The sequence below is a fragment of the Pholcus phalangioides genome, unplaced genomic scaffold (genome assembly GCF_987345545.1).
Source record: "Pholcus phalangioides strain wild (caught in Gottingen) unplaced genomic scaffold, Ppha-v1.0 ptg000010l_1, whole genome shotgun sequence".
Taxonomy (NCBI): domain Eukaryota; kingdom Metazoa; phylum Arthropoda; class Arachnida; order Araneae; family Pholcidae; genus Pholcus; species Pholcus phalangioides.
In genome coordinates, this window is record NW_028301603.1 from 25,045,045 (window position 1) to 25,189,223 (window position 144,179).

Genomic DNA, 144,179 nt, shown 5'->3' on the forward strand with positions numbered 1-144,179 from the left:
CTTTTAGCTTGAAATTTTTTTTTCTCGAAAATCCACAGTACCCTCCCTTGGAAAAATGACTCAGAAAAATCATGGCATTCGAAACTGATTTTTTCGATTTTTTTCTCACGGGTACGAGTTACGCGGTTACGGTTGACTTTTTCTTATTCGAAATCTGATTCTCTATAAAATGCACCTAATGGTTTCCTTTTAGCTTGAAATTTTTTTTTCTCGAAAATCCACAGTACCCTCCCTTGGAAAAATGACTCAGAAAAATCATGGCATTCGAAACAGATTTTTTCGATTTTTTTCTCACGGGTACGAGTTACGCGGTTACGGTTGACTTTTTCTTATTCGAAATCTGATTCTCTATAAAATGCACCTAATGGTTTCCTTTTAGCTCTAAATTTTTTTTTCTCGAAAATCCACAGTACCCTCCCTTGGAAAAATGACTCAGAAAAATCATGGCATTCGAAACAGATTTTTTCGATATTTTTCTCACGGGTACGAGTTACGCGGTTACGGTTGACTTTTCCTTATTCGAAATCTGATTCTCTATAAAATGCATTTAATGGTTTCCTTTTAGCTTGAAATTTTTTTTTGTCGAAAATCCACAGTACCCTCCCTTGGAAAAATGACTCAGAAAAATCATGGCATTCGAAAGAGATTTTTTCGATTTTTTTCTCACGTGTACGAGTTACGCGGTTACGGTTGACTTTTTCTTATTCGAAATCTGATTCTCTATAAAATGCACCTAATGGTTTCCTTTTAGCTTGAAATTTTTTTTCTCGAAAATCCACAGTACCCTCCCTTGGAAAAATGACTCAGAAAAATCATGGCATTCGAAAGAGATTTTTTCGATTTTTTTCACACGGGTACGAGTTACGCGGTTACGGTTGACTTTTTCTTATTCGAAATCTGATTCTCTATAAAATGCACCTAATGGTTTCCTTTTAGCTTGAAATTTTTTTTTCTCGAAAATCCACAGTACCCTCCCTTGGAAAAATGACTCAGAAAAATCATGGCATTCGAAACAGATTTTTTCGATTTTTTTCTCACGGGTACGAGTTACGCGGTTACGGTTGACTTTTTCTTATTCGAAATCTGATTCTCTATAAAATGCACCTAATGGTTTCCTTTTAGCTCTAAATTTTTTTTTCTCGAAAATCCACAGTACCCTCCCTTGGAAAAATGACTCAGAAAAATCATGGCATTCGAAACAGATTTTTTCGATATTTTTCTCACGGGTACGAGTTACGCGGTTACGGTTGACTTTTCCTTATTCGAAATCTGATTCTCTATAAAATGCATTTAATGGTTTCCTTTTAGCTTGAAATTTTTTTTTGTCGAAAATCCACAGTACCCTCCCTTGGAAAAATGACTCAGAAAAATCATGGCATTCGAAAGAGATTTTTTCGATTTTTTTCTCACGTGTACGAGTTACGCGGTTACGGTTGACTTTTTCTTATTCGAAATCTGATTCTCTATAAAATGCACCTAATGGTTTCCTTTTAGCTTGAAATTTTTTTTCTCGAAAATCCACAGTACCCTCCCTTGGAAAAATGACTCAGAAAAATCATGGCATTCGAAAGAGATTTTTTCGATTTTTTTCACACGGGTACGAGTTACGCGGTTACGGTTGACTTTTTCTTATTCGAAATCTGATTCTCTATAAAATGCACCTAATGGTTTCCTTTTAGCTTGAAATTTTTTTTTCTCGAAAATCCACAGTACCCTCCCTTGGAAAAATGACTCAGAAAAATCATGGTATTCGAAACTGATTTTTTCGATTTTTTTCTCACGGGTACGAGTTACGCGGTTACGGTTGACTTTTTCTTATTCGAAATCTGATTCTCTATAAAATGCACCTAATGGTTTCCTTTTAGCTTGAAATTTTTTTTGTCGAAAATCCACAGCACCCTCCCTTGGAAAAATGACTCAGAAAAATCATGGCATTCGAAAGAGATTTTTTCGATTTTTTTCACACGGGTACGAGTTACGCGGTTACGGTTGACTTTTTCTTATTCGAAATCTGATTCTCTATAAAATGCACCTAATGGTTTCCTTTTAGCTTGAAATTTTTTTTTCTCGAAAATCCACAGTACCCTCCCTTGGAAAAATGACTCAGAAAAATCATGGTATTCGAAACAAATTTTTTCGATTTTTTTCTCACGGGTACGAGTTACGCGGTTACGGTTGACTTTTTCTTATTCGAAATCTGATTCTCTATAAAATGCACCTAATGGTTTCCTTTTAGCTTGAAATTTTTTTTGTCGAAAATCCACAGCACCCTCCCTTGGAAAAATGACTCAGAAAAATCATGGCATTCGAAAGAGATTTTTTCGATTTTTTTCACACGGGTACGAAATACGCGGTTACGGTTGACTTTTTCTTATTCGAAATCTGATTCTCTATAAAATGCACCTAATGGTTTCCTTTTAGCTTGAAATTTTTTTTTCTCGAAAATCCACAGTACCCTCCCTTGGAAAAATGACTCAGAAAAATCATGGCATTCGAAACAGATTTTTTCGATTTTTTTCTCACGGGTACGAGTTACGCGGTTACGGTTGACTTTTTCTTATTCGAAATCTGATTCTCTATAAAATGCACCTAATGGTTTCCTTTTAGCTTGAAATTTTTTTTCTCGAAAATCCACAGTACCCTCCCTTGGAAAAATGACTCAGAAAAATCATGGCATTCGAAAGAGATTTTTTCGATTTTTTTCTCACGGGTACGAGTTACGCGGTTACGGTTGACTTTTTCTTATTCGAAATCTGATTCTCTATAAAATGCACCTAATGGTTTCCTTTTAGCTTGAAATTTTTTTTTCTCGAAAATCCACAGTATCCTCCCTTGGAAAAATGACTCAGAAAAATCATGGCATTCGAAACAGATTTTTTCGATTTTTTTCTCACGGGTACGAGTTACGCGGTTACGGTTGACTTTTTCTTATTCGAAATCTGATTCTCTATAAAATGCACCTAATGGTTTCCTTTTAGCTTGAAATTTTTTTTTCTCGAAAATCCACAGTACCCTCCCTTGGAAAAATGACTCAGAAAAATCATGGCATTCGAAACTGATTTTTTCGATTTTTTTCTCACGGGTACGAGTTACGCGGTTACGGTTGACTTTTTCTTATTCGAAATCTGATTCTCTATAAAATGCACCTAATGGTTTCCTTTTAGCTTGAAATTTTTTTTTCTCGAAAATCCACAGTACCCTCCCTTGGAAAAATGACTCAGAAAAATCATGGCATTCGAAACAGATTTTTTCGATTTTTTTCTCACGGGTACGAGTTACGCGGTTACGGTTGACTTTTTCTTATTCGAAATCTGATTCTCTATAAAATGCACCTAATGGTTTCCTTTTAGCTCTAAATTTTTTTTTCTCGAAAATCCACAGTACCCTCCCTTGGAAAAATGACTCAGAAAAATCATGGCATTCGAAACAGATTTTTTCGATATTTTTCTCACGGGTACGAGTTACGCGGTTACGGTTGACTTTTCCTTATTCGAAATCTGATTCTCTATAAAATGCATTTAATGGTTTCCTTTTAGCTTGAAATTTTTTTTTGTCGAAAATCCACAGTACCCTCCCTTGGAAAAATGACTCAGAAAAATCATGGCATTCGAAAGAGATTTTTTCGATTTTTTTCTCACGTGTACGAGTTACGCGGTTACGGTTGACTTTTTCTTATTCGAAATCTGATTCTCTATAAAATGCACCTAATGGTTTCCTTTTAGCTTGAAATTTTTTTTCTCGAAAATCCACAGTACCCTCCCTTGGAAAAATGACTCAGAAAAATCATGGCATTCGAAAGAGATTTTTTCGATTTTTTTCACACGGGTACGAGTTACGCGGTTACGGTTGACTTTTTCTTATTCGAAATCTGATTCTCTATAAAATGCACCTAATGGTTTCCTTTTAGCTTGAAATTTTTTTTTCTCGAAAATCCACAGTACCCTCCCTTGGAAAAATGACTCAGAAAAATCATGGCATTCGAAACAGATTTTTTCGATTTTTTTCTCACGGGTACGAGTTACGCGGTTACGGTTGACTTTTTCTTATTCGAAATCTGATTCTCTATAAAATGCACCTAATGGTTTCCTTTTAGCTCTAAATTTTTTTTTCTCGAAAATCCACAGTACCCTCCCTTGGAAAAATGACTCAGAAAAATCATGGCATTCGAAACAGATTTTTTCGATATTTTTCTCACGGGTACGAGTTACGCGGTTACGGTTGACTTTTCCTTATTCGAAATCTGATTCTCTATAAAATGCATTTAATGGTTTCCTTTTAGCTTGAAATTTTTTTTTGTCGAAAATCCACAGTACCCTCCCTTGGAAAAATGACTCAGAAAAATCATGGCATTCGAAAGAGATTTTTTCGATTTTTTTCTCACGTGTACGAGTTACGCGGTTACGGTTGACTTTTTCTTATTCGAAATCTGATTCTCTATAAAATGCACCTAATGGTTTCCTTTTAGCTTGAAATTTTTTTTCTCGAAAATCCACAGTACCCTCCCTTGGAAAAATGACTCAGAAAAATCATGGCATTCGAAAGAGATTTTTTCGATTTTTTTCACACGGGTACGAGTTACGCGGTTACGGTTGACTTTTTCTTATTCGAAATCTGATTCTCTATAAAATGCACCTAATGGTTTCCTTTTAGCTTGAAATTTTTTTTTCTCGAAAATCCACAGTACCCTCCCTTGGAAAAATGACTCAGAAAAATCATGGCATTCGAAACAGATTTTTTCGATTTTTTTCTCACGGGTACGAGTTACGCGGTTACGGTTGACTTTTTCTTATTCGAAATCTGATTCTCTATAAAATGCACCTAATGGTTTCCTTTTAGCTCTAAATTTTTTTTTCTCGAAAATCCACAGTACCCTCCCTTGGAAAAATGACTCAGAAAAATCATGGCATTCGAAACAGATTTTTTCGATATTTTTCTCACGGGTACGAGTTACGCGGTTACGGTTGACTTTTCCTTATTCGAAATCTGATTCTCTATAAAATGCATTTAATGGTTTCCTTTTAGCTTGAAATTTTTTTTTGTCGAAAATCCACAGTACCCTCCCTTGGAAAAATGACTCAGAAAAATCATGGCATTCGAAAGAGATTTTTTCGATTTTTTTCTCACGTGTACGAGTTACGCGGTTACGGTTGACTTTTTCTTATTCGAAATCTGATTCTCTATAAAATGCACCTAATGGTTTCCTTTTAGCTTGAAATTTTTTTTCTCGAAAATCCACAGTACCCTCCCTTGGAAAAATGACTCAGAAAAATCATGGCATTCGAAAGAGATTTTTTCGATTTTTTTCACACGGGTACGAGTTACGCGGTTACGGTTGACTTTTTCTTATTCGAAATCTGATTCTCTATAAAATGCACCTAATGGTTTCCTTTTAGCTTGAAATTTTTTTTTCTCGAAAATCCACAGTACCCTCCCTTGGAAAAATGACTCAGAAAAATCATGGTATTCGAAACTGATTTTTTCGATTTTTTTCTCACGGGTACGAGTTACGCGGTTACGGTTGACTTTTTCTTATTCGAAATCTGATTCTCTATAAAATGCACCTAATGGTTTCCTTTTAGCTTGAAATTTTTTTTGTCGAAAATCCACAGCACCCTCCCTTGGAAAAATGACTCAGAAAAATCATGGCATTCGAAAGAGATTTTTTCGATTTTTTTCACACGGGTACGAGTTACGCGGTTACGGTTGACTTTTTCTTATTCGAAATCTGATTCTCTATAAAATGCACCTAATGGTTTCCTTTTAGCTTGAAATTTTTTTTTCTCGAAAATCCACAGTACCCTCCCTTGGAAAAATGACTCAGAAAAATCATGGTATTCGAAACAAATTTTTTCGATTTTTTTCTCACGGGTACGAGTTACGCGGTTACGGTTGACTTTTTCTTATTCGAAATCTGATTCTCTATAAAATGCACCTAATGGTTTCCTTTTAGCTTGAAATTTTTTTTGTCGAAAATCCACAGCACCCTCCCTTGGAAAAATGACTCAGAAAAATCATGGCATTCGAAAGAGATTTTTTCGATTTTTTTCACACGGGTACGAAATACGCGGTTACGGTTGACTTTTTCTTATTCGAAATCTGATTCTCTATAAAATGCACCTAATGGTTTCCTTTTAGCTTGAAATTTTTTTTTCTCGAAAATCCACAGTACCCTCCCTTGGAAAAATGACTCAGAAAAATCATGGCATTCGAAACAGATTTTTTCGATTTTTTTCTCACGGGTACGAGTTACGCGGTTACGGTTGACTTTTTCTTATTCGAAATCTGATTCTCTATAAAATGCACCTAATGGTTTCCTTTTAGCTTGAAATTTTTTTTCTCGAAAATCCACAGTACCCTCCCTTGGAAAAATGACTCAGAAAAATCATGGCATTCGAAAGAGATTTTTTCGATTTTTTTCACACGGGTACGAGTTACGCGGTTACGGTTGACTTTTTCTTATTCGAAATCTGATTCTCTATAAAATGCACCTAATGGTTTCCTTTTAGCTTGAAATTTTTTTTTCTCGAAAATCCACAGTACCCTCCCTTGGAAAAATGACTCAGAAAAATCATGGCATTCGAAAGAGATTTTTTCGATTTTTTTCACACGGGTACGAGTTACGCGGTTACGGTTGACTTTTTCTTATTCGAAATCTGATTCTCTATAAAATGCACCTAATGGTTTCCTTTTAGCTTGAAATTTTTTTTTCTCGAAAATCCACAGTACCCTCCCTTGGAAAAATGACTCAGAAAAATCATGGTATTCGAAACTGATTTTTTCGATTTTTTTCTCACGGGTACGAGTTACGCGGTTACGGTTGACTTTTTCTTATTCGAAATCTGATTCTCTATAAAATGCACCTAATGGTTTCCTTTTAGCTTGAAATTTTTTTTGTCGAAAATCCACAGCACCCTCCCTTGGAAAAATGACTCAGAAAAATCATGGCATTCGAAAGAGATTTTTTCGATTTTTTTCACACGGGTACGAGTTACGCGGTTACGGTTGACTTTTTCTTATTCGAAATCTGATTCTCTATAAAATGCACCTAATGGTTTCCTTTTAGCTTGAAATTTTTTTTTCTCGAAAATCCACAGTACCCTCCCTTGGAAAAATGACTCAGAAAAATCATGGTATTCGAAACAAATTTTTTCGATTTTTTTCTCACGGGTACGAGTTACGCGGTTACGGTTGACTTTTTCTTATTCGAAATCTGATTCTCTATAAAATGCACCTAATGGTTTCCTTTTAGCTTGAAATTTTTTTTGTCGAAAATCCACAGCACCCTCCCTTGGAAAAATGACTCAGAAAAATCATGGCATTCGAAACAGATTTTTTCGATTTTTTTCACACGGGTACGAAATACGCGGTTACGGTTGACTTTTTCTTATTCGAAATCTGATTCTCTATAAAATGCACCTAATGGTTTCCTTTTAGCTTGAAATTTTTTTTTCTCGAAAATCCACAGTACCCTCCCTTGGAAAAATGACTCAGAAAAATCATGGCATTCGAAACAGATTTTTTCGATTTTTTTCTCACGGGTACGAGTTACGCGGTTACGGTTGACTTTTTCTTATTCGAAATCTGATTCTCTATAAAATGCACCTAATGGTTTCCTTTTAGCTTGAAATTTTTTTTCTCGAAAATCCACAGTACCCTCCCTTGGAAAAATGACTCAGAAAAATCATGGCATTCGAAAGAGATTTTTTCGATTTTTTTCACACGGGTACGAGTTACGCGGTTACGGTTGACTTTTTCTTATTCGAAATCTGATTCTCTATAAAATGCACCTAATGGTTTCCTTTTAGCTTGAAATTTTTTTTTCTCGAAAATCCACAGTACCCTCCCTTGGAAAAATGACTCAGAAAAATCATGGCATTCGAAAGAGATTTTTTCGATTTTTTTCTCACGGGTACGAGTTACGCGGTTACGGTTGACTTTTTCTTATTCGAAATCTGATTCTCTATAAAATGCACCTAATGGTTTCCTTTTAGCTTGAAATTTTTTTTTCTCGAAAATCCACAGTATCCTCCCTTGGAAAAATGACTCAGAAAAATCATGGCATTCGAAACAGATTTTTTCGATTTTTTTCTCACGGGTACGAGTTACGCGGTTACGGTTGACTTTTTCTTATTCGAAATCTGATTCTCTATAAAATGCACCTAATGGTTTCCTTTTAGCTTGAAATTTTTTTTTCTCGAAAATCCACAGTACCCTCCCTTGGAAAAATGACTCAGAAAAATCATGGCATTCGAAACTGATTTTTTCGATTTTTTTCTCACGGGTACGAGTTACGCGGTTACGGTTGACTTTTTCTTATTCGAAATCTGATTCTCTATAAAATGCACCTAATGGTTTCCTTTTAGCTCTAAATTTTTTTTTCTCGAAAATCCACAGTACCCTCCCTTGGAAAAATGACTCAGAAAAATCATGGCATTCGAAACAGATTTTTTCGATATTTTTCTCACGGGTACGAGTTACGCGGTTACGGTTGACTTTTCCTTATTCGAAATCTGATTCTCTATAAAATGCATTTAATGGTTTCCTTTTAGCTTGAAATTTTTTTTTGTCGAAAATCCACAGTACCCTCCCTTGGAAAAATGACTCAGAAAAATCATGGCATTCGAAAGAGATTTTTTCGATTTTTTTCTCACGTGTACGAGTTACGCGGTTACGGTTGACTTTTTCTTATTCGAAATCTGATTCTCTATAAAATGCACCTAATGGTTTCCTTTTAGCTTGAAATTTTTTTTCTCGAAAATCCACAGTACCCTCCCTTGGAAAAATGACTCAGAAAAATCATGGCATTCGAAAGAGATTTTTTCGATTTTTTTCACACGGGTACGAGTTACGCGGTTACGGTTGACTTTTTCTTATTCGAAATCTGATTCTCTATAAAATGCACCTAATGGTTTCCTTTTAGCTTGAAATTTTTTTTTCTCGAAAATCCACAGTACCCTCCCTTGGAAAAATGACTCAGAAAAATCATGGCATTCGAAACAGATTTTTTCGATTTTTTTCTCACGGGTACGAGTTACGCGGTTACGGTTGACTTTTTCTTATTCGAAATCTGATTCTCTATAAAATGCACCTAATGGTTTCCTTTTAGCTCTAAATTTTTTTTTCTCGAAAATCCACAGTACCCTCCCTTGGAAAAATGACTCAGAAAAATCATGGCATTCGAAACAGATTTTTTCGATATTTTTCTCACGGGTACGAGTTACGCGGTTACGGTTGACTTTTCCTTATTCGAAATCTGATTCTCTATAAAATGCATTTAATGGTTTCCTTTTAGCTTGAAATTTTTTTTTGTCGAAAATCCACAGTACCCTCCCTTGGAAAAATGACTCAGAAAAATCATGGCATTCGAAAGAGATTTTTTCGATTTTTTTCTCACGTGTACGAGTTACGCGGTTACGGTTGACTTTTTCTTATTCGAAATCTGATTCTCTATAAAATGCACCTAATGGTTTCCTTTTAGCTTGAAATTTTTTTTCTCGAAAATCCACAGTACCCTCCCTTGGAAAAATGACTCAGAAAAATCATGGCATTCGAAAGAGATTTTTTCGATTTTTTTCACACGGGTACGAGTTACGCGGTTACGGTTGACTTTTTCTTATTCGAAATCTGATTCTCTATAAAATGCACCTAATGGTTTCCTTTTAGCTTGAAATTTTTTTTTCTCGAAAATCCACAGTACCCTCCCTTGGAAAAATGACTCAGAAAAATCATGGTATTCGAAACAGATTTTTTCGATTTTTTTCTCACGGGTACGAGTTACGCGGTTACGGTTGACTTTTTCTTATTCGAAATCTGATTCTCTATAAAATGCACCTAATGGTTTCCTTTTAGCTTGAAATTTTTTTTGTCGAAAATCCACAGCACCCTCCCTTGGAAAAATGACTCAGAAAAATCATGGCATTCGAAAGAGATTTTTTCGATTTTTTTCACACGGGTACGAGTTACGCGGTTACGGTTGACTTTTTCTTATTCGAAATCTGATTCTCTATAAAATGCACCTAATGGTTTCCTTTTAGCTTGAAATTTTTTTTTCTCGAAAATCCACAGTACCCTCCCTTGGAAAAATGACTCAGAAAAATCATGGTATTCGAAACAAATTTTTTCGATTTTTTTCTCACGGGTACGAGTTACGCGGTTACGGTTGACTTTTTCTTATTCGAAATCTGATTCTCTATAAAATGCACCTAATGGTTTCCTTTTAGCTTGAAATTTTTTTTGTCGAAAATCCACAGCACCCTCCCTTGGAAAAATGACTCAGAAAAATCATGGCATTCGAAAGAGATTTTTTCGATTTTTTTCACACGGGTACGAAATACGCGGTTACGGTTGACTTTTTCTTATTCGAAATCTGATTCTCTATAAAATGCACCTAATGGTTTCCTTTTAGCTTGAAATTTTTTTTTCTCGAAAATCCACAGTACCCTCCCTTGGAAAAATGACTCAGAAAAATCATGGCATTCGAAACAGATTTTTTCGATTTTTTTCTCACGGGTACGAGTTACGCGGTTACGGTTGACTTTTTCTTATTCGAAATCTGATTCTCTATAAAATGCACCTAATGGTTTCCTTTTAGCTCTAAATTTTTTTTTCTCGAAAATCCACAGTACCCTCCCTTGGAAAAATGACTCAGAAAAATCATGGCATTCGAAACAGATTTTTTCGATATTTTTCTCACGGGTACGAGTTACGCGGTTACGGTTGACTTTTCCTTATTCGAAATCTGATTCTCTATAAAATGCATTTAATGGTTTCCTTTTAGCTTGAAATTTTTTTTTGTCGAAAATCCACAGTACCCTCCCTTGGAAAAATGACTCAGAAAAATCATGGCATTCGAAAGAGATTTTTTCGATTTTTTTCTCACGTGTACGAGTTACGCGGTTACGGTTGACTTTTTCTTATTCGAAATCTGATTCTCTATAAAATGCACCTAATGGTTTCCTTTTAGCTTGAAATTTTTTTTCTCGAAAATCCACAGTACCCTCCCTTGGAAAAATGACTCAGAAAAATCATGGCATTCGAAAGAGATTTTTTCGATTTTTTTCACACGGGTACGAGTTACGCGGTTACGGTTGACTTTTTCTTATTCGAAATCTGATTCTCTATAAAATGCACCTAATGGTTTCCTTTTAGCTTGAAATTTTTTTTTCTCGAAAATCCACAGTACCCTCCCTTGGAAAAATGACTCAGAAAAATCATGGTATTCGAAACAGATTTTTTCGATTTTTTTCTCACGGGTACGAGTTACGCGGTTACGGTTGACTTTTTCTTATTCGAAATCTGATTCTCTATAAAATGCACCTAATGGTTTCCTTTTAGCTTGAAATTTTTTTTGTCGAAAATCCACAGCACCCTCCCTTGGAAAAATGACTCAGAAAAATCATGGCATTCGAAAGAGATTTTTTCGATTTTTTTCACACGGGTACGAGTTACGCGGTTACGGTTGACTTTTTCTTATTCGAAATCTGATTCTCTATAAAATGCACCTAATGGTTTCCTTTTAGCTTGAAATTTTTTTTTCTCGAAAATCCACAGTACCCTCCCTTGGAAAAATGACTCAGAAAAATCATGGTATTCGAAACAAATTTTTTCGATTTTTTTCTCACGGGTACGAGTTACGCGGTTACGGTTGACTTTTTCTTATTCGAAATCTGATTCTCTATAAAATGCACCTAATGGTTTCCTTTTAGCTTGAAATTTTTTTTGTCGAAAATCCACAGCACCCTCCCTTGGAAAAATGACTCAGAAAAATCATGGCATTCGAAAGAGATTTTTTCGATTTTTTTCACACGGGTACGAAATACGCGGTTACGGTTGACTTTTTCTTATTCGAAATCTGATTCTCTATAAAATGCACCTAATGGTTTCCTTTTAGCTTGAAATTTTTTTTTCTCGAAAATCCACAGTACCCTCCCTTGGAAAAATGACTCAGAAAAATCATGGCATTCGAAACAGATTTTTTCGATTTTTTTCTCACGGGTACGAGTTACGCGGTTACGGTTGACTTTTTCTTATTCGAAATCTGATTCTCTATAAAATGCACCTAATGGTTTCCTTTTAGCTTGAAATTTTTTTTCTCGAAAATCCACAGTACCCTCCCTTGGAAAAATGACTCAGAAAAATCATGGCATTCGAAACAGATTTTTTCGATTTTTTTCTCACGGGTACGAGTTACGCGGTTACGGTTGACTTTTTCTTATTCGAAATCTGATTCTCTATAAAATGCACCTAATGGTTTCCTTTTAGCTTGAAATTTTTTTTCTCGAAAATCCACAGTACCCTCCCTTGGAAAAATGACTCAGAAAAATCATGGCATTCGAATGAGATTTTTTCGATTTTTTTCACACGGGTACGAGTTACGCGGTTACGGTTGACTTTTTCTTATTCGAAATCTGATTCTCTATAAAATGCACCTAATGGTTTCCTTTTAGCTTGAAATTTTTTTTTCTCGAAAATCCACAGTACCCTCCCTTGGAAAAATGACTCAGAAAAATCATGGCATTCGAAACAGATTTTTTCGATTTTTTTCTCACGGGTACGAGTTACGCGGTTACGGTTGACTTTTTCTTATTAGAAATCTGATTCTCTATAAAATGCACCTAATGGTTTCCTTTTAGCTTGAAATTTTTTTTTCTCGAAAATCCACAGTACCCTCCCTTGGAAAAATGACTCAGAAAAATCATGGCATTCGAAACAGATTTTTTCGATTTTTTTCTCACGGGTACGAGTTACGCGGTTACGGTTGACTTTTTCTTATTCGAAATCTGATTCTCTATAAAATGCACCTAATGGTTTCCTTTTAGCTCTAAATTTTTTTTTCTCGAAAATCCACAGTACCCTCCCTTGGAAAAATGACTCAGAAAAATCATGGCATTCGAAACAGATTTTTTCGATATTTTTCTCACGGGTACGAGTTACGCGGTTACGGTTGACTTTTCCTTATTCGAAATCTGATTCTCTATAAAATGCATTTAATGGTTTCCTTTTAGCTTGAAATTTTTTTTTGTCGAAAATCCACAGTACCCTCCCTTGGAAAAATGACTCAGAAAAATCATGGCATTCGAAAGAGATTTTTTCGATTTTTTTCTCACGTGTACGAGTTACGCGGTTACGGTTGACTTTTTCTTATTCGAAATCTGATTCTCTATAAAATGCACCTAATGGTTTCCTTTTAGCTTGAAATTTTTTTTCTCGAAAATCCACAGTACCCTCCCTTGGAAAAATGACTCAGAAAAATCATGGCATTCGAAAGAGATTTTTTCGATTTTTTTCACACGGGTACGAGTTACGCGGTTACGGTTGACTTTTTCTTATTCGAAATCTGATTCTCTATAAAATGCACCTAATGGTTTCCTTTTAGCTTGAAATTTTTTTTGTCGAAAATCCACAGCACCCTCCCTTGGAAAAATGACTCAGAAAAATCATGGCATTCGAAACAGATTTTTTCGATTTTTTTCTCACGGGTACGAGTTACGCGGTTACGGTTGACTTTTTCTTATTCGAAATCTGATTCTCTATAAAATGCACCTAATGGTTTCCTTTTAGCTTGAAATTTTTTTTCTCGAAAATCCACAGTACCCTCCCTTGGAAAAATGACTCAGAAAAATCATGGCATTCGAATGAGATTTTTTCGATTTTTTTCACACGGGTACGAGTTACGCGGTTACGGTTGACTTTTTCTTATTCGAAATCTGATTCTCTATAAAATGCACCTAATGGTTTCCTTTTAGCTTGAAATTTTTTTTTCTCGAAAATCCACAGTACCCTCCCTTGGAAAAATGACTCAGAAAAATCATGGCATTCGAAACAGATTTTTTCGATTTTTTTCTCACGGGTACGAGTTACGCGGTTACGGTTGACTTTTTCTTATTAGAAATCTGATTCTCTATAAAATGCACCTAATGGTTTCCTTTTAGCTTGAAATTTTTTTTTCTCGAAAATCCACAGTACCCTCCCTTGGAAAAATGACTCAGAAAAATCATGGCATTCGAAACAGATTTTTTCGATTTTTTTCTCACGGGTACGAGTTACGCGGTTACGGTTGACTTTTTCTTATTCGAAATCTGATTCTCTATAAAATGCACCTAATGGTTTCCTTTTAGCTCTAAATTTTTTTTTCTCGAAAATCCACAGTACCCTCCCTTGGAAAAATGACTCAGAAAAATCATGGCATTCGAAACAGATTTTTTCGATATTTTTCTCACGGGTACGAGTTACGCGGTTACGGTTGACTTTTCCTTATTCGAAATCTGATTCTCTATAAAATGCATTTAATGGTTTCCTTTTAGCTTGAAATTTTTTTTTGTCGAAAATCCACAGTACCCTCCCTTGGAAAAATGACTCAGAAAAATCATGGCATTCGAAAGAGATTTTTTCGATTTTTTTCTCACGTGTACGAGTTACGCGGTTACGGTTGACTTTTTCTTATTCGAAATCTGATTCTCTATAAAATGCACCTAATGGTTTCCTTTTAGCTTGAAATTTTTTTTCTCGAAAATCCACAGTACCCTCCCTTGGAAAAATGACTCAGAAAAATCATGGCATTCGAAAGAGATTTTTTCGATTTTTTTCACACGGGTACGAGTTACGCGGTTACGGTTGACTTTTTCTTATTCGAAATCTGATTCTCTATAAAATGCACCTAATGGTTTCCTTTTAGCTTGAAATTTTTTTTTCTCGAAAATCCACAGTACCCTCCCTTGGAAAAATGACTCAGAAAAATCATGGTATTCGAAACAGATTTTTTCGATTTTTTTCTCACGGGTACGAGTTACGCGGTTACGGTTGACTTTTTCTTATTCGAAATCTGATTCTCTATAAAATGCACCTAATGGTTTCCTTTTAGCTTGAAATTTTTTTTGTCGAAAATCCACAGCACCCTCCCTTGGAAAAATGACTCAGAAAAATCATGGCATTCGAAAGAGATTTTTTCGATTTTTTTCACACGGGTACGAGTTACGCGGTTACGGTTGACTTTTTCTTATTCGAAATCTGATTCTCTATAAAATGCACCTAATGGTTTCCTTTTAGCTTGAAATTTTTTTTTCTCGAAAATCCACAGTACCCTCCCTTGGAAAAATGACTCAGAAAAATCATGGTATTCGAAACAAATTTTTTCGATTTTTTTCTCACGGGTACGAGTTACGCGGTTACGGTTGACTTTTTCTTATTCGAAATCTGATTCTCTATAAAATGCACCTAATGGTTTCCTTTTAGCTTGAAATTTTTTTTGTCGAAAATCCACAGCACCCTCCCTTGGAAAAATGACTCAGAAAAATCATGGCATTCGAAAGAGATTTTTTCGATTTTTTTCACACGGGTACGAAATACGCGGTTACGGTTGACTTTTTCTTATTCGAAATCTGATTCTCTATAAAATGCACCTAATGGTTTCCTTTTAGCTTGAAATTTTTTTTTCTCGAAAATCCACAGTACCCTCCCTTGGAAAAATGACTCAGAAAAATCATGGCATTCGAAACAGATTTTTTCGATTTTTTTCTCACGGGTACGAGTTACGCGGTTACGGTTGACTTTTTCTTATTCGAAATCTGATTCTCTATAAAATGCACCTAATGGTTTCCTTTTAGCTTGAAATTTTTTTTCTCGAAAATCCACAGTACCCTCCCTTGGAAAAATGACTCAGAAAAATCATGGCATTCGAAACAGATTTTTTCGATTTTTTTCTCACGGGTACGAGTTACGCGGTTACGGTTGACTTTTTCTTATTCGAAATCTGATTCTCTATAAAATGCACCTAATGGTTTCCTTTTAGCTTGAAATTTTTTTTCTCGAAAATCCACAGTACCCTCCCTTGGAAAAATGACTCAGAAAAATCATGGCATTCGAATGAGATTTTTTCGATTTTTTTCACACGGGTACGAGTTACGCGGTTACGGTTGACTTTTTCTTATTCGAAATCTGATTCTCTATAAAATGCACCTAATGGTTTCCTTTTAGCTTGAAATTTTTTTTTCTCGAAAATCCACAGTACCCTCCCTTGGAAAAATGACTCAGAAAAATCATGGCATTCGAAACAGATTTTTTCGATTTTTTTCTCACGGGTACGAGTTACGCGGTTACGGTTGACTTTTTCTTATTAGAAATCTGATTCTCTATAAAATGCACCTAATGGTTTCCTTTTAGCTTGAAATTTTTTTTTCTCGAAAATCCACAGTACCCTCCCTTGGAAAAATGACTCAGAAAAATCATGGCATTCGAAACTGATTTTTTCGATTTTTTTCTCACGGGTACGAGTTACGCGGTTACGGTTGACTTTTTCTTATTCGAAATCTGATTCTCTATAAAATGCACCTAATGGTTTCCTTTTAGCTTGAAATTTTTTTTTCTCGAAAATCCACAGTACCCTCCCTTGGAAAAATGACTCAGAAAAATCATGGCATTCGAAACAGATTTTTTCGATTTTTTTCTCACGGGTACGAGTTACGCGGTTACGGTTGACTTTTTCTTATTCGAAATCTGATTCTCTATAAAATGCACCTAATGGTTTCCTTTTAGCTCTAAATTTTTTTTTCTCGAAAATCCACAGTACCCTCCCTTGGAAAAATGACTCAGAAAAATCATGGCATTCGAAACAGATTTTTTCGATATTTTCCTCACGGGTACGAGTTACGCGGTTACGGTTGACTTTTCCTTATTCGAAATCTGATTCTCTATAAAATGCATTTAATGGTTTAATTTTAGCTTGAAATTTTTTTTTGTCGAAAATCCACAGTACCCTCCCTTGGAAAAATGACTCAGAAAAATCATGGCATTCGAAACAGATTTTTTCGATTTTTTTCTCACGGGTACGAGTTACGCGGTTACGGTTGACTTTTTCTTATTCGAAATCTGATTCTCTATAAAATGCACCTAATGGTTTCCTTTTAGCTTGAAATTTTTTTTCTCGAAAATCCACAGTACCCTCCCTTGGAAAAATGACTCAGAAAAATCATGGCATTCGAAAGAGATTTTTTCGATTTTTTTCACACGGGTACGAGTTACGCGGTTACGGTTGACTTTTTCTTATTCGAAATCTGATTCTCTATAAAATGCACCTAATGGTTTCCTTTTAGCTTGAAATTTTTTTTTCTCGAAAATCCACAGTACCCTCCCTTGGAAAAATGACTCAGAAAAATCATGGCATTCGAAACAGATTTTTTCGATTTTTTTCTCACGGGTACGAGTTACGCGGTTACGGTTGACTTTTTCTTATTCGAAATCTGATTCTCTATAAAATGCACCTAATGGTTTCCTTTTAGCTTGAAATTTTTTTTTCTCGAAAATCCACAGTACCCTCCCTTGGAAAAATGACTCAGAAAAATCATGGCATTCGAAACTGATTTTTTCGATTTTTTTCTCACGGGTACGAGTTACGCGGTTACGGTTGACTTTTTCTTATTCGAAATCTGATTCTCTATAAAATGCACCTAATGGTTTCCTTTTGGCTTGAAATTTTTTTTTCTCGAAAATCCACAGTACCCTCCCTTGGAAAAATGACTCAGAAAAATCATGGCATTCGAAACAGATTTTTTCGATTTTTTTCTCACGGGTACGAGTTACGCGGTTACGGTTGACTTTTTCTTATTCGAAATCTGATTCTCTATAAAATGCACCTAATGGTTTCCTTTTAGCTTGAAATTTTTTTTCTCGAAAATCCACAGTACCCTCCCTTGGAAAAATGACTCAGAAAAATCATGGCATTCGAAAGAGATTTTTTCGATTTTTTTCACACGGGTACGAGTTACGCGGTTACGGTTGACTTTTTCTTATTCGAAATCTGATTCTCTATAAAATGCACCTAATGGTTTCCTTTTAGCTTGAAATTTTTTTTTGTCGAAAATCCACAGTACCCTCCCTTGGAAAAATGACTCAGAAAAATCATGGCATTCGAAACAGATTTTTTCGATTTTTTTCTCACGGGTACGAGTTACGCGGTTACGGTTGACTTTTTCTTATTCGAAATCTGATTCTCTATAAAATGCACCTAATGGTTTCCTTTTAGCTTGAAATTTTTTTTCTCGAAAATCCACAGTACCCTCCCTTGGAAAAATGACTCAGAAAAATCATGGCATTCGAAACAGATTTTTTCGATTTTTTTCTCACGGGTACGAGTTACGCGGTTACGGTTGACTTTTTCTTATTCGAAATCTGATTCTCTATAAAATGCACCTAATGGTTTCCTTTTAGCTTGAAATTTTTTTTCTCGAAAATCCACAGTACCCTCCCTTGGAAAAATGACTCAGAAAAATCATGGCATTCGAAACAGATTTTTTCGATTTTTTTCTCACGGGTACGAGTTACGCGGTTACGGTTGACTTTTTCTTATTCGAAATCTGATTCTCTATAAAATGCACCTAATGGTTTCCTTTTAGCTTGAAATTTTTTTTTCTCGAAAATCCACAGTACCCTCCCTTGGAAAAATGACTCAGAAAAATCATGGCATTCGAAACTGATTTTTTCGATTTTTTTCTCACGGGTACGAGTTACGCGGTTACGGTTGACTTTTTCTTATTCGAAATCTGATTCTCTATAAAATGCACCTAATGGTTTCCTTTTAGCTTGAAATTTTTTTTTCTCGAAAATCCACAGTACCCTCCCTTGGAAAAATGACTCAGAAAAATCATGGCATTCGAAACAGATTTTTTCGATTTTTTTCTCACGGGTACGAGTTACGCGGTTACGGTTGACTTTTTCTTATTCGAAATCTGATTCTCTATAAAATGCACCTAATGGTTTCCTTTTAGCTCTAAATTTTTTTTTCTCGAAAATCCACAGTACCCTCCCTTGGAAAAATGACTCAGAAAAATCATGGCATTCGAAACTGATTTTTTCGATTTTTTTCTCACGGGTACGAGTTACGCGGTTACGGTTGACTTTTTCTTATTCGAAATCTGATTCTCTATAAAATGCACCTAATGGTTTCCTTTTGGCTTGAAATTTTTTTTTCTCGAAAATCCACAGTACCCTCCCTTGGAAAAATGACTCAGAAAAATCATGGCATTCGAAACAGATTTTTTCGATTTTTTTCTCACGGGTACGAGTTACGCGGTTACGGTTGACTTTTTCTTATTCGAAATCTGATTCTCTATAAAATGCACCTAATGGTTTCCTTTTAGCTCTAAATTTTTTTTTCTCGAAAATCCACAGTACCCTCCCTTGGAAAAATGACTCAGAAAAATCATGGCATTCGAAACAGATTTTTTCGATATTTTCCTCACGGGTACGAGTTACGCGGTTACGGTTGACTTTTCCTTATTCGAAATCTGATTCTCTATAAAATGCATTTAATGGTTTAATTTTAGCTTGAAATTTTTTTTTGTCGAAAATCCACAGTACCCTCCCTTGGAAAAATGACTCAGAAAAATCATGGCATTCGAAACAGATTTTTTCGATTTTTTTCTCACGGGTACGAGTTACGCGGTTACGGTTGACTTTTTCTTATTCGAAATCTGATTCTCTATAAAATGCACCTAATGGTTTCCTTTTAGCTTGAAATTTTTTTTCTCGAAAATCCACAGTACCCTCCCTTGGAAAAATGACTCAGAAAAATCATGGCATTCGAAACAGATTTTTTCGATTTTTTTCTCACGGGTACGAGTTACGCGGTTACGGTTGACTTTTTCTTATTCGAAATCTGATTCTCTATAAAATGCACCTAATGGTTTCCTTTTAGCTTGAAATTTTTTTTCTCGAAAATCCACAGTACCCTCCCTTGGAAAAATGACTCAGAAAAATCATGGCATTCGAAACAGATTTTTTCGATTTTTTTCTCACGGGTACGAGTTACGCGGTTACGGTTGACTTTTTCTTATTCGAAATCTGATTCTCTATAAAATGCACCTAATGGTTTCCTTTTAGCTTGAAATTTTTTTTTCTCGAAAATCCACAGTACCCTCCCTTGGAAAAATGACTCAGAAAAATCATGGCATTCGAAACTGATTTTTTCGATTTTTTTCTCACGGGTACGAGTTACGCGGTTACGGTTGACTTTTTCTTATTCGAAATCTGATTCTCTATAAAATGCACCTAATGGTTTCCTTTTAGCTTGAAATTTTTTTTTCTCGAAAATCCACAGTACCCTCCCTTGGAAAAATGACTCAGAAAAATCATGGCATTCGAAACAGATTTTTTCGATTTTTTTCTCACGGGTACGAGTTACGCGGTTACGGTTGACTTTTTCTTATTCGAAATCTGATTCTCTATAAAATGCACCTAATGGTTTCCTTTTAGCTCTAAATTTTTTTTTCTCGAAAATCCACAGTACCCTCCCTTGGAAAAATGACTCAGAAAAATCATGGCATTCGAAACAGATTTTTTCGATATTTTTCTCACGGGTACGAGTTACGCGGTTACGGTTGACTTTTCCTTATTCGAAATCTGATTCTCTATAAAATGCATTTAATGGTTTCCTTTTAGCTTGAAATTTTTTTTTGTCGAAAATCCACAGTACCCTCCCTTGGAAAAATGACTCAGAAAAATCATGGCATTCGAAAGAGATTTTTTCGATTTTTTTCTCACGGGTACGAGTTACGCGGTTACGGTTGACTTTTTCTTATTCGAAATCTGATTCTCTATAAAATGCACCTAATGGTTTCCTTTTAGCTTGAAATTTTTTTTCTCGAAAATCCACAGTACCCTCCCTTGGAAAAATGACTCAGAAAAATCATGGCATTCGAAAGAGATTTTTTCGATTTTTTTCACACGGGTACGAGTTACGCGGTTACGGTTGACTTTTTCTTATTCGAAATCTGATTCTCTATAAAATGCACCTAATGGTTTCCTTTCTGCTTGAAATTTTTTTTTCTCGAAAATCCACAGTACCCTCCCTTGGAAAAATGACTCAGAAAAATCATGGTATTCGAAACAGATTTTTTCGATTTTTTTCTCACGGGTACGAGTTACGCGGTTACGGTTGACTTTTTCTTATTCGAAATCTGATTCTCTATAAAATGCACCTAATGGTTTCCTTTTAGCTTGAAATTTTTTTTGTCGAAAATCCACAGCACCCTCCCTTGGAAAAATGACTCAGAAAAATCATGGCATTCGAAAGAGATTTTTTCGATTTTTTTCACACGGGTACGAAATACGCGGTTACGGTTGACTTTTTATTATTCGAAATCTGATTCTCTATAAAATGCACCTAATGGTTTCCTTTTAGCTTGAAATTTTTTTTTCTCGAAAATCCACAGTACCCTCCCTTGGAAAAATGACTCAGAAAAATCATGGCATTCGAAACAGATTTTTTCGATTTTTTTCTCACGGGTACGAGTTACGCGGTTACGGTTGACTTTTTCTTATTCGAAATCTGATTCTCTATAAAATGCACCTAATGGTTTCCTTTTAGCTTGAAATTTTTTTTCTCGAAAATCCACAGTACCCTCCCTTGGAAAAATGACTCAGAAAAATCATGGCATTCGAAAGAGATTTTTTCGATTTTTTTCACACGGGTACGAGTTACGCGGTTACGGTTGACTTTTTCTTATTCGAAATCTGATTCTCTATAAAATGCACCTAATGGTTTCCTTTTAGCTTGAAATTTTTTTTTCTCGAAAATCCACAGTACCCTCCCTTGGAAAAATGACTCAGAAAAATCAAGGCATTCGAAACAGATTTTTTCGATTTTTTTCTCACGGGTACGAGTTACGCGGTTACGGTTGACTTTTTCTTATTCGAAATCTGATTCTCTATAAAATGCACCTAATGGTTTCCTTTTAGCTTGAAATTTTTTTTTCTCGAAAATCCACAGTACCCTCCCTTGGAAAAATGACTCAGAAAAATCATGGCATTCGAAACTGATTTTTTCGATTTTTTTCTCACGGGTACGAGTTACGCGGTTACGGTTGACTTTTTCTTATTCGAAATCTGATTCTCTATAAAATGCACCTAATGGTTTCCTTTTAGCTTGAAATTTTTTTTTCTCGAAAATCCACAGTACCCTCCCTTGGAAAAATGACTCAGAAAAATCATGGTATTCGAAACAGATTTTTTCGATTTTTTTCTCACGGGTACGAGTTACGCGGTTACGGTTGACTTTTTCTTATTCGAAATCTGATTCTCTATAAAATGCACCTAATGGTTTCCTTTTAGCTTGAAATTTTTTTTGTCGAAAATCCACAGCACCCTCCCTTGGAAAAATGACTCAGAAAAATCATGGCATTCGAAAGAGATTTTTTCGATTTTTTTCACACGGGTACGAAATACGCGGTTACGGTTGACTTTTTATTATTCGAAATCTGATTCTCTATAAAATGCACCTAATGGTTTCCTTTTAGCTTGAAATTTTTTTTTCTCGAAAATCCACAGTACCCTCCCTTGGAAAAATGACTCAGAAAAATCATGGCATTCGAAACAGATTTTTTCGATTTTTTTCTCACGGGTACGAGTTACGCGGTTACGGTTGACTTTTTCTTATTCGAAATCTGATTCTCTATAAAATGCACCTAATGGTTTCCTTTTAGCTTGAAATTTTTTTTCTCGAAAATCCACAGTACCCTCCCTTGGAAAAATGACTCAGAAAAATCATGGCATTCGAAAGAGATTTTTTCGATTTTTTTCACACGGGTACGAGTTACGCGGTTACGGTTGACTTTTTCTTATTCGAAATCTGATTCTCTATAAAATGCACCTAATGGTTTCCTTTTAGCTTGAAATTTTTTTTTCTCGAAAATCCACAGTACCCTCCCTTGGAAAAATGACTCAGAAAAATCAAGGCATTCGAAACAGATTTTTTCGATTTTTTTCTCACGGGTACGAGTTACGCGGTTACGGTTGACTTTTTCTTATTCGAAATCTGATTCTCTATAAAATGCACCTAATGGTTTCCTTTTAGCTTGAAATTTTTTTTTCTCGAAAATCCACAGTACCCTCCCTTGGAAAAATGACTCAGAAAAATCATGGCATTCGAAACTGATTTTTTCGATTTTTTTCTCACGGGTACGAGTTACGCGGTTACGGTTGACTTTTTCTTATTCGAAATCTGATTCTCTATAAAATGCACCTAATGGTTTCCTTTTAGCTTGAAATTTTTTTTTCTCGAAAATCCACAGTACCCTCCCTTGGAAAAATGACTCAGAAAAATCATGGCATTCGAAACAGATTTTTTCGATTTTTTTCTCACGGGTACGAGTTACGCGGTTACAGTTGACTTTTTCTTATTCGAAATCTGATTCTCTATAAAATGCACCTAATGGTTTCCTTTTAGCTCTAAATTTTTTTTTCTCGAAAATCCACAGTACCCTCCCTTGGAAAAATGACTCAGAAAAATCATGGCATTCGAAACAGATTTTTTCGATATTTTTCTCACGGGTACGAGTTACGCGGTTACGGTTGACTTTTCCTTATTCGAAATCTGATTCTCTATAAAATGCATTTAATGGTTTCCTTTTAGCTTGAAATTTTTTTTTGTCGAAAATCCACAGTACCCTCCCTTGGAAAAATGACTCAGAAAAATCATGGCATTCGAAAGAGATTTTTTCGATTTTTTTCACACGGGTACGAGTTACGCGGTTACGGTTGACTTTTTCTTATTCGAAATCTGATTCTCTATAAAATGCACCTAATGGTTTCCTTTTAGCTTGAAATTTTTTTTTCTCGAAAATCCACAGTACCCTCCCTTGGAAAAATGACTCAGAAAAATCATGGCATTCGAAACAGATTTTTTCGATTTTTTTCTCACGGGTACGAGTTACGCGGTTACGGTTGACTTTTTCTTATTCGAAATCTGATTCTCTATAAAATGCACCTAATGGTTTCCTTTTAGCTTGAAATTTTTTTTTGTCGAAGATCCACAGTACCCTCCCTTGGAAAAATGACTCAGAAAAATCATGGCATTCGAAACAGATTTTTTCGATTTTTTTCTCACGGGTACGAGTTACGCGGTTACGGTTGACTTTTTCTTATTCGAAATCTGATTCTCTATAAAATGCACCTAATGGTTTCCTTTTAGCTTGAAATTTTTTTTTCTCGAAAATCCACAGTACCCTCCCTTGGAAAAATGACTCAGAAAAATTATGGCATTCGAAACAGATTTTTTCGATTTTTTTCTCACGGGTACGAGTTACGCGGTTACGGTTGACTTTTCCTTATTCGAAATCTGATTCTCTATAAAATGCATTTAATGGTTTCCTTTTAGCTTGAAATTTTTTTTTCTCGAAAATCCACAGTACCCTCCCTTGGAAAAATGACTCAGAAAAATCATGGCATTCGAAACAGATTTTTTCGATTTTTTTCTCACGGGTACGAGTTACGCGGTTACGGTTGACTTTTCCTTATTCGAAATCTGATTCTCTATAAAACACATTTAATGGTTTCCTTTTAGCTTGAAATTTTTTTTTGTCGAAAATCCACAGTACCCTCCCTTGGAAAAATGACTCAGAAAAATCATGGCATTCGAAACAGATTTTTTCGATTTTTTTCTCACGGGTACGAGTTACGCGGTTACGGTTGACTTTTTCTTATTCGAAATCTGATTCTCTATAAAATGCACCTAATGGTTTCCTTTTAGCTTGAAATTTTTTTTTGTCGAAGATCCACAGTACCCTCCCTTGGAAAAATGACTCAGAAAAATCATGGCATTCGAAACAGATTTTTTCGATTTTTTTCTCACGGGTACGAGTTACGCGGTTACGGTTGACTTTTTCTTATTCGAAATCTGATTCTCTATAAAATGCACCTAATGGTTTCCTTTTAGCTTGAAATTTTTTTTTCTCGAAAATCCACAGTACCCTCCCTTGGAAAAATGACTCAGAAAAATTATGGCATTCGAAACAGATTTTTTCGATTTTTTTCTCACGGGTACGAGTTACGCGGTTACGGTTGACTTTTCCTTATTCGAAATCTGATTCTCTATAAAATGCATTTAATGGTTTCCTTTTAGCTTGAAATTTTTTTTTCTCGAAAATCCACAGTACCCTCCCTTGGAAAAATGACTCAGAAAAATCATGGCATTCGAAACAGATTTTTTCGATTTTTTTCTCACGGGTACGAGTTACGCGGTTACGGTTGACTTTTCCTTATTCGAAATCTGATTCTCTATAAAACGCATTTAATGGTTTCCTTTTAGCTTGAAATTTTTTTTTGTCGAAAATCCACAGTACCCTCCCTTGGAAAAATGACTCAGAAAAATCATGGCATTCGAAACAGATTTTTTCGATTTTTTTCTCACGGGTACGAGTTACGCGGTTACGGTTGACTTTTTCTTATTCGAAATCTGATTCTCTATAAAATGCACCTAATGGTTTCCTTTTAGCTTGAAATTTTTTTTTGTCGAAGATCCACAGTACCCTCCCTTGGAAAAATGACTCAGAAAAATCATGGCATTCGAAACAGATTTTTTCGATTTTTTTCTCACGGGTACGAGTTACGCGGTTACGGTTGACTTTTTCTTATTCGAAATCTGATTCTCTATAAAATGCACCTAATGGTTTCCTTTTAGCTTGAAATTTTTTTTTCTCGAAAATCCACAGTACCCTCCCTTGGAAAAATGACTCAGAAAAATTATGGCATTCGAAACAGATTTTTTCGATTTTTTTCTCACGGGTACGAGTTACGCGGTTACGGTTGACTTTTCCTTATTCGAAATCTGATTCTCTATAAAATGCATTTAATGGTTTCCTTTTAGCTTGAAATTTTTTTTTGTCGAAAATCCACAGTACCCTCCCTTGGAAAAATGACTCAGAAAAATCATGGCATTCGAAACAGATTTTTTCGATTTTTTTCTCACGGGTACGAGTTACGCGGTTACGGTTGAGTTTTTCTTATTCGAAATCTGATTCTCTATAAAATGCACCTAATGGTTTCCTTTTAGCTTGAAATTTTTTTTTCTCGAAAATCCACAGTACCCTCCCTTGGAAAAATGACTCAGAAAAATCATGGCATTCGAAACAGATTTTTTCGATTTTTTTCTCACGGGTACGAGTTACGCTGTTACGGTTGACTTTTCCTTATTCGAAATCTGATTCTCTATAAAATGCATTTAATGGTTTCCTTTTAGCTTGAAATTTTTTTTTGTCGAAAATCCACAGTACCCTCCCTTGGAAAAATGACTCAGAAAAATCATGGCATTCGAAACAGATTTTTTCGATTTTTTTCTCACGGGTACGAGTTACGCGGTTACGGTTGAGTTTTTCTTATTCGAAATCTGATTCTCTATAAAATGCACCTAATGGTTTCCTTTTAGCTTGAAATTTTTTTTTCTCGAAAATCCACAGTACCCTCCCTTGGAAAAATGACTCAGAAAAATCATGGCATTCGAAACAGATTTTTTCGATATTTTTCTCACGGGTACGAGTTACGCGGTTACGGTTGACTTTTTCTTATTCGAAATCTGATTCTCTATAAAATGCACCTAATGGTTTCCTTTTAGCTTGAAATTTTTTTTTGTCGAAAATCCACAGTACCCTCCCTTGGAAAAATGACTCAGAAAAATCATGGCATTCGAAACAGATTTTTTCGATTTTTTTCTCACGGGTACGAGTTACGCGGTTACGGTTGACTTTTTCTTATTCGAAATCTGATTCTCTATAAAATGCACCTAATGGTTTCCTTTTAGCTTGAAATTTTTTTTTGTCGAAAATCCACAGTACCCTCCCTTGGAAAAATGACTCAGAAAAATCATGGCATTCGAAACAGATTTTTTCGATTTTTTTCTCACGGGTACGAGTTACGCGGTTACGGTTGAGTTTTTCTTATTCGAAATCTGATTCTCTATAAAATGCACCTAATGGTTTCCTTTTAGCTTGAAATTTTTTTTTCTCGAAAATCCACAGTACCCTCCCTTGGAAAAATGACTCAGAAAAATCATGGCATTCGAAACAGATTTTTTCGATATTTTTCTCACGGGTACGAGTTACGCGGTTACGGTTGACTTTTTCTTATTCGAAATCTGATTCTCTATAAAATGCACCTAATGGTTTCCTTTTAGCTTGAAATTTTTTTTTGTCGAAAATCCACAGTACCCTCCCTTGGAAAAATGACTCAGAAAAATCATGGCATTCGAAACAGATTTTTTCGATTTTTTTCTCACGGGTACGAGTTACGCGGTTACGGTTGACTTTTTCTTATTCGAAATCTGATTCTCTATAAAATGCACCTAATGGTTTCCTTTTAGCTTGAAATTTTTTTTTGTCGAAAATCCACAGTACCCTCCCTTGGAAAAATGACTCAGAAAAATCATGGCATTCGAAAGAGATTTTTTCGATTTTTTTCTCACGGGTACGAGTTACGCGGTTACGGTTGACTTTTTCTTATTCGAAATCTGATTCTCTATAAAATGCACCTAATGGTTTCCTTTTAGCTTGAAATTTTTTTTTCTCGAAAATCCACAGTACCCTCCCTTGGAAAAATGACTCAGAAAAATCATGGCATTCGAAACAGATTTTTTCGATATTTTTCTCACGGGTACGAGTTACGCGGTTACGGTTGACTTTTTCTTATTCGAAATCTGATTCTCTATAAAATGCACCTAATGGTTTCCTTTTAGCTTGAAATTTTTTTTTGTCGAAAATCCACAGTACCCTCCCTTGGAAAAATGACTCAGAAAAATCATGGCATTCGAAAGAGATTTTTTCGATTTTTTTCTCACGGGTACGAGTTACGCGGTTACGGTTGACTTTTTCTTATTCGAAATCTGATTCTCTATAAAATGCACCTAATGGTTTCCTTTTAGCTTGAAATTTTTTTTTGTCGAAAATCCACAGTACCCTCCCTTGGAAAAATGACTCAGAAAAATCATGGCATTCGAAAGAGATTTTTTCGATTTTTTTCTCACGGGTACGAGTTACGCGGTTACGGTTGACTTTTTCTTATTCGAAATCTGATTCTCTATAAAATGCACCTAATGGTTTCCTTTTAGCTTGAAATTTTTTTTTCTCGAAAATCCACAGTACCCTCCCTTGGAAAAATGACTCAGAAAAATCATGGCATTCGAAACAGATTTTTTCGATATTTTTCTCACGGGTACGAGTTACGCGGTTACGGTTGACTTTTTCTTATTCGAAATCTGATTCTCTATAAAATGCACCTAATGGTTTCCTTTTAGCTTGAAATTTTTTTTTGTCGAAGATCCACAGTACCCTCCCTTGGAAAAATGACTCAGAAAAATCATGGCATTCGAAACAGATTTTTTCGATTTTTTTCTCACGGGTACGAGTTACGCGGTTACGGTTGACTTTTTCTTATTCGAAATCTGATTCTCTATAAAATGCACCTAATGGTTTCCTTTTAGCTTGAAATTTTTTTTTCTCGAAAATCCACAGTATCCTCCCTTGGAAAAATGACTCAGAAAAATCATGGCATTCGAAACAGATTTTTTCGATTTTTTTCTCACGGGTACGAGTTACGCGGTTACGGTTGACTTTTTCTTATTCGAAATCTGATTCTCTATAAAATGCACCTAATGGTTTCCTTTTAGCTTGAAATTTTTTTTTCTCGAAAATCCACAGTATCCTCCCTTGGAAAAATGACTCAGAAAAATCATGGCATTCGAAACAGATTTTTTCGATATTTTTCTCACGGGTACGAGTTACGCGGTTACGGTTGACTTTTTTTTATTCGAAATCTGATTCTCTATAAAATGCACCTAATGGTTTCCTTTTAGCTTGAAATTTTTTTTTGTCGAAAATCCACAGTACCCTCCCTTGGAAAAATGACTCAGAAAAATCATGGCATTCGAAAGAGATTTTTTCGATTTTTTTCTCACGGGTACGAGTTACGCGGTTACGGTTGACTTTTTCTTATTCGAAATCTGATTCTCTATAAAATGCACCTAATGGTTTCCTTTTAGCTTGAAATTTTTTTTTCTCGAAAATCCACAGTACCCTCCCTTGGAAAAATGACTCAGAAAAATCATGGCATTCGAAACAGATTTTTTCGATATTTTTCTCACGGGTACGAGTTACGCGGTTACGGTTGACTTTTTCTTATTCGAAATCTGATTCTCTATAAAATGCACCTAATGGTTTCCTTTTAGCTTGAAATTTTTTTTTGTCGAAGATCCACAGTACCCTCCCTTGGAAAAATGACTCAGAAAAATCATGGCATTCGAAACAGATTTTTTCGATTTTTTTCTCACGGGTACGAGTTACGCGGTTACGGTTGACTTTTTCTTATTCGAAATCTGATTCTCTATAAAATGCACCTAATGGTTTCCTTTTAGCTTGAAATTTTTTTTTCTCGAAAATCCACAGTATCCTCCCTTGGAAAAATGACTCAGAAAAATCATGGCATTCGAAACAGATTTTTTCGATTTTTTTCTCACGGGTACGAGTTACGCGGTTACGGTTGACTTTTTCTTATTCGAAATCTGATTCTCTATAAAATGCACCTAATGGTTTCCTTTTAGCTTGAAATTTTTTTTCTCGAAAATCCACAGTACCCTCCCTTGGAAAAATGACTCAGAAAAATCATGGCATTCGAAACAGATTTTTTCGATATTTTTCTCACGGGTACGAGTTACGCGGTTACGGTTGACTTTTTTTTATTCGAAATCTGATTCTCTATAAAATGCACCTAATGGTTTCCTTTTAGCTTGAAATTTTTTTTTGTCGAAAATCCACAGTACCCTCCCTTGGAAAAATGACTCAGAAAAATCATGGCATTCGAAACAGATTTTTTCGATTTTTTTCTCACGGGTACGAGTTACGCGGTTACGGTTGACTTTTCCTTATTCGAAATCTGATTCTCTATAAAACGCATTTAATGGTTTCCTTTTAGCTTAAAATTTTTTTTTGCCGAAAATCCACAGTACCCTCCCTTGGAAAAATGACTCAGAAAAATCATGGCATTCGAAACAGATTTTTTCGATTTTTTTCTCACGGGTACGAGTTACGCGGTTACGGTTGAGTTTTTCTTATTCGAAATCTGATTCTCTATAAAATGCACCTAATGGTTTCCTTTTAGCTTGAAATTTTTTTTCTCGAAAATCCACAGTACCCTCCCTTGGAAAAATGACTCAGAAAAATCATGGCATTCGAAACAGATTTTTTCGATATTTTTCTCACGGGTACGAGTTACGCGGTTACGGTTGACTTTTTCTTATTCGAAATCTGATTCTCTATAAAATGCACCTAATGGTTTCCTTTTAGCTTGAAATTTTTTTTTCTCGAAAATCCACAGTACCCTCCCTTGGAAAAATGACTCAGAAAAATCATGGCATTCGAAACAGATTTTTTCGATTTTTTTCTCACGGGTACGAGTTACGCGGTTACGGTTGACTTTTCCTTATTCGAAATCTGATTCTCTATAAAACGCATTTAATGGTTTCCTTTTAGCTTAAAATTTTTTTTTGCCGAAAATCCACAGTACCCTCCCTTGGAAAAATGACTCAGAAAAATCATGGCTTTCGAAACAGATTTTTTCGATTTTTTTCTCACGGGTACGAGTTACGCGGTTACGGTTGAGTTTTTCTTATTCGAAATCTGATTCTCTATAAAATGCACCTAATGGTTTCCTTTTAGCTTGAAATTTTTTTTTGTCGAAAATCCACAGTACCCTCCCTTGGAAAAATGACTCAGAAAAATCATGGCATTCGAAAGAGATTTTTTCGATTTTTTTCTCACGGGTACGAGTTACGCGGTTACGGTTGACTTTTTCTTATTCGAAATCTGATTCTCTATAAAATGCACCTAATGGTTTCCTTTTAGCTTGAAATTTTTTTTTCTCGAAAATCCACAGTACCCTCCCTTGGAAAAATGACTCAGAAAAATCATGGCATTCGAAACAGATTTTTTCGATTTTTTTCTCACGGGTACGAGTTACGCGGTTACGGTTGACTTTTTCTTATTCGAAATCTGATTGTCTATAAAATGCACCTAATGGTTTCCTTTTAGCTTGAAATTTTTTTTTCTCGAAAATCCACAGTACCCTCCCTTGGAAAAATGACTCAGAAAAATCATGGCATTCGAAACAGATTTTTTCGATTTTTTTCTCACGGGTACGAGTTACGCGGTTACGGTTGACTTTTTCTTATTCGAAATCTGATTCTCTATAAAATGCACCTAATGGTTTCCTTTTAGCTTGAAATTTTTTTTTCTCGAAAATCCACAGTACCCTCCCTTGGAAAAATGACTCAGAAAAATCATGGCATTCGAAACAGATTTTTTCGATTTTTTTCTCACGGGTACGAGTTACGCGGTTACGGTTGACTTTTTCTTATTCGAAATCTGATTCTCTATAAAATGCGCCTAATGGTTTCCTTTTAGCTTGAAATTTTTTTTTGTCGAAAATCCACAGTACCCTCCCTTGGAAAAATGACTCAGAAAAATCATGGCATTCGAAACAGATTTTTTCGATTTTTTTCTCACGGGTACGAGTTACGCGGTTACGGTTGACTTTTTCTTATTCGAAATCTGATTCTCTATAAAATGCACCTAATGGTTTCCTTTTAGCTTGAAATTTTTTTTTCTCGAAAATCCACAGTATCCTCCCTTGGAAAAATGACTCAGAAAAATCATGGCATTCGAAACAGATTTTTTCGATTTTTTTCTCACGGGTACGAGTTACGCGGTTACGGTTGACTTTTTCTTATTCGAAATCTGATTCTCTATAAAATGCACCTAATGGTTTCCTTTTAGCTTGAAATTTTTTTTGTCGAAATCGATTTTTTTCTCACGGGTACGAGTTACGCGGTTACGGTTGACTTTTTCTTATTCGAAATCTGATTCTCTATAAAATGCACCTAATGGTTTCCTTTTAGCTTGAAATTTTTTTTCTCGAAAATCCACAGTACCCTCCCTTGGAAAAATGACTCAGAAAAATCATGGCATTCGAAACAGATTTTTTCGATATTTTTCTCACGGGTACGAGTTACGCGGTTACGGTTGACTTTTTCTTATTCGAAATCTGATTCTCTATAAAATGCACCTAATGGTTTCCTTTTAGCTTGAAATTTTTTTTTCTCGAAAATCCACAGTACCCTCCCTTGGAAAAATGACTCAGAAAAATCATGGCATTCGAAACAGATTTTTTCGATTTTTTTCTCACGGGTACGAGTTACGCGGTTACGGTTGACTTTTTCTTATTCGAAATCTGATTCTCTATAAAATGCACCTAATGGTTTCCTTTTAGCTTGAAATTTTTTTTCTCGAAAATCCACAGTACCCTCCCTTGGAAAAATGACTCAGAAAAATCATGGCATTCGAAACAGATTTTTTCGATTTTTTTCTCACGGGTACGAGTTACGCGGTTACGGTTGAGTTTTTCTTATTCGAAATCTGATTCTCTATAAAATGCACCTAATGGTTTCCTTTTAGCTTGAAATTTTTTTTCTCGAAAATCCACAGTACCCTCCCTTGGAAAAATGACTCAGAAAAATCATGGCATTCGAAACAGATTTTTTCGATATTTTTCTCACGGGTACGAGTTACGCGGTTACGGTTGACTTTTTCTTATTCGAAATCTGATTCTCTATAAAATGCACCTAATGGTTTCCTTTTAGCTTGAAATTTTTTTTTCTCGAAAATCCACAGTACCCTCCCTTGGAAAAATGACTCAGAAAAATCATGGCATTCGAAACAGATTTTTTCGATTTTTTTCTCACGGGTACGAGTTACGCGGTTACGGTTGACTTTTCCTTATTCGAAATCTGATTCTCTATAAAACGCATTTAATGGTTTCCTTTTAGCTTAAAATTTTTTTTTGCCGAAAATCCACAGTACCCTCCCTTGGAAAAATGACTCAGAAAAATCATGGCATTCGAAACAGATTTTTTCGATTTTTTTCTCACGGGTACGAGTTACGCGGTTACGGTTGAGTTTTTCTTATTCGAAATCTGATTCTCTATAAAATGCACCTAATGGTTTCCTTTTAGCTTGAAATTTTTTTTTGTCGAAAATCCACAGTACCCTCCCTTGGAAAAATGACTCAGAAAAATCATGGCATTCGAAAGAGATTTTTTCGATTTTTTTCTCACGGGTACGAGTTACGCGGTTACGGTTGACTTTTTCTTATTCGAAATCTGATTCTCTATAAAATGCACCTAATGGTTTCCTTTTAGCTTGAAATTTTTTTTTCTCGAAAATCCACAGTACCCTCCCTTGGAAAAATGACTCAGAAAAATCATGGCATTCGAAACAGATTTTTTCGATTTTTTTCTCACGGGTACGAGTTACGCGGTTACGGTTGACTTTTTCTTATTCGAAATCTGATTGTCTATAAAATGCACCTAATGGTTTCCTTTTAGCTTGAAATTTTTTTTTCTCGAAAATCCACAGTACCCTCCCTTGGAAAAATGACTCAGAAAAATCATGGCATTCGAAACAGATTTTTTCGATTTTTTTCTCACGGGTACGAGTTACGCGGTTACGGTTGACTTTTTCTTATTCGAAATCTGATTCTCTATAAAATGCACCTAATGGTTTCCTTTTAGCTTGAAATTTTTTTTTCTCGAAAATCCACAGTACCCTCCCTTGGAAAAATGACTCAGAAAAATCATGGCATTCGAAACAGATTTTTTCGATTTTTTTGTCACGGGTACGAGTTGCGCGGTTACGGTTGACTTTTTCTTATTCGAAATCTGATTCTCTATAAAATGCGCCTAATGGTTTCCTTTTAGCTTGAAATTTTTTTTTGTCGAAAATCCACAGTACCCTCCCTTGGAAAAATGACTCAGAAAAATCATGGCATTCGAAACAGATTTTTTCGATTTTTTTCTCACGGGTACGAGTTACGCGGTTACGGTTGACTTTTTCTTATTCGAAATCTGATTCTCTATAAAATGCACCTAATGGTTTCCTTTTAGCTTGAAATTTTTTTTTCTCGAAAATCCACAGTATCCTCCCTTGGAAAAATGACTCAGAAAAATCATGGCATTCGAAACAGATTTTTTCGATTTTTTTCTCACGGGTACGAGTTACGCGGTTACGGTTGACTTTTTCTTATTCGAAATCTGATTCTCTATAAAATGCACCTAATGGTTTCCTTTTAGCTTGAAATTTTTTTTTGTCGAAAATCCACAGTACCCTCCCTTGGAAAAATGACTCAGAAAAATCATGGCATTCGAAACAGATTTTTTCGATTTTTTTCTCACGGGTACGAGTTACGCGGTTACGGTTGACTTTTTCTTATTGGAAATCTGATTCTCTATAAAATGCACCTAATGGTTTCCTTTTAGCTTGAAATTTTTTTTTCTCGAAAATCCACAGTACCCTCCCTTGGAAAAATGACTCAGAAAAATCATGGCATTCGAAACAGATTTTTTCGATTTTTTTCTCACGGGTACGAGTTACGCGGTTACGGTTGACTTTTTCTTATTCGAAATCTGATTCTCTATAAAATGCACCTAATGGTTTCCTTTTAGCTTGAAATTTTTTTTTCTCGAAAATCCACAGTACCCTCCCTTGGAAAAATGACTCAGAAAAATCATGGCATTCGAAATAGATTTTTTCGATTTTTTTCTCACGATTACGAGTTACGCGGTTACGGTTGACTTTTCCTTATTCGAAATCTGATTCTCTATAAAATGCACCTAATGGTTTCCTTTTAGCTTGAAATTTTTTTTTGTCGAAAATCCACAGTACCCTCCCTTGGAAAAATGACTCAGAAAAATCATGGCATTCGAAACAGATTTTTTCGATTTTTTTCTCACGGGTACGAGTTACGCGGTTACGGTTGACTTTTTCTTATTCGAAATCTGATTCTCTATAAAATGCACCTAATGGTTTCCTTTTAGCTTGAAATTTTTTTTTCTCGAAAATCCACAGTACCCTCCCTTGGAAAAATGACTCAGAAAAATCATGGCATTCGAAACAGATTTTTTCGATTTTTTTCTCACGGGTACGAGTTACGCGGTTACGGTTGACTTTTTCTTATTCGAAATCTGATTCTCTATAAAATGCACCTAATGGTTTCCTTTTAGCTTGAAATTTTTTTTTCTCGAAAATCCACAGTACCCTCCCTTGGAAAAATGACTCAGAAAAATCATGGCATTCGAAATAGATTTTTTCGATTTTTTTCTCACGATTACGAGTTACGCGGTTACGGTTGACTTTTCCTTATTCGAAATCTGATTCTCTATAAAATGCACCTAATGGTTTCCTTTTAGCTTGAAATTTTTTTTTGTCGAAAATCCACAGTACCCTCCCTTGGAAAAATGACTCAGAAAAATCATGGCATTCGAAACAGATTTTTTCGATTTTTTTCTCACGGGTACGAGTTACGCGGTTACGGTTGACATTTTCTTATTCGAAATCTGATTCTCTATAAAATGCACCTAATGGTTTCCTTTTAGCTTGAAATTTTTTTTGTCGAAAATCCACAGTACCCTCCCTTGGAAAAATGACTCAGAAAAATCATGGCATTCGAAACAGATTTTTTCGATATTTTTCTCACGGGTACGAGTTACGCGGTTACGGTTGACTTTTTCTTATTCGAAATCTGATTCTCTATAAAATGCACCTAATGGTTTCCTTTTAGCTTGAAATTTTTTTTTGTCGAAAATCCACAGTACCCTCCCTTGGAAAAATGACTCAGAAAAATCATGGCATTCGAAACAGATTTTTTCGATTTTTTTCTCACGGGTACGAGTTACGCGGTTACGGTTGACTTTTTCTTATTCGAAATCTGATTCTCTATAAAATGCACCTAATGGTTTCCTTTTAGCTTGAAATTTTTTTTTGTCGAAAATCCACAGTACCCTCCCTTGGAAAAATGACTCAGAAAAATCATGGCATTCGAAACAGATTTTTTCGATTTTTTTCTCACGGGTACGAGTTACGCGGTTACGGTTGACTTTTTCTTATTCGAAATCTGATTCTCTATAAAATGCACCTAATGGTTTCCTTTTAGCTTGAAATTTTTTTTGTCGAAATCGATTTTTTTCTCACGGGTACGAGTTACGCGGTTACGGTTGACTTTTTCTTATTCGAAATCTGATTCTCTATAAAATGCACCTAATGGTTTCCTTTTAGCTTGAAATTTTTTTTGTCGAAATCGATTTTTTTCTCACGGGTACGAGTTACGCGGTTACGGTTGACTTTTTCTTATTCGAAATCTGATTCTCTATAAAATGCACCTAATGGTTTCCTTTTAGCTTGAAATTTTTTTTTCTCGAAAATCCACAGTACCCTCCCTTGGAAAAATGACTCAGAAAAATCATGGCATTCGAAACAGATTTTTTCGATTTTTTTCTCACGGGTACGAGTTACGCGGTTACGGTTGACTTTTTCTTATTCGAAATCTGATTCTCTATAAAATGCACCTAATGGTTTCCTTTTAGCTTGAAATTTTTTTTTCTCGAAAATCCACAGTACCCTCCCTTGGAAAAATGACTCAGAAAAATCATGGCATTCGAAACAGATTTTTTCGATTTTTTTCTCACGGGTACGAGTTACGCGGTTACGGTTGACTTTTTCTTATTCGAAATCTGATTCTCTATAAAATGCACCTAATGGTTTCCTTTTAGCTTGAAATTTTTTTTTCTCGAAAATCCACAGTACCCTCCCTTGGAAAAATGACTCAGAAAAATCATGGCATTCGAAATAGATTTTTTCGATTTTTTTCTCACGATTACGAGTTACGCGGTTACGGTTGACTTTTCCTTATTCGAAATCTGATTCTCTATAAAATGCACCTAATGGTTTCCTTTTAGCTTGAAATTTTTTTTTGTCGAAAATCCACAGTACCCTCCCTTGGAAAAATGACTCAGAAAAATCATGGCATTCGAAACAGATTTTTTCGATTTTTTTCTCACGGGTACGAGTTACGCGGTTACGGTTGACATTTTCTTATTCGAAATCTGATTCTCTATAAAATGCACCTAATGGTTTCCTTTTAGCTTGAAATTTTTTTTGTCGAAAATCCACAGTACCCTCCCTTGGAAAAATGACTCAGAAAAATCATGGCATTCGAAACAGATTTTTTCGATATTTTTCTCACGGGTACGAGTTACGCGGTTACGGTTGACTTTTTCTTATTCGAAATCTGATTCTCTATAAAATGCACCTAATGGTTTCCTTTTAGCTTGAAATTTTTTTTTGTCGAAAATCCACAGTACCCTCCCTTGGAAAAATGACTCAGAAAAATCATGGCATTCGAAACAGATTTTTTCGATTTTTTTCTCACGGGTACGAGTTACGCGGTTACGGTTGACTTTTTCTTATTCGAAATCTGATTCTCTATAAAATGCACCTAATGGTTTCCTTTTAGCTTGAAATTTTTTTTTGTCGAAAATCCACAGTACCCTCCCTTGGAAAAATGACTCAGAAAAATCATGGCATTCGAAACAGATTTTTTCGATTTTTTTCTCACGGGTACGAGTTACGCGGTTACGGTTGACTTTTTCTTATTCGAAATCTGATTCTCTATAAAATGCACCTAATGGTTTCCTTTTAGCTTGAAATTTTTTTTGTCGAAATCGATTTTTTTCTCACGGGTACGAGTTACGCGGTTACGGTTGACTTTTTCTTATTCGAAATCTGATTCTCTATAAAATGCACCTAATGGTTTCCTTTTAGCTTGAAATTTTTTTTGTCGAAATCGATTTTTTTCTCACGGGTACGAGTTACGCGGTTACGGTTGACTTTTTCTTATTCGAAATCTGATTCTCTATAAAATGCACCTAATGGTTTCCTTTTAGCTTGAAATTTTTTTTTGTCGAAAATCCACAGTACCCTCCCTTGGAAAAATGACTCAGAAAAATCATGGCATTCGAAACAGATTTTTTCGATTTTTTTCTCACGGGTACGAGTTACGCGGTTACGGTTGACTTTTTCTTATTCGAAATCTGATTCTCTATAAAATGCACCTAATGGTTTCCTTTTAGCTTGAAATTTTTTTTCTCGAAAATCCACAGTATCCTCCCTTGGAAAAATGACTCAGAAAAATCATGGCATTCGAAACAGATTTTTTCGATTTTTTTCTCACGGGTACGAGTTACGCGGTTACGGTTGACTTTTTCTTATTCGAAATCTGATTCTCTATAAAATGCACCTAATGGTTTCCTTTTAGCTTGAAATTTTTTTTGTCGAAATCGATTTTTTTCTCACGGGTACGAGTTACGCGGTTACGGTTGACTTTTTCTTATTCGAAATCTGATTCTCTATAAAATGCACCTAATGGTTTCCTTTTAGCTTGAAATTTTTTTTTGTCGAAAATCCACAGTACCCTCCCTTGGAAAAATGACTCAGAAAAATCATGGCATTCGAAACAGATTTTTTCGATTTTTTTCTCACGGGTACGAGTTACGCGGTTACGGTTGACTTTTTCTTATTCGAAATCTGATTCTCTATAAAATGCACCTAATGGTTTCCTTTTAGCTTGAAATTTTTTTTTCTCGAAAATCCACAGTACCCTCCCTTGGAAAAATGACTCAGAAAAATCATGGCATTCGAAACAGATTTTTTCGATTTTTTTCTCACGGGTACGAGTTACGCGGTTACGGTTGACTTTTTCTTATTCGAAATCTGATTCTCTATAAAATGCACCTAATGGTTTCCTTTTAGCTTGAAATTTTTTTTTCTCGAAAATCCACAGTACCCTCCCTTGGAAAAATGACTCAGAAAAATCATGGCATTCGAAACAGATTTTTTCGATTTTTTTCTCACGGGTACGAGTTACGCGGTTACGGTTGACTTTTTCTTATTCGAAATCTGATTCTCTATAAAATGCACCTAATGGTTTCCTTTTAGCTTGAAATTTTTTTTTGTCGAAAATCCACAGTACCCTCCCTTGGAAAAATGACTCAGAAAAATCATGGCATTCGAAACAGATTTTTTCGATTTTTTTCTCACGGGTACGAGTTACGCGGTTACGGTTGACTTTTTCTTATTCGAAATCTGATTCTCTATAAAATGCACCTAATGGTTTCCTTTTAGCTTGAAATTTTTTTTTCTCGAAAATCCACAGTACCCTCCCTTGGAAAAATGACTCAGAAAAATCATGGCATTCGAAATAGATTTTTTCGATTTTTTTCTCACGATTACGAGTTACGCGGTTACGGTTGACTTTTCCTTATTCGAAATCTGATTCTCTATAAAATGCACCTAATGGTTTCCTTTTAGCTTGAAATTTTTTTTTGTCGAAAATCCACAGTACCCTCCCTTGGAAAAATGACTCAGAAAAATCATGGCATTCGAAACAGATTTTTTCGATTTTTTTCTCACGGGTACGAGTTACGCGGTTACGGTTGACATTTTCTTATTCGAAATCTGATTCTCTATAAAATGCACCTAATGGTTTCCTTTTAGCTTGAAATTTTTTTTGTCGAAAATCCACAGTACCCTCCCTTGGAAAAATGACTCAGAAAAATCATGGCATTCGAAACAGATTTTTTCGATATTTTTCTCACGGGTACGAGTTACGCGGTTACGGTTGACTTTTTCTTATTCGAAATCTGATTCTCTATAAAATGCACCTAATGGTTTCCTTTTAGCTTGAAATTTTTTTTTGTCGAAAATCCACAGTACCCTCCCTTGGAAAAATGACTCAGAAAAATCATGGCATTCGAAACAGATTTTTTCGATTTTTTTCTCACGGGTACGAGTTACGCGGTTACGGTTGACTTTTTCTTATTCGAAATCTGATTCTCTATAAAATGCACCTAATGGTTTCCTTTTAGCTTGAAATTTTTTTTTGTCGAAAATCCACAGTACCCTCCCTTGGAAAAATGACTCAGAAAAATCATGGCATTCGAAACAGATTTTTTCGATTTTTTTCTCACGGGTACGAGTTACGCGGTTACGGTTGACTTTTTCTTATTCGAAATCTGATTCTCTATAAAATGCACCTAATGGTTTCCTTTTAGCTTGAAATTTTTTTTGTCGAAATCGATTTTTTTCTCACGGGTACGAGTTACGCGGTTACGGTTGACTTTTTCTTATTCGAAATCTGATTCTCTATAAAATGCACCTAATGGTTTCCTTTTAGCTTGAAATTTTTTTTGTCGAAATCGATTTTTTTCTCACGGGTACGAGTTACGCGGTTACGGTTGACTTTTTCTTATTCGAAATCTGATTCTCTATAAAATGCACCTAATGGTTTCCTTTTAGCTTGAAATTTTTTTTTGTCGAAAATCGACAGTACCCTCCCTTGGAAAAATGACTCAGAAAAATCATGGCATTCGAAACAGATTTTTTCGATTTTTTTCTCACGGGTACGAGTTACGCGGTTACGGTTGACTTTTTCTTATTCGAAATCTGATTCTCTATAAAATGCACCTAATGGTTTCCTTTTAGCTTGAAATTTTTTTTTCTCGAAAATCCACAGTACCCTCCCTTGGAAAAATGACTCAGAAAAATCATGGCATTCGAAATAGATTTTTTCGATTTTTTTCTCACGATTACGAGTTACGCGGTTACGGTTGACTTTTCCTTATTCGAAATCTGATTCTCTATAAAATGCACCTAATGGTTTCCTTTTAGCTTGAAATTTTTTTTTGTGGAAAATCCACAGTACCCTCCCTTGGAAAAATGACTCAGAAAAATCATGGCATTCGAAACAGATTTTTTCGATTTTTTTCTCACGGGTACGAGTTACGCGGTTACGGTTGACTTTTTCTTATTCGAAATCTGATTCTCTATAAAATGCACCTAATGGTTTCCTTTTAGCTTGAAATTTTTTTTTCTCGAAAATCCACAGTATCCTCCCTTGGAAAAATGACTCAGAAAAATCATGGCATTCGAAACAGATTTTTTCGATTTTTTTCTCACGGGTACGAGTTACGCGGTTACGGTTGACTTTTTCTTATTCGAAATCTGATTCTCTATAAAATGCACCTAATGGTTTCCTTTTAGCTTGAAATTTTTTTTGTCGAAATCGATTTTTTTCTCACGGGTACGAGTTACGCGGTTACGGTTGACTTTTTCTTATTCGAAATCTGATTCTCTATAAAATGCACCTAATGGTTTCCTTTTAGCTTGAAATTTTTTTTTGTCGAAAATCCACAGTACCCTCCCTTGGAAAAATGACTCAGAAAAATCATGGCATTCGAAACAGATTTTTTCGATTTTTTTCTCACGGGTACGAGTTACGCGGTTACGGTTGACTTTTTCTTATTCGAAATCTGATTCTCTATAAAATGCACCTAATGGTTTCCTTTTAGCTTGAAATTTTTTTTTCTCGAAAATCCACAGTACCCTCCCTTGGAAAAATGACTCAGAAAAATCATGGCATTCGAAACAGATTTTTTCGATTTTTTTCTCACGGGTACGAGTTACGCGGTTACGGTTGACTTTTTCTTATTCGAAATCTGATTCTCTATAAAATGCACCTAATGGTTTCCTTTTAGCTTGAAATTTTTTTTTCTCGAAAATCCACAGTACCCTCCCTTGGAAAAATGACTCAGAAAAATCATGGCATTCGAAATAGATTTTTTCGATTTTTTTCTCACGATTACGAGTTACGCGGTTACGGTTGACTTTTCCTTATTCGAAATCTGATTCTCTATAAAATGCACCTAATGGTTTCCTTTTAGCTTGAAATTTTTTTTTGTCGAAAATCCACAGTACCCTCCCTTGGAAAAATGACTCAGAAAAATCATGGCATTCGAAACAGATTTTTTCGATTTTTTTCTCACGGGTACGAGTTACGCGGTTACGGTTGACTTTTTCTTATTCGAAATCTGATTCTCTATAAAATGCACCTAATGGTTTCCTTTTAGCTTGAAATTTTTTTTTCTCGAAAATCCACAGTACCCTCCCTTGGAAAAATGACTCAGAAAAATCATGGCATTCGAAACAGATTTTTTCGATTTTTTTCTCACGGGTACGAGTTACGCGGTTACGGTTGACTTTTTCTTATTCGAAATCTGATTCTCTATAAAATGCACCTAATGGTTTCCTTTTAGCTTGAAATTTTTTTTTCTCGAAAATCCACAGTACCCTCCCTTGGAAAAATGACTCAGAAAAATCATGGCATTCGAAATAGATTTTTTCGATTTTTTTCTCACGATTACGAGTTACGCGGTTACGGTTGACTTTTCCTTATTCGAAATCTGATTCTCTATAAAATGCACCTAATGGTTTCCTTTTAGCTTGAAATTTTTTTTTGTCGAAAATCCACAGTACCCTCCCTTGGAAAAATGACTCAGAAAAATCATGGCATTCGAAACAGATTTTTTCGATTTTTTTCTCACGGGTACGAGTTACGCGGTTACGGTTGACATTTTCTTATTCGAAATCTGATTCTCTATAAAATGCACCTAATGGTTTCCTTTTAGCTTGAAATTTTTTTTGTCGAAAATCCACAGTACCCTCCCTTGGAAAAATGACTCAGAAAAATCATGGCATTCGAAACAGATTTTTTCGATATTTTTCTCACGGGTACGAGTTACGCGGTTATGGTTGACTTTTTCTTATTCGAAATCTGATTCTCTATAAAATGCACCTAATGGTTTCCTTTTAGCTTGAAATTTTTTTTTGTCGAAAATCCACAGTACCCTCCCTTGGAAAAATGACTCAGAAAAATCATGGCATTCGAAACAGATTTTTTCGATTTTTTTCTCACGGGTACGAGTTACGCGGTTACGGTTGACTTTTTCTTATTCGAAATCTGATTCTCTATAAAATGCACCTAATGGTTTCCTTTTAGCTTGAAATTTTTTTTTGTCGAAAATCCACAGTACCCTCCCTTGGAAAAATGACTCAGAAAAATCATGGCATTCGAAACAGATTTTTTCGATTTTTTTCTCACGGGTACGAGTTACGCGGTTACGGTTGACTTTTTCTTATTCGAAATCTGATTCTCTATAAAATGCACCTAATGGTTTCCTTTTAGCTTGAAATTTTTTTTGTCGAAATCGATTTTTTTCTCACGGGTACGAGTTACGCGGTTACGGTTGACTTTTTCTTATTCGAAATCTGATTCTCTATAAAATGCACCTAATGGTTTCCTTTTAGCTTGAAATTTTTTTTGTCGAAATCGATTTTTTTCTCACGGGTACGAGTTACGCGGTTACGGTTGACTTTTTCTTATTCGAAATCTGATTCTCTATAAAATGCACCTAATGGTTTCCTTTTAGCTTGAAATTTTTTTTTGTCGAAAATCCACAGTACCCTCCCTTGGAAAAATGACTCAGAAAAATCATGGCATTCGAAACAGATTTTTTCGATTTTTTTCTCACGGGTACGAGTTACGCGGTTACGGTTGACTTTTTCTTATTCGAAATCTGATTCTCTATAAAATGCACCTAATGGTTTCCTTTTAGCTTGAAATTTTTTTTTCTCGAAAATCCACAGTACCCTCCCTTGGAAAAATGACTCAGAAAAATCATGGCATTCGAAACAGATTTTTTCGATTTTTTTCTCACGGGTACGAGTTACGCGGTTACGGTTGACTTTTTCTTATTCGAAATCTGATTCTCTATAAAATGCACCTAATGGTTTCCTTTTAGCTTGAAATTTTTTTTTCTCGAAAATCCACAGTACCCTCCCTTGGAAAAATGACTCAGAAAAATCATGGCATTCGAAACAGATTTTTTCGATTTTTTTCTCACGGGTACGAGTTACGCGGTTACGGTTGACTTTTTCTTATTCGAAATCTGATTCTCTATAAAATGCACCTAATGGTTTCCTTTTAGCTTGAAATTTTTTTTTCTCGAAAATCCACAGTACCCTCCCTTGGAAAAATGACTCAGAAAAATCATGGCATTCGAAATAGATTTTTTCGATTTTTTTCTCACGATTACGAGTTACGCGGTTACGGTTGACTTTTCCTTATTCGAAATCTGATTCTCTATAAAATGCACCTAATGGTTTCCTTTTAGCTTGAAATTTTTTTTTGTCGAAAATCCACAGTACCCTCCCTTGGAAAAATGACTCAGAAAAATCATGGCATTCGAAACAGATTTTTTCGATTTTTTTCTCACGGGTACGAGTTACGCGGTTACGGTTGACTTTTTCTTATTCGAAATCTGATTCTCTATAAAATGCACCTAATGGTTTCCTTTTAGCTTGAAATTTTTTTTTCTCGAAAATCCACAGTACCCTCCCTTGGAAAAATGACTCAGAAAAATCATGGCATTCGAAACAGATTTTTTCGATTTTTTTCTCACGGGTACGAGTTACGCGGTTACGGTTGACTTTTTCTTATTCGAAATCTGATTCTCTATAAAATGCACCTAATGGTTTCCTTTTAGCTTGAAATTTTTTTTTCTCGAAAATCCACAGTACCCTCCCTTGGAAAAATGACTCAGAAAAATCATGGCATTCGAAATAGATTTTTTCGATTTTTTTCTCACGATTACGAGTTACGCGGTTACGGTTGACTTTTCCTTATTCGAAATCTGATTCTCTATAAAATGCACCTAATGGTTTCCTTTTAGCTTGAAATTTTTTTTTGTCGAAAATCCACAGTACCCTCCCTTGGAAAAATGACTCAGAAAAATCATGGCATTCGAAACAGATTTTTTCGATTTTTTTCTCACGGGTACGAGTTACGCGGTTACGGTTGACATTTTCTTATTCGAAATCTGATTCTCTATAAAATGCACCTAATGGTTTCCTTTTAGCTTGAAATTTTTTTTGTCGAAAATCCACAGTACCCTCCCTTGGAAAAATGACTCAGAAAAATCATGGCATTCGAAACAGATTTTTTCGATATTTTTCTCACGGGTACGAGTTACGCGGTTACGGTTGACTTTTTCTTATTCGAAATCTGATTCTCTATAAAATGCACCTAATGGTTTCCTTTTAGCTTGAAATTTTTTTTTGTCGAAAATCCACAGTACCCTCCCTTGGAAAAATGACTCAGAAAAATCATGGCATTCGAAACAGATTTTTTCGATTTTTTTCTCACGGGTACGAGTTACGCGGTTACGGTTGACTTTTTCTTATTCGAAATCTGATTCTCTATAAAATGCACCTAATGGTTTCCTTTTAGCTTGAAATTTTTTTTTGTCGAAAATCCACAGTACCCTCCCTTGGAAAAATGACTCAGAAAAATCATGGCATTCGAAACAGATTTTTTCGATTTTTTTCTCACGGGTACGAGTTACGCGGTTACGGTTGACTTTTTCTTATTCGAAATCTGATTCTCTATAAAATGCACCTAATGGTTTCCTTTTAGCTTGAAATTTTTTTTGTCGAAATCGATTTTTTTCTCACGGGTACGAGTTACGCGGTTACGGTTGACTTTTTCTTATTCGAAATCTGATTCTCTATAAAATGCACCTAATGGTTTCCTTTTAGCTTGAAATTTTTTTTGTCGAAATCGATTTTTTTCTCACGGGTACGAGTTACGCGGTTACGGTTGACTTTTTCTTATTCGAAATCTGATTCTCTATAAAATGCACCTAATGGTTTCCTTTTAGCTTGAAATTTTTTTTTGTCGAAAATCCACAGTACCCTCCCTTGGAAAAATGACTCAGAAAAATCATGGCATTCGAAACAGATTTTTTCGATTTTTTTCTCACGGGTACGAGTTACGCGGTTACGGTTGACTTTTTCTTATTCGAAATCTGATTCTCTATAAAATGCACCTAATGGTTTCCTTTTAGCTTGAAATTTTTTTTTCTCGAAAATCCACAGTACCCTCCCTTGGAAAAATGACTCAGAAAAATCATGGCATTCGAAACAGATTTTTTCGATTTTTTTCTCACGGGTACGAGTTACGCGGTTACGGTTGACTTTTTCTTATTCGAAATCTGATTCTCTATAAAATGCACCTAATGGTTTCCTTTTAGCTTGAAATTTTTTTTTGTCGAAAATCCACAGTACCCTCCCTTGGAAAAATGACTCAGAAAAATCATGGCATTCGAAACAGATTTTTTCGATTTTTTTCTCACGGGTACGAGTTACGCGGTTACGGTTGACTTTTTCTTATTCGAAATCTGATTCTCTATAAAATGCACCTAATGGTTTCCTTTTAGCTTGAAATTTTTTTTGTCGAAATCGATTTTTTTCTCACGGGTACGAGTTACGCGGTTACGGTTGACTTTTTCTTATTCGAAATCTGATTCTCTATAAAATGCACCTAATGGTTTCCTTTTAGCTTGAAATTTTTTTTGTCGAAATCGATTTTTTTCTCACGGGTACGAGTTACGCGGTTACGGTTGACTTTTTCTTATTCGAAATCTGATTCTCTATAAAATGCACCTAATGGTTTCCTTTTAGCTTGAAATTTTTTTTTGTCGAAAATCCACAGTACCCTCCCTTGGAAAAATGACTCAGAAAAATCATGGCATTCGAAACAGATTTTTTCGATTTTTTTCTCACGGGTACGAGTTACGCGGTTACGGTTGACTTTTTCTTATTCGAAATCTGATTCTCTATAAAATGCACCTAATGGTTTCCTTTTAGCTTGAAATTTTTTTTTCTCGAAAATCCACAGTACCCTCCCTTGGAAAAATGACTCAGAAAAATCATGGCATTCGAAACAGATTTTTTCGATTTTTTTCTCACGGGTACGAGTTACGCGGTTACGGTTGACTTTTTCTTATTCGAAATCTGATTCTCTATAAAATGCACCTAATGGTTTCCTTTTAGCTTGAAATTTTTTTTTCTCGAAAATCCACAGTACCCTCCCTTGGAAAAATGACTCAGAAAAATCATGGCATTCGAAACAGATTTTTTCGATTTTTTTCTCACGGGTACGAGTTACGCGGTTACGGTTGACTTTTTCTTATTCGAAATCTGATTCTCTATAAAATGCACCTAATGGTTTCCTTTTAGCTTGAAATTTTTTTTTCTCGAAAATCCACAGTACCCTCCCTTGGAAAAATGACTCAGAAAAATCATGGCATTCGAAATAGATTTTTTCGATTTTTTTCTCACGATTACGAGTTACGCGGTTACGGTTGACTTTTCCTTATTCGAAATCTGATTCTCTATAAAATGCACCTAATGGTTTCCTTTTAGCTTGAAATTTTTTTTTGTCGAAAATCCACAGTACCCTCCCTTGGAAAAATGACTCAGAAAAATCATGGCATTCGAAACAGATTTTTTCGATTTTTTTCTCACGGGTACGAGTTACGCGGTTACGGTTGACATTTTCTTATTCGAAATCTGATTCTCTATAAAATGCACCTAATGGTTTCCTTTTAGCTTGAAATTTTTTTTGTCGAAAATCCACAGTACCCTCCCTTGGAAAAATGACTCAGAAAAATCATGGCATTCGAAACAGATTTTTTCGATATTTTTCTCACGGGTACGAGTTACGCGGTTACGGTTGACTTTTTCTTATTCGAAATCTGATTCTCTATAAAATGCACCTAATGGTTTCCTTTTAGCTTGAAATTTTTTTTTGTCGAAAATCCACAGTACCCTCCCTTGGAAAAATGACTCAGAAAAATCATGGCATTCGAAACAGATTTTTTCGATTTTTTTCTCACGGGTACGAGTTACGCGGTTACGGTTGACTTTTTCTTATTCGAAATCTGATTCTCTATAAAATGCACCTAATGGTTTCCTTTTAGCTTGAAATTTTTTTTTGTCGAAAATCCACAGTACCCTCCCTTGGAAAAATGACTCAGAAAAATCATGGCATTCGAAACAGATTTTTTCGATTTTTTTCTCACGGGTACGAGTTACGCGGTTACGGTTGACTTTTTCTTATTCGAAATCTGATTCTCTATAAAATGCACCTAATGGTTTCCTTTTAGCTTGAAATTTTTTTTGTCGAAATCGATTTTTTTCTCACGGGTACGAGTTACGCGGTTACGGTTGACTTTTTCTTATTCGAAATCTGATTCTCTATAAAATGCACCTAATGGTTTCCTTTTAGCTTGAAATTTTTTTTGTCGAAATCGATTTTTTTCTCACGGGTACGAGTTACGCGGTTACGGTTGACTTTTTCTTATTCGAAATCTGATTCTCTATAAAATGCACCTAATGGTTTCCTTTTAGCTTGAAATTTTTTTTTGTCGAAAATCCACAGTACCCTCCCTTGGAAAAATGACTCAGAAAAATCATGGCATTCGAAACAGATTTTTTCGATTTTTTTCTCACGGGTACGAGTTACGCGGTTACGGTTGACTTTTTCTTATTCGAAATCTGATTCTCTATAAAATGCACCTAATGGTTTCCTTTTAGCTTGAAATTTTTTTTCTCGAAAATCCACAGTATCCTCCCTTGGAAAAATGACTCAGAAAAATCATGGCATTCGAAACAGATTTTTTCGATTTTTTTCTCACGGGTACGAGTTACGCGGTTACGGTTGACTTTTTCTTATTCGAAATCTGATTCTCTATAAAATGCACCTAATGGTTTCCTTTTAGCTTGAAATTTTTTTTGTCGAAATCGATTTTTTTCTCACGGGTACGAGTTACGCGGTTACGGTTGACTTTTTCTTATTCGAAATCTGATTCTCTATAAAATGCACCTAATGGTTTCCTTTTAGCTTGAAATTTTTTTTTGTCGAAAATCCACAGTACCCTCCCTTGGAAAAATGACTCAGAAAAATCATGGCATTCGAAACAGATTTTTTCGATTTTTTTCTCACGGGTACGAGTTACGCGGTTACGGTTGACATTTTCTTATTCGAAATCTGATTCTCTATAAAATGCACCTAATGGTTTCCTTTTAGCTTGAAATTTTTTTTTCTCGAAAATCCACAGTACCCTCCCTTGGAAAAATGACTCAGAAAAATCATGGCATTCGAAACAGATTTTTTCGATTTTTTTCTCACGGGTACGAGTTACGCGGTTACGGTTGACTTTTTCTTATTCGAAATCTGATTCTCTATAAAATGCACCTAATGGTTTCCTTTTAGCTTGAAATTTTTTTTTCTCGAAAATCCACAGTACCCTCCCTTGGAAAAATGACTCAGAAAAATCATGGCATTCGAAACAGATTTTTTCGATTTTTTTCTCACGGGTACGAGTTACGCGGTTACGGTTGACTTTTTCTTATTCGAAATCTGATTCTCTATAAAATGCACCTAATGGTTTCCTTTTAGCTTGAAATTTTTTTTTGTCGAAAATCCACAGTACCCTCCCTTGGAAAAATGACTCAGAAAAATCATGGCAATCGAAACAGATTTTTTCGATTTTTTTCTCACGGGTACGAGTTACGCGGTTACGGTTGACTTTTTCTTATTCGAAATCTGATTCTCTATAAAATGCACCTAATGGTTTCCTTTTAGCTTGAAAATTTTTTTTCTCGAAAATCCACAGTACCCTCCCTTGGAAAAATGACTCAGAAAAATCATGGCATTCGAAATAGATTTTTTCGATTTTTTTCTCACGATTACGAGTTACGCGGTTACGGTTGACTTTTCCTTATTCGAAATCTGATTCTCTATAAAATGCACCTAATGGTTTCCTTTTAGCTTGAAATTTTTTTTTGTCGAAAATCCACAGTACCCTCCCTTGGAAAAATGACTCAGAAAAATCATGGCATTCGAAACAGATTTTTTCGATTTTTTTCTCACGGGTACGAGTTACGCGGTTACGGTTGACATTTTCTTATTCGAAATCTGATTCTCTATAAAATGCACCTAATGGTTTCCTTTTAGCTTGAAATTTTTTTTGTCGAAAATCCACAGTACCCTCCCTTGGAAAAATGACTCAGAAAAATCATGGCATTCGAAACAGATTTTTTCGATATTTTTCTCACGGGTACGAGTTACGCGGTTACGGTTGACTTTTTCTTATTCGAAATCTGATTCTCTATAAAATGCACCTAATGGTTTCCTTTTAGCTTGAAATTTTTTTTTGTCGAAAATCCACAGTACCCTCCCTTGGAAAAATGACTCAGAAAAATCATGGCATTCGAAACAGATTTTTTCGATTTTTTTCTCACGGGTACGAGTTACGCGGTTACGGTTGACTTTTTCTTATTCGAAATCTGATTCTCTATAAAATGCACCTAATGGTTTCCTTTTAGCTTGAAATTTTTTTTTGTCGAAAATCCACAGTACCCTCCCTTGGAAAAATGACTCAGAAAAATCATGGCATTCGAAACAGATTTTTTCGATTTTTTTCTCACGGGTACGAGTTACGCGGTTACGGTTGACTTTTTCTTATTCGAAATCTGATTCTCTATAAAATGCACCTAATGGTTTCCTTTTAGCTTGAAATTTTTTTTGTCGAAATCGATTTTTTTCTCACGGGTACGAGTTACGCGGTTACGGTTGACTTTTTCTTATTCGAAATCTGATTCTCTATAAAATGCACCTAATGGTTTCCTTTTAGCTTGAAATTTTTTTTGTCGAAATCGATTTTTTTCTCACGGGTACGAGTTACGCGGTTACGGTTGACTTTTTCTTATTCGAAATCTGATTCTCTATAAAATGCACCTAATGGTTTCCTTTTAGCTTGAAATTTTTTTTTGTCGAAAATCGACAGTACCCTCCCTTGGAAAAATGACTCAGAAAAATCATGGCATTCGAAACAGATTTTTTCGATTTTTTTCTCACGGGTACGAGTTACGCGGTTACGGTTGACTTTTTCTTATTCGAAATCTGATTCTCTATAAAATGCACCTAATGGTTTCCTTTTAGCTTGAAATTTTTTTTTCTCGAAAATCCACAGTACCCTCCCTTGGAAAAATGACTCAGAAAAATCATGGCATTCGAAATAGATTTTTTCGATTTTTTTCTCACGATTACGAGTTACGCGGTTACGGTTGACTTTTCCTTATTCGAAATCTGATTCTCTATAAAATGCACCTAATGGTTTCCTTTTAGCTTGAAATTTTTTTTTGTGGAAAATCCACAGTACCCTCCCTTGGAAAAATGACTCAGAAAAATCATGGCATTCGAAACAGATTTTTTCGATTTTTTTCTCACGGGTACGAGTTACGCGGTTACGGTTGACTTTTTCTTATTCGAAATCTGATTCTCTATAAAATGCACCTGATGGTTTCCTTTTAGCTTGAAATTTTTTTTTCTCGAAAATCCACAGTACCCTCCCTTGGAAAAATGACTCAGAAAAATCATGGCATTCGAAACAGATTTTTTCGATTTTTTTCTCACGGGTACGAGTTACGCGGTTACGGTTGACTTTTTCTTATTCGAAATCTGATTCTCTATAAAATGCACCTAATGGTTTCCTTTTAGCTTGAAATTTTTTTTGTCGAAATCGATTTTTTTCTCACGGGTACGAGTTACGCGGTTACGGTTGACTTTTTCTTATTCGAAATCTGATTCTCTATAAAATGCACCTAATGGTTTCCTTTTAGCTTGAAATTTTTTTTTGTCGAAAATCCACAGTACCCTCCCTTGGAAAAATGACTCAGAAAAATCATGGCATTCGAAACAGATTTTTTCGATTTTTTTCTCACGGGTACGAGTTACGCGGTTACGGTTGACTTTTTCTTATTCGAAATCTGATTCTCTATAAAATGCACCTAATGGTTTCCTTTTAGCTTGAAATTTTTTTTTCTCGAAAATCCACAGTACCCTCCCTTGGAAAAATGACTCAGAAAAATCATGGCATTCGAAACAGATTTTTTCGATTTTTTTCTCACGGGTACGAGTTACGCGGTTACGGTTGACTTTTTCTTATTCGAAATCTGATTCTCTATAAAATGCACCTAATGGTTTCCTTTTAGCTTGAAATTTTTTTTCTCGAAAATCCACAGTACCCTCCCTTGGAAAAATGACTCAGAAAAATCATGGCATTCGAAATAGATTTTTTCGATTTTTTTCTCACGATTACGAGTTACGCGGTTACGGTTGACTTTTCCTTATTCGAAATCTGATTCTCTATAAAATGCACCTAATGGTTTCCTTTTAGCTTGAAATTTTTTTTTGTCGAAAATCCACAGTACCCTCCCTTGGAAAAATGACTCAGAAAAATCATGGCATTCGAAACAGATTTTTTCGATTTTTTTCTCACGGGTACGAGTTACGCGGTTACGGTTGACTTTTTCTTATTCGAAATCTGATTCTCTATAAAATGCACCTGATGGTTTCCTTTTAGCTTGAAATTTTTTTTTCTCGAAAATCCACAGTACCCTCCCTTGGAAAAATGACTCAGAAAAATCATGGCATTCGAAACAGATTTTTTCGATTTTTTTCTCACGGGTACGAGTTACGCGGTTACGGTTGACTTTTTCTTATTAGAAATCTGATTCTCTATAAAATGCACCTAATGGTTTCCTTTTAGCTTGAAATTTTTTTTTGTCGAAAATCCACAGTACCCTCCCTTGGAAAAATGACTCAGAAAAATCATGGCATTCGAAACAGATTTTTTCGATGTTTTTCTCACGGGTACGAGTTACGCGGTTACGGTTGACTTTTTCTTATTCGAAATCTGATTCTCTATAAAATGCACCTAATGGTTTCCTTTTAGCTTGAAATTTTTTTTTGTCGAAAATCCACAGTACCCTCCCTTGGAAAAATGACTCAGAAAAATCATGGCATTCGAAACAGATTTTTTCGATTTTTTTCTCACGGGTACGAGTTACGCGGTTACGGTTGACTTTTTCTTATTCGAAATCTGATTCTCTATAAAATGCACCTAATGGTTTCCTTTTAGCTTGAAATTTTTTTTTCTCGAAAATCCACAGTATCCTCCCTTGGAAAAATGACTCAGAAAAATCATGGCATTCGAAACAGATTTTTTCGATTTTTTTCTCACGGGTACGAGTTACACGGTTACGGTTGACTTTTCCTTATTCGAAATCTGATTCTCTATAAAATGCACCTAATGGTTTCCTTTTAGCTTGAAATTTTTTTTTGTCGAAAATCCACAGTACCCTCCCTTGGAAAAATGACTCAGAAAAATCATGGCATTCGAAACAGATTTTTTCGATTTTTTTCTCACGGGTACGAGTTACGCGGTTACGGTTGACTTTTTCTTATTCGAAATCTGATTCTCTATAAAATGCACCTGATGGTTTCCTTTTAGCTTGAAATTTTTTTTTCTCGAAAATCCACAGTACCCTCCCTTGGAAAAATGACTCAGAAAAATCATGGCATTCGAAACAGATTTTTTCGATTTTTTTCTCACGGGTACGAGTTACGCGGTTACGGTTGACTTTTTCTTATTCGAAATCTGATTCTCTATAAAATGCACCTAATGGTTTCCTTTTAGCTTGAAATTTTTTTTTGTCGAAAATCCACAGTACCCTCCCTTGGAAAAATGACTCAGAAAAATCATGGCATTCGAAACAGATTTTTTCGATGTTTTTCTCACGGGTACGAGTTACGCGGTTACGGTTGACTTTTTCTTATTCGAAATCTGATTCTCTATAAAATGCACCTAATGGTTTCCTTTTAGCTTGAAATTTTTTTTTGTCGAAAATCCACAGTACCCTCCCTTGGAAAAATGACTCAGAAAAATCATGGCATTCGAAACAGATTTTTTCGATTTTTTTCTCACGGGTACGAGTTACACGGTTACGGTTGACTTTTCCTTATTCGAAATCTGATTCTCTATAAAATGCACCTAATGGTTTCCTTTTAGCTTGAAATTTTTTTTTCTCGAAAATCCACAGTACCCTCCCTTGGAAAAATGACTCAGAAAAATCATGGCATTCGAAATAGATTTTTTCGATTTTTTTCTCACGATTACGAGTTACGCGGTTACGGTTGACTTTTCCTTATTCGAAATCTGATTCTCTATAAAATGCACCTAATGGTTTCCTTTTAGCTTGAAATTTTTTTTTGTCGAAAATCCACAGTACCCTCCCTTGGAAAAATGACTCAGAAAAATCATGGCATTCGAAACAGATTTTTTCGATTTTTTTCTCACGGGTACGAGTTACGCGGTTACGGTTGACTTTTTCTTATTCGAAATCTGATTCTCTATAAAATGCACCTAATGGTTTCCTTTTAGCTTGAAATTTTTTTTTCTCGAAAATCCACAGTACCCTCCCTTGGAAAAATGACTCAGAAAAATCATGGCATTCGAAATAGATTTTTTCGATTTTTTTCTCACGATTACGAGTTACGCGGTTACGGTTGACTTTTCCTTATTCGAAATCTGATTCTCTATAAAATGCACCTAATGGTTTCCTTTTAGCTTGAAATTTTTTTTTGTCGAAAATCCACAGTACCCTCCCTTGGAAAAATGACTCAGAAAAATCATGGCATTCGAAACAGATTTTTTCGATTTTTTTCTCACGGGTACGAGTTACGCGGTTACGGTTGACATTTTCTTATTCGAAATCTGATTCTCTATAAAATGCACCTAATGGTTTCCTTTTAGCTTGAAATTTTTTTTGTCGAAAATCCACAGTACCCTCCCTTGGAAAAATGACTCAGAAAAATCATGGCATTCGAAACAGATTTTTTCGATTTTTTTCTCACGGGTACGAGTTACGCGGTTACGGTTGACATTTTCTTATTCGAAATCTGATTCTCTATAAAATGCACCTAATGGTTTCCTTTTAGCTTGAAATTTTTTTTTGTCGAAAATCCACAGTACCCTCCCTTGGAAAAATGACTCAGAAAAATCATGGCATTCGAAACAGATTTTTTCGATTTTTTTCTCACGGGTACGAGTTACGCGGTTACGGTTGACTTTTTCTTATTCGAAATCTGATTCTCTATAAAATGCACCTAATGGTTTCCTTTTAGCTTGAAATTTTTTTTTGTCGAAAATCCACAGTACCCTCCCTTGGAAAAATGACTCAGAAAAATCATGGCATTCGAAACAGATTTTTTCGATTTTTTTCTCACGGGTACGAGTTACGCGGTTACGGTTGACTTTTTCTTATTCGAAATCTGATTCTCTATAAAATGCACCTAATGGTTTCCTTTTAGCTTGAAATTTTTTTTTCTCGAAAATCCACAGTACCCTCCCTTGGAAAAATGACTCAGAAAAATCATGGCATTCGAAACAGATTTTTTCGATTTTTTTCTCACGGGTACGAGTTACGCGGTTACGGTTGACATTTTCTTATTCGAAATCTGATTCTCTATAAAATGCACCTAATGGTTTCCTTTTAGCTTGAAATTTTTTTTTGTCGAAAATCCACAGTACCCTCCCTTGGAAAAATGACTCAGAAAAATCATGGCATTCGAAACAGATTTTTTCGATTTTTTTCTCACGGGTACGAGTTACGCGGTTACGGTTGACTTTTTCTTATTCGAAATCTGATTCTCTATAAAATGCACCTAATGGTTTCCTTTTAGCTTGAAATTTTTTTTTGTCGAAAATCCACAGTACCCTGCCTTGGAAAAATGACTCAGAAAAATCATGGCATTCGAAACAGATTTTTTCGATTTTTTTCTCACGGGTACGAGTTACGCGGTTACGGTTGACTTTTTCTTCTTCGAAATCTGATTCTCTATAAAATGCACCTAATGGTTTCCTTTTAGCTTGAAATTTTTTTTTGTCGAAAATCCACAGTACCCTCCCTTGGAAAAATGACTCAGAAAAATCATGGCATTCGAAACAGATTTTTTCGATTTTTTTCTCACGGGTACGAGTTACGCGGTTACGGTTGACTTTTTCTTATTCGAAATCTGATTCTCTATAAAATGCACCTAATGGTTTCCTTTTAGCTTGAAATTTTTTTTTGTCGAAAATCCACAGTACCCTCCCTTGGAAAAATGACTCAGAAAAATCATGGCATTCGAAACAGATTTTTTCGATTTTTTTCTCACGGGTACGAGTTACGCGGTTACGGTTGACATTTTCTTATTCGAAATCTGATTCTCTATAAAATGCACCTAATGGTTTCCTTTTAGCTTGAAATTTTTTTTGTCGAAAATCCACAGTACCCTCCCTTGGAAAAATGACTCAGAAAAATCATGGCATTCGAAACAGATTTTTTCGATATTTTTCTCACGGGTACGAGTTACGCGGTTACGGTTGACTTTTTCTTATTCGAAATCTGATTCTCTATAAAATGCACCTAATGGTTTCCTTTTAGCTTGAAATTTTTTTTTGTCGAAAATCCACAGTACCCTCCCTTGGAAAAATGACTCAGAAAAATCATGGCATTCGAAACAGATTTTTTCGATTTTTTTCTCACGGGTACGAGTTACGCGGTTACGGTTGACTTTTTCTTATTCGAAATCTGATTCTCTATAAAATGCACCTAATGGTTTCCTTTTAGCTTGAAATTTTTTTTGTCGAAATCGATTTTTTTCTCACGGGTACGAGTTACGCGGTTACGGTTGACTTTTTCTTATTCGAAATCTGATTCTCTATAAAATGCACCTAATGGTTTCCTTTTAGCTTGAAATTTTTTTTGTCGAAATCGATTTTTTTCTCACGGGTACGAGTTACGCGGTTACGGTTGACTTTTTCTTATTCGAAATCTGATTCTCTATAAAATGCACCTAATGGTTTCCTTTTAGCTTGAAATTTTTTTTTGTCGAAAATCCACAGTACCCTCCCTTGGAAAAATGACTCAGAAAAATCATGGCATTCGAAACAGATTTTTTCGATTTTTTTCTCACGGGTACGAGTTACGCGGTTACGGTTGACTTTTTCTTATTCGAAATCTGATTCTCTATAAAATGCACCTAATGGTTTCCTTTTAGCTTGAAATTTTTTTTTCTCGAAAATCCACAGTATCCTCCCTTGGAAAAATGACTCAGAAAAATCATGGCATTCGAAACAGATTTTTTCGATTTTTTTCTCACGGGTACGAGTTACGCGGTTACGGTTGACTTTTTCTTATTCGAAATCTGATTCTCTATAAAATGCACCTAATGGTTTCCTTTTAGCTTGAAATTTTTTTTGTCGAAATCGATTTTTTTCTCACGGGTACGAGTTACGCGGTTACGGTTGACTTTTTCTTATTCGAAATCTGATTCTCTATAAAATGCACCTAATGGTTTCCTTTTAGCTTGAAATTTTTTTTTGTCGAAAATCCACAGTACCCTCCCTTGGAAAAATGACTCAGAAAAATCATGGCATTCGAAACAGATTTTTTCGATTTTTTTCTCACGGGTACGAGTTACGCGGTTACGGTTGACTTTTTCTTATTCGAAATCTGATTCTCTATAAAATGCACCTAATGGTTTCCTTTTAGCTTGAAATTTTTTTTTCTCGAAAATCCACAGTACCCTCCCTTGGAAAAATGACTCAGAAAAATCATGGCATTCGAAATAGATTTTTTCGATTTTTTTCTCACGATTACGAGTTACGCGGTTACGGTTGACTTTTCCTTATTCGAAATCTGATTCTCTATAAAATGCACCTAATGGTTTCCTTTTAGCTTGAAATTTTTTTTTGTCGAAAATCCACAGTACCCTCCCTTGGAAAAATGACTCAGAAAAATCATGGCATTCGAAACAGATTTTTTCGATTTTTTTCTCACGGGTACGAGTTACGCGGTTACGGTTGACTTTTTCTTATTCGAAATCTGATTCTCTATAAAATGCACCTAATGGTTTCCTTTTAGCTTGAAATTTTTTTTTCTCGAAAATCCACAGTACCCTCCCTTGGAAAAATGACTCAGAAAAATCATGGCATTCGAAACAGATTTTTTCGATTTTTTTCTCACGGGTACGAGTTACGCGGTTACGGTTGACTTTTTCTTATTCGAAATCTGATTCTCTATAAAATGCACCTAATGGTTTCCTTTTAGCTTGAAATTTTTTTTTCTCGAAAATCCACAGTACCCTCCCTTGGAAAAATGACTCAGAAAAATCATGGCATTCGAAATAGATTTTTTCGATTTTTTTCTCACGATTACGAGTTACGCGGTTACGGTTGACTTTTCCTTATTCGAAATCTGATTCTCTATAAAATGCACCTAATGGTTTCCTTTTAGCTTGAAATTTTTTTTTGTCGAAAATCCACAGTACCCTCCCTTGGAAAAATGACTCAGAAAAATCATGGCATTCGAAACAGATTTTTTCGATTTTTTTCTCACGGGTACGAGTTACGCGGTTACGGTTGACATTTTCTTATTCGAAATCTGATTCTCTATAAAATGCACCTAATGGTTTCCTTTTAGCTTGAAATTTTTTTTGTCGAAAATCCACAGTACCCTCCCTTGGAAAAATGACTCAGAAAAATCATGGCATTCGAAACAGATTTTTTCGATATTTTTCTCACGGGTACGAGTTACGCGGTTACGGTTGACTTTTTCTTATTCGAAATCTGATTCTCTATAAAATGCACCTAATGGTTTCCTTTTAGCTTGAAATTTTTTTTTGTCGAAAATCCACAGTACCCTCCCTTGGAAAAATGACTCAGAAAAATCATGGCATTCGAAACAGATTTTTTCGATTTTTTTCTCACGGGTACGAGTTACGCGGTTACGGTTGACTTTTTCTTATTCGAAATCTGATTCTCTATAAAATGCACCTAATGGTTTCCTTTTAGCTTGAAATTTTTTTTTGTCGAAAATCCACAGTACCCTCCCTTGGAAAAATGACTCAGAAAAATCATGGCATTCGAAACAGATTTTTTCGATTTTTTTCTCACGGGTACGAGTTACGCGGTTACGGTTGACTTTTTCTTATTCGAAATCTGATTCTCTATAAAATGCACCTAATGGTTTCCTTTTAGCTTGAAATTTTTTTTGTCGAAATCGATTTTTTTCTCACGGGTACGAGTTACGCGGTTACGGTTGACTTTTTCTTATTCGAAATCTGATTCTCTATAAAATGCACCTAATGGTTTCCTTTTAGCTTGAAATTTTTTTTGTCGAAATCGATTTTTTTCTCACGGGTACGAGTTACGCGGTTACGGTTGACTTTTTCTTATTCGAAATCTGATTCTCTATAAAATGCACCTAATGGTTTCCTTTTAGCTTGAAATTTTTTTTTGTCGAAAATCCACAGTACCCTCCCTTGGAAAAATGACTCAGAAAAATCATGGCATTCGAAACAGATTTTTTCGATTTTTTTCTCACGGGTACGAGTTACGCGGTTACGGTTGACTTTTTCTTATTCGAAATCTGATTCTCTATAAAATGCACCTAATGGTTTCCTTTTAGCTTGAAATTTTTTTTTCTCGAAAATCCACAGTACCCTCCCTTGGAAAAATGACTCAGAAAAATCATGGCATTCGAAATAGATTTTTTCGATTTTTTTCTCACGATTACGAGTTACGCGGTTACGGTTGACTTTTCCTTATTCGAAATCTGATTCTCTATAAAATGCACCTAATGGTTTCCTTTTAGCTTGAAATTTTTTTTTGTCGAAAATCCACAGTACCCTCCCTTGGAAAAATGACTCAGAAAAATCATGGCATTCGAAACAGATTTTTTCGATTTTTTTCTCACGGGTACGAGTTACGCGGTTACGGTTGACTTTTTCTTATTCGAAATCTGATTCTCTATAAAATGCACCTGATGGTTTCCTTTTAGCTTGAAATTTTTTTTTCTCGAAAATCCACAGTACCCTCCCTTGGAAAAATGACTCAGAAAAATCATGGCATTCGAAACAGATTTTTTCGATTTTTTTCTCACGGGTACGAGTTACGCGGTTACGGTTGACTTTTTCTTATTCGAAATCTGATTCTCTATAAAATGCACCTAATGGTTTCCTTTTAGCTTGAAATTTTTTTTGTCGAAATCGATTTTTTTCTCACGGGTACGAGTTACGCGGTTACGGTTGACTTTTTCTTATTCGAAATCTGATTCTCTATAAAATGCACCTAATGGTTTCCTTTTAGCTTGAAATTTTTTTTTGTCGAAAATCCACAGTACCCTCCCTTGGAAAAATGACTCAGAAAAATCATGGCATTCGAAACAGATTTTTTCGATTTTTTTCTCACGGGTACGAGTTACGCGGTTACGGTTGACTTTTTCTTATTCGAAATCTGATTCTCTATAAAATGCACCTAATGGTTTCCTTTTAGCTTGAAATTTTTTTTTCTCGAAAATCCACAGTACCCTCCCTTGGAAAAATGACTCAGAAAAATCATGGCATTCGAAACAGATTTTTTCGATTTTTTTCTCACGGGTACGAGTTACGCGGTTACGGTTGACTTTTTCTTATTCGAAATCTGATTCTCTATAAAATGCACCTAATGGTTTCCTTTTAGCTTGAAATTTTTTTTCTCGAAAATCCACAGTACCCTCCCTTGGAAAAATGACTCAGAAAAATCATGGCATTCGAAATAGATTTTTTCGATTTTTTTCTCACGATTACGAGTTACGCGGTTACGGTTGACTTTTCCTTATTCGAAATCTGATTCTCTATAAAATGCACCTAATGGTTTCCTTTTAGCTTGAAATTTTTTTTTGTCGAAAATCCACAGTACCCTCCCTTGGAAAAATGACTCAGAAAAATCATGGCATTCGAAACAGATTTTTTCGATTTTTTTCTCACGGGTACGAGTTACGCGGTTACGGTTGACTTTTTCTTATTCGAAATCTGATTCTCTATAAAATGCACCTGATGGTTTCCTTTTAGCTTGAAATTTTTTTTTCTCGAAAATCCACAGTACCCTCCCTTGGAAAAATGACTCAGAAAAATCATGGCATTCGAAACAGATTTTTTCGATTTTTTTCTCACGGGTACGAGTTACGCGGTTACGGTTGACTTTTTCTTATTCGAAATCTGATTCTCTATAAAATGCACCTAATGGTTTCCTTTTAGCTTGAAATTTTTTTTTGTCGAAAATCCACAGTACCCTCCCTTGGAAAAATGACTCAGAAAAATCATGGCATTCGAAACAGATTTTTTCGATTTTTTTCTCACGGGTACGAGTTACGCGGTTACGGTTGACTTTTTCTTATTCGAAATCTGATTCTCTATAAAATGCACCTAATGGTTTCCTTTTAGCTTGAAATTTTTTTTTCTCGAAAATCCACAGTATCCTCCCTTGGAAAAATGACTCAGAAAAATCATGGCATTCGAAACAGATTTTTTCAATTTTTTTCTCACGGGTACGAGTTACACGGTTACGGTTGACTTTTCCTTATTCGAAATCTGATTCTCTATAAAATGCACCTAATGGTTTCCTTTTAGCTTGAAATTTTTTTTTCTCGAAAATCCACAGTACCCTCCCTTGGAAAAATGACTCAGAAAAATCATGGCATTCGAAATAGATTTTTTCGATTTTTTTCTCACGATTACGAGTTACGCGGTTACGGTTGACTTTTCCTTATTCGAAATCTGATTCTCTATAAAATGCACCTAATGGTTTCCTTTTAGCTTGAAATTTTTTTTTGTCGAAAATCCACAGTACCCTCCCTTGGAAAAATGACTCAGAAAAATCATGGCATTCGAAACAGATTTTTTCGATTTTTTTCTCACGGGTACGAGTTACGCGGTTACGGTTGACTTTTTCTTATTCGAAATCTGATTCTCTATAAAATGCACCTAATGGTTTCCTTTTAGCTTGAAATTTTTTTTTCTCGAAAATCCACAGTACCCTCCCTTGGAAAAATGACTCAGAAAAATCATGGCATTCGAAATAGATTTTTTCGATTTTTTTCTCACGATTACGAGTTACGCGGTTACGGTTGACTTTTCCTTATTCGAAATCTGATTCTCTATAAAATGCACCTAATGGTTTCCTTTTAGCTTGAAATTTTTTTTTGTCGAAAATCCACAGTACCCTCCCTTGGAAAAATGACTCAGAAAAATCATGGCATTCGAAACAGATTTTTTCGATTTTTTTCTCACGGGTACGAGTTACGCGGTTACGGTTGACATTTTCTTATTCGAAATCTGATTCTCTATAAAATGCACCTAATGGTTTCCTTTTAGCTTGAAATTTTTTTTGTCGAAATCGATTTTTTTCTCACGGGTACGAGTTACGCGGTTACGGTTGACTTTTTCTTATTCGAAATCTGATTCTCTATAAAATGCACCTAATGGTTTCCTTTTAGCTTGAAATTTTTTTTGTCGAAATCGATTTTTTTCTCACGGGTACGAGTTACGCGGTTACGGTTGACTTTTTCTTATTCGAAATCTGATTCTCTATAAAATGCACCTAATGGTTTCCTTTTAGCTTGAAATTTTTTTTTGTCGAAAATCCACAGTACCCTCCCTTGGAAAAATGACTCAGAAAAATCATGGCATTCGAAACAGATTTTTTCGATTTTTTTCTCACGGGTACGAGTTACGCGGTTACGGTTGACTTTTTCTTATTCGAAATCTGATTCTCTATAAAATGCACCTAATGGTTTCCTTTTAGCTTGAAATTTTTTTTTCTCGAAAATCCACAGTATCCTCCCTTGGAAAAATGACTCAGAAAAATCATGGCATTCGAAACAGATTTTTTCGATTTTTTTCTCACGGGTACGAGTTACGCGGTTACGGTTGACTTTTTCTTATTCGAAATCTGATTCTCTATAAAATGCACCTAATGGTTTCCTTTTAGCTTGAAATTTTTTTTGTCGAAATCGATTTTTTTCTCACGGGTACGAGTTACGCGGTTACGGTTGACTTTTTCTTATTCGAAATCTGATTCTCTATAAAATGCACCTAATGGTTTCCTTTTAGCTTGAAATTTTTTTTTGTCGAAAATCCACAGTACCCTCCCTTGGAAAAATGACTCAGAAAAATCATGGCATTCGAAACAGATTTTTTCGATTTTTTTCTCACGGGTACGAGTTACGCGGTTACGGTTGACTTTTTCTTATTCGAAATCTGATTCTCTATAAAATGCACCTAATGGTTTCCTTTTAGCTTGAAATTTTTTTTTCTCGAAAATCCACAGTACCCTCCCTTGGAAAAATGACTCAGAAAAATCATGGCATTCGAAACAGATTTTTTCGATTTTTTTCTCACGGGTACGAGTTACGCGGTTACGGTTGACTTTTTCTTATTCGAAATCTGATTCTCTATAAAATGCACCTAATGGTTTCCTTTTAGCTTGAAATTTTTTTTTCTCGAAAATCCACAGTACCCTCCCTTGGAAAAATGACTCAGAAAAATCATGGCATTCGAAATAGATTTTTTCGATTTTTTTCTCACGATTACGAGTTACGCGGTTACGGTTGACTTTTCCTTATTCGAAATCTGATTCTCTATAAAATGCACCTAATGGTTTCCTTTTAGCTTGAAATTTTTTTTTGTCGAAAATCCACAGTACCCTCCCTTGGAAAAATGACTCAGAAAAATCATGGCATTCGAAACAGATTTTTTCGATTTTTTTCTCACGGGTACGAGTTACGCGGTTACGGTTGACTTTTTCTTATTCGAAATCTGATTCTCTATAAAATGCACCTAATGGTTTCCTTTTAGCTTGAAATTTTTTTTTCTCGAAAATCCACAGTACCCTCCCTTGGAAAAATGACTCAGAAAAATCATGGCATTCGAAACAGATTTTTTCGATTTTTTTCTCACGGGTACGAGTTACGCGGTTACGGTTGACTTTTTCTTATTCGAAATCTGATTCTCTATAAAATGCACCTAATGGTTTCCTTTTAGCTTGAAATTTTTTTTTCTCGAAAATCCACAGTACCCTCCCTTGGAAAAATGACTCAGAAAAATCATGGCATTCGAAATAGATTTTTTCGATTTTTTTCTCACGATTACGAGTTACGCGGTTACGGTTGACTTTTCCTTATTCGAAATCTGATTCTCTATAAAATGCACCTAATGGTTTCCTTTTAGCTTGAAATTTTTTTTTGTCGAAAATCCACAGTACCCTCCCTTGGAAAAATGACTCAGAAAAATCATGGCATTCGAAACAGATTTTTTCGATTTTTTTCTCACGGGTACGAGTTACGCGGTTACGGTTGACATTTTCTTATTCGAAATCTGATTCTCTATAAAATGCACCTAATGGTTTCCTTTTAGCTTGAAATTTTTTTTGTCGAAAATCCACAGTACCCTCCCTTGGAAAAATGACTCAGAAAAATCATGGCATTCGAAACAGATTTTTTCGATATTTTTCTCACGGGTACGAGTTACGCGGTTACGGTTGACTTTTTCTTATTCGAAATCTGATTCTCTATAAAATGCACCTAATGGTTTCCTTTTAGCTTGAAATTTTTTTTTGTCGAAAATCCACAGTACCCTCCCTTGGAAAAATGACTCAGAAAAATCATGGCATTCGAAACAGATTTTTTCGATTTTTTTCTCACGGGTACGAGTTACGCGGTTACGGTTGACTTTTTCTTATTCGAAATCTGATTCTCTATAAAATGCACCTAATGGTTTCCTTTTAGCTTGAAATTTTTTTTTGTCGAAAATCCACAGTACCCTCCCTTGGAAAAATGACTCAGAAAAATCATGGCATTCGAAACAGATTTTTTCGATTTTTTTCTCACGGGTACGAGTTACGCGGTTACGGTTGACTTTTTCTTATTCGAAATCTGATTCTCTATAAAATGCACCTAATGGTTTCCTTTTAGCTTGAAATTTTTTTTGTCGAAATCGATTTTTTTCTCACGGGTACGAGTTACGCGGTTACGGTTGACTTTTTCTTATTCCAAATCTGATTCTCTATAAAATGCACCTAATGGTTTCCTTTTAGCTTGAAATTTTTTTTGTCGAAATCGATTTTTTTCTCACGGGTACGAGTTACGCGGTTACGGTTGACTTTTTCTTATTCGAAATCTGATTCTCTATAAAATGCACCTAATGGTTTCCTTTTAGCTTGAAATTTTTTTTTGTCGAAAATCCACAGTACCCTCCCTTGGAAAAATGACTCAGAAAAATCATGGCATTCGAAACAGATTTTTTCGATTTTTTTCTCACGGGTACGAGTTACGCGGTTACGGTTGACTTTTTCTTATTCGAAATCTGATTCTCTATAAAATGCACCTAATGGTTTCCTTTTAGCTTGAAATTTTTTTTTCTCGAAAATCCACAGTACCCTCCCTTGGAAAAATGACTCAGAAAAATCATGGCATTCGAAATAGATTTTTTCGATTTTTTTCTCACGATTACGAGTTACGCGGTTACGGTTGACTTTTCCTTATTCGAAATCTGATTCTCTATAAAATGCACCTAATGGTTTCCTTTTAGCTTGAAATTTTTTTTTGTCGAAAATCCACAGTACCCTCCCTTGGAAAAATGACTCAGAAAAATCATGGCATTCGAAACAGATTTTTTCGATTTTTTTCTCACGGGTACGAGTTACGCGGTTACGGTTGACTTTTTCTTATTCGAAATCTGATTCTCTATAAAATGCACCTGATGGTTTCCTTTTAGCTTGAAATTTTTTTTTCTCGAAAATCCACAGTACCCTCCCTTGGAAAAATGACTCAGAAAAATCATGGCATTCGAAACAGATTTTTTCGATTTTTTTCTCACGGGTACGAGTTACGCGGTTACGGTTGACTTTTTCTTATTCGAAATCTGATTCTCTATAAAATGCACCTAATGGTTTCCTTTTAGCTTGAAATTTTTTTTTCTCGAAAATCCACAGTACCCTCCCTTGGAAAAATGACTCAGAAAAATCATGGCATTCGAAACAGATTTTTTCGATTTTTTTCTCACGGGTACGAGTTACGCGGTTACGGTTGACTTTTTCTTATTCGAAATCTGATTCTCTATAAAATGCACCTAATGGTTTCCTTTTAGCTTGAAATTTTTTTTTCTCGAAAATCCACAGTACCCTCCCTTGGAAAAATGACTCAGAAAAATCATGGCATTCGAAATAGATTTTTTCGATTTTTTTCTCACGATTACGAGTTACGCGGTTACGGTTGACTTTTCCTTATTCGAAATCTGATTCTCTATAAAATGCACCTAATGGTTTCCTTTTAGCTTGAAATTTTTTTTTGTCGAAAATCCACAGTACCCTCCCTTGGAAAAATGACTCAGAAAAATCATGGCATTCGAAACAGATTTTTTCGATTTTTTTCTCACGGGTACGAGTTACGCGGTTACGGTTGACTTTTTCTTATTCGAAATCTGATTCTCTATAAAATGCACCTAATGGTTTCCTTTTAGCTTGAAATTTTTTTTTCTCGAAAATCCACAGTACCCTCCCTTGGAAAAATGACTCAGAAAAATCATGGCATTCGAAACAGATTTTTTCGATTTTTTTCTCACGGGTACGAGTTACGCGGTTACGGTTGACTTTTTCTTATTCGAAATCTGATTCTCTATAAAATGCACCTAATGGTTTCCTTTTAGCTTGAAATTTTTTTTTCTCGAAAATCCACAGTACCCTCCCTTGGAAAAATGACTCAGAAAAATCATGGCATTCGAAATAGATTTTTTCGATTTTTTTCTCACGATTACGAGTTACGCGGTTACGGTTGACTTTTCCTTATTCGAAATCTGATTCTCTATAAAATGCACCTAATGGTTTCCTTTTAGCTTGAAATTTTTTTTTGTCGAAAATCCACAGTACCCTCCCTTGGAAAAATGACTCAGAAAAATCATGGCATTCGAAACAGATTTTTTCGATTTTTTTCTCACGGGTACGAGTTACGCGGTTACGGTTGACTTTTTCTTATTCGAAATCTGATTCTCTATAAAATGCACCTAATGGTTTCCTTTTAGCTTGAAATTTTTTTTTCTCGAAAATCCACAGTACCCTCCCTTGGAAAAATGACTCAGAAAAATCATGGCATTCGAAATAGATTTTTTCGATTTTTTTCTCACGATTACGAGTTACGCGGTTACGGTTGACTTTTCCTTATTCGAAATCTGATTCTCTATAAAATGCACCTAATGGTTTCCTTTTAGCTTGAAATTTTTTTTTGTCGAAAATCCACAGTACCCTCCCTTGGAAAAATGACTCAGAAAAATCATGGCATTCGAAACAGATTTTTTCGATTTTTTTCTCACGGGTACGAGTTACGCGGTTACGGTTGACTTTTTCTTATTCGAAATCTGATTCTCTATAAAATGCACCTGATGGTTTCCTTTTAGCTTGAAATTTTTTTTTCTCGAAAATCCACAGTACCCTCCCTTGGAAAAATGACTCAGAAAAATCATGGCATTCGAAACAGATTTTTTCGATTTTTTTCTCACGGGTACGAGTTACGCGGTTACGGTTGACTTTTTCTTATTCGAAATCTGATTCTCTATAAAATGCACCTAATGGTTTCCTTTTAGCTTGAAATTTTTTTTTCTCGAAAATCCACAGTACCCTCCCTTGGAAAAATGACTCAGAAAAATCATGGCATTCGAAACAGATTTTTTCGATTTTTTTCTCACGGGTACGAGTTACGCGGTTACGGTTGACTTTTTCTTATTCGAAATCTGATTCTCTATAAAATGCACCTAATGGTTTCCTTTTAGCTTGAAATTTTTTTTTCTCGAAAATCCACAGTACCCTCCCTTGGAAAAATGACTCAGAAAAATCATGGCATTCGAAATAGATTTTTTCGATTTTTTTCTCACGATTACGAGTTACGCGGTTACGGTTGACTTTTCCTTATTCGAAATCTGATTCTCTATAAAATGCACCTAATGGTTTCCTTTTAGCTTGAAATTTTTTTTTGTCGAAAATCCACAGTACCCTCCCTTGGAAAAATGACTCAGAAAAATCATGGCATTCGAAACAGATTTTTTCGATTTTTTTCTCACGGGTACGAGTTACGCGGTTACGGTTGACTTTTTCTTATTCGAAATCTGATTCTCTATAAAATGCACCTAATGGTTTCCTTTTAGCTTGAAATTTTTTTTTCTCGAAAATCCACAGTACCCTCCCTTGGAAAAATGACTCAGAAAAATCATGGCATTCGAAACAGATTTTTTCGATTTTTTTCTCACGGGTACGAGTTACGCGGTTACGGTTGACTTTTTCTTATTCGAAATCTGATTCTCTATAAAATGCACCTAATGGTTTCCTTTTAGCTTGAAATTTTTTTTTCTCGAAAATCCACAGTACCCTCCCTTGGAAAAATGACTCAGAAAAATCATGGCATTCGAAATAGATTTTTTCGATTTTTTTCTCACGATTACGAGTTACGCGGTTACGGTTGACTTTTCCTTATTCGAAATCTGATTCTCTATAAAATGCACCTAATGGTTTCCTTTTAGCTTGAAATTTTTTTTTGTCGAAAATCCACAGTACCCTCCCTTGGAAAAATGACTCAGAAAAATCATGGCATTCGAAACAGATTTTTTCGATCTTTTTCTCACGGGTACGAGTTACGCGGTTACGGTTGACATTTTCTTATTCGAAATCTGATTCTCTATAAAATGCACCTAATGGTTTCCTTTTAGCTTGAAATTTTTTTTGTCGAAAATCCACAGTACCCTCCCTTGGAAAAATGACTCAGAAAAATCATGGCATTCGAAACAGATTTTTTCGATATTTTTCTCACGGGTACGAGTTACGCGGTTACGGTTGACTTTTTCTTATTCGAAATCTGATTCTCTATAAAATGCACCTAATGGTTTCCTTTTAGCTTGAAATTTTTTTTTGTCGAAAATCCACAGTACCCTCCCTTGGAAAAATGACTCAGAAAAATCATGGCATTCGAAACAGATTTTTTCGATTTTTTTCTCACGGGTACGAGTTACGCGGTTACGGTTGACTTTTTCTTATTCGAAATCTGATTCTCTATAAAATGCACCTAATGGTTTCCTTTTAGCTTGAAATTTTTTTTTGTCGAAAATCCACAGTACCCTCCCTTGGAAAAATGACTCAGAAAAATCATGGCATTCGAAACAGATTTTTTCGATTTTTTTCTCACGGGTACGAGTTACGCGGTTACGGTTGACTTTTTCTTATTCGAAATCTGATTCTCTATAAAATGCACCTAATGGTTTCCTTTTAGCTTGAAATTTTTTTTGTCGAAATCGATTTTTTTCTCACGGGTACGAGTTACGCGGTTACGGTTGACTTTTTCTAATTCGAAATCTGATTCTCTATAAAATGCACCTAATGGTTTCCTTTTAGCTTGAAATTTTTTTTGTCGAAATCGATTTTTTTCTCACGGGTACGAGTTACGCGGTTACGGTTGACTTTTTCTTATTCGAAATCTGATTCTCTATAAAATGCACCTAATGGTTTCCTTTTAGCTTGAAATTTTTTTTTGTCGAAAATCCACAGTACCCTCCCTTGGAAAAATGACTCAGAAAAATCATGGCATTCGAAACAGATTTTTTCGATTTTTTTCTCACGGGTACGAGTTACGCGGTTACGGTTGACTTTTTCTTATTCGAAATCTGATTCTCTATAAAATGCACCTAATGGTTTCCTTTTAGCCTGAAATTTTTTTTTCTCGAAAATCCACAGTACCCTCCCTTGGAAAAATGACTCAGAAAAATCATGGCATTCGAAATAGATTTTTTCGATTTTTTTCTCACGATTACGAGTTACGCGGTTACGGTTGACTTTTCCTTATTCGAAATCTGATTCTCTATAAAATGCACCTAATGGTTTCCTTTTAGCTTGAAATTTTTTTTTGTCGAAAATCCACAGTACCCTCCCTTGGAAAAATGACTCAGAAAAATCATGGCATTCGAAACAGATTTTTTCGATTTTTTTCTCACGGGTACGAGTTACGCGGTTACGGTTGACTTTTTCTTATTCGAAATCTGATTCTCTATAAAATGCACCTGATGGTTTCCTTTTAGCTTGAAATTTTTTTTTCTCGAAAATCCACAGTACCCTCCCTTGGAAAAATGACTCAGAAAAATCATGGCATTCGAAACAGATTTTTTCGATTTTTTTCTCACGGGTACGAGTTACGCGGTTACGGTTGACTTTTTCTTATTCGAAATCTGATTCTCTATAAAATGCACCTAATGGTTTCCTTTTAGCTTGAAATTTTTTTTGTCGAAATCGATTTTTTTCTCACGGGTACGAGTTACGCGGTTACGGTTGACTTTTTCTTATTCGAAATCTGATTCTCTATAAAATGCACCTAATGGTTTCCTTTTAGCTTGAAATTTTTTTTTGTCGAAAATCCACAGTACCCTCCCTTGGAAAAATGACTCAGAAAAATCATGGCATTCGAAACAGATTTTTTCGATTTTTTTCTCACGGGTACGAGTTACGCGGTTACGGTTGACTTTTTCTTGTTCGAAATCTGATTCTCTATAAAATGCACCTAATGGTTTCCTTTTAGCTTGAAATTTTTTTTTCTCGAAAATCCACAGTACCCTCCCTTGGAAAAATGACTCAGAAAAATCATGGCATTCGAAACAGATTTTTTCGATTTTTTTCTCACGGGTACGAGTTACGCGGTTACGGTTGACTTTTTCTTATTCGAAATCTGATTCTCTATAAAATGCACCTAATGGTTTCCTTTTAGCTTGAAATTTTTTTTCTCGAAAATCCACAGTACCCTCCCTTGGAAAAATGACTCAGAAAAATCATGGCATTCGAAATAGATTTTTTCGATTTTTTTCTCACGATTACGAGTTACGCGGTTACGGTTGACTTTTCCTTATTCGAAATCTGATTCTCTATAAAATGCACCTAATGGTTTCCTTTTAGCTTGAAATTTTTTTTTGTCGAAAATCCACAGTACCCTCCCTTGGAAAAATGACTCAGAAAAATCATGGCATTCGAAACAGATTTTTTCGATTTTTTTCTCACGGGTACGAGTTACGCGGTTACGGTTGACTTTTTCTTATTCGAAATCTGATTCTCTATAAAATGCACCTGATGGTTTCCTTTTAGCTTGAAATTTTTTTTTCTCGAAAATCCACAGTACCCTCCCTTGGAAAAATGACTCAGAAAAATCATGGCATTCGAAACAGATTTTTTCGATTTTTTTCTCACGGGTACGAGTTACGCGGTTACGGTTGACTTTTTCTTATTCGAAATCTGATTCTCTATAAAATGCACCTAATGGTTTCCTTTTAGCTTGAAATTTTTTTTTCTCGAAAATCCACAGTATCCTCCCTTGGAAAAATGACTCAGAAAAATCATGGCATTCGAAACAGATTTTTTCGATTTTTTTCTCACGGGTACGAGTTACACGGTTACGGTTGACTTTTCCTTATTCGAAATCTGATTCTCTATAAAATGCACCTAATGGTTTCCTTTTAGCTTGAAATTTTTTTTTCTCGAAAATCCACAGTACCCTCCCTTGGAAAAATGACTCAGAAAAATCATGGCATTCGAAATAGATTTTTTCGATTTTTTTCTCACGATTACGAGTTACGCGGTTACGGTTGACTTTTCCTTATTCGAAATCTGATTCTCTATAAAATGCACCTAATGGTTTCCTTTTAGCTTGAAATTTTTTTTTGTCGAAAATCCACAGTACCCTCCCTTGGAAAAATGACTCAGAAAAATCATGGCATTCGAAACAGATTTTTTCGATTTTTTTCTCACGGGTACGAGTTACGCGGTTACGGTTGACTTTTTCTTATTCGAAATCTGATTCTCTATAAAATGCACCTAATGGTTTCCTTTTAGCTTGAAATTTTTTTTTCTCGAAAATCCACAGTACCCTCCCTTGGAAAAATGACTCAGAAAAATCATGGCATTCGAAATAGATTTTTTCGATTTTTTTCTCACGATTACGAGTTACGCGGTTACGGTTGACTTTTCCTTATTCGAAATCTGATTCTCTATAAAATGCACCTAATGGTTTCCTTTTAGCTTGAAATTTTTTTTTGTCGAAAATCCACAGTACCCTCCCTTGGAAAAATGACTCAGAAAAATCATGGCATTCGAAACAGATTTTTTCGATTTTTTTCTCACGGGTACGAGTTACGCGGTTACGGTTGACTTTTTCTTATTCGAAATCTGATTCTCTATAAAATGCACCTAATGGTTTCCTTTTAGCTTGAAATTTTTTTTTCTCGAAAATCCACAGTACCCTCCCTTGGAAAAATGACTCAGAAAAATCATGGCATTCGAAATAGATTTTTTCGATTTTTTTCTCACGATTACGAGTTACGCGGTTACGGTTGACTTTTCCTTATTCGAAATCTGATTCTCTATAAAATGCACCTAATGGTTTCCTTTTAGCTTGAAATTTTTTTTTGTCGAAAATCCACAGTACCCTCCCTTGGAAAAATGACTCAGAAAAATCATGGCATTCGAAACAGATTTTTTCGATTTTTTTCTCACGGGTACGAGTTACGCGGTTACGGTTGACTTTTTCTTATTCGAAATCTGATTCTCTATAAAATGCACCTAATGGTTTCCTTTTAGCTTGAAATTTTTTTTTGTCGAAAATCCACAGTACCCTCCCTTGGAAAAATGACTCAGAAAAATCATGGCATTCGAAACAGATTTTTTCGATTTTTTTCTCACGGGTACGAGTTACGCGGTTACGGTTGACTTTTTCTTATTCGAAATCTGATTCTCTATAAAATGCACCTAATGGTTTCCTTTTAGCTTGAAATTTTTTTTTCTCGAAAATCCACAGTACCCTCCCTTGGAAAAATGACTCAGAAAAATCATGGCATTCGAAACAGATTTTTTCGATTTTTTTCTCACGGGTACGAGTTACGCGGTTACGGTTGACATTTTCTTATTCGAAATCTGATTCTCTATAAAATGCACCTAATGGTTTCCTTTTAGCTTGAAATTTTTTTTTGTCGAAAATCCACAGTACCCTCCCTTGGAAAAATGACTCAGAAAAATCATGGCATTCGAAACAGATTTTTTCGATTTTTTTCTCACGGGTACGAGTTACGCGGTTACGGTTGACTTTTTCTTATTCGAAATCTGATTCTCTATAAAATGCACCTAATGGTTTCCTTTTAGCTTGAAATTTTTTTTTGTCGAAAATCCACAGTACCCTGCCTTGGAAAAATGACTCAGAAAAATCATGGCATTCGAAACAGATTTTTTCGATTTTTTTCTCACGGGTACGAGTTACGCGGTTACGGTTGACTTTTTCTTATTCGAAATCTGATTCTCTATAAAATGCACGTAATGGTTTCCTTTTAGCTTGAAATTTTTTTTTGTCGAAAATCCACAGTACCCTCCCTTGGAAAAATGACTCAGAAAAATCATGGCATTCGAAACAGATTTTTTCGATTTTTTTCTCACGGGTACGAGTTACGCGGTTACGGTTGACTTTTTCTTATTCGAAATCTGATTCTCTATAAAATGCACCTAATGGTTTCCTTTTAGCTTGAAATTTTTTTTTCTCGAAAATCCACAGTACCCTCCCTTGGAAAAATGACTCAGAAAAATCATGGCATTCGAAACAGATTTTTTCGATTTTTTTCTCACGGGTACGAGTTACGCGGTTACGGTTGACATTTTCTTATTCGAAATCTGATTCTCTATAAAATGCACCTAATGGTTTCCTTTTAGCTTGAAATTTTTTTTGTCGAAAATCCACAGTACCCTCCCTTGGAAAAATGACTCAGAAAAATCATGGCATTCGAAACAGATTTTTTCGATTTTTTTCTCACGGGTACGAGTTACGCGGTTACGGTTGACATTTTCTTATTCGAAATCTGATTCTCTATAAAATGCACCTAATGGTTTCCTTTTAGCTTGAAATTTTTTTTTGTCGAAAATCCACAGTACCCTCCCTTGGAAAAATGACTCAGAAAAATCATGGCATTCGAAACAGATTTTTTCGATTTTTTTCTCACGGGTACGAGTTACGCGGTTACGGTTGACTTTTTCTTATTCGAAATCTGATTCTCTATAAAATGCACCTAATGGTTTCCTTTTAGCTTGAAATTTTTTTTTGTCGAAAATCCACAGTACCCTCCCTTGGAAAAATGACTCAGAAAAATCATGGCATTCGAAACAGATTTTTTCGATTTTTTTCTCACGGGTACGAGTTACGCGGTTACGGTTGACTTTTTCTTATTCGAAATCTGATTCTCTATAAAATGCACCTAATGGTTTCCTTTTAGCTTGAAATTTTTTTTTCTCGAAAATCCACAGTACCCTCCCTTGGAAAAATGACTCAGAAAAATCATGGCATTCGAAACAGATTTTTTCGATTTTTTTCTCACGGGTACGAGTTACGCGGTTACGGTTGACATTTTCTTATTCGAAATCTGATTCTCTATAAAATGCACCTAATGGTTTCCTTTTAGCTTGAAATTTTTTTTTGTCGAAAATCCACAGTACCCTCCCTTGGAAAAATGACTCAGAAAAATCATGGCATTCGAAACAGATTTTTTCGATTTTTTTCTCACGGGTACGAGTTACGCGGTTACGGTTGACTTTTTCTTATTCGAAATCTGATTCTCTATAAAATGCACCTAATGGTTTCCTTTTAGCTTGAAATTTTTTTTTGTCGAAAATCCACAGTACCCTGCCTTGGAAAAATGACTCAGAAAAATCATGGCATTCGAAACAGATTTTTTCGATTTTTTTCTCACGGGTACGAGTTACGCGGTTACGGTTGACTTTTTCTTATTCGAAATCTGATTCTCTATAAAATGCACGTAATGGTTTCCTTTTAGCTTGAAATTTTTTTTTGTCGAAAATCCACAGTACCCTCCCTTGGAAAAATGACTCAGAAAAATCATGGCATTCGAAACAGATTTTTTCGATTTTTTTCTCACGGGTACGAGTTACGCGGTTACGGTTGACTTTTTCTTATTCGAAATCTGATTCTCTATAAAATGCACCTAATGGTTTCCTTTTAGCTTGAAATTTTTTTTTCTCGAAAATCCACAGTACCCTCCCTTGGAAAAATGACTCAGAAAAATCATGGCATTCGAAACAGATTTTTTCGATTTTTTTCTCACGGGTACGAGTTACGCGGTTACGGTTGACATTTTCTTATTCGAAATCTGATTCTCTATAAAATGCACCTAATGGTTTCCTTTTAGCTTGAAATTTTTTTTGTCGAAAATCCACAGTACCCTCCCTTGGAAAAATGACTCAGAAAAATCATGGCATTCGAAACAGATTTTTTCGATTTTTTTCTCACGGGTACGAGTTACGCGGTTACGGTTGACATTTTCTTATTCGAAATCTGATTCTCTATAAAATGCACCTAATGGTTTCCTTTTAGCTTGAAATTTTTTTTTGTCGAAAATCCACAGTACCCTCCCTTGGAAAAATGACTCAGAAAAATCATGGCATTCGAAACAGATTTTTGCGATTTTTTTCTCACGGGTACGAGTTACGCGGTTACGGTTGACTTTTTCTTATTCGAAATCTGATTCTCTATAAAATGCACCTAATGGTTTCCTTTTAGCTTGAAATTTTTTTTTCTCGAAAATCCACAGTACCCTCCCTTGGAAAAATGACTCAGAAAAATCATGGCATTCGAAAGAGATTTTTTCGATTTTTTTCTCACGGGTACGAGTTACGCGGTTACGGTTGACTTTTCCTTATTCGAAATCTGATTCTCTATAAAATGCACCTAATGGTTTCCTTTTAGCTTGAAATTTTTTTTTCTCAAAAATCCACAGTACCCTCCCTTGGAAAAATGACTCAGAAAAATCATGGCATTCGAAATAGATTTTTTCGATTTTTTTCTCACGATTACGAGTTACGCGGTTACGGTTGACTTTTTCTTATTCGAAATCTGATTCTCTATAAAATGCACCTAATGGTTTCCTTTTAGCTTGAAATTTTTTTTGTCGAAAATCCACAGTACCCTCCCTTGGAAAAATGACTCAGAAAAATCATGGCATTCGAAATAGATTTTTTCGATTTTTTTCTCACGATTACGAGTTACGCGGTTACGGTTGACTTTTCCTTATTCGAAATCTGATTCTCTATAAAATGCACCTAATGGTTTCCTTTTAGCTTGAAATTTTTTTTTGTCGAAAATCCACAGTACCCTCCCTTGGAAAAATGACTCAGAAAAATCATGGCATTCGAAACAGATTTTTTCGATTTTTTTCTCACGGGTACGAGTTACGCGGTTACGGTTGACTTTTTCTTATTCGAAATCTGATTCTCTATAAAATGCACCTAATGGTTTCCTTTTAGCTTGAAATTTTTTTTTGTCGAAAATCCACAGTACCCTGCCTTGGAAAAATGACTCAGAAAAATCATGGCATTCGAAACAGATTTTTTCGATTTTTTTCTCACGGGTACGAGTTACGCGGTTACGGTTGACTTTTTCTTATTCGAAATCTGATTCTCTATAAAATGCACCTAATGGTTTCCTTTTAGCTTGAAATTTTTTTTTGTCGAAAATCCACAGTACCCTCCCTTGGAAAAATGACTCAGAAAAATCATGGCATTCGAAACAGATTTTTTCGATTTTTTTCTCACGGGTACGAGTTACGCGGTTACGGTTGACTTTTTCTTATTCGAAATCTGATTCTCTATAAAATGCACCTAATGGTTTCCTTTTAGCTTGAAATTTTTTTTTCTCGAAAATCCACAGTACCCTCCCTTGGAAAAATGACTCAGAAAAATCATGGCATTCGAAATAGATTTTTTCGATTTTTTTCTCACGATTACGAGTTACGCGGTTACGGTTGACTTTTCCTTATTCGAAATCTGATTCTCTATAAAATGCACCTAATGGTTTCCTTTTAGCTTGAAATTTTTTTTTGTCGAAAATCCACAGTACCCTCCCTTGGAAAAATGACTCAGAAAAATCATGGCATTCGAAACAGATTTTTTCGATTTTTTTCTCACGGGTACGAGTTACGCGGTTACGGTTGACATTTTCTTATTCGAAATCTGATTCTCTATAAAATGCACCTAATGGTTTCCTTTTAGCTTGAAATTTTTTTTTGTCGAAAATCCACAGTACCCTCCCTTGGAAAAATGACTCAGAAAAATCATGGCATTCGAAACAGATTTTTTCGATTTTTTTCTCACGGGTACGAGTTACGCGGTTACGGTTGACTTTTTCTTATTCGAAATCTGATTCTCTATAAAATGCACCTAATGGTTTCCTTTTAGCTTGAAATTTTTTTTTCTCAAAAATCCACAGTACCCTCCCTTGGAAAAATGACTCAGAAAAATCATGGCATTCGAAAGAGATTTTTTCGATTTTTTTCTCACGGGTACGAGTTACGCGGTTACGGTTGACTTTTCCTTATTCGAAATCTGATTCTCTATAAAATGCACCTAATGGTTTCCTTTTAGCTTGAAATTTTTTTTTCTCAAAAATCCACAGTACCCTCCCTTGGAAAAATGACTCAGAAAAATCATGGCATTCGAAACAGATTTTTTCGATTTTTTTCGCACGGGTACGAGTTACGCGGTTACGGTTGACTTTTTCTTATTCGAAATCTGATTCTCTATAAAATGCACCTAATGGTTTCCTTTTAGCTTGAAATTTTTTTTTGTCGAAAATCCACAGTACCCTCCCTTGGAAAAATGACTCAGAAAAATCATGGCATTCGAAACAGATTTTTTCGATTTTTTTCTCACGGGTACGAGTTACGCGGTTACGGTTGACTTTTTCTTATTCGAAATCTGATTCTCTATAAAATGCACCTAATGGTTTCCTTTTAGCTTGAAATTTTTTTTTCTCGAAAATCCACAGTACCCTCCCTTGGAAAAATGACTCAGAAAAATCATGGCATTCGAAATAGATTTTTTCGATTTTTTTCTCACGATTACGAGTTACGCGGTTACGGTTGACTTTTCCTTATTCGAAATCTGATTCTCTATAAAATGCACCTAATGGTTTCCTTTTAGCTTGAAATTTTTTTTTGTCGAAAATCCACAGTACCCTCCCTTGGAAAAATGACTCAGAAAAATCATGGCATTCGAAACAGATTTTTTCGATTTTTTTCTCACGGGTACGAGTTACGCGGTTACGGTTGACTTTTTCTTATTCGAAATCTGATTCTCTATAAAATGCACCTAATGGTTTCCTTTTAGCTTGAAATTTTTTTTTCTCGAAAATCCACAGTACCCTCCCTTGGAAAAATGACTCAGAAAAATCATGGCATTCGAAATAGATTTTTTCGATTTTTTTCTCACGATTACGAGTTACGCGGTTACGGTTGACTTTTCCTTATTCGAAATCTGATTCTCTATAAAATGCACCTAATGGTTTCCTTTTAGCTTGAAATTTTTTTTTGTCGAAAATCCACAGTACCCTCCCTTGGAAAAATGACTCAGAAAAATCATGGCATTCGAAACAGATTTTTTCGATTTTTTTCTCACGGGTACGAGTTACGCGGTTACGGTTGACTTTTTCTTATTCGAAATCTGATTCTCTATAAAATGCACCTAATGGTTTCCTTTTAGCTTGAAATTTTTTTTTCTCGAAAATCCACAGTACCCTCCCTTGGAAAAATGACTCAGAAAAATCATGGCATTCGAAACAGATTTTTTCGATTTTTTTCTCACGGGTACGAGTTACGCGGTTACGGTTGACTTTTTCTTATTCGAAATCTGATTCTCTATAAAATGCACCTAATGGTTTCCTTTTAGCTTGAAATTTTTTTTTCTCGAAAATCCACAGTACCCTCCCTTGGAAAAATGACTCAGAAAAATCATGGCATTCGCAAGAGATTTTTTCGATTTTTTTCTCACGGGTACGAGTTACGCGGTTACGGTTGACTTTTCCTTATTCGAAATCTGATTCTCTATAAAATGCACCTAATGGTTTCCTTTTAGCTTGAAATTTTTTTTTCTCAAAAATCCACAGTACCCTCCCTTGGAAAAATGACTCAGAAAAATCATGGCATTCGAAACAGATTTTTTCGATTTTTTTCTCACGGGTACGAGTTACGCGGTTACGGTTGACTTTTTCTTATTCGAAATCTGATTCTCTATAAAATGCACCTAATGGTTTCCTTTTAGCTTGAAATTTTTTTTTGTCAAAAATCCACAGTACCCTCCCTTGGAAAAATGACTCAGAAAAATCATGGCATTCGAAACAGATTTTTTCGATTTTTTTCTCACGGGTACGAGTTACGCGGTTACGGTTGACTTTTTCTTATTCGAAATCTGATTCTCTATAAAATGCACCTAATGGTTTCCTTTTAGCTTGAAATTTTTTTTTCTCGAAAATCCACAGTACCCTCCCTTGGAAAAATGACTCAGAAAAATCATGGCATTCGAAATAGATTTTTTCGATTTTTTTCTCACGATTACGAGTTACGCGGTTACGGTTGACTTTTCCTTATTCGAAATCTGATTCTCTATAAAATGCACCTAATGGTTTCCTTTTAGCTTGAAATTTTTTTTTGTCGAAAATCCACAGTACCCTCCCTTGGAAAAATGACTCAGAAAAATCATGGCATTCGAAACAGATTTTTTCGATTTTTTTCTCACGGGTACGAGTTACGCGGTTACGGTTGACTTTTTCTTATTCGAAATCTGATTCTCTATAAAATGCACCTAATGGTTTCCTTTTAGCTTGAAATTTTTTTTTCTCGAAAATCCACAGTACCCTCCCTTGGAAAAATGACTCAGAAAAATCATGGCATTCGAAATAGATTTTTTCGATTTTTTTCTCACGATTACGAGTTACGCGGTTACGGTTGACTTTTCCTTATTCGAAATCTGATTCTCTATAAAATGCACCTAATGGTTTCCTTTTAGCTTGAAATTTTTTTTTGTCGAAAATCCACAGTACCCTCCCTTGGAAAAATGACTCAGAAAAATCATGGCATTCGAAACAGATTTTTTCGATTTTTTTCTCACGGGTACGAGTTACGCGGTTACGGTTGACATTTTCTTATTCGAAATCTGATTCTCTATAAAATGCACCTAATGGTTTCCTTTTAGCTTGAAATTTTTTTTGTCGAAAATCCACAGTACCCTCCCTTGGAAAAATGACTCAGAAAAATCATGGCATTCGAAACAGATTTTTTCGATTTTTTTCTCACGGGTACGAGTTACGCGGTTACGGTTGACATTTTCTTATTCGAAATCTGATTCTCTATAAAATGCACCTAATGGTTTCCTTTTAGCTTGAAATTTTTTTTTGTCGAAATCCACAGTACCCTCCCTTGGAAAAATGACTCAGAAAAATCATGGCATTCGAAACAGATTTTTTCGATTTTTTTCTCACGGGTACGAGTTACGCGGTTACGGTTGACTTTTTCTTATTCGAAATCTGATTCTCTATAAAATGCACCTAATGGTTTCCTTTTAGCTTGAAATTTTTTTTTGTCGAAAATCCACAGTACCCTCCCTTGGAAAAATGACTCAGAAAAATCATGGCATTCGAAACAGATTTTTTCGATTTTTTTCTCACGGGTACGAGTTACGCGGTTACGGTTGACTTTTTCTTATTCGAAATCTGATTCTCTATAAAATGCACCTAATGGTTTCCTTTTAGCTTGAAATTTTTTTTTCTCGAAAATCCACAGTACCCTCCCTTGGAAAAATGACTCAGAAAAATCATGGCATTCGAAAGAGATTTTTTCGATTTTTTTCTCACGGGTACGAGTTACGCGGTTACGGTTGACTTTTCCTTATTCGAAATCTGATTCTCTATAAAATGCACCTAATGGTTTCCTTTTAGCTTGAAATTTTTTTTTGTCGAAAATCCACAGTACCCTCCCTTGGAAAAATGACTCAGAAAAATCATGGCATTCGAAACAGATTTTTTCGATTTTTTTCTCACGGGTACGAGTTACGCGGTTACGGTTGACTTTTTCTTATTCGAAATCTGATTCTCTATAAAATGCACCTAATGGTTTCCTTTTAGCTTGAAATTTTTTTTTGTCGAAAATCCACAGTACCCTGCCTTGGAAAAATGACTCAGAAAAATCATGGCATTCGAAACAGATTTTTTCGATTTTTTTCTCACGGGTACGAGTTACGCCGTTACGGTTGACTTTTTCTTATTCGAAATCTGATTCTCTATAAAATGCACCTAATGGTTTCCTTTTAGCTTGAAATTTTTTTTTGTCGAAAATCCACAGTACCCTGCCTTGGAAAAATGACTCAGAAAAATCATGGCATTCGAAACAGATTTTTTCGATTTTTTTCTCACGGGTACGAGTTACGCGGTTACGGTTGACTTTTTCTTATTCGAAATCTGATTCTCTATAAAATGCACCTAATGGTTTCCTTTTAGCTTGAAATTTTTTTTTGTCGAAAATCCACAGTACCCTCCCTTGGAAAAATGACTCAGAAAAATCATGGCATTCGAAACAGATTTTTTCGATTTTTTTCTCACGGGTACGAGTTACGCGGTTACGGTTGACTTTTTCTTATTCGAAATCTGATTCTCTATAAAATGCACCTAATGGTTTCCTTTTAGCTTGAAATTTTTTTTTCTCGAAAATCCACAGTACCCTCCCTTGGAAAAATGACTCAGAAAAATCATGGCATTCGAAATAGATTTTTTCGATTTTTTTCTCACGATTACGAGTTACGCGGTTACGGTTGACTTTTCCTTATTCGAAATCTGATTCTCTATAAAATGCACCTAATGGTTTCCTTTTAGCTTGAAATTTTTTTTTGTCGAAAATCCACAGTACCCTCCCTTGGAAAAATGACTCAGAAAAATCATGGCATTCGAAACAGATTTTTTCGATTTTTTTCTCACGGGTACGAGTTACGCGGTTACGGTTGACATTTTCTTATTCGAAATCTGATTCTCTATAAAATGCACCTAATGGTTTCCTTTTAGCTTGAAATTTTTTTTGTCGAAAATCCACAGTACCCTCCCTTGGAAAAATGACTCAGAAAAATCATGGCATTCGAAACAGATTTTTTCGATTTTTTTCTCACGGGTACGAGTTACGCGGTTACGGTTGACATTTTCTTATTCGAAATCTGATTCTCTATAAAATGCACCTAATGGTTTCCTTTTAGCTTGAAATTTTTTTTTGTCGAAAATCCACAGTACCCTCCCTTGGAAAAATGACTCAGAAAAATCATGGCATTCGAAACAGATTTTTTCGATTTTTTTCTCACGGGTACGAGTTACGCGGTTACGGTTGACTTTTTCTTATTCGAAATCTGATTCTCTATAAAATGCACCTAATGGTTTCCTTTTAGCTTGAAATTTTTTTTTGTCGAAAATCCACAGTACCCTCCCTTGGAAAAATGACTCAGAAAAATCATGGCATTCGAAACAGATTTTTTCGATTTTTTTCTCACGGGTACGAGTTACGCGGTTACGGTTGACTTTTTCTTATTCGAAATCTGATTCTCTATAAAATGCACCTAATGGTTTCCTTTTAGCTTGAAATTTTTTTTTCTCGAAAATCCACAGTACCCTCCCTTGGAAAAATGACTCAGAAAAATCATGGCATTCGAAATAGATTTTTTCGATTTTTTTCTCACGATTACGAGTTACGCGGTTACGGTTGACTTTTCCTTATTCGAAATCTGATTCTCTATAAAATGCACCTAATGGTTTCCTTTTAGCTTGAAATTTTTTTTTGTCGAAAATCCACAGTACCCTCCCTTGGAAAAATGACTCAGAAAAATCATGGCATTCGAAACAGATTTTTTCGATTTTTTTCTCACGGGTACGAGTTACGCGGTTACGGTTGACATTTTCTTATTCGAAATCTGATTCTCTATAAAATGCACCTAATGGTTTCCTTTTAGCTTGAAATTTTTTTTGTCGAAAATCCACAGTACCCTCCCTTGGAAAAATGACTCAGAAAAATCATGGCATTCGAAACAGATTTTTTCGATTTTTTTCTCACGGGTACGAGTTACGCGGTTACGGTTGACATTTTCTTATTCGAAATCTGATTCTCTATAAAATGCACCTAATGGTTTCCTTTTAGCTTGAAATTTTTTTTTGTCGAAAATCCACAGTACCCTCCCTTGGAAAAATGACTCAGAAAAATCATGGCATTCGAAACAGATTTTTTCGATTTTTTTCTCACGGGTACGAGTTACGCGGTTACGGTTGACTTTTTCTTATTCGAAATCTGATTCTCTATAAAATGCACCTAATGGTTTCCTTTTAGCTTGAAATTTTTTTTTCTCGAAAATCCACAGTACCCTCCCTTGGAAAAATGACTCAGAAAAATCATGGCATTCGAAAGAGATTTTTTCGATTTTTTTCTCACGGGTACGAGTTACGCGGTTACGGTTGACTTTTCCTTATTCGAAATCTGATTCTCTATAAAATGCACCTAATGGTTTCCTTTTAGCTTGAAATTTTTTTTTCTCAAAAATCCACAGTACCCTCCCTTGGAAAAATGACTCAGAAAAATCATGGCATTCGAAACAGATTTTTTCGATTTTTTTCTCACGGGTACGAGTTACGCGGTTACGGTTGACTTTTTCTTATTCGAAATCTGATTCTCTATAAAACGCATTTAATGGTTTCCTTTTAGCTTAAAATTTTTTTTTGTCGAAAATCCACAGTACCCTCCCTTGGAAAAATGACTCAGAAAAATCATGGCATTCGAAACAGATTTTTTCGATTTTTTTCTCACGGGTACGAGTTACGCGGTTACGGTTGACTTTTCCTTATTCGAAATCTGATTCTCTATAAAATGCACCTAATGGTTTCCTTTTAGCTTGAAATTTTTTTTCTCGAAAATCCACAGTACCCTCCCTTGGAAAAATGACTCAGAAAAATCATGGCATTCGAAACAGATTTTTTCGATTTTTTTCTCACGGGAACGAGTTACGCGGTTACGGTTGACTTTTCCTTATTCGAAATCTGATTCTCTATAAAATGCACCTAATGGTTTCCTTTTAGCTTGAAATTTTTTTTTCTCGAAAATCCACAGTACCCTCCCTTGGAAAAATGACTCGAAAAAATCATGGCATTCGAAATAGATTTTTTCGATTTTTTTCTCACGATTACGAGTTACGCGGTTACGGTTGACTTTTCCTTATTCGAAATCTGATTCTCTATAAAATGCACCTAATGGTTTCCTTTTAGCTTGAAATTTTTTTTTGTCGAAAATCCACAGTACCCTCCCTTGGAAAAATGACTCAGAAAAATCATGGCATTCGAAACAGATTTTTTCGATTTTTTTCTCACGGGTACGAGTTACGCGGTTACGGTTGACATTTTCTTATTCGAAATCTGATTCTCTATAAAATGCACCTAATGGTTTCCTTTTAGCTTGAAATTTTTTTTGTCGAAAATCCACAGTACCCTCCCTTGGAAAAATGACTCAGAAAAATCATGGCATTCGAAACAGATTTTTTCGATTTTTTTCTCACGGGTACGAGTTACGCGGTTACGGTTGACATTTTCTTATTCGAAATCTGATTCTCTATAAAATGCACCTAATGGTTTCCTTTTAGCTTGAAATTTTTTTTTGTCGAAAATCCACAGTACCCTCCCTTGGAAAAATGACTCAGAAAAATCATGGCATTCGAAACAGATTTTTTCGATTTTTTTCTCACGGGTACGAGTTACGCGGTTACGGTTGACTTTTTCTTATTCGAAATCTGATTCTCTATAAAATGCACCTAATGGTTTCCTTTTAGCTTGAAATTTTTTTTTGTCGAAAATCCACAGTACCCTCCCTTGGAAAAATGACTCAGAAAAATCATGGCATTCGAAACAGATTTTTTCGATTTTTTTCTCACGGGTACGAGTTACGCGGTTACGGTTGACTTTTTCTTATTCGAAATCTGATTCTCTATAAAATGCACCTAATGGTTTCCTTTTAGCTTGAAATTTTTTTTTCTCGAAAATCCACAGTACCCTCCCTTGGAAAAATGACTCAGAAAAATCATGGCATTCGAAACAGATTTTTTCGATTTTTTTCTCACGGGTACGAGTTACGCGGTTACGGTTGACATTTTCTTATTCGAAATCTGATTCTCTATAAAATGCACCTAATGGTTTCCTTTTAGCTTGAAATTTTTTTTTGTCGAAAATCCACAGTACCCTCCCTTGGAAAAATGACTCAGAAAAATCATGGCATTCGAAACAGATTTTTTCGATTTTTTTCTCACGGGTACGAGTTACGCGGTTACGGTTGACTTTTTCTTATTCGAAATCTGATTCTCTATAAAATGCACCTAATGGTTTCCTTTTAGCTTGAAATTTTTTTTTCTCGAAAATCCACAGTACCCTCCCTTGGAAAAATGACTCAGAAAAATCATGGCATTCGAAATAGATTTTTTCGATTTTTTTCTCACGATTACGAGTTACGCGGTTACGGTTGACTTTTCCTTATTCGAAATCTGATTCTCTATAAAATGCACCTAATGGTTTCCTTTTAGCTTGAAATTTTTTTTTGTCGAAAATCCACAGTACCCTCCCTTGGAAAAATGACTCAGAAAAATCATGGCATTCGAAACAGATTTTTTCGATTTTTTTCTCACGGGTACGAGTTACGCGGTTACGGTTGACATTTTCTTATTCGAAATCTGATTCTCTATAAAATGCACCTAATGGTTTCCTTTTAGCTTGAAATTTTTTTTGTCGAAAATCCACAGTACCCTCCCTTGGAAAAATGACTCAGAAAAATCATGGCATTCGAAACAGATTTTTTCGATTTTTTTCTCACGGGTACGAGTTACGCGGTTACGGTTGACATTTTCTTATTCGAAATCTGATTCTCTATAAAATGCACCTAATGGTTTCCTTTTAGCTTGAAATTTTTTTTTGTCGAAAATCCACAGTACCCTCCCTTGGAAAAATGACTCAGAAAAATCATGGCATTCGAAACAGATTTTTTCGATTTTTTTCTCACGGGTACGAGTTACGCGGTTACGGTTGACTTTTTCTTATTCGAAATCTGATTCTCTATAAAATGCACCTAATGGTTTCCTTTTAGCTTGAAATTTTTTTTTCTCGAAAATCCACAGTACCCTCCCTTGGAAAAATGACTCAGAAAAATCATGGCATTCGAAATAGATTTTTTCGATTTTTTTCTCACGATTACGAGTTACGCGGTTACGGTTGACTTTTCCTTATTCGAAATCTGATTCTCTATAAAATGCACCTAATGGTTTCCTTTTAGCTTGAAATTTTTCTTTCTCAAAAATCCACAGTACCCTCCCTTGGAAAAATGACTCAGAAAAATCATGGCATTCGAAACAGATTTTTTCGATTTTTTTCTCACGGGTACGAGTTACGCGGTTACGGTTGACTTTTTCTTATTCGAAATCTGATTCTCTATAAAATGCACCTAATGGTTTCCTTTTAGCTTGAAATTTTTTTTTGTCGAAAATCCACAGTACCCTCCCTTGGAAAAATGACTCAGAAAAATCATGGCATTCGAAACAGATTTTTTCGATTTTTTTCTCACGGGTACGAGTTACGCGGTTACGGTTGACTTTTTCTTATTCGAAATCTGATTCTCTATAAAATGCACCTAATGGTTTCCTTTTAGCTTGAAATTTTTTTTTCTCGAAAATCCACAGTACCCTCCCTTGGAAAAATGACTCAGAAAAATCATGGCATTCGAAATAGATTTTTTCGATTTTTTTCTCACGATTACGAGTTACGCGGTTACGGTTGACTTTTCCTTATTCGAAATCTGATTCTCTATAAAATGCACCTAATGGTTTCCTTTTAGCTTGAAATTTTTCTTTCTCAAAAATCCACAGTACCCTCCCTTGGAAAAATGACTCAGAAAAATCATGGCATTCGAAACAGATTTTTTCGATTTTTTTCTCACGGGTACGAGTTACGCGGTTACGGTTGACTTTTCCTTATTCGAAATCTGATTCTCTATAAAATGCACCTAATGGTTTCCTTTTAGCTTGAAATTTTTTTTTCTCGAAAATCCACAGTACCCTCCCTTGGAAAAATGACTCGAAAAAATCATGGCATTCGAAATAGATTTTTTCGATTTTTTTCTCACGATTACGAGTTACGCGGTTACGGTTGACTTTTCCTTATTCGAAATCTGATTCTCTATAAAATGCACCTAATGGTTTCCTTTTAGCTTGAAATTTTTTTTTGTCGAAAATCCACAGTACCCTCCCTTGGAAAAATGACTCAGAAAAATCATGGCATTCGAAACAGATTTTTTCGATTTTTTTCTCACGGGTACGAGTTACGCGGTTACGGTTGACATTTTCTTATTCGAAATCTGATTCTCTATAAAATGCACCTAATGGTTTCCTTTTAGCTTGAAATTTTTTTTGTCGAAAATCCACAGTACCCTCCCTTGGAAAAATGACTCAGAAAAATCATGGCATTCGAAACAGATTTTTTCGATTTTTTTCTCACGGGTACGAGTTACGCGGTTACGGTTGACATTTTCTTATTCGAAATCTGATTCTCTATAAAATGCACCTAATGGTTTCCTTTTAGCTTGAAATTTTTTTTTGTCGAAAATCCACAGTACCCTCCCTTGGAAAAATGACTCAGAAAAATCATGGCATTCGAAACAGATTTTTTCGATTTTTTTCTCACGGGTACGAGTTACGCGGTTACGGTTGACTTTTTCTTATTCGAAATCTGATTCTCTATAAAATGCACCTAATGGTTTCCTTTTAGCTTGAAATTTTTTTTTGTCGAAAATCCACAGTACCCTCCCTTGGAAAAATGACTCAGAAAAATCATGGCATTCGAAACAGATTTTTTCGATTTTTTTCTCACGGGTACGAGTTACGCGGTTACGGTTGACTTTTTCTTATTCGAAATCTGATTCTCTATAAAATGCACCTAATGGTTTCCTTTTAGCTTGAAATTTTTTTTTCTCGAAAATCCACAGTACCCTCCCTTGGAAAAATGACTCAGAAAAATCATGGCATTCGAAACAGATTTTTTCGATTTTTTTCTCACGGGTACGAGTTACGCGGTTACGGTTGACATTTTCTTATTCGAAATCTGATTCTCTATAAAATGCACCTAATGGTTTCCTTTTAGCTTGAAATTTTTTTTTGTCGAAAATCCACAGTACCCTCCCTTGGAAAAATGACTCAGAAAAATCATGGCATTCGAAACAGATTTTTTCGATTTTTTTCTCACGGGTACGAGTTACGCGGTTACGGTTGACTTTTTCTTATTCGAAATCTGATTCTCTATAAAATGCACCTAATGGTTTCCTTTTAGCTTGAAATTTTTTTTTCTCGAAAATCCACAGTACCCTCCCTTGGAAAAATGACTCAGAAAAATCATGGCATTCGAAATAGATTTTTTCGATTTTTTTCTCACGATTACGAGTTACGCGGTTACGGTTGACTTTTCCTTATTCGAAATCTGATTCTCTATAAAATGCACCTAATGGTTTCCTTTTAGCTTGAAATTTTTTTTTGTCGAAAATCCACAGTACCCTCCCTTGGAAAAATGACTCAGAAAAATCATGGCATTCGAAACAGATTTTTTCGATTTTTTTCTCACGGGTACGAGTTACGCGGTTACGGTTGACATTTTCTTATTCGAAATCTGATTCTCTATAAAATGCACCTAATGGTTTCCTTTTAGCTTGAAATTTTTTTTGTCGAAAATCCACAGTACCCTCCCTTGGAAAAATGACTCAGAAAAATCATGGCATTCGAAACAGATTTTTTCGATTTTTTTCTCACGGGTACGAGTTACGCGGTTACGGTTGACATTTTCTTATTCGAAATCTGATTCTCTATAAAATGCACCTAATGGTTTCCTTTTAGCTTGAAATTTTTTTTTGTCGAAAATCCACAGTACCCTCCCTTGGAAAAATGACTCAGAAAAATCATGGCATTCGAAACAGATTTTTTCGATTTTTTTCTCACGGGTACGAGTTACGCGGTTACGGTTGACTTTTTCTTATTCGAAATCTGATTCTCTATAAAATGCACCTAATGGTTTCCTTTTAGCTTGAAATTTTTTTTTCTCGAAAATCCACAGTACCCTCCCTTGGAAAAATGACTCAGAAAAATCATGGCATTCGAAATAGATTTTTTCGATTTTTTTCTCACGATTACGAGTTACGCGGTTACGGTTGACTTTTCCTTATTCGAAATCTGATTCTCTATAAAATGCACCTAATGGTTTCCTTTTAGCTTGAAATTTTTCTTTCTCAAAAATCCACAGTACCCTCCCTTGGAAAAATGACTCAGAAAAATCATGGCATTCGAAACAGATTTTTTCGATTTTTTTCTCACGGGTACGAGTTACGCGGTTACGGTTGACTTTTTCTTATTCGAAATCTGATTCTCTATAAAATGCACCTAATGGTTTCCTTTTAGCTTGAAATTTTTTTTTGTCGAAAATCCACAGTACCCTCCCTTGGAAAAATGACTCAGAAAAATCATGGCATTCGAAACAGATTTTTTCGATTTTTTTCTCACGGGTACGAGTTACGCGGTTACGGTTGACTTTTTCTTATTCGAAATCTGATTCTCTATAAAATGCACCTAATGGTTTCCTTTTAGCTTGAAATTTTTTTTTCTCGAAAATCCACAGTACCCTCCCTTGGAAAAATGACTCAGAAAAATCATGGCATTCGAAATAGATTTTTTCGATTTTTTTCTCACGATTACGAGTTACGCGGTTACGGTTGACTTTTCCTTATTCGAAATCTGATTCTCTATAAAATGCACCTAATGGTTTCCTTTTAGCTTGAAATTTTTCTTTCTCAAAAATCCACAGTACCCTCCCTTGGAAAAATGACTCAGAAAAATCATGGCATTCGAAACAGATTTTTTCGATTTTTTTCTCACGGGTACGAGTTACGCGGTTACGGTTGACTTTTTCTTATTCGAAATCTGATTCTCTATAAAATGCACCTAATGGTTTCCTTTTAGCTTGAAATTTTTTTTTGTCGAAAATCCACAGTACCCTCCCTTGGAAAAATGACTCAGAAAAATCATGGCATTCGAAACAGATTTTTTCGATTTTTTTCTCACGGGTACGAGTTACGCGGTTACGGTTGACTTTTTCTTATTCGAAATCTGATTCTCTATAAAATGCACCTAATGGTTTCCTTTTAGCTTGAAATTTTTTTTTCTCGAAAATCCACAGTACCCTCCCTTGGAAAAATGACTCAGAAAAATCATGGCATTCGAAATAGATTTTTTCGATTTTTTTCTCACGATTACGAGTTACGCGGTTACGGTTGACTTTTCCTTATTCGAAATCTGATTCTCTATAAAATGCACCTAATGGTTTCCTTTTAGCTTGAAATTTTTTTTTGTCGAAAATCCACAGTACCCTCCCTTGGAAAAATGACTCAGAAAAATCATGGCATTCGAAACAGATTTTTTCGATTTTTTTCTCACGGGTACGAGTTACGCGGTTACGGTTGACTTTTTCTTATTCGAAATCTGATTCTCTATAAAATGCACCTAATGGTTTCCTTTTACCTTGAAATTTTTTTTTCTCGAAAATCCACAGTACCCTCCCTTGGAAAAATGACTCAGAAAAATCATGGCATTCGAAATAGATTTTTTCGATTTTTTTCTCACGATTACGAGTTACGCGGTTACGGTTGACTTTTCCTTATTCGAAATCTGATTCTCTATAAAATGCACCTAATGGTTTCCTTTTAGCTTGAAATTTTTTTTTGTCGAAAATCCACAGTACCCTCCCTTGGAAAAATGACTCAGAAAAATCATGGCATTCGAAACAGATTTTTTCGATTTTTTTCTCACGGGTACGAGTTACGCGGTTACGGTTGACATTTTCTTATTCGAAATCTGATTCTCTATAAAATGCACCTAATGGTTTCCTTTTAGCTTGAAATTTTTTTTGTCGAAAATCCACAGTACCCTCCCTTGGAAAAATGACTCAGAAAAATCATGGCATTCGAAACAGATTTTTTCGATTTTTTTCTCACGGGTACGAGTTACGCGGTTACGGTTGACTTTTTCTTATTCGAAATCTGATTCTCTATAAAATGCACCTAATGGTTTCCTTTTAGCTTGAAATTTTTTTTTCTCGAAAATCCACAGTACCCTCCCTTGGAAAAATGACTCAGAAAAATCATGGCATTCGAAACAGATTTTTTCGATTTTTTTCTCACGGGTACGAGTTACGCGGTTACGGTTGACATTTTCTTATTCGAAATCTGATTCTCTATAAAATGCACCTAATGGTTTCCTTTTAGCTTGAAATTTTTTTTTGTCGAAAATCCACAGTACCCTCCCTTGGAAAAATGACTCAGAAAAATCATGGCATTCGAAACAGATTTTTTCGATTTTTTTCTCACGGGTACGAGTTACGCGGTTACGGTTGACTTTTTCTTATTCGGAATCTGATTCTCTATAAAATGCACCTAATGGTTTCCTTTTAGCTTGAAATTTTTTTTTCTCGAAAATCCACAGTACCCTCCCTTGGAAAAATGACTCAGAAAAATCATGGCATTCGAAAGAGATTTTTTCGATTTTTTTCTCACGGGTACGAGTTACGCGGTTACGGTTGACTTTTCCTTATTCGAAATCTGATTCTCTATAAAATGCACCTAATGGTTTCCTTTTAGCTTGAAATTTTTTTTTCTCAAAAATCCACAGTACCCTCCCTTGGAAAAATGACTCAGAAAAATCATGGCATTCGAAACAGATTTTTTCGATTTTTTTCTCACGGGTACGAGTTACGCGGTTACGGTTGACTTTTTCTTATTCGAAATCTGATTCTCTATAAAATGCACCTAATGGTTTCCTTTTAGCTTGAAATTTTTTTTTGTCGAAAATCCACAGTACCCTCCCTTGGAAAAATGACTCAGAAAAATCATGGCATTCGAAACAGATTTTTTCGATTTTTTTCTCACGGGTACGAGTTACGCGGTTACGGTTGACTTTTTCTTATTCGAAATCTGATTCTCTATAAAATGCACCTAATGGTTTCCTTTTAGCTTGAAATTTTTTTTTGTCGAAAATCCACAGTACCCTCCCTTGGAAAAATGACTCAGAAAAATCATGGCATTCGAAACAGATTTTTTCGATTTTTTTCTCACGGGTACGAGTTACGCGGTTACGGTTGACATTTTCTTATTCGAAATCTGATTCTCTATAAAATGCACCTAATGGTTTCCTTTTAGCTTGAAATTTTTTTTTTCTCGAAAATCCACAGTACCCTCCCTTGGAAAAATGACTCAGTAAAATCATGGCATTCGAAACTGATTTTTTCGATTTTTTCCTCACGGGTGCGAGTTACGCGGTTACGGTTGACTTTTCCTTATTCGAAATCTGATTCTCTATAAAATGCACCTAATGGTTTCCTTTTAGCTTGAAATTTTTTTTTCTCGAAAATCCACAGTACCCTCCCTTGGAAAAATGACTCAGAAAAATCATGGCATTCGAAACAGATTTTTTCGATTTTTTTCTCACGGGTACGAGTTACGCGGTTACGGTTGACTTTTTCTTATTGGAAATCTGATTCTCTATAAAATGCACCTAATGGTTTCCTTTTAGCTTGAAATTTTTTTTTCTCGAAAATCCACAGTACCTTCCCTTGGAAAAATGACTCAGAAAAATCATGGCATTCGAAACAGATTTTTTCGATTTTTTTCTCACGGGTACGAGTTACGCGGTTACGGTTGACTTTTCCTTATTCGAAATCTGATTCTCTATAAAATGCACCTAATGGTTTCCTTTTAGCTTGAAATTTTTTTATCTCGAAAATCCACAGTACCCTCCCTTGGAAAAATGACTCAGAAAAATCATGGCATTCGAAACAGATTTTTTCGATTTTTTTCTCACGGGTACGAGTTACGCGGTTACGGTTGACTTTTCCTTATTCGAAATCTGATTCTCTATAAAATGCACCTAATGGTTTCCTTTTAGCTGGAATTTTTTTTTTCTCGAAAATCCACAGTACCCTCCCTTGGAAAAATGACTCAGAAAAATCATGGCATTCGAAACAGATTTTTTCGATTTTTTTCTCACGGGTACGAGTTACGCGGTTACGGTTGACTTTTTCTTATTCGAAATCTGATTCTCTATAAAATGCACCTAATGGTTTCCTTTTAGCTTGAAATTTTTTTTTGTCGAAAATCCACAGTACCCTCCCTTGGAAAAATGACTCAGAAAAATCATGGCATTCGAAACAGATTTTTTCGATTTTTTTCTCACGGGTACGAGTTACGCGGTTAAGGTTGACTTTTTCTTATTCGAAATCTGATTCTCTATAAAATGCACCTAATGGTTTCCTTTTAGCTTGAAATTTTTTTTTGTCGAAAATCCACAGTACCCTCCCTTGGAAAAATGACTCAGAAAAATCATGGCATTCGAAACAGATTTTTTCGATTTTTTGCTCACGGGTACGAGTTACGCGGTTACGGTTGACTTTTTCTTATTCGAAATCTGATTCTCTATAAAATGCACCTAATGGTTTCCTTTTAGCTTGAAATTTTTTTTTGTCGAAAATCCACAGTACCCTCCCTTGGACAAATGACTCAGAAAAATCATGGCATTCGAAACAGATTTTTTCGATTTTTTTCTCACGGGTACGAGTTACGCGGTTACGGTTGACTTTTTCTTATTCGAAATCTGATTCTCTATAAAATGCACCTAATGGTTTCCTTTTAGCTTGAAATTTTTTTTTCTCGAAAATCCACAGTACCCTCCCTTGGAAAAATGACTCAGAAAAATCATGGCATTCGAAATAGATTTTTTCGATTTTTTTCTCACGATTACGAGTTACGCGGTTACGGTTGACTTTTCCTTATTCGAAATCTGATTCTCTATAAAATGCACCTAATGGTTTCCTTTTAGCTTGAAATTTTTCTTTCTCAAAAATCCACAGTACCCTCCCTTGGAAAAATGACTCAGAAAAATCATGGCATTCGAAACAGATTTTTTCGATTTTTTTCTCACGGGTACGAGTTACGCGGTTACGGTTGACTTTTTCTTATTCGAAATCTGATTCTCTATAAAATGCACCTAATGGTTTCCTTTTAGCTTGAAATTTTTTTTTGTCGAAAATCCACAGTACCCTCCCTTGGAAAAATGACTCAGAAAAATCATGGCATTCGAAACAGATTTTTTCGATTTTTTTCTCACGGGTACGAGTTACGCGGTTACGGTTGACTTTTTCTTATTCGAAATCTGATTCTCTATAAAATGCACCTAATGGTTTCCTTTTAGCTTGAAATTTTTTTTTCTCGAAAATCCACAGTACCCTCCCTTGGAAAAATGACTCAGAAAAATCATGGCATTCGAAATAGATTTTTTCGATTTTTTTCTCACGATTACGAGTTACGCGGTTACGGTTGACTTTTCCTTATTCGAAATCTGATTCTCTATAAAATGCACCTAATGGTTTCCTTTTAGCTTGAAATTTTTTTTTGTCGAAAATCCACAGTACCCTCCCTTGGAAAAATGACTCAGAAAAATCATGGCATTCGAAACAGATTTTTTCGATTTTTTTCTCACGGGTACGAGTTACGCGGTTACGGTTGACTTTTTCTTATTCGAAATCTGATTCTCTATAAAATGCACCTAATGGTTTCCTTTTACCTTGAAATTTTTTTTTCTCGAAAATCCACAGTACCCTCCCTTGGAAAAATGACTCAGAAAAATCATGGCATTCGAAATAGATTTTTTCGATTTTTTTCTCACGATTACGAGTTACGCGGTTACGGTTGACTTTTCCTTATTCGAAATCTGATTCTCTATAAAATGCACCTAATGGTTTCCTTTTAGCTTGAAATTTTTTTTTGTCGAAAATCCACAGTACCCTCCCTTGGAAAAATGACTCAGAAAAATCATGGCATTCGAAACAGATTTTTTCGATTTTTTTCTCACGGGTACGAGTTACGCGGTTACGGTTGACATTTTCTTATTCGAAATCTGATTCTCTATAAAATGCACCTAATGGTTTCCTTTTAGCTTGAAATTTTTTTTGTCGAAAATCCACAGTACCCTCCCTTGGAAAAATGACTCAGAAAAATCATGGCATTCGAAACAGATTTTTTCGATTTTTTTCTCACGGGTACGAGTTACGCGGTTACGGTTGACTTTTTCTTATTCGGAATCTGATTCTCTATAAAATGCACCTAATGGTTTCCTTTTAGCTTGAAATTTTTTTTTCTCGAAAATCCACAGTACCCTCCCTTGGAAAAATGACTCAGAAAAATCATGGCATTCGAAAGAGATTTTTTCGATTTTTTTCTCACGGGTACGAGTTACGCGGTTACGGTTGACTTTTCCTTATTCGAAATCTGATTCTCTATAAAATGCACCTAATGGTTTCCTTTTAGCTTGAAATTTTTTTTTCTCAAAAATCCACAGTACCCTCCCTTGGAAAAATGACTCAGAAAAATCATGGCATTCGAAACAGATTTTTTCGATTTTTTTCTCACGGGTACGAGTTACGCGGTTACGGTTGACTTTTTCTTATTCGAAATCTGATTCTCTATAAAATGCACCTAATGGTTTCCTTTTAGCTTGAAATTTTTTTTTGTCGAAAATCCACAGTACCCTCCCTTGGAAAAATGACTCAGAAAAATCATGGCATTCGAAACAGATTTTTTCGATTTTTTTCTCACGGGTACGAGTTACGCGGTTACGGTTGACTTTTTCTTATTCGAAATCTGATTCTCTATAAAATGCACCTAATGGTTTCCTTTTAGCTTGAAATTTTTTTTTGTCGAAAATCCACAGTACCCTCCCTTGGAAAAATGACTCAGAAAAATCATGGCATTCGAAACAGATTTTTTCGATTTTTTTCTCACGGGTACGAGTTACGCGGTTACGGTTGACATTTTCTTATTCGAAATCTGATTCTCTATAAAATGCTCCTAATGGTTTCCTTTTAGCTTGAAATTTTTTTTTTCTCGAAAATCCACAGTACCCTCCCTTGGAAAAATGACTCAGTAAAATCATGGCATTCGAAACTGATTTTTTCGATTTTTTCCTCACGGGTGCGAGTTACGCGGTTACGGTTGACTTTTCCTTATTCGAAATCTGATTCTCTATAAAATGCACCTAATGGTTTCCTTTTAGCTTGAAATTTTTTTTTCTCGAAAATCCACAGTACCCTCCCTTGGAAAAATGACTCAGAAAAATCATGGCATTCGAAACAGATTTTTTCGATTTTTTTCTCACGGGTACGAGTTACGCGGTTACGGTTGACTTTTTCTTATTGGAAATCTGATTCTCTATAAAATGCACCTAATGGTTTCCTTTTAGCTTGAAATTTTTTTTTCTCGAAAATCCACAGTACCTTCCCTTGGAAAAATGACTCAGAAAAATCATGGCATTCGAAACAGATTTTTTCGATTTTTTTCTCACGGGTACGAGTTACGCGGTTACGGTTGACTTTTCCTTATTCGAAATCTGATTCTCTATAAAATGCACCTAATGGTTTCCTTTTAGCTTGAAATTTTTTTATCTCGAAAATCCACAGTACCCTCCCTTGGAAAAATGACTCAGAAAAATCATGGCATTCGAAACAGATTTTTTCGATTTTTTTCTCACGGGTACGAGTTACGCGGTTACGGTTGACTTTTCCTTATTCGAAATCTGATTCTCTATAAAATGCACCTAATGGTTTCCTTTTAGCTGGAATTTTTTTTTTCTCGAAAATCCACAGTACCCTCCCTTGGAAAAATGACTCAGAAAAATCATGGCATTCGAAACAGATTTTTTCGATTTTTTTCTCACGGGTACGAGTTACGCGGTTACGGTTGACTTTTTCTTATTCGAAATCTGATTCTCTATAAAATGCACCTAATGGTTTCCTTTTAGCTTGAAATTTTTTTTTGTCGAAAATCCACAGTACCCTCCCTTGGAAAAATGACTCAGAAAAATCATGGCATTCGAAACAGATTTTTTCGATTTTTTTCTCACGGGTACGAGTTACGCGGTTACGGTTGACTTTTTCTTATTCGAAATCTGATTCTCTATAAAATGCACCTAATGGTTTCCTTTTAGCTTGAAATTTTTTTTTGTCGAAAATCCACAGTACCCTCCCTTGGAAAAATGACTCAGAAAAATCATGGCATTCGAAACAGATTTTTTCGATTTTTTGCTCACGGGTACGAGTTACGCGGTTACGGTTGACTTTTTCTTATTCGAAATCTGATTCTCTATAAAATGCACCTAATGGTTTCCTTTTAGCTTGAAATTTTTTTTTGTCGAAAATCCACAGTACCCTCCCTTGGACAAATGACTCAGAAAAATCATGGCATTCGAAACAGATTTTTTCGATTTTTTGCTCACGGGTACGAGTTACGCGGTTACGGTTGACATTTTCTTATTCGAAATCTGATTCTCTATAAAATGCACCTAATGGTTTCCTTTTAGCTTGAAATTTTTTTTTTCTCGAAAATCCACAGTACCCTCCCTTGGAAAAATGACTCAGAAAAATCATGGCATTCGAAACAGATTTTTTCGATTTTTTTCTCACGGGTACGAGTTACGCGGTTACGGTTGACTTTTTCTTATTCGAAATCTGATTCTCTATAAAATGCACCTAATGGTTTCCTTTTAGCTTGAAATTTTTTTTTGTCGAAAATCCACAGTACCCTCCCTTGGAAAAATGACTCAGAAAAATCATGGCATTCGAAACAGATTTTTTCGATTTTTTTCTCACGGGTACGAGTTACGCGGTTACGGTTGACTTTTTCTTATTCGAAATCTGATTCTCTATAAAATGCACCTAATGGTTTCCTTTTAGCTTGAAATTTTTTTTTGTCGAAAATCCACAGTACCCTCCCTTGGAAAAATGACTCAGAAAAATCATGGCATTCGAAACAGATTTTTTCGATTTTTTTCTCACGGGTACGAGTTACGCGGTTACGGTTGACATTTTCTTATTCGAAATCTGATTCTCTATAAAATGCACCTAATGGTTTCCTTTTAGCTTGAAATTTTTTTTTGTCGAAAATCCACAGTACCCTCCCTTGGAAAAATGACTCAGAAAAATCATGGCATTCGAAACAGATTTTTTCGATTTTTTTCTCACGGGTACGAGTTACGCGGTTACGGTTGACTTTTCCTTATTCGAAATCTGATTCTCTATAAAATGCACCTAATGGTTTCCTTTTAGCTTGAAATTTTTTTTTCTCGAAAATCCACAGTACCCTCCCTTGGAAAAATGACTCAGAAAAATCATGGCATTCGAAACAGATTTTTTCGATTTTTTTCTCACGGGTACGAGTTACGCGGTTACGGTTGACTTTTTCTTATTCGAAATCTGATTCTCTATAAAATGCACCTAATGGTTTCCTTTTAGCTTGAAATTTTTTTTTCTCGAAAATCCACAGTACCCTCCCTTGGAAAAATGACTCAGAAAAATCATGGCATTCGAAAGAGATTTTTTCGATTTTTTTCTCACAGGTACGAGTTACGCGGTTACGGTTGACTTTTTATTATTCGAAATCTGATTCTCTATAAAATGCACCTAATGGTTTCCTTTTAGCTTGAAATTTTTTTTTGTCGAAAATCCACAGTACCCTCCCTTGGAAAAATGACTCAGAAAAATCATGGCATTCGAAAGAGATTTTTTCGATTTTTTTCTCACGGGTACGAGTTACGCGGTTACGGTTGACTTTTTCTTATTCGAAATCTGATTCTCTATAAAATGCACCTAATGGTTTCCTTTTAGCTTGAAATTTTTTTTTCTCGAAAATCCACAGTACCCTCCCTTGGAAAAATGACTCAGAAAAATCATGGCATTCGAAACAGATTTTTTCGATTTTTTTCTCACGGGTACGAGTTACGCGGTTACGGTTGACTTTTTCTTATTCGAAATCTGATTCTCTATAAAATGCACCTAATGGTTTCCTTTTAGCTTGGAATTTTTTTTTTCTCGAAAATCCACAGTACCCTCCCTTGGAAAAATGACTCAGAAAAATCATGGCATTCGAAACAGATTTTTTCGATTTTTTTCTCACGGGTACGAGTTACGCGGTTACGGTTGACTTTTTCTTATTCGAAATCTGATTCTCTATAAAATGCACCTAATGGTTTCCTTTTAGCTTGAAATTTTTTTTTGTCGAAAATCCACAGTACCCTCCCTTGGAAAAATGACTCAGAAAAATCATGGCATTCGAAACAGATTTTTTCGATTTTTTTCTCACGGGTACGAGTTACGCGGTTACGGTTGACTTTTCCTTATTCGAAATCTGATTCTCTATAAAATGCACCTAATGGTTTCCTTTTAGCTTGAAATTTTTTTTTGTCGAAAATCCACAGTACCCTCCCTTGGAAAAATGACTCAGAAAAATCATGGCATTCGAAACAGATTTTTTCGATTTTTTGCTCACGGGTACGAGTTACGCGGTTACGGTTGACATTTTCTTATTCGAAATCTGATTCTCTATAAAATGCACCTAATGGTTTCCTTTTAGCTTGAAATTTTTTTTTTCTCGAAAATCCACAGTACCCTCCCTTGGAAAAATGACTCAGAAAAATCATGGCATTCGAAACAGATTTTTTCGATTTTTTTCTCACGGGTACGAGTTACGCGGTTACGGTTGACTTTTTCTTATTCGAAATCTGATTCTCTATAAAATGCACCTAATGGTTTCCTTTTAGCTTGAAATTTTTTTTTGTCGAAAATCCACAGTACCCTCCCTTGGAAAAATGACTCAGAAAAATCATGGCATTCGAAACAGATTTTTTCGATTTTTTTCTCACGGGTACGAGTTACGCGGTTACGGTTGACTTTTTCTTATTCGAAATCTGATTCTCTATAAAATGCACCTAATGGTTTCCTTTTAGCTTGAAATTTTTTTTTGTCGAAAATCCACAGTACCCTCCCTTGGAAAAATGACTCAGAAAAATCATGGCATTCGAAACAGATTTTTTCGATTTTTTTCTCACGGGTACGAGTTACGCGGTTACGGTTGACATTTTCTTATTCGAAATCTGATTCTCTATAAAATGCACCTAATGGTTTCCTTTTAGCTTGAAATTTTTTTTTGTCGAAAATCCACAGTACCCTCCCTTGCAAAAATGACTCAGAAAAATCATGGCATTCGAAACAGATTTTTTCGATTTTTTTCTCACGGGTACGAGTTACGCGGTTACGGTTGACTTTTCCTTATTCGAAATCTGATTCTCTATAAAATGCACCTAATGGTTTCCTTTTAGCTTGAAATTTTTTTTTCTCGAAAATCCACAGTACCCTCCCTTGGAAAAATGACTCAGAAAAATCATGGCATTCGAAACAGATTTTTTCGATTTTTTTCTCACGGGTACGAGTTACGCGGTTACGGTTGACTTTTTCTTATTCGAAATCTGATTCTCTATAAAATGCACCTAATGGTTTCCTTTTAGCTTGAAATTTTTTTTTCTCGAAAATCCACAGTACCCTCCCTTGGAAAAATGACTCAGAAAAATCATGGCATTCGAAAGAGATTTTTTCGATTTTTTTCTCACAGGTACGAGTTACGCGGTTACGGTTGACTTTTTATTATTCGAAATCTGATTCTCTATAAAATGCACCTAATGGTTTCCTTTTAGCTTGAAATTTTTTTTTGTCGAAAATCCACAGTACCCTCCCTTGGAAAAATGACTCAGAAAAATCATGGCATTCGAAAGAGATTTTTTCGATTTTTTTCTCACGGGTACGAGTTACGCGGTTACGGTTGACTTTTTCTTATTCGAAATCTGATTCTCTATAAAATGCACCTAATGGTTTCCTTTTAGCTTGAAATTTTTTTTTCTCGAAAATCCACAGTACCCTCCCTTGGAAAAATGACTCAGAAAAATCATGGCATTCGAAACAGATTTTTTCGATTTTTTTCTCACGGGTACGAGTTACGCGGTTACGGTTGACTTTTTCTTATTCGAAATCTGATTCTCTATAAAATGCACCTAATGGTTTCCTTTTAGCTTGGAATTTTTTTTTTCTCGAAAATCCACAGTACCCTCCCTTGGAAAAATGACTCAGAAAAATCATGGCATTCGAAACAGATTTTTTCGATTTTTTTCTCACGGGTACGAGTTACGCGGTTACGGTTGACTTTTTCTTATTCGAAATCTGATTCTCTATAAAATGCACCTAATGGTTTCCTTTTAGCTTGAAATTTTTTTTTGTCGAAAATCCACAGTACCCTCCCTTGGAAAAATGACTCAGAAAAATCATGGCATTCGAAACAGATTTTTTCGATTTTTTTCTCACGGGTACGAGTTACGCGGTTACGGTTGACTTTTCCTTATTCGAAATCTGATTCTCTATAAAATGCACCTAATGGTTTCCTTTTAGCTTGAAATTTTTTTTTCTCGAAAATCCACAGTACCCTCCCTTGGAAAAATGACTCAGAAAAATCATGGCATTCGAAACAGATTTTTTCGATTTTTTTCTCACGGGTACGAGTTACGCGGTTACGATTGACTTTTTCTTATTCGAAATCTGATTCTCTATAAAATGCACCTAATGGTTTCCTTTTAGCTTGAAATTTTTTTTTGTCGAAAATCCACAGTACCCTCCCTTGGAAAAATGACTCAGAAAAATCATGGCATTCGAAACAGATTTTTTCGATTTTTTTTCTCACGGGTACGAGTTACGCGGTTACGGTTGACTTTTTCTTATTCGAAATCTGATTCTCTATAAAATGCACCTAATGGTTTCCTTTTAGCTTGAAATTTTTTTTTGTCGAAAATCCACAGTACCCTCCCTTGGAAAAATGACTCAGAAAAATCATGGCATTCGAAACAGATTTTTTCGATTTTTTTCTCACGGGTACGAGTTACGCGGTTACGGTTGACTTTTTCTTATTCGAAATCTGATTCTCTATAAAATGCACCTAATGGTTTCCTTTTAGCTTGAAATTTTTTTTTTCTCGAAAATCCACAGTACCCTCCCTTGGAAAAATGACTCAGAAAAATCATGGCATTCGAAACAGATTTTTTCGATTTTTTTCTCACGGGTACGAGTTACGCGGTTACGGTTGACTTTTTCTTATTCGAAATCTGATTCTCTATAAAATGCACCTAATGGTTTCCTTTTAGCTTGAAATTTTTTTTTGTCGAAAATCCACAGTACCCTCCCTTGGAAAAATGACTCAGAAAAATCATGGCATTCGAAACAGATTTTTTCGATTTTTTTCTCACGGGTACGAGTTACGCGGTTACGGTTGACTTTTTCTTATTCGAAATCTGATTCTCTATAAAATGCACCTAATGGTTTCCTTTTAGCTTGAAATTTTTTTTTGTCGAAAATCCACAGTACCCTCCCTTGGAAAAATGACTCAGAAAAATCATGGCATTCGAAACAGATTTTTTCGATTTTTTTCTCACGGGTACGAGTTACGCGGTTACGGTTGACATTTTCTTATTCGAAATCTGATTCTCTATAAAATGCACCTAATGGTTTCCTTTTAGCTTGAAATTTTTTTTTTCTCGAAAATCCACAGTACCCTCCCTTGGAAAAATGACTCAGAAAAATCATGGCATTCGAAACAGATTTTTTCGATTTTTTTCTCACGGGTACGAGTTACGCGGTTACGGTTGACTTTTTCTTATTCGAAATCTGATTCTCTATAAAATGCACCTAATGGTTTTCTTTTAGCTGGAATTTTTTTTTTCTCGAAAATCCACAGTACCCTCCCTTGGAAAAATGACTCAGAAAAATCATGGCATTCGAAACAGATTTTTTCGATTTTTTTCTCACGGGTACGAGTTACGCGGTTACGGTTGACTTTTTCTTATTCGAAATCTGATTCTCTATAAAATGCACCTAATGGTTTCCTTTTAGCTTGAAATTTTTTTTTGTCGAAAATCCACAGTACCCTCCCTTGGAAAAATGACTCAGAAAAATCATGGCATTCGAAACAGATTTTTTCGATTTTTTTCTCACGGGTACGAGTTACGCGGTTACGGTTGACTTTTTCTTATTCGAAATCTGATTCTCTATAAAATGCACCTAATGGTTTCCTTTTAGCTTGAAATTTTTTTTTGTCGAAAATCCACAGTACCCTCCCTTGGAAAAATGACTCAGGAAAATCATGGCATTCGAAACAGATTTTTTCGATTTTTTTCTCACGGGTACGAGTTACGCGGTTACGGTTGACTTTTTCTTATTCGAAATCTGATTCTCTATAAAATGCACCTAATGGTTTCCTTTTAGCTTGAAATTTTTTTTTGTCGAAAATCCACAGTACCCTCCCTTGGAAAAATGACTCAGCAAAATCATGGCATTCGAAACAGATTTTTTCGATTTTTTTCTCACGGGTACGAGTTACGCGGTTACGGTTGACTTTTTCTTATTCGAAATCTGATTCTCTATAAAATGCACCTAATGGTTTCCTTTTAGCTGGAATTTTTTTTTTCTCGAAAATCCACAGTACCCTCCCTTGGAAAAATGACTCAGAAAAATCATGGCATTCGAAACAGATTTTTTCGATTTTTTTCTCACGGGTACGAGTTACGCGGTTACGGTTGACTTTTTCTTATTCGAAATCTGATTCTCTATAAAATGCACCTAATGGTTTCCTTTTAGCTTGAAATTTTTTTTTGTCGAAAATCCACAGTACCCTCCCTTGGAAAAATGACTCAGAAAAATCATGGCATTCGAAACAGATTTTTTCGATTTTTTTCTCACGGGTACGAGTTACGCGGTTACGGTTGACTTTTTCTTATTGGAAATCTGATTCTCTATAAAATGCACCTAATGGTTTCCTTTTAGCTTGAAATTTTTTTTTCTCGAAAATCCACAGTACCCTCCCTTGGAAAAATGACTCAGAAAAATCATGGCATTCGAAAGAGATTTTTTCGATTTTTTTCTCACAGGTACGAGTTACGCGGTTACGGTTGACTTTTTATTATTCGAAATCTGATTCTCTATAAAATGCACCTAATGGTTTCCTTTTAGCTTGAAATTTTTTTTTGTCGAAAATCCACAGTACCCTCCCTTGGAAAAATGACTCAGAAAAATCATGGCATTCGAAAGAGATTTTTTCGATTTTTTTCTCACGGGTACGAGTTACGCGGTTACGGTTGACTTTTTCTTATTCGAAATCTGATTCTCTATAAAATGCACCTAATGGTTTCCTTTTAGCTTGAAATTTTTTTTTCTCGAAAATCCACAGTACCCTCCCTTGGAAAAATGACTCAGAAAAATCATGGCATTCGAAACAGATTTTTTCGATTTTTTTCTCACGGGTACGAGTTACGCGGTTACGGTTGACTTTTTCTTATTCGAAATCTGATTCTCTATAAAATGCACCTAATGGTTTCCTTTTAGCTTGGAATTTTTTTTTTCTCGAAAATCCACAGTACCCTCCCTTGGAAAAATGACTCAGAAAAATCATGGCATTCGAAACAGATTTTTTCGATTTTTTTCTCACGGGTACGAGTTACGCGGTTACGGTTGACTTTTTCTTATTCGAAATCTGATTCTCTATAAAATGCACCTAATGGTTTCCTTTTAGCTTGAAATTTTTTTTTGTCGAAAATCCACAGTACCCTCCCTTGGAAAAATGACTCAGAAAAATCATGGCATTCGAAACAGATTTTTTCGATTTTTTTCTCACGGGTACGAGTTACGCGGTTACGGTTGACTTTTCCTTATTCGAAATCTGATTCTCTATAAAATGCACCTAATGGTTTCCTTTTAGCTTGAAATTTTTTTTTCTCGAAAATCCACAGTACCCTCCCTTGGAAAAATGACTCAGAAAAATCATGGCATTCGAAACAGATTTTTTCGATTTTTTTCTCACGGGTACGAGTTACGCGGTTACGATTGACTTTTTCTTATTCGAAATCTGATTCTCTATAAAATGCACCTAATGGTTTCCTTTTAGCTTGAAATTTTTTTTTGTCGAAAATCCACAGTACCCTCCCTTGGAAAAATGACTCAGAAAAATCATGGCATTCGAAACAGATTTTTTCGATTTTTTTTCTCACGGGTACGAGTTACGCGGTTACGGTTGACTTTTTCTTATTCGAAATCTGATTCTCTATAAAATGCACCTAATGGTTTCCTTTTAGCTTGAAATTTTTTTTTGTCGAAAATCCACAGTACCCTCCCTTGGAAAAATGACTCAGAAAAATCATGGCATTCGAAACAGATTTTTTCGATTTTTTTCTCACGGGTACGAGTTACGCGGTTACGGTTGACTTTTTCTTATTCGAAATCTGATTCTCTATAAAATGCACCTAATGGTTTCCTTTTAGCTTGAAATTTTTTTTTGTCGAAAATCCACAGTACCCTCCCTTGGAAAAATGACTCAGCAAAATCATGGCATTCGAAACAGATTTTTTCGATTTTTTTCTCACGGGTACGAGTTACGCGGTTACGGTTGACTTTTTCTTATTCGAAATCTGATTCTCTATAAAATGCACCTAATGGTTTCCTTTTAGCTGGAATTTTTTTTTTCTCGAAAATCCACAGTACCCTCCCTTGGAAAAATGACTCAGAAAAATCATGGCATTCGAAACAGATTTTTTCGATTTTTTTCTCACGGGTACGAGTTACGCGGTTACGGTTGACTTTTTCTTATTCGAAATCTGATTCTCTATAAAATGCACCTAATGGTTTCCTTTTAGCTTGAAATTTTTTTTTGTCGAAAATCCACAGTACCCTCCCTTGGAAAAATGACTCAGAAAAATCATGGCATTCGAAACAGATTTTTTCGATTTTTTTCTCACGGGTACGAGTTACGCGGTTACGGTTGACTTTTTCTTATTGGAAATCTGATTCTCTATAAAATGCACCTAATGGTTTCCTTTTAGCTTGAAATTTTTTTTTCTCGAAAATCCACAGTACCCTCCCTTGGAAAAATGACTCAGAAAAATCATGGCATTCGAAAGAGATTTTTTCGATTTTTTTCTCACGGGTACGAGTTACGCGGTTGCGGTTGACTTTTTCTTATTGGAAATCTGATTCTCTATAAAATGCACCTAATGGTTTCCTTTTAGCTTGAAATTTTTTTTTGTCGAAAATCCACAGTACCCTCCCTTGGAAAAATGACTCAGAAAAATCATGGCATTCGAAACAGATTTTTTCGATTTTTTTCTCACGGGTACGAGTTACGCGGTTACGGTTGACATTTTCTTATTCGAAATCTGATTCTCTATAAAATGCACCTAATGGTTTCCTTTTAGCTTGAAATTTTTTTTTTCTCGAAAATCCACAGTACCCTCCCTTGGAAAAATGACTCAGAAAAATCATGGCATTCGAAACAGATTTTTTCGATTTTTTTCTCACGGGTACGAGTTACGCGGTTACGGTTGACTTTTTCTTATTCGAAATCTGATTCTCTATAAAATGCACCTAATGGTTTTCTTTTAGCTGGAATTTTTTTTTCTCGAAAATCCACAGTACCCTCCCTTGGAAAAATGACTCAGAAAAATCATGGCATTCGAAACAGATTTTTTCGATTTTTTTCTCACGGGTACGAGTTACGCGGTTACGGTTGACTTTTTCTTATTCGAAATCTGATTCTCTATAAAATGCACCTAATGGTTTCCTTTTAGCTTGAAATTTTTTTTTGTCGAAAATCCACAGTACCCTCCCTTGGAAAAATGACTCAGAAAAATCATGGCATTCGAAACAGATTTTTTCGATTTTTTTCTCACGGGTACGAGTTACGCGGTTACGGTTGACTTTTTCTTATTCGAAATCTGATTCTCTATAAAATGCACCTAATGGTTTCCTTTTAGCTTAAAATTTTTTTTTGTCGAAAATCCACAGTACCCTCCCTTGGAAAAATGACTCAGGAAAATCATGGCATTCGAAACAGATTTTTTCGATTTTTTTCTCACGGGTACGAGTTACGCGGTTACGGTTGACTTTTTCTTATTCGAAATCTGATTCTCTATAAAATGCACCTAATGGTTTCCTTTTAGCTTGAAATTTTTTTTTGTCGAAAATCCACAGTACCCTCCCTTGGAAAAATGACTCAGCAAAATCATGGCATTCGAAACAGATTTTTTCGATTTTTTTCTCACGGGTACGAGTTACGCGGTTACGGTTGACTTTTTCTTATTCGAAATCTGATTCTCTATAAAATGCACCTAATGGTTTCCTTTTAGCTGGAATTTTTTTTTTCTCGAAAATCCACAGTACCCTCCCTTGGAAAAATGACTCAGAAAAATCATGGCATTCGAAACAGATTTTTTCGATTTTTTTCTCACGGGTACGAGTTACGCGGTTACGGTTGACTTTTTCTTATTCGAAATCTGATTCTCTATAAAATGCACCTAATGGTTTCCTTTTAGCTTGAAATTTTTTTTTGTCGAAAATCCACAGTACCCTCCCTTGGAAAAATGACTCAGAAAAATCATGGCATTCGAAACAGATTTTTTCGATTTTTTTCTCACGGGTACGAGTTACGCGGTTACGGTTGACTTTTTCTTATTGGAAATCTGATTCTCTATAAAATGCACCTAATGGTTTCCTTTTAGCTTGAAATTTTTTTTTCTCGAAAATCCACAGTACCCTCCCTTGGAAAAATGACTCAGAAAAATCATGGCATTCGAAAGAGATTTTTTCGATTTTTTTCTCACGGGTACGAGTTACGCGGTTGCGGTTGACTTTTTCTTATTGGAAATCTGATTCTCTATAAAATGCACCTAATGGTTTCCTTTTAGCTTGAAATTTTTTTTTCTCGAAAATCCACAGTACCCTCCCTTGGAAAAATGACTCAGAAAAATCATGGCATTCGAAACAGATTTTTTCGATTTTTTTCTCACGGGTACGAGTTACGCGGTTACGGTTGACATTTTCTTATTCGAAATCTGATTCTCTATAAAATGCACCTAATGGTTTCCTTTTAGCTTGAAATTTTTTTTTGTCGAAAATCCACAGTACCCTCCCTTGGAAAAATGACTCAGGAAAATCATGGCATTCGAAACAGATTTTTTCGATTTTTTTCTCACGGGTACGAGTTACGCGGTTACGGTTGACTTTTTCTTATTCGAAATCTGATTCTCTATAAAATGCACCTAATGGTTTCCTTTTAGCTTGAAATTTTTTTTTGTCGAAAATCCACAGTACCCTCCCTTGGAAAAATGACTCAGAAAAATCATGGCATTCGAAACAGATTTTTTCGATTTTTTTCTCACGGGTACGAGTTACGCGGTTACGGTTGACATTTTCTTATTCGAAATCTGATTCTCTATAAAATGCACCTAATGGTTTCCTTTTAGCTTGAAATTTTTTTTTGTCGAAAATCCACAGTACCCTCCCTTGGAAAAATGACTCAGAAAAATCATGGCATTCGAAACAGATTTTTTCGATTTTTTTCTCACGGGTACGAGTTACGCGGTTACGGTTGACTTTTTCTTATTCGAAATCTGATTCTCTATAAAATGCACCTAATGGTTTCCTTTTAGCTGGAATTTTTTTTTTCTCGAAAATCCACAGTACCCTCCCTTGGAAAAATGACTCAGAAAAATCATGGCATTCGAAACAGATTTTTTCGATTTTTTTCTCACGGGTACGAGTTACGCGGTTACGGTTGACTTTTTCTTATTCGAAATCTGATTCTCTATAAAATGCACCTAATGGTTTCCTTTTAGCTTGAAATTTTTTTTTGTCGAAAATCCACAGTACCCTCCCTTGGAAAAATGACTCAGAAAAATCATGGCATTCGAAACAGATTTTTTCGATTTTTTTCTCACGGGTACGAGTTACGCGGTTACGGTTGACTTTTTCTTATTGGAAATCTGATTCTCTATAAAATGCACCTAATGGTTTCCTTTTAGCTTGAAATTTTTTTTTCTCGAAAATCCACAGTACCCTCCCTTGGAAAAATGACTCAGAAAAATCATGGCATTCGAAAGAGATTTTTTCGATTTTTTTCTCACGGGTACGAGTTACGCGGTTGCGGTTGACTTTTTCTTATTGGAAATCTGATTCTCTATAAAATGCACCTAATGGTTTCCTTTTAGCTTGAAATTTTTTTTTCTCGAAAATCCACAGTACCCTCCCTTGGAAAAATGACTCAGAAAAATCATGGCATTCGAAACAGATTTTTTCGATTTTTTTCTCACGGGTACGAGTTACGCGGTTACGGTTGACATTTTCTTATTCGAAATCTGATTCTCTATAAAATGCACCTAATGGTTTCCTTTTAGCTTGAAATTTTTTTTTGTCGAAAATCCACAGTACCCTCCCTTGGAAAAATGACTCAGGAAAATCATGGCATTCGAAACAGATTTTTTCGATTTTTTTCTCACGGGTACGAGTTACGCGGTTACGGTTGACTTTTTCTTATTCGAAATCTGATTCTCTATAAAATGCACCTAATGGTTTCCTTTTAGCTTGAAATTTTTTTTTCTCGAAAATCCACAGTACCCTCCCTTGGAAAAATGACTCAGAAAAATCATGGCATTCGAAACAGATTTTTTCGATTTTTTTCTCACGGGTACGAGTTACGCGGTTACGGTTGACTTTTTCTTATTCGAAATCTGATTCTCTATAAAATGCACCTAATGGTTTCCTTTTAGCTTGAAATTTTTTTTTGTCGAAAATCCACAGTACCCTCCCTTGGAAAAATGACTCAGAAAAATCATGGCATTCGAAACAGATTTTTTCGATTTTTTTCTCACGGGTACGAGTTACGCGGTTACGGTTGACTTTTTCTTATTCGAAATCTGATTCTCTATAAAATGCACCTAATGGTTTCCTTTTAGCTTGAAATTTTTTTTTGTCGAAAATCCACAGTACCCTCCCTTGGAAAAATGACTCAGAAAAATCATGGCATTCGAAACAGATTTTTTCGATTTTTTTCTCACGGGTACGAGTTACGCGGTTACGGTTGACTTTTCCTTATTCGAAATCTGATTCTCTATAAAATGCACCTAATGGTTTCCTTTTAGCTTGAAATTTTTTTTTCTCGAAAATCCACAGTACCCTCCCTTGGAAAAATGACTCAGAAAAATCATGGCATTCGAAAGAGATTTTTTCGATTTTTTTCTCACGGGTACGAGTTACGCGGTTGCGGTTGACTTTTTCTTATTGGAAATCTGATTCTCTATAAAATGCACCTAATGGTTTCCTTTTAGCTTGAAATTTTTTTTTCTCGAAAATCCACAGTACCCTCCCTTGGAAAAATGACTCAGAAAAATCATGGCATTCGAAACAGATTTTTTCGATTTTTTTCTCACGGGTACGAGTTACGCGGTTACGGTTGACATTTTCTTATTCGAAATCTGATTCTCTATAAAATGCACCTAATGGTTTCCTTTTAGCTTGAAATTTTTTTTTGTCGAAAATCCACAGTACCCTCCCTTGGAAAAATGACTCAGGAAAATCATGGCATTCGAAACAGATTTTTTCGATTTTTTTCTCACGGGTACGAGTTACGCGGTTACGGTTGACATTTTCTTATTCGAAATCTGATTCTCTATAAAATGCACCTAATGGTTTCCTTTTAGCTTGAAATTTTTTTTTGTCGAAAATCCACAGTACCCTCCCTTGGAAAAATGACTCAGAAAAATCATGGCATTCGAAACAGATTTTTTCGATTTTTTTCTCACGGGTACGAGTTACGCGGTTACGGTTGACTTTTCCTTATTCGAAATCTGATTCTCTATAAAATGCACCTAATGGTTTCCTTTTAGCTTGAAATTTTTTTTTCTCGAAAATCCACAGTACCTTCCCTTGGAAAAATGACTCAGAAAAATCATGGCATTCGAAACAGATTTTTTCGATTTTTTTCTCACGGGTACGAGTTACGCGGTTACGGTTGACTTTTCCTTATTCGAAATCTGATTCTCTATAAAATGCACCTAATGGTTTCCTTTTAGCTTGAAATTTTTTTTTCTCGAAAATCCACAGTACCTTCCCTTGGAAAAATGACTCAGAAAAATCATGGCATTCGAAACAGATTTTTTCGATTTTTTTCTCACGGGTACGAGTTACGCGGTTACGGTTGACTTTTCCTTATTCGAAATCTGATTCTCTATAAAATGCACCTAATGGTTTCCTTTTAGCTTGAAATTTTTTTTTCTCGAAAATCCACAGTACCCTCCCTTGGAAAAATGACTCAGAAAAATCATGGCATTCGAAACAGATTTTTTCGATTTTTTTCTCACGGGTACGAGTTACGCGGTTACGGTTGACTTTTCCTTATTCGAAATTTGATTCTCTATAAAATGCACCTAATGGTTTCCTTTTAGCTGGAATTTTTTTTTTCTCGAAAATCCACAGTACCCTCCCTTGGAAAAATGACTCAGAAAAATCATGGCATTCGAAACAGATTTTTTCGATTTTTTTCTCACGGGTACGAGTTACGCGGTTGCGGTTGACTTTTTCTTATTGGAAATCTGATTCTCTATAAAATGCACGTAATGGTTTCCTTTTAGCTTGAAATTTTTTTTTCTCGAAAATCCACAGTACCCTCCCTTGGAAAAATGACTCAGAAAAATCATGGCATTCGAAACAGATTTTTTCGATTTTTTTCTCACGGGTACGAGTTACGCGGTTACGGTTGACATTTTCTTATTCGAAATCTGATTCTCTATAAAATGCACCTAATGGTTTCCTTTTAGCTTGAAATTTTTTTTTGTCGAAAATCCACAGTACCCTCCCTTGGAAAAATGACTCAGGAAAATCATGGCATTCGAAACAGATTTTTTCGAATTTTTTCTCACGGGTACGAGTTACGCGGTTACGGTTGACTTTTTCTTATTCGAAATCTGATTCTCTATAAAATGCACCTAATGGTTTCCTTTTAGCTTGAAATTTTTTTTTCTCGAAAATCCACAGTACCCTCCCTTGGAAAAATGACTCAGAAAAATCATGGCATTCGAAACAGATTTTTTCGATTTTTTTCTCACGGGTACGAGTTACGCGGTTACGGTTGACATTTTCTTATTCGAAATCTGATTCTCTATAAAATGCACCTAATGGTTTCCTTTTAGCTTGAAATTTTTTTTTCTCGAAAATCCACAGTACCCTCCCTTGGAAAAATGACTCAGAAAAATCATGGCATTCGAAACAGATTTTTTCGATTTTTTTCTCACGGGTACGAGTTACGCGGTTACGGTTGACTTTTTCTTATTCGAAAACTGATTCTCTATAAAATGCACCTAATGGTTTCCTTTTAGCTTGAAATTTTTTTTTGTCGAAAATCCACAGTACCCTCCCTTGGAAAAATGACTCAGAAAAATCATGGCATTCGAAACAGATTTTTTCGATTTTTTTCTCACGGGTACGAGTTACGCGGTTACGGTTGACTTTTTCTTATTCGAAATCTGATTCTCTATAAAATGCACCTAATGGTTTCCTTTTAGCTTGAAATTTTTTTTTGTCGAAAATCCACAGTACCCTCCCTTGGAAAAATGACTCAGAAAAATCATGGCATTCGAAACAGATTTTTTCGATTTTTTTCTCACGGGTACGAGTTACGCGGTTACGGTTGACTTTTCCTTATTCGAAATCTGATTCTCTATAAAATGCACCTAATGGTTTCCTTTTAGCTTGAAATTTTTTTTTCTCGAAAATCCACAGTACCCTCCCTTGGAAAAATGACTCAGAAAAATCATGGCATTCGAAAGAGATTTTTTCGATTTTTTTCTCACGGGTACGAGTTACGCGGTTGCGGTTGACTTTTTCTTATTGGAAATCTGATTCTCTATAAAATGCACCTAATGGTTTCCTTTTAGCTTGAAATTTTTTTTTCTCGAAAATCCACAGTACCCTCCCTTGGAAAAATGACTCAGAAAAATCATGGCATTCGAAACAGATTTTTTCGATTTTTTTCTCACGGGTACGAGTTACGCGGTTACGGTTGACATTTTCTTATTCGAAATCTGATTCTCTATAAAATGCACCTAATGGTTTCCTTTTAGCTTGAAATTTTTTTTTGTCGAAAATCCACAGTACCCTCCCTTGGAAAAATGACTCAGGAAAATCATGGCATTCGAAACAGATTTTTTCGATTTTTTTCTCACGGGTACGAGTTACGCGGTTACGGTTGACATTTTCTTATTCGAAATCTGATTCTCTATAAAATGCACCTAATGGTTTCCTTTTAGCTTGAAATTTTTTTTTGTCGAAAATCCACAGTACCCTCCCTTGGAAAAATGACTCAGAAAAATCATGGCATTCGAAACAGATTTTTTCGATTTTTTTCTCACGGGTACGAGTTACGCGGTTACGGTTGACTTTTCCTTATTCGAAATCTGATTCTCTATAAAATGCACCTAATGGTTTCCTTTTAGCTTGAAATTTTTTTTTCTCGAAAATCCACAGTACCTTCCCTTGGAAAAATGACTCAGAAAAATCATGGCATTCGAAACAGATTTTTTCGATTTTTTTCTCACGGGTACGAGTTACGCGGTTACGGTTGACTTTTCCTTATTCGAAATCTGATTCTCTATAAAATGCACCTAATGGTTTCCTTTTAGCTTGAAATTTTTTTTTCTCGAAAATCCACAGTACCTTCCCTTGGAAAAATGACTCAGAAAAATCATGGCATTCGAAACAGATTTTTTCGATTTTTTTCTCACGGGTACGAGTTACGCGGTTACGGTTGACTTTTCCTTATTCGAAATCTGATTCTCTATAAAATGCACCTAATGGTTTCCTTTTAGCTTGAAATTTTTTTTTCTCGAAAATCCACAGTACCCTCCCTTGGAAAAATGACTCAGAAAAATCATGGCATTCGAAACAGATTTTTTCGATTTTTTTCTCACGGGTACGAGTTACGCGGTTACGGTTGACTTTTCCTTATTCGAAATTTGATTCTCTATAAAATGCACCTAATGGTTTCCTTTTAGCTGGAATTTTTTTTTTCTCGAAAATCCACAGTACCCTCCCTTGGAAAAATGACTCAGAAAAATCATGGCATTCGAAACAGATTTTTTCGATTTTTTTCTCACGGGTACGAGTTACGCGGTTGCGGTTGACTTTTTCTTATTGGAAATCTGATTCTCTATAAAATGCACGTAATGGTTTCCTTTTAGCTTGAAATTTTTTTTTCTCGAAAATCCACAGTACCCTCCCTTGGAAAAATGACTCAGAAAAATCATGGCATTCGAAACAGATTTTTTCGATTTTTTTCTCACGGGTACGAGTTACGCGGTTACGGTTGACATTTTCTTATTCGAAATCTGATTCTCTATAAAATGCACCTAATGGTTTCCTTTTAGCTTGAAATTTTTTTTTGTCGAAAATCCACAGTACCCTCCCTTGGAAAAATGACTCAGGAAAATCATGGCATTCGAAACAGATTTTTTCGAATTTTTTCTCACGGGTACGAGTTACGCGGTTACGGTTGACTTTTTCTTATTCGAAATCTGATTCTCTATAAAATGCACCTAATGGTTTCCTTTTAGCTTGAAATTTTTTTTTCTCGAAAATCCACAGTACCCTCCCTTGGAAAAATGACTCAGAAAAATCATGGCATTCGAAACAGATTTTTTCGATTTTTTTCTCACGGGTACGAGTTACGCGGTTACGGTTGACATTTTCTTATTCGAAATCTGATTCTCTATAAAATGCACCTAATGGTTTCCTTTTAGCTTGAAATTTTTTTTTCTCGAAAATCCACAGTACCCTCCCTTGGAAAAATGACTCAGAAAAATCATGGCATTCGAAACAGATTTTTTCGATTTTTTTCTCACGGGTACGAGTTACGCGGTTACGGTTGACTTTTTCTTATTCGAAAACTGATTCTCTATAAAATGCACCTAATGGTTTCCTTTTAGCTTGAAATTTTTTTTTGTCGAAAATCCACAGTACCCTCCCTTGGAAAAATGACTCAGAAAAATCATGGCATTCGAAACAGATTTTTTCGATTTTTTTCTCACGGGTACGAGTTACGCGGTTACGGTTGACTTTTCCTTATTCGAAATCTGATTCTCTATAAAATGCACCTAATGGTTTCCTTTTAGCTTGAAATTTTTTTTTCTCGAAAATCCACAGTACCCTCCCTTGGAAAAATGACTCAGAAAAATCATGGCATTCGAAACAGATTTTTTCGATTTTTTTCTCACGGGTACGAGTTACGCGGTTACGGTTGACTTTTCCTTATTCGAAATCTGATTCTCTATAAAATGCACCTAATGGTTTCCTTTTAGCTTGAAATTTTTTTTTCTCGAAAATCCACAGTACCTTCCCTTGGAAAAATGACTCAGAAAAATCATGGCATTCGAAACAGATTTTTTCGATTTTTTTCTCACGGGTACGAGTTACGCGGTTACGGTTGACTTTTCCTTATTCGAAATCTGATTCTCTATAAAATGCACCTAATGGTTTCCTTTTAGCTTGAAATTTTTTTTTCTCGAAAATCCACAGTACCCTCCCTTGGAAAAATGACTCAGAAAAATCATGGCATTCGAAACAGATTTTTTCGATTTTTTTCTCACGGGTACGAGTTACGCGGTTACGGTTGACTTTTCCTTATTCGAAATCTGATTCTCTATAAAATGCACCTAATGGTTTCCTTTTAGCTGGAATTTTTTTTTTCTCGAAAATCCACAGTACCCTCCCTTGGAAAAATGACTCAGAAAAATCATGGCATTCGAAAGAGATTTTTTCGATTTTTTTCTCACGGGTACGAGTTACGCGGTTACGGTTGACTTTTTCTTATTCGAAATCTGATTCTCTATAAAATGCACCTAATGGTTTCCTTTTAGCTTGAAATTTTTTTTTGTCGAAAATCCACAGTACCCTCCCTTGGAAAAATGACTCAGAAAAATCATGGCATTCGAAACAGATTTTTTCGATTTTTTTCTCACGGGTACGAGTTACGCGGTTACGGTTGACTTTTTCTTAGTCGAAATCTGATTCTCTATAAAATGCACCTAATGGTTTCCTTTTAGCTTGAAATTTTTTTTGTCGAAAATCCACAGTACCCTCCCTTGGAAAAATGACTCAGAAAAATCATGGCATTCGAAACAGATTTTTTCGATTTTTTTCTCACGGGTACGAGTTACGCGGTTACGGTTGACATTTTCTTATTCGAAATCTGATTCTCTATAAAATGCACCTAATGGTTTCCTTTTAGCTTGAAATTTTTTTTTTCTCGAAAATCCACAGTACCCTCCCTTGGAAAAATGACTCAGAAAAATCATGGCATTCGAAACAGATTTTTTCGATTTTTTTCTCACGGGTACGAGTTACGCGGTTACGGTTGACTTTTTCTTATTCGAAATCTGATTCGCTATAAAATGCACCTAATGGTTTCCTTTTAGCTTGAAATTTTTTTGTGTCGAAAATCCACAGTACCCTCCCTTGGAAAAATGACTCAGAAAAATCATGGCATTCGAAACAGATTTTTTCGATTTTTTTCTCACGGGTACGAGTTACGCGGTTACGGTTGACTTTTCCTTATTCGAAATCTGATTCTCTATAAAATGCACCTAATGGTTTCCTTTTAGCTGGAATTTTTTTTTTCTCGAAAATCCACAGTACCCTCCCTTGGAAAAATGACTCAGAAAAATCATGGCATTCGAAACAGATTTTTTCGATTTTTTTCTCACGGGTACGAGTTACGCGGTTACGGTTGACTTTTTCTTATTCGAAATCTGATTCGCTATAAAATGCACCTAATGGTTTCCTTTTAGCTTGAAATTTTTTTTCTCGAAAATCCACAGTACCCTCCCTTGGAAAAATGACTCAGAAAAATCATGGCATTCGAAACAGATTTTTTCGATTTTTTTCTCACGGGTACGAGTTACGCGGTTACGGTTGACTTTTTCTTATTCGAAATCTGATTCGCTATAAAATGCACCTAATGGTTTCCTTTTAGCTTGAAATTTTTTTGTGTCGAAAATCCACAGTACCCTCCCTTGGAAAAATGACTCACAAAAATCATGGCATTCGAAACAGATTTTTTCGATTTTTTTCTCACGGGTACGAGTTACGCGGTTACGGTTGACATTTTCTTATTCGAAATCTGATTCTCTATAAAATGCACCTAATGGTTTCCTTTTAGCTTGAAATTTTTTTTTGTCGAAAATCCACAGTACCCTCCCTTGGAAAAATGACTCAGAAAAATCATGGCATTCGAAACAGATTTTTTCGATTTTTTTTCTCACGGGTACGAGTTACGCGGTTACGGTTGACTTTTTCTTATTCGAAATCTGATTCTCTATAAAATGCACCTAATGGTTTCCTTTTAGCTTGAAATTTTTTTTTGTCGAAAATCCACTGTACCCTCCCTTGGAAAAATGACTCAGAAAAATCATGGCATTCGAAACAGATTTTTTCGATTTTTTTCTCACGGGTACGAGTTACGCGGTTACGGTTGACTTTTCCTTATTCAAAATCTGATTCTCTATAAAATGCACCTAATGGTTTCCTTTTAGCTTGAAATTTTTTTTTCTCGAAAATCCACAGTACCTTCCCTTGGAAAAATGACTCAGAAAAATCATGGCATTCGAAACAGATTTTTTCGATTTTTTTCTCACGGGTACGAGTTACGCGGTTACGGTTGACTTTTCCTTATTCGAAATCTGATTCTCTATAAAATGCACCTAATGGTTTCCTTTTTGCTTGAAATTTTTTTTTCTCGAAAATCCACAGTACCCTCCCTTGGAAAAATGACTCAGTAAAATCATGGCATTCGAAACTGATTTTTTCGATTTTTTCCTCACGGGTGCGAGTTACGCGGTTACGGTTGACTTTTCCTTATTCGAAATCTGATTCTCTATAAAATGCACCTAATGGTTTCCTTTTAGCTTGAAATTTTTTTTTCTCGAAAATCCACAGTACCTTCCCTTGGAAAAATGACTCAGAAAAATCATGGCATTCGAAACAGATTTTTTCGATTTTTTTCTCACGGGTACGAGTTACGCGGTTACGGTTGACTTTTCCTTATTCGAAATCTGATTCTCTATAAAATGCACCTAATGGTTTCCTTTTAGCTTGAAATTTTTTTATCTCGAAAATCCACAGTACCCTCCCTTGGAAAAATGACTCAGAAAAATCATGGCATTCGAAACAGATTTTTTCGATTTTTTTCTCACGGGTACGAGTTACGCGGTTACGGTTGACTTTTCCTTATTCGAAATCTGATTCTCTATAAAATGCACCTAATGGTTTCCTTTTAGCTGGAATTTTTTTTTTCTCGAAAATCCACAGTACCCTCCCTTGGAAAAATGACTCAGAAAAATCATGGCATTCGAAACAGATTTTTTCGATTTTTTTCTCACGGGTACGAGTTACGCGGTTACGGTTGACTTTTTCTTATTCGAAATCTGATTCTCTATAAAATGCACCTAATGGTTTCCTTTTAGCTTGAAATTTTTTTTTGTCGAAAATCCACAGTACCCTCCCTTGGAAAAATGACTCAGAAAAATCATGGCATTCGAAACAGATATTTTCGATTTTTTTCTCACGGGTACGAGTTACGCGGTTACGGTTGACTTTTTCTTATTCGAAATCTGATTCTCTATAAAATGCACCTAATGGTTTCCTTTTAGCTTGAAATTTTTTTTTGTCGAAAATCCACAGTACCCTCCCTTGGAAAAATGACTCAGAAAAATCATGGCATTCGAAACAGATTTTTTCGATTTTTTTCTCACGGGTACGAGTTACGCGGTTACGGTTGACATTTTCTTATTCGAAATCTGATTCTCTATAAAATGCACCTAATGGTTTCCTTTTAGCTTGAAATTTTTTTTTTCTCGAAAATCCACAGTACCCTCCCTTGGAAAAATGACTCAGTAAAATCATGGCATTCGAAACTGATTTTTTCGATTTTTTCCTCACGGGTGCGAGTTACGCGGTTACGGTTGACTTTTCCTTATTCGAAATCTGATTCTCTATAAAATGCACCTAATGGTTTCCTTTTAGCCTGAAATTTTTTTTTCTCGAAAATCCACAGTACCCTCCCTTGGAAAAATGACTCAGAAAAATCATGGCATTCGAAACAGATTTTTTCGATTTTTTTCTCACGGGTACGAGTTACGCGGTTACGGTTGACTTTTTCTTATTGGAAATCTGATTCTCTATAAAATGCACCTAATGGTTTCCTTTTAGCTTGAAATTTTTTTTTCTCGAAAATCCACAGTACCTTCCCTTGGAAAAATGACTCAGAAAAATCATGGCATTCGAAACAGATTTTTTCGATTTTTTTCTCACGGGTACGTGTTACGCGGTTACGGTTGACTTTTCCTTATTCGAAATCTGATTCTCTATAAAATGCACCTAATGGTTTCCTTTTAGCTTGAAATTTTTTTATCTCGAAAATCCACAGTACCCTCCCTTGGAAAAATGACTCAGAAAAATCATGGCATTCGAAACAGATTTTTTCGATTTTTTTCTCACGGGTACGAGTTACGCGGTTACGGTTGACTTTTCCTTATTCGAAATCTGATTCTCTATAAAATGCACCTAATGGTTTCCTTTTAGCTGGAATTTTTTTTTTCTCGAAAATCCACAGTACCCTCCCTTGGAAAAATGACTCAGAAAAATCATGGCATTCGAAACAGATTTTTTCGATTTTTTTCTCACGGGTACGAGTTACGCGGTTACGGTTGACTTTTTCTTATTCGAAATCTGATTCTCTATAAAATGCACCTAATGGTTTCCTTTTAGCTTGAAATTTTTTTTTGTCGAAAATCCACAGTACCCTCCCTTGGAAAAATGACTCAGAAAAATCATGGCATTCGAAACAGATTTTTTCGATTTTTTTCTCACGGGTACGAGTTACGCGGTTACGGTTGACTTTTTCTTATTCGAAATCTGATTCTCTATAAAATGCACCTAATGGTTTCCTTTTAGCTTGAAATTTTTTTTTGTCGAAAATCCACAGTACCCTCCCTTGGAAAAATGACTCAGAAAAATCATGGCATTCGAAACAGATTTTTTCGATTTTTTGCTCACGGGTACGAGTTACGCGGTTACGGTTGACTTTTTCTTATTCGAAATCTGATTCTCTATAAAATGCACCTAATGGTTTCCTTTTAGCTTGAAATTTTTTTTTGTCGAAAATCCACAGTACCCTCCCTTGGAAAAATGACTCAGAAAAATCATGGCATTCGAAACAGATTTTTTCGATTTTTTGCTCACGGGTACGAGTTACGCGGTTACGGTTGACATTTTTTTATTCGAAATCTGATTCTCTACAAAATGCACCTAATGGTTTCCTTTTAGCTTGAAATTTTTTTTTTCTCGAAAATCCACAGTACCCTCCCTTGGAAAAATGACTCAGAAAAATCATGGCATTCGAAACAGATTTTTTCGATTTTTTTCTCACGGGTACGAGTTACGCGGTTACGGTTGACTTTTTCTTATTCGAAATCTGATTCTCTATAAAATGCACCTAATGGTTTCCTTTTAGCTTGAAATTTTTTTTTGTCGAAAATCCACAGTACCCTCCCTTGGAAAAATGACTCAGAAAAATCATGGCATTCGAAACAGATTTTTTCGATTTTTTTCTCACGGGTACGAGTTACGCGGTTACGGTTGACTTTTTCTTATTCGAAATCTGATTCTCTATAAAATGCACCTAATGGTTTCCTTTTAGCTTGAAATTTTTTTTTGTCGAAAATCCACAGTACCCTCCCTTGGAAAAATGACTCAGAAAAATCATGGCATTCGAAACAGATTTTTTCGATTTTTTTCTCACGGGTACGAGTTACGCGGTTACGGTTGACATTTTCTTATTCGAAATCTGATTCTCTATAAAATGCACCTAATGGTTTCCTTTTAGCTTGAAATTTTTTTTTTCTCGAAAATCCACAGTACCCTCCCTTGGAAAAATGACTCAGAAAAATCATGGCATTCGAAACAGATTTTTTCGATTTTTTTCTCACGGGTACGAGTTACGCGGTTACGGTTGACTTTTCCTTATTCGAAATCTGATTCTCTATAAAATGCACCTAATGGTTTCCTTTTAGCTTGAAATTTTTTTTTCTCGAAAATCCACAGTACCCTCCCTTGGAAAAATGACTCAGAAAAATCATGGCATTCGAAACAGATTTTTTCGATTTTTTTCTCACGGGTACGAGTTACGCGGTTACGGTTGACATTTTCTTATTCGAAATCTGATTCTCTATAAAATGCACCTAATGGTTTCCTTTTAGCTTGAAATTTTTTTTTTCTCGAAAATCCACAGTACCCTCCCTTGGAAAAATGACTCAGAAAAATCATGGCATTCGAAACAGATTTTTTCGATTTTTTTCTCACGGGTACGAGTTACGCGGTTACGGTTGACTTTTTCTTATTCGAAATCTGATTCTCTATAAAATGCACCTAATGGTTTCCTTTTAGCTGGAATTTTTTTTTTCTCGAAAATCCACAGTACCCTCCCTTGGAAAAATGACTCAGAAAAATCATGGCATTCGAAAGAGATTTTTTCGATTTTTTTCTCACGGGTACGAGTTACGCGGTTACGGTTGACTTTTTCTTATTCGAAATCTGATTCTCTATAAAATGCACCTAATGGTTTCCTTTTAGCTTGAAATTTTTTTTTGTCGAAAATCCACAGTACCCTCCCTTGGAAAAATGACTCAGAAAAATCATGGCATTCGAAACAGATTTTTTCGATTTTTTTCTCACGGGTACGAGTTACGCGGTTACGGTTGACTTTTTCTTATTCGAAATCTGATTCTCTATAAAATGCACCTAATGGTTTCCTTTTAGCTTGAAATTTTTTTTTGTCGAAAATCCACAGTACCCTCCCTTGGAAAAATGACTCAGAAAAATCATGGCATTCGAAACAGATTTTTTCGATTTTTTTCTCACGGGTACGAGTTACGCGGTTACGGTTGACATTTTCTTATTCGAAATCTGATTCTCTATAAAATGCACCTAATGGTTTCCTTTTAGCTTGAAATTTTTTTTTTCTCGAAAATCCACAGTACCCTCCCTTGGAAAAATGACTCAGAAAAATCATGGCATTCGAAACAGATTTTTTCGATTTTTTTCTCACGGGTACGAGTTACGCGGTTACGGTTGACATTTTCTTATTCGAAATCTGATTCTCTATAAAATGCACCTAATGGTTTCCTTTTAGCTTGAAATTTTTTTTTGTCGAAAATCCACAGTACCCTCCCTTGGAAAAATGACTCAGAAAAATCATGGCATTCGAAACAGATTTTTTCGATTTTTTTCTCACGGGTACGAGTTACGCGGTTACGGTTGACTTTTCCTTATTCGAAATCTGATTCTCTATAAAATGCACCTAATGGTTTCCTTTTAGCTTGAAATTTTTTTTCTCGAAAATCCACAGTACCCTCCCTTGGAAAAATGACTCAGAAAAATCATGGCATTCGAAACAGATTTTTTCGATTTTTTTCTCACGGGTACGAGTTACGCGGTTACGGTTGACATTTTCTTATTCGAAATCTGATTCTCTATAAAATGCACCTAATGGTTTCCTTTTAGCTTGAAATTTTTTTTTTCTCGAAAATCCACAGTACCCTCCCTTGGAAAAATGACTCAGAAAAATCATGGCATTCGAAACAGATTTTTTCGATTTTTTTCTCACGGGTACGAGTTACGCGGTTACGGTTGACTTTTTCTTATTCGAAATCTGATTCTCTATAAAATGCACCTAATGGTTTCCTTTTAGCTGGAATTTTTTTTTTCTCGAAAATCCACAGTACCCTCCCTTGGAAAAATGACTCAGAAAAATCATGGCATTCGAAACAGATTTTTTCGATTTTTTTCTCACGGGTACGAGTTACGCGGTTACGGTTGACTTTTTCTTATTCGAAATCTGATTCTCTATAAAATGCACCTAATGGTTTCCTTTTAGCTTGGAATTTTTTTTTTCTCGAAAATCCACAGTACCCTCCCTTGGAAAAATGACTCAGAAAAATCATGGCATTCGAAACAGATTTTTTCGATTTTTTTCTCACGGGTACGAGTTACGCGGTTACGGTTGACTTTTTCTTATTCGAAATCTGATTCTCTATAAAATGCACCTAATGGTTTCCTTTTAGCTTGAAATTTTTTTTTGTCGAAAATCCACAGTACCCTCCCTTGGAAAAATGACTCAGAAAAATCATGGCATTCGAAACAGATTTTTTCGATTTTTTTCTCACGGGTACGAGTTACGCGGTTACGGTTGACTTTTCCTTATTCGAAATCTGATTCTCTATAAAATGCACCTAATGGTTTCCTTTTAGCTTGAAATTTTTTTTTCTCGAAAATCCACAGTACCTTCCCTTGGAAAAATGACTCAGAAAAATCATGGCATTCGAAACAGATTTTTTCGATTTTTTTCTCACGGGTACGAGTTACGCGGTTACGGTTGACTTTTCCTTATTCGAAATCTGATTCTCTATAAAATGCACCTAATGGTTTCCTTTTTGCTTGAAATTTTTTTTTCTCGAAAATCCACAGTACCCTCCCTTGGAAAAATGACTCAGTAAAATCATGGCATTCGAAACAGATTTTTTCGATTTTTTTCTCACGGGTACGAGTTACGCGGTTACGGTTGACATTTTCTTATTCGAAATCTGATTCTCTATAAAATGCACCTAATGGTTTCCTTTTAGCTTGAAATTTTTTTTTTCTCGAAAATCCACAGTACCCTCCCTTGGAAAAATGACTCAGAAAAATCATGGCATTCGAAACAGATTTTTTCGATTTTTTTCTCACGGGTACGAGTTACGCGGTTACGGTTGACTTTTCCTTATTCGAAATCTGATTCTCTATAAAATGCACCTAATGGTTTCCTTTTAGCTTGAAATTTTTTTTTCTCGAAAATCCACAGTACCCTCCCTTGGAAAAATGACTCAGAAAAATCATGGCATTCGAAACAGATTTTTTCGATTTTTTTCTCACGGGTACGAGTTACGCGGTTACGGTTGACATTTTCTTATTCGAAATCTGATTCTCTATAAAATGCACCTAATGGTTTCCTTTTAGCTTGAAATTTTTTTTTTCTCGAAAATCCACAGTACCCTCCCTTGGAAAAATGACTCAGAAAAATCATGGCATTCGAAACAGATTTTTTCGATTTTTTTCTCACGGGTACGAGTTACGCGGTTACGGTTGACTTTTTCTTATTCGAAATCTGATTCTCTATAAAATGCACCTAATGGTTTCCTTTTAGCTGGAATTTTTTTTTTCTCGAAAATCCACAGTACCCTCCCTTGGAAAAATGACTCAGAAAAATCATGGCATTCGAAACAGATTTTTTCGATTTTTTTCTCACGGGTACGAGTTACGCGGTTACGGTTGACTTTTTCTTATTCGAAATCTGATTCTCTATAAAATGCACCTAATGGTTTCCTTTTAGCTTGAAATTTTTTTTGGTCGAAAATCCACAGTACCCTCCCTTGGAAAAATGACTCAGAAAAATCATGGCATTCGAAACAGATTTTTTCGATTTTTTTCTCACGGGTACGAGTTACGCGGTTACGGTTGACTTTTTCTTATTCGAAATCTGATTCTCTATAAAATGCACCTAATGGTTTCCTTTTAGCTTGAAATTTTTTTTTGTCGAAAATCCACAGTACCCTCCCTTGGAAAAATGACTCAGAAAAATCATGGCATTCGAAACAGATTTTTTCGATTTTTTTCTCACGGGTACGAGTTACGCGGTTACGGTTGACATTTTCTTATTCGAAATCTGATTCTCTATAAAATGCACCTAATGGTTTCCTTTTAGCTTGAAATTTTTTTTTTCTCGAAAATCCACAGTACCCTCCCTTGGAAAAATGACTCAGAAAAATCATGGCATTCGAAACAGATTTTTTCGATTTTTTTCTCACGGGTACGAGTTACGCGGTTACGGTTGACATTTTCTTATTCGAAATCTGATTCTCTATAAAATGCACCTAATGGTTTCCTTTTAGCTTGAAATTTTTTTTTGTCGAAAATCCACAGTACCCTCCCTTGGAAAAATGACTCAGAAAAATCATGGCATTCGAAACAGATTTTTTCGATTTTTTTCTCACGGGTACGAGTTACGCGGTTACGGTTGACTTTTCCTTATTCGAAATCTGATTCTCTATAAAATGCACCTAATGGTTTCCTTTTAGCTTGAAATTTTTTTTCTCGAAAATCCACAGTACCCTCCCTTGGAAAAATGACTCAGAAAAATCATGGCATTCGAAACAGATTTTTTCGATTTTTTTCTCACGGGTACGAGTTACGCGGTTACGGTTGACATTTTCTTATTCGAAATCTGATTCTCTATAAAATGCACCTAATGGTTTCCTTTTAGCTTGAAATTTTTTTTTTCTCGAAAATCCACAGTACCCTCCCTTGGAAAAATGACTCAGAAAAATCATGGCATTCGAAACAGATTTTTTCGATTTTTTTCTCACGGGTACGAGTTACGCGGTTACGGTTGACTTTTTCTTATTCGAAATCTGATTCTCTATAAAATGCACCTAATGGTTTCCTTTTAGCTGGAATTTTTTTTTTCTCGAAAATCCACAGTACCCTCCCTTGGAAAAATGACTCAGAAAAATCATGGCATTCGAAACAGATTTTTTCGATTTTTTTCTCACGGGTACGAGTTACGCGGTTACGGTTGACTTTTTCTTATTCGAAATCTGATTCTCTATAAAATGCACCTAATGGTTTCCTTTTAGCTTGGAATTTTTTTTTTCTCGAAAATCCACAGTACCCTCCCTTGGAAAAATGACTCAGAAAAATCATGGCATTCGAAACAGATTTTTTCGATTTTTTTCTCACGGGTACGAGTTACGCGGTTACGGTTGACTTTTTCTTATTCGAAATCTGATTCTCTATAAAATGCACCTAATGGTTTCCTTTTAGCTTGAAATTTTTTTTTGTCGAAAATCCACAGTACCCTCCCTTGGAAAAATGACTCAGAAAAATCATGGCATTCGAAACAGATTTTTTCGATTTTTTTCTCACGGGTACGAGTTACGCGGTTACGGTTGACTTTTCCTTATTCGAAATCTGATTCTCTATAAAATGCACCTAATGGTTTCCTTTTAGCTTGAAATTTTTTTTTCTCGAAAATCCACAGTACCTTCCCTTGGAAAAATGACTCAGAAAAATCATGGCATTCGAAACAGATTTTTTCGATTTTTTTCTCACGGGTACGAGTTACGCGGTTACGGTTGACTTTTCCTTATTCGAAATCTGATTCTCTATAAAATGCACCTAATGGTTTCCTTTTTGCTTGAAATTTTTTTTTCTCGAAAATCCACAGTACCCTCCCTTGGAAAAATGACTCAGTAAAATCATGGCATTCGAAACTGATTTTTTCGATTTTTTCCTCACGGGTGCGAGTTACACGGTTACGGTTGACTTTTTTTTATTCGAAATCTGATTCTCTATAAAATGCACCTAATGGTTTCCTTTTAGCTTGAAATTTTTTTTTCTCGAAAATTCACACTACCCTCCCTTGGAAAAATGACTCAGAAAAATCATGGCATTCGAAACAGATTTTTTCGATTTTTTTCTCACGGGTACGAGTTACGCGGTTACGGTTGACTTTTCCTTATTCGAAATCTGATTCTCTATAAAATGCACCTAATGGTTTCCTTTTAGCTTGAAATTTTTTTTTCTCGAAAATCCACAGTACCCTCCCTTGGAAAAATGACTCAGAAAAATCATGGCATTCGAAACAGATTTTTTCGATTTTTTTCTCACGGGTACGAGTTACGCGGTTACGGTTGACTTTTCCTTATTCGAAATCTGATTCTCTATAAAATGCACCTAATGGTTTCCTTTTAGCTTGAAATTTTTTTATCTCGAAAATCCACAGTACCCTCCCTTGGAAAAATGACTCAGAAAAATCATGGCATTCGAAACAGATTTTTTCGATTTTTTTCTCACGGGTACGAGTTACGCGGTTACGGTTGACTTTTCCTTATTCGAAATCTGATTCTCTATAAAATGCACCTAATGGTTTCCTTTTAGCTGGAATTTTTTTTTTCTCGAAAATCCACAGTACCCTCCCTTGGAAAAATGACTCAGAAAAATCATGGCATTCGAAACAGATTTTTTCGATTTTTTTCTCACGGGTACGAGTTACGCGGTTACGGTTGACTTTTTCTTATTCGAAATCTGATTCTCTATAAAATGCACCTAATGGTTTCCTTTTAGCTTGAAATTTTTTTTTGTCGAAAATCCACAGTACCCTCCCTTGGAAAAATGACTCAGAAAAATCATGGCATTCGAAACAGATTTTTTCGATTTTTTTCTCACGGGTACGAGTTACGCGGTTACGGTTGACTTTTTCTTATTCGAAATCTGATTCTCTATAAAATGCACCTAATGGTTTCCTTTTAGCTTGAAATTTTTTTTTGTCGAAAATCCACAGTACCCTCCCTTGGAAAAATGACTCAGAAAAATCATGGCATTCGAAACAGATTTTTTCGATTTTTTTCTCACGGGTACGAGTTACGCGGTTACGGTTGACATTTTCTTATTCGAAATCTGATTCTCTATATAATGCACCTAATGGTTTCCTTTTAGCTTGAAATTTTTTTTTTCTCGAAAATCCACAGTACCCTCCCTTGGAAAAATGACTCAGAAAAATCATGGCATTCGAAACAGATTTTTTCGATTTTTTTCTCACGGGTACGAGTTACGCGGTTACGGTTGACTTTTTCTTATTCGAAATCTGATTCTCTATAAAATGCACCTAATGGTTTCCTTTTAGCTTGAAATTTTTTTTTGTCGAAAATCCACAGTACCCTCCCTTGGAAAAATGACTCAGAAAAATCATGGCATTCGAAACAGATTTTTTCGATTTTTTTCTCACGGGTACGAGTTACGCGGTTACGGTTGACTTTTTCTTATTCGAAATCTGATTCTCTATAAAATGCGACTAATGGTTTCCTTTTAGCTTGAAATTTTTTTTTGTCGAAAATCCACAGTACCCTCCCTTGGAAAAATGACTCAGAAAAATCATGGCATTCGAAACAGATTTTTTCGATTTTTTTCTCACGGGTACGAGTTACGCGGTTACGGTTGACATTTTCTTATTCGAAATCTGATTCTCTATAAAATGCACCTAATGGTTTCCTTTTAACTTGAAATTTTTTTTTCTCGAAAATCCACAGTACCCTCCCTTGGAAAAATGACTCAGAAAAATCATGGCATTCGAAACAGATTTTTTCGATTTTTTTCTCACGGGTACGAGTTACGCGGTTACGGTTGACTTTTTCTTATTCGAAATCTGATTCTCTATAAAATGCACCTAATGGTTTCCTTTTAGCTTGAAATTTTTTTTTGTCGAAAATCCACAGTACCCTCCCTTGGAAAAATGACTCAGAAAAATCATGGCATTCGAAACAGATTTTTTCGATTTTTTTTCTCACGGGTACGAGTTACGCGGTTACGGTTGACTTTTTCTTATTCGAAATCTGATTCTCTATAAAATGCACCTAATGGTTTCCTTTTAGCTTGAAATTTTTTTTTCTCGAAAATCCACAGTACCCTCCCTTGGAAAAATGACTCAGAAAAATCATGGCATTCGAAACAGATTTTTTCGATTTTTTTCTCACGGGTACGAGTTACGCGGTTACGGTTGACATTTTCTTATTCGAAATCTGATTCTCTATAAAATGCACCTAATGGTTTCCTTTTAGCTTGAAATTTTTTTTTTCTCGAAAATCCACAGTACCCTCCCTTGGAAAAATGACTCAGAAAAATCATGGCATTCGAAACAGATTTTTTCGATTTTTTTCTCACGGGTACGAGTTACGCGGTTACGGTTGACTTTTTCTTATTCGAAATCTGATTCTCTATAAAATGCACCTAATGGTTTCCTTTTAGCTTGAAATTTTTTTTTGTCGAAAATCCACAGTACCCTCCCTTGGAAAAATGACTCAGAAAAATCATGGCATTCGAAACAGATTTTTTCGATTTTTTTCTCACGGGTACGAGTTACGCGGTTACGGTTGACTTTTTCTTATTCGAAATCTGATTCTCTATAAAATGCACCTAATGGTTTCCTTTTAGCTTGAAATTTTTTTTTGTCGAAAATCCACAGTACCCTCCCTTGGAAAAATGACTCAGAAAAATCATGGCATTCGAAACAGATTTTTTCGATTTTTTTCTCACGGGTACGAGTTACGCGGTTACGGTTGACATTTTCTTATTCGAAATCTGATTCTCTATATAATGCACCTAATGGTTTCCTTTTAGCTTGAAATTTTTTTTTTCTCGAAAATCCACAGTACCCTCCCTTGGAAAAATGACTCAGAAAAATCATGGCATTCGAAACAGATTTTTTCGATTTTTTTCTCACGGGTACGAGTTACGCGGTTACGGTTGACTTTTTCTTATTCGAAATCTGATTCTCTATAAAATGCACCTAATGGTTTCCTTTTAGCTTGAAATTTTTTTTTGTCGAAAATCCACAGTACCCTCCCTTGGAAAAATGACTCAGAAAAATCATGGCATTCGAAACAGATTTTTTCGATTTTTTTCTCACGGGTACGAGTTACGCGGTTACGGTTGACTTTTTCTTATTCGAAATCTGATTCTCTATAAAATGCGACTAATGGTTTCCTTTTAGCTTGAAATTTTTTTTTGTCGAAAATCCACAGTACCCTCCCTTGGAAAAATGACTCAGAAAAATCATGGCATTCGAAACAGATTTTTTCGATTTTTTTCTCACGGGTACGAGTTACGCGGTTACGGTTGACATTTTCTTATTCGAAATCTGATTCTCTATAAAATGCACCTAATGGTTTCCTTTTAACTTGAAATTTTTTTTTCTCGAAAATCCACAGTACCCTCCCTTGGAAAAATGACTCAGAAAAATCATGGCATTCGAAACAGATTTTTTCGATTTTTTTCTCACGGGTACGAGTTACGCGGTTACGGTTGACTTTTTCTTATTCGAAATCTGATTCTCTATAAAATGCACCTAATGGTTTCCTTTTAGCTTGAAATTTTTTTTTGTCGAAAATCCACAGTACCCTCCCTTGGAAAAATGACTCAGAAAAATCATGGCATTCGAAACAGATTTTTTCGATTTTTTTTCTCACGGGTACGAGTTACGCGGTTACGGTTGACTTTTTCTTATTCGAAATCTGATTCTCTATAAAATGCACCTAATGGTTTCCTTTTAGCTTGAAATTTTTTTTTCTCGAAAATCCACAGTACCCTCCCTTGGAAAAATGACTCAGAAAAATCATGGCATTCGAAACAGATTTTTTCGATTTTTTTCTCACGGGTACGAGTTACGCGGTTACGGTTGACATTTTCTTATTCGAAATCTGATTCTCTATAAAATGCACCTAATGGTTTCCTTTTAGCTTGAAATTTTTTTTTTCTCGAAAATCCACAGTACCCTCCCTTGGAAAAATGACTCAGAAAAATCATGGCATTCGAAACAGATTTTTTCGATTTTTTTCTCACGGGTACGAGTTACGCGGTTACGGTTGACTTTTCCTTATTCGAAATCTGATTCTCTATAAAATGCACCTAATGGTTTCCTTTTAGCTTGAAATTTTTTTTTCTCGAAAATCCACAGTACCTTCCCTTGGAAAAATGACTCAGAAAAATCATGGCATTCGAAACAGATTTTTTCGATTTTTTTCTCACGGGTACGAGTTACGCGGTTACGGTTGACTTTTTTTTATTCGAAATCTGATTCTCTATAAAATGCACCTAATGGTTTCCTTTTAGCTTGAAATTTTTTTTTCTCGAAAATTCACGCTACCCTCCCTTGGAAAAATGACTCAGAAAAATCATGGCATTCGAAACAGATTTTTTCGATTTTTTTCTCACGGGTACGAGTTACGCGGTTACGGTTGACTTTTCCTTATTCGAAATCTGATTCTCTATAAAATGCACCTAATGGTTTCCTTTTAGCTTGAAATTTTTTTTTCTCGAAAATCCACAGTACCCTCCCTTGGAAAAATGACTCAGAAAAATCATGGCATTCGAAACAGATTTTTTCGATTTTTTTCTCACGGGTACGAGTTACGCGGTTACGGTTGACTTTTTCTTATTGGAAATCTGATTCTCTATAAAATGCACCTAATGGTTTCCTTTTAGCTTGAAATTTTTTTTTCTCGAAAATCCACAGTACCTTCCCTTGGAAAAATGACTCAGAAAAATCATGGCATTCGAAACAGATTTTTTCGATTTTTTTCTCACGGGTACGAGTTACGCGGTTACGGTTGACTTTTCCTTATTCGAAATCTGATTCTCTATAAAATGCACCTAATGGTTTCCTTTTAGCTTGAAATTTTTTTATCTCGAAAATCCACAGTACCCTCCCTTGGAAAAATGACTCAGAAAAATCATGGCATTCGAAACAGATTTTTTCGATTTTTTTCTCACGGGTACGAGTTACGCGGTTACGGTTGACTTTTCCTTATTCGAAATCTGATTCTCTATAAAATGCACCTAATGGTTTCCTTTTAGCTTGAAATTTTTTTTGTCGAAAATCCACAGTACCCTCCCTTGGAAAAATGACTCAGAAAAATCATGCCATTCGAAACAGATTTTTTCGATTTTTTTCTCACGGGTACGAGTTACGCGGTTACGGTTGACTTTTTCTTATTGGAAATCTGATTCTCTATAAAATGCACCTAATGGTTTCCTTTTAGCTTGAAATTTTTTTTTCTCGAAAATCCACAGTACCCTCCCTTGGAAAAATGACTCAGAAAAATCATGGCATTCGAAACAGATTTTTTCGATTTTTTTCTCACGGGTACGAGTTACGCGGTTACGGTTGACATTTTCTTATTCGAAATCTGATTCTCTATAAAATGCACCTAATGGTTTCCTTTTAGCTTGAAATTTTTTTTTTCTCGAAAATCCACAGTACCCTCCCTTGGAAAAATGACTCAGAAAAATCATGGCATTCGAAACAGATTTTTTCGATTTTTTTCTCACGGGTACGAGTTACGCGGTTACGGTTGACTTTTCCTTATTCGAAATCTGATTCTCTATAAAATGCACCTAATGGTTTCCTTTTAGCTTGAAATTTTTTTATCTCGAAAATCCACAGTACCCTCCCTTGGAAAAATGACTCAGAAAAATCATGGCATTCGAAACAGATTTTTTCGATTTTTTTCTCACGGGTACGAGTTACGCGGTTACGGTTGACTTTTCCTTATTCGAAATCTGATTCTCTATAAAATGCACCTCATGGTTTCCTTTTAGCATGAAATTTTTTTTTCTCGAAAATCCACAGTACCCCCCCCCCCCCTTGGAAAAATGACTCCGAAAAATCATGGCATTCGAAACAGATTTTTTTCGATTTTTCTTCTCACGGGTACTGGTTACGCGGTTACGGTTGACTTTTTCTTATTCGAAATCTGATTCTCTATAAAATGCACCTAATGGTTTCCTTTTAGCTTGAAATTTTTTTTTGTCGAAAATCCACAGTACCCTCCCTTGGAAAAATGACTCAGAAAAATCATGGCATTCGAAACAGATTTTTTCGATTTTTTTCTCACGGGTACGAGTTACGCGGTTACGGTTGACTTTTTCTTATTCGAAATCTGATTCTCTATAAAATGCACCTAATGGTTTCCTTTTAGCTTGAAATTTTTTTTTGTCGAAAATCCACAGTACCCTCCCTTGGAAAAATGACTCAGAAAAATCATGGCATTCGAAACAGATTTTTTCGATTTTTTTCTCACGGGTACGAGTTACGCGGTTACGGTTGACTTTTTCTTATTCGAAATCTGATTCTCTATAAAATGCACCTAATGGTTTCCTTTTAGCTTGAAATTTTTTTTTGTCGAAAATCCACAGTACCCTCCCTTGGAAAAATGACTCAGAAAAATCATGGCATTCGAAACAGATTTTTTCGATTTTTTTCTCACGGGTACGAGTTACGCGGTTACGGTTGACTTTTTCTTATTCGAAATCTGATTCTCTATAAAATGCACCTAATGGTTTCCTTTTAGCTTGAAATTTTTTTTTGTCGAAAATCCACAGTACCCTCCCTTGGAAAAATGACTCAGAAAAATCATGGCATTCGAAACAGATTTTTTCGATTTTTTTCTCACGGGTACGAGTTACGCGGTTACGGTTGACTTTTTCTTATTCGAAATCTGATTCTCTATAAAATGCGACTAATGGTTTCCTTTTAGCTTGAAATTTTTTTTTGTCGAAAATCCACAGTACCCTCCCTTGGAAAAATGACTCAGAAAAATCATGGCATTCGAAACAGATTTTTTCGATTTTTTTCTCACGGGTACGAGTTACGCGGTTACGGTTGACATTTTCTTATTCGAAATCTGATTCTCTATAAAATGCACCTAATGGTTTCCTTTTAACTTGAAATTTTTTTTTCTCGAAAATCCACAGTACCCTCCCTTGGAAAAATGACTCAGAAAAATCATGGCATTCGAAACAGATTTTTTCGATTTTTTTCTCACGGGTACGAGTTACGCGGTTACGGTTGACTTTTTCTTATTCGAAATCTGATTCTCTATAAAATGCACCTAATGGTTTCCTTTTAGCTTGAAATTTTTTTTTGTCGAAAATCCACAGTACCCTCCCTTGGAAAAATGACTCAGAAAAATCATGGCATTCGAAACAGATTTTTTCGATTTTTTTTCTCACGGGTACGAGTTACGCGGTTACGGTTGACTTTTTCTTATTCGAAATCTGATTCTCTATAAAATGCACCTAATGGTTTCCTTTTAGCTTGAAATTTTTTTTTTCTCGAAAATCCACAGTACCCTCCCTTGGAAAAATGACTCAGAAAAATCATGCCATTCGAAACAGATTTTTTCGATTTTTTTCTCACGGGTACGAGTTACGCGGTTACGGTTGACTTTTTCTTATTGGAAATCTGATTCTCTATAAAATGCACCTAATGGTTTCCTTTTAGCTTGAAATTTTTTTTTCTCGAAAATCCACAGTACCCTCCCTTGGAAAAATGACTCAGAAAAATCATGGCATTCGAAACAGATTTTTTCGATTTTTTTCTCACGGGTACGAGTTACGCGGTTACGGTTGACATTTTCTTATTCGAAATCTGATTCTCTATAAAATGCACCTAATGGTTTCCTTTTAGCTTGAAATTTTTTTTTTCTCGAAAATCCACAGTACCCTCCCTTGGAAAAATGACTCAGAAAAATCATGGCATTCGAAACAGATTTTTTCGATTTTTTTCTCACGGGTACGAGTTACGCGGTTACGGTTGACTTTTCCTTATTCGAAATCTGATTCTCTATAAAATGCACCTAATGGTTTCCTTTTAGCTTGAAATTTTTTTATCTCGAAAATCCACAGTACCCTCCCTTGGAAAAATGACTCAGAAAAATCATGGCATTCGAAACAGATTTTTTCGATTTTTTTCTCACGGGTACGAGTTACGCGGTTACGGTTGACTTTTCCTTATTCGAAATCTGATTCTCTATAAAATGCACCTAATGGTTTCCTTTTAGCTGGAATTTTTTTTTTCTCGAAAATCCACAGTACCCTCCCTTGGAAAAATGACTCAGAAAAATCATGGCATTCGAAACAGATTTTTTCGATTTTTTTCTCACGGGTACGAGTTACGCGGTTACGGTTGACTTTTTCTTATTCGAAATCTGATTCTCTATAAAATGCACCTAATGGTTTCCTTTTAGCTTGAAATTTTTTTTTGTCGAAAATCCACAGTACCCTCCCTTGGAAAAATGACTCAGAAAAATCATGGCATTCGAAACAGATTTTTTCGATTTTTTTCTCACGGGTACGAGTTACGCGGTTACGGTTGACTTTTTCTTATTCGAAATCTGATTCTCTATAAAATGCACCTAATGGTTTCCTTTTAGCTTGAAATTTTTTTTTGTCGAAAATCCACAGTACCCTCCCTTGGAAAAATGACTCAGAAAAATCATGGCATTCGAAACAGATTTTTTCGATTTTTTTCTCACGGGTACGAGTTACGCGGTTACGGTTGACTTTTTCTTATTCGAAATCTGATTCTCTATAAAATGCACCTAATGGTTTCCTTTTAGCTTGAAATTTTTTTTTGTCGAAAATCCTCAGTACCCTCCCTTGGAAAAATGACTCAGAAAAATCATGGCATTCGAAACAGATTTTTTCGATTTTTTTCTCACGGGTACGAGTTACGCGGTTACGGTTGACTTTTTCTTATTCGAAATCTGATTCTCTATAAAATGCGACTAATGGTTTCCTTTTAGCTTGAAATTTTTTTTTGTCGAAAATCCACAGTACCCTCCCTTGGAAAAATGACTCAGAAAAATCATGGCATTCGAAACAGATTTTTTCGATTTTTTTCTCACGGGTACGAGTTACGCGGTTACGGTTGACATTTTCTTATTCGAAATCTGATTCTCTATAAAATGCACCTAATGGTTTCCTTTTAACTTGAAATTTTTTTTTCTCGAAAATCCACAGTACCCTCCCTTGGAAAAATGACTCAGAAAAATCATGGCATTCGAAACAGATTTTTTCGATTTTTTTCTCACGGGTACGAGTTACGCGGTTACGGTTGACTTTTTCTTATTCGAAATCTGATTCTCTATAAAATGCACCTAATGGTTTCCTTTTAGCTTGAAATTTTTTTTTGTCGAAAATCCACAGTACCCTCCCTTGGAAAAATGACTCAGAAAAATCATGGCATTCGAAACAGATTTTTTCGATTTTTTTTCTCACGGGTACGAGTTACGCGGTTACGGTTGACTTTTTCTTATTCGAAATCTGATTCTCTATAAAATGCACCTAATGGTTTCCTTTTAGCTTGAAATTTTTTTTTTCTCGAAAATCCACAGTACCCTCCCTTGGAAAAATGACTCAGAAAAATCATGCCATTCGAAACAGATTTTTTCGATTTTTTTCTCACGGGTACGAGTTACGCGGTTACGGTTGACTTTTTCTTATTGGAAATCTGATTCTCTATAAAATGCACCTAATGGTTTCCTTTTAGCTTGAAATTTTTTTTTCTCGAAAATCCACAGTACCCTCCCTTGGAAAAATGACTCAGAAAAATCATGGCATTCGAAACAGATTTTTTCGATTTTTTTCTCACGGGTACGAGTTACGCGGTTACGGTTGACATTTTCTTATTCGAAATCTGATTCTCTATAAAATGCACCTAATGGTTTCCTTTTAGCTTGAAATTTTTTTTTTCTCGAAAATCCACAGTACCCTCCCTTGGAAAAATGACTCAGAAAAATCATGGCATTCGAAACAGATTTTTTCGATTTTTTTCTCACGGGTACGAGTTACGCGGTTACGGTTGACTTTTCCTTATTCGAAATCTGATTCTCTATAAAATGCACCTAATGGTTTCCTTTTAGCTTGAAATTTTTTTATCTCGAAAATCCACAGTACCCTCCCTTGGAAAAATGACTCAGAAAAATCATGGCATTCGAAACAGATTTTTTCGATTTTTTTCTCACGGGTACGAGTTACGCGGTTACGGTTGACTTTTCCTTATTCGAAATCTGATTCTCTATAAAATGCACCTAATGGTTTCCTTTTAGCTGGAATTTTTTTTTCTCGAAAATCCACAGTACCCTCCCTTGGAAAAATGACTCAGAAAAATCATGGCATTCGAAACAGATTTTTTCGATTTTTTTCTCACGGGTACGAGTTACGCGGTTACGGTTGACTTTTTCTTATTCGAAATCTGATTCTCTATAAAATGCACCTAATGGTTTCCTTTTAGCTTGAAATTTTTTTTTGTCGAAAATCCACAGTACCCTCCCTTGGAAAAATGACTCAGAAAAATCATGGCATTCGAAACAGATTTTTTCGATTTTTTTCTCACGGGTACGAGTTACGCGGTTACGGTTGACTTTTTCTTATTCGAAATCTGATTCTCTATAAAATGCACCTAATGGTTTCCTTTTAGCTTGAAATTTTTTTTTGTCGAAAATCCACAGTACCCTCCCTTGGAAAAATGACTCAGAAAAATCATGGCATTCGAAACAGATTTTTTCGATTTTTTTCTCACGGGTACGAGTTACGCGGTTACGGTTGACTTTTTCTTATTCGAAATCTGATTCTCTATAAAATGCACCTAATGGTTTCCTTTTAGCTTGAAATTTTTTTTTGTCGAAAATCCACAGTACCCTCCCTTGGAAAAATGACTCAGAAAAATCATGGCATTCGAAACAGATTTTTTCGATTTTTTTCTCACGGGTACGAGTTACGCGGTTACGGTTGACTTTTTCTTATTCGAAATCTGATTCTCTATAAAATGCGACTAATGGTTTCCTTTTAGCTTGAAATTTTTTTTTGTCGAAAATCCACAGTACCCTCCCTTGGAAAAATGACTCAGAAAAATCATGGCATTCGAAACAGATTTTTTCGATTTTTTTCTCACGGGTACGAGTTACGCGGTTACGGTTGACATTTTCTTATTCGAAATCTGATTCTCTATAAAATGCACCTAATGGTTTCCTTTTAACTTGAAATTTTTTTTTCTCGAAAATCCACAGTACCCTCCCTTGGAAAAATGACTCAGAAAAATCATGGCATTCGAAACAGATTTTTTCGATTTTTTTCTCACGGGTACGAGTTACGCGGTTACGGTTGACTTTTTCTTATTCGAAATCTGATTCTCTATAAAATGCACCTAATGGTTTCCTTTTAGCTTGAAATTTTTTTTTGTCGAAAATCCACAGTACCCTCCCTTGGAAAAATGACTCAGAAAAATCATGGCATTCGAAACAGATTTTTTCGATTTTTTTTCTCACGGGTACGAGTTACGCGGTTACGGTTGACTTTTTCTTATTCGAAATCTGATTCTCTATAAAATGCACCTAATGGTTTCCTTTTAGCTTGAAATTTTTTTTTCTCGAAAATCCACAGTACCCTCCCTTGGAAAAATGACTCAGAAAAATCATGGCATTCGAAACAGATTTTTTCGATTTTTTTCTCACGGGTACGAGTTACGCGGTTACGGTTGACATTTTCTTATTCGAAATCTGATTCTCTATAAAATGCACCTAATGGTTTCCTTTTAGCTTGAAATTTTTTTTTTCTCGAAAATCCACAGTACCCTCCCTTGGAAAAATGACTCAGAAAAATCATGGCATTCGAAACAGATTTTTTCGATTTTTTTCTCACGGGTACGAGTTACGCGGTTACGGTTGACTTTTCCTTATTCGAAATCTGATTCTCTATAAAATGCACCTAATGGTTTCCTTTTAGCTTGAAATTTTTTTTTCTCGAAAATCCACAGTACCTTCCCTTGGAAAAATGACTCAGAAAAATCATGGCATTCGAAACAGATTTTTTCGATTTTTTTCTCACGGGTACGAGTTACGCGGTTACGGTTGACTTTTTTTTATTCGAAATCTGATTCTCTATAAAATGCACCTAATGGTTTCCTTTTAGCTTGAAATTTTTTTTTCTCGAAAATTCACGCTACCCTCCCTTGGAAAAATGACTCAGAAAAATCATGGCATTCGAAACAGATTTTTTCGATTTTTTTCTCACGGGTACGAGTTACGCGGTTACGGTTGACTTTTCCTTATTCGAAATCTGATTCTCTATAAAATGCACCTAATGGTTTCCTTTTAGCTTGAAATTTTTTTTTCTCGAAAATCCACAGTACCCTCCCTTGGAAAAATGACTCAGAAAAATCATGGCATTCGAAACAGATTTTTTCGATTTTTTTCTCACGGGTACGAGTTACGCGGTTACGGTTGACTTTTTCTTATTGGAAATCTGATTCTCTATAAAATGCACCTAATGGTTTCCTTTTAGCTTGAAATTTTTTTTTCTCGAAAATCCACAGTACCTTCCCTTGGAAAAATGACTCAGAAAAATCATGGCATTCGAAACAGATTTTTTCGATTTTTTTCTCACGGGTACGAGTTACGCGGTTACGGTTGACTTTTCCTTATTCGAAATCTGATTCTCTATAAAATGCACCTAATGGTTTCCTTTTAGCTTGAAATTTTTTTATCTCGAAAATCCACAGTACCCTCCCTTGGAAAAATGACTCAGAAAAATCATGGCATTCGAAACAGATTTTTTCGATTTTTTTCTCACGGGTACGAGTTACGCGGTTACGGTTGACTTTTCCTTATTCGAAATCTGATTCTCTATAAAATGCACCTAATGGTTTCCTTTTAGCTTGAAATTTTTTTTGTCGAAAATCCACAGTACCCTCCCTTGGAAAAATGACTCAGAAAAATCATGCCATTCGAAACAGATTTTTTCGATTTTTTTCTCACGGGTACGAGTTACGCGGTTACGGTTGACTTTTTCTTATTGGAAATCTGATTCTCTATAAAATGCACCTAATGGTTTCCTTTTAGCTTGAAATTTTTTTTTCTCGAAAATCCACAGTACCCTCCCTTGGAAAAATGACTCAGAAAAATCATGGCATTCGAAACAGATTTTTTCGATTTTTTTCTCACGGGTACGAGTTACGCGGTTACGGTTGACTTTTCCTTATTCGAAATCTGATTCTCTATAAAATGCACCTAATGGTTTCCTTTTAGCTTGAAATTTTTTTTTCTCGAAAATCCACAGTACCTTCCCTTGGAAAAATGACTCAGAAAAATCATGGCATTCGAAACAGATTTTTTCGATTTTTTTCTCACGGGTACGAGTTACGCGGTTACGGTTGACTTTTCCTTATTCGAAATCTGATTCTCTATAAAATGCACCTAATGGTTTCCTTTTAGCTTGAATTTTTTTTTTCTCGAAAATCCACAGTACCCGCCCTTGGAAAAATGACTCAGTAAAATCATGGCATTCGAAACTGATTTTTTCGATTTTTTCCTCACGGGTGCGAGTTACGCGGTTACGGTTGACTTTTTTTTATTCGAAATCTGATTCTCTATAAAATGCACCTAATGGTTTCCTTTTAGCTTGAAATTTTTTTTTCTCGAAAATTCACACTACCCTCCCTTGGAAAAATGACTCAGAAAAATCATGGCATTCGAAACAGATTTTTTCGATTTTTTTCTCACGGGTACGAGTTACGCGGTTACGGTTGACTTTTCCTTATTCGAAATCTGATTCTCTATAAAATGCACCTAATGGTTTCCTTTTAGCTTGAAATTTTTTTTTCTCGAAAATCCACAGTACCCTCCCTTGGAAAAATGACTCAGAAAAATCATGGCATTCGAAACAGATTTTTTCGATTTTTTTCTCACGGGTACGAGTTACGCGGTTACGGTTGACATTTTCTTATTCGAAATCTGATTCCCTATAAAATGCACCTAATGGTTTCCTTTTAGCTTGAAATTTTTTTTTGTCGAAAATCCACAGTACCCTCTCTTGGAAAAATGACTCAGAAAAATCATGGCATTCGAAACAGATTTTTTGGATTTTTTTCTCACGGGTACGAGTTACGCGGTTACGGTTGACTTTTTCTTATTGGAAATCTGATTCTCTATAAAATGCACCTAATGGTTTCCTTTTAGCTTGAAATTTTTTTTTCTCGAAAATCCACAGTACCCTCCCTTGGAAAAATGACTCAGAAAAATCATGGCATTCGAAACAGATTTTTTCGATTTTTTTCTCACGGGTACGAGTTACGCGGTTACGGTTGACTTTTTCTTATTCGAAATCTGATTCTCTATAAAATGCACCTAATGGTTTCCTTTTAGCTTGAAATTTTTTTTTCTCGAAAATCCACAGTACCCTCCCTTGGAAAAATGACTCAGAAAAATCATGGCATTCGAAACAGATTTTTTCGATTTTTTTCTCACGGGTACGAGTTACGCAGTTACGGTTGACATTTTCTTATTGGAAATCTGATTCTCTATAAAATGCACCTAATGGTTTCCTTTTAGCTTGAAATTTTTTTTTCTCGAAAATCCACAGTACCCTCCCTTGGAAAAATGACTCAGAAAAATCATGGCATTCGAAACAGATTTTTTCGATTTTTTTCTCACGGGTACGAGTTACGCGGTTACGGTTGACTTTTTCTTATTCGAAATCTGATTCTCTATAAAATGCACCTAATGGTTTCCTTTTAGCTTGAAATTTTTTTTTCTCGAAAATCCACAGTACCCTCCCTTGGAAAAATGACTCAGAAAAATCATGGCATTCGAAACAGATTTTTTCGATTTTTTTCTCACGGGTACGAGTTACGCGGTTACGGTTGACATTTTCTTATTCGAAATCTGATTCTCTATAAAATGCACCTAATGGTTTCCTTTTTGCTTGAAATTTTTTTTTGTCGAAAATCCACAGTACCCTCCCTTGGAAAAATGACTCAGAAAAATCATGGCATTCGAAACAGATTTTTTCGATTTTTTTCTCACGGGTACGAGTTACGCGGTTACGGTTGACTTTTCCTTATTCGAAATCTGATTCTCTATAAAATGCACCTAATGGTTTCCTTTTAGCTTGAAATTTTTTTTTCTCGAAAATCCACAGTACCTTCCCTTGGAAAAATGACTCAGAAAAATCATGGCATTCGAAACAGATTTTTTCGATTTTTTTCTCACGGGTACGAGTTACGCGGTTACGGTTGACTTTTCCTTATTCGAAATCTGATTCTCTATAAAATGCACCTAATGGTTTCCTTTTAGCTTGAAATTTTTTTTTCTCGAAAATCCACAGTACCCTCCCTTGGAAAAATGACTCAGTAAAATCATGGCATTCGAAACTGATTTTTTCGATTTTTTCCTCACGGGTGCGAGTTACGCGGTTACGGTTGACTTTTTTTTATTCGAAATCTGATTCTCTATAAAATGCACCTAATGGTTTCCTTTTAGCTTGAAATTTTTTTTTCTCGAAAATTCACACTACCCTCCCTTGGAAAAATGACTCAGAAAAATCATGGCATTCGAAACAGATTTTTTCGATTTTTTTCTCACGGGTACGAGTTACGCGGTTACGGTTGACTTTTCCTTATTCGAAATCTGATTCTCTATAAAATGCACCTAATGGTTTCCTTTTAGCTTGAAATTTTTTTTTGTCGAAAATCCACAGTACCCTCCCTTGGAAAAATGACTCAGAAAAATCATGGCATTCGAAACAGATTTTTTCGATTTTTTTCTCACGGGTACGAGTTACGCGGTTACGGTTGACATTTTCTTATTCGAAATCTGATTCCCTATAAAATGCACCTAATGGTTTCCTTTTAGCTTGAAATTTTTTTTTGTCGAAAATCCACAGTACCCTCCCTTGGAAAAATGACTCAGAAAAATCATGGCATTCGAAACAGATTTTTTGGATTTTTTTCTCACGGGTACGAGTTACGCGGTTACGGTTGACTTTTTCTTATTGGAAATCTGATTCTCTATAAAATGCACCTAATGGTTTCCTTTTAGCTTGAAATTTTTTTTTCTCGAAAATCCACAGTACCCTCCCTTGGAAAAATGACTCAGAAAAATCATGGCATTCGAAAGAGATTTTTTCGATTTTTTTCTCACGGGTACGAGTTACGCGGTTGCGGTTGACTTTTTCTTATTCGAAATCTGATTCTCTATAAAATGCACCTAATGGTTTCCTTTTAGCTTGAAATTTTTTTTTCTCGAAAATCCACAGTACCCTCCCTTGAAAAAATGACTCAGAAAAATCATGGCATTCGAAACAGATTTTTTCGATTTTTTTCTCACGGGTACGAGTTACGCGGTTACGGTTGACTTTTTCTTATTCGAAATCTGATTCTCTATAAAATGCACCTAATGGTTTCCTTTTAGCTTGAAATTTTTTTTTGTCGAAAATCCACAGTACCCTCCCTTGGAAAAATGACTCAGAAAAATCATGGCATTCGAAACAGATTTTTTCGATTTTTTTCTCACGGGTACGAGTTACGCGGTTGCGGTTGACTTTTTCTTATTCGAAATCCGATTCTCTATAAAATGCACCTAATGGTTTCCTTTTAGCTTGAAATTTTTTTTTCTCGAAAATCCACAGTACCCTCCCTTGGAAAAATGACTCAGAAAAATCATGGCATTCGAAACAGATTTTTTCGATTTTTTTCTCACGGGTACGAGTTACGCGGTTACGGTTGACTTTTTCTTATTCGAAATCTGATTCTCTATAAAATGCACCTAATGGTTTCCTTTTAGCTAGAAATTTTTTTTTCTCGAAAATCCACAGTACCCTCCCTTGGAAAAATGACTCAGAAAAATCATGGCATTCGAAACAGATTTTTTCGATTTTTTTCTCACGGGTACGAGTTACGCGGTTACGGTTGACATTTTCTTATTCGAAATCTGATTCTCTATAAAATGCACCTAATGGTTTCCTTTTAGCTTGAAATTTTTTTTTGTCGAAAATCCACAGTACCCTCCCTTGGAAAAATGACTCAGAAAAATCATGGCATTCGAAAGATATTTTTTCGATTTTTTTCTCACGGGTACGAGTTACGCGGTTACGGTTGACTTTTTCTTATTCGAAATCTGATTCTCTATAAAATGCACCTAATGGTTTCCTTTTAGCTTGAAATTTTTTTTTGTCGAAAATCCACAGTACCCTCCCTTGGAAAAATGACTCAGAAAAATCATGGCATTCGAAACAGATTTTTTCGATTTTTTTCTCACGGGTACGAGTTACGCGGTTACGGTTGACATTTTCTTATTCGAAATCTGATTCTCTATAAAATGCACCTAATGGTTTCCTTTTAGCTTGAAATTTTTTTTTCTCGAAAATCCACAGTACCCTCCCTTGGAAAAATGACTCAGAAAAATCATGGCATTCGAAACAGATTTTTTCGATTTTTTTCTCACGGGTACGAGTTACGCGGTTGCGGTTGACTTTTTCTTATTCGAAATCCGATTCTCTATAAAATGCACCTAATGGTTTCCTTTTAGCTTGAAATTTTTTTTTGTCGAAAATCCACAGTACCCTCCCTTGGAAAAATGACTCAGAAAAATCATGGCATTCGAAAGATATTTTTTCGATTTTTTTCTCACGGGTACGAGTTACGCGGTTACGGTTGACTTTTTCTTATTCGAAATCTGATTCTCTATAAAATGCACCTAATGGTTTCCTTTTAGCTTGAAATTTTTTTTTGTCGAAAATCCACAGTACCCTCCCTTGGAAAAATGACTCAGAAAAATCATGGCATTCGAAACAGATTTTTTCGATTTTTTTCTCACGGGTACGAGTTACGCGGTTACGGTTGACATTTTCTTATTCGAAATCTGATTCTCTATAAAATGCACCTAATGGTTTCCTTTTAGCTTGAAATTTTTTTTTCTCGAAAATCCACAGTACCCTCCCTTGAAAAAATGACTCAGAAAAATCATGGCATTCGAAACAGATTTTTTTCGATTTTTTTCTCACGGGTACGAGTTACGCGGTTACGGTTGACTTTTTCTTATTCGAAATCTGATTCTCTATAAAATGCACCTAATGGTTTCCTTTTAGCTTGAAATTTTTTTTTGTCGAAAATCCACAGTACCCTCCCTTGGAAAAATGACTCAGAAAAATCATGGCATTCGAAACAGATTTTTTCGATTTTTTTCTCACGGGTACGAGTTACGCGGTTGCGGTTGACTTTTTCTTATTCGAAATCCGATTCTCTATAAAATGCACCTAATGGTTTCCTTTTAGCTTGAAATTTTTTTTTCTCGAAAATCCACAGTACCCTCCCTTGGAAAAATGACTCAGAAAAATCATGGCATTCGAAACAGATTTTTTCGATTTTTTTCTCACGGGTACGAGTTACGCGGTTACGGTTGACTTTTTCTTATTCGAAATCTGATTCTCTATAAAATGCACCTAATGGTTTCCTTTTAGCTGGAAATTTTTTTTTCTCGAAAATCCACAGTACCCTCCCTTGGAAAAATGACTCAGAAAAATCATGGCATTCGAAAGATATTTTTTCGATTTTTTTCTCACGGGTACGAGTTACGCGGTTACGGTTGACTTTTTCTTATTCGAAATCTGATTCTCTATAAAATGCACCTAATGGTTTCCTTTTAGCTTGAAATTTTTTTTTCTCGAAAATCCACAGTACCTTCCCTTGGAAAAATGACTCAGAAAAATCATGGCATTCGAAACAGATTTTTTCGATTTTTTTCTCACGGGTACGAGTTACGCGGTTACGGTTGACTTTTTCTTATTGGAAATCTGATTCTCTATAAAATGCACCTAATGGTTTCCTTTTAGCTTGAAATTTTTTTTTCTCGAAAATCCACAGTACCCTCCCTTGGAAAAATGACTCAGAAAAATCATGGCATTCGAAACAGATTTTTTCGATTTTTTTCTCACGGGTACGAGTTACGCGGTTACGGTTGACATTTTCTTATTCGAAATCTGATTCTCTATAAAATGCACCTAATGGTTTCCTTTTAGCTTGAAATTTTTTTTTGTCGAAAATCCACAGTACCCTCCCTTGGAAAAATGACTCAGAAAAATCAT